General features: G+C 38.8%; 4 protein-coding genes and 1 long non-coding RNA gene across 7 annotated transcripts; 3 read left to right on the top strand and 2 right to left on the bottom strand.

Annotated features, from left to right (window-relative positions):
• The first annotated feature begins 3,201 nt into the window (after positions 1 to 3,201).
• Positions 3,202 to 4,689, top strand: LOC121954930 (D(1)-like dopamine receptor). Its single transcript, XM_042502677.1, has one exon. It carries the CDS (start codon positions 3,202 to 3,204, stop codon positions 4,687 to 4,689), a length of 1,488 nt encoding a protein of 495 aa, XP_042358611.1.
• A 13,328-nt stretch (positions 4,690 to 18,017) lies between these two features.
• On the top strand, positions 18,018 to 24,122 carry fgfbp3 (fibroblast growth factor binding protein 3). The gene is made up of 3 exons (XM_042502729.1): positions 18,018 to 18,092; positions 22,220 to 22,499; positions 23,622 to 24,122. The coding sequence occupies exons 2-3, from the start codon at positions 22,225 to 22,227 to the stop codon at positions 24,061 to 24,063; spliced, it is 717 nt and encodes a 238-aa protein (XP_042358663.1). The 5' UTR covers positions 18,018 to 18,092; positions 22,220 to 22,224; the 3' UTR covers positions 24,064 to 24,122.
• A 21,065-nt stretch (positions 24,123 to 45,187) lies between these two features.
• On the top strand, positions 45,188 to 47,776 carry LOC121954512 (protein phosphatase 1 regulatory subunit 3C-B-like). The gene is made up of 2 exons (XM_042502056.1): positions 45,188 to 45,356; positions 45,691 to 47,776. Exons 1-2 carry the CDS (start codon positions 45,343 to 45,345, stop codon positions 46,709 to 46,711), a joined length of 1,035 nt encoding a protein of 344 aa, XP_042357990.1. The 5' UTR covers positions 45,188 to 45,342; the 3' UTR covers positions 46,712 to 47,776.
• Positions 47,777 to 83,858: 36,082 nt separating this feature from the next.
• hectd2 (HECT domain containing 2) lies at positions 83,859 to 138,052 on the bottom strand. Of its 3 annotated transcripts, XR_006106576.1 has the most exons (23): positions 137,737 to 138,052; positions 131,070 to 131,211; positions 125,972 to 126,110; positions 125,740 to 125,842; positions 125,438 to 125,527; positions 124,471 to 124,535; positions 124,187 to 124,232; positions 121,488 to 121,597; positions 120,282 to 120,430; positions 119,992 to 120,115; positions 117,981 to 118,077; positions 117,487 to 117,594; positions 116,118 to 116,250; positions 112,251 to 112,339; positions 106,226 to 106,290; positions 105,717 to 105,810; positions 102,143 to 102,217; positions 96,606 to 96,693; positions 94,892 to 94,998; positions 88,621 to 88,736; positions 87,591 to 87,734; positions 85,657 to 85,968; positions 83,859 to 85,552 (listed from the first exon to the last, which is right to left on the bottom strand). XR_006106576.1 is itself a non-coding variant. In XM_042502176.1 (22 exons), the coding sequence occupies exons 1-22, from the start codon at positions 137,818 to 137,820 to the stop codon at positions 85,848 to 85,850; spliced, it is 2,289 nt and encodes a 762-aa protein (XP_042358110.1). In that variant the 5' UTR covers positions 137,821 to 138,052; the 3' UTR covers positions 83,859 to 85,847. The 3 variants fall into 3 exon arrangements, 2 of the variants coding, with proteins under 2 accessions (XP_042358110.1, XP_042358111.1); XM_042502176.1 differs by having other exon boundaries at positions 83,859 to 85,968; XM_042502177.1 differs by lacking the exons at positions 83,859 to 85,552; positions 85,657 to 85,968; positions 87,591 to 87,734; positions 88,621 to 88,736 and adding an exon at positions 90,752 to 91,038.
• An 11-nt stretch (positions 138,053 to 138,063) lies between these two features.
• On the bottom strand, positions 138,064 to 142,126 carry LOC121954581. The gene is made up of 3 exons (XR_006106577.1): positions 142,019 to 142,126; positions 140,227 to 140,374; positions 138,064 to 138,320 (listed from the first exon to the last, which is right to left on the bottom strand). It is a non-coding gene; the product is annotated as an uncharacterized LOC121954581 (long non-coding RNA).
• Between the last annotated feature and the right edge of the window lie 2,053 nt (positions 142,127 to 144,179).

Genomic DNA, 144,179 nt, shown 5'->3' with positions numbered 1-144,179 from the left:
AAACTTACCTCAAATATGTAATTCATCCCAATGTTGGTTAATGCATCGGCTATTTTTCACTTAACTTTCTTATGTTGTTGTGACTGAGGCCATTTTGAATTGTCTTCTTTGTGTTGCATTCAAGAACAGCTGGTAAATAACAACACTTTTCATCCAGTAAGATTAAAGTTCCAGTATCCTGAAGTCTACAACATGTGTTTAGAAAGTAATCATCAATAAAACCTTTGAAAGGGACAAAAATGAACTTATGATTAACTCAGTGTAACTAAATTTACTTCCTGTGTTGGAGTTTTAAGTCACACATGAAGAAAGGTGGCGCCATCATGTGGTTGCATGAGAGCTTTGCCTAACATGGCACATCAAACTGTCCAGCATGAAATAAAGTATATTGCAAGAAATCTGTTATGTTGGTTGTATTTCTTTGGGCTTAAACTGACTTCCAGATGTAAGTTCACCCTACTACTAATGATATAAACCAACTACTCAAATCTGCATTGGACCGCAATAAAATCCTTCAGCCGTTGGTTGGTTTTGTCCATTAAATCTGCTATTAATCATAGAGTAGGAGATGCACAAAAACCGTTTTCTGTTTTCTGCCATCAGTCATCAGCTTTATGATTCCTGAACAGCTGCAGTTAATTCAACACTGTAAGAGTGTCGATGACTCAGGACAGCTGTGCTGTTAAGGTAATTAGCAATCCTTCAATTTTTCTTTTGTGTATTTATAAAATAAGCTGTGAAAACTTAACGAAGCTGCAAACTCCCAAAGAAAACCCTAAGTTTTCAGAGTTCCCTTGTACAGAAATACAGCGGAGGTCAGTGTTTGATGTGCAAATGAATGCAAACAAATGCTTTGAATGCTTTGGCTTCCTTTCTTAAGTGCAGATTCTGTCCTTGACTGCAATAAATTGGTGATTTCATGAGTGAATTGTTTGCTTTTGCACTTCTGTAAAAACCTGTAAAGACTTCTGGCACTTTGAAAAGTAAGTAGATGTCTGGAATGCAAGGACTCTCTTAAAAACAACTTTAGCTGGATGGAAAATAAGTTTCTGGTAGATTTAAAAAAATAAAATGAAACAAAAAAAATCAATAAAAAATATAATAATGATAATAGCAATTATTATTAATACATGTATTTATTTATTTATTTTCTGAATCATCCCCCTGTGATCTCCTGAGGCCTACTCCCCACATACAGGGGTACTTTATACATGTACTTTACACATTAATGTGCAGTTTTACAGAGGCCTCAGCATGAACAACGATGCAACTCTGCAGCCTGAATTGAACCATTTACTGATAATTGTTTAAACAGCTAAATTTCCTTCCCTAAGTTTCCTTTAAAGCTGTGGAGAATATTTAATGTGACCTCTCAGAGACTACAGTTGATCAAAAAAACAGAGAACAAAAATAAATAAATATAGGAATATTCTGGTATTTTATTTCTAATATAAATACATGAAATAAAATAAACCGCATGCTGAAGCCCTTGAGATGGATGCAGAATGTGTTGTTTTTGTCTTCCCAAAGAGAATCTTATCAAAGAGAAAGTCCATCCCTCAGATATTTGCTCCGACCAGCAGATGGCCTCATAACAACCTGCAGGATCATCTACCATGTGCTAAAAAAAGGACTTTAAATTTTCAAGGTTACTGGTTGCAGACTGATATGAGCAGCACATGCATTCAGAGAGGGACAGAATCTGATTTAATTAGATCCTAATGGATTATACATTTATTTTATTACAAAGCAGACCTGCCTATTTATAGTAATTTATTTATTTTCTCTGTCATTTCAGTAATGTAGTCAAATAGACTTTGATCTTTTAGCTCTATAATCTCCTGGATGACTGCATTCATCTGTGCAGGACAATAACACTTGAAACCAGAATTGCTTTGGTGCTGACTTATTTGGAAAGTATTGAGAACATGAACACAACAGCACCAGGCTGTGGATGTTTTACTGAGCTGTCTGTGGTGCTGAAGTGTGCTGATGTGCGTTTTTTTGTATGTGTGTGGACTGTGCTGCAAAGACAGTCTTATGTCTTTGAACAATAAGAAAACTGGTTTGATGTCTTTGGGAAACATGGGAACATGGAAGAAATTCACAGATTTGGACAAATTATTTAAAAAATATATATAAACAACTAGGGGAAATGTGTAGATACTGAATAATCATGGTTATGTATTGATCATTATGTTACACAATTGTTATTTTAAAAGCACCTGTGTCAAGCAATTTCCTTTTTTGTTCTTCTTCTTTCTTTACTTTTTATTTTTTACTTTTCTTTCTCTCTTCTTTTCGATATTTTTTTAATTTTTTTTTTTTTTTGCTTGAGGTAATTTCTTCTTTTGGGGAGTTTTCCAATTCCCTCTTTTCATGTTTATGAAAGAAATCGAGCCAATTTGCTTCGGTTTCAAAGTGTTAAAGCTAATAGGCATGATGTCAAATTGCCCTAGTAAGAAGCTCATGGTAAATAATTGCATAACATTTTAGATTCAATCAAAAAAAAATAGAAGAAGATCCATATATAGTCATATTTAACTTATGTTTTAAATTAGAGGTTGATTATTTCTCACAGAAACGCAGGGGAGCATCTTAAATAACACGTGCATGCTCTCGGACAAAAATCAGGATTTTATAATTCAGGCATTAACTTTTCATTTCGTTTGTTTTTATGATATACAGCGATATGACAGTAATCTATTACCTGTGCTGAGGAGGTAACGAGCACCGCAGAGGCTTCTACCTGACAGAGAGTCTGAGCTTCACTGAGAGAGAGGTGAGTCCACTGTGAGTCACACCAGGACAAAAGACCGGGACAGAGACCTTTTTACGCCTATGTGGGGATACCCAACTTCGACAGGATTATCGCTCATTTTCAGCTGTATTGCAGCATTTTTTTTATCTTTATGAATATTTCTGAGGATAAATTGTGGCGGAACACTTTTCCAGTTATTGATTTGCCCTTCGACTGTCCTGTTTGAGGATCTGATCTTAAAAGAAAAGCACGCGTGCAAATGAATATTTAGCTGGATTTTTATGAAGGACAGTCATTTTTCCTCATATTTTTATTCTTCGCTGAAAGATCAGATGATGGTTTGTGCGTCCGGAGCTGCTGGAGAGAAGAGAATCGCTTTTACATGCGGATATTAATCACCTGTTACCACTTTTAATCTCTCTTTTTTTTGTGGGACAAAAATGGAAAATTACACAATGTGGAGTAATTTCTCCCAAGTTCTGTCGGAGCTGGACGGGACGAGCGGCGAGGAAGAGGAGGACGACGACGAGGACGGCGGGAGCGCAGGAGGCAGCGGCGGACTGCGCGTCCTCGTCGGCTGCGTCCTCTTCCTGCTCATCGTGTCCACGCTGCTCGGGAACACTCTGGTGTGCGCTGCCGTAGTCCGGTTCCGCCACCTGCGCTCCAAAGTCACCAACTTCTTCGTCATCTCTCTGGCCGTGTCCGACCTTTTCGTGGCCGTGCTCGTGATGCCGTGGGAGGCCATCACTGAGGTCACAGGCACGTGGTTGTTTGGACGGTTTTGCGGGGTCTGGATCGCCTTTGACATCATGTGTTCCACGGCCTCCATCTTAAACTTGTGTATAATCAGTGTGGACCGATACTGGGCCATTGCCAGCCCGTTCAAATATGAGCGGAAGATGACTCACCGGGTGGCGTTTGTCATGATCGGGGTGGCGTGGTCGCTCTCCATCCTGATCTCCTTCATACCGGTGCAGCTCAACTGGCACCAAGTCAGCGAGGAGGAAGAAGATGTGATGGAGGAAGTGATGGAAATCATGGACGCCACCAGTAGGAACTTCACAAACAGCAGCATCCTCAACGCCACCGCCGTCGCCAAGAGCTGCGTCGCCAACCTGAACAAAACCTACGCCATCTCCTCTTCCCTCATCAGCTTCTACATCCCGGTGGTGATCATGATCGCCACCTACACCCGCATCTACAGGATCGCTCAGACCCAAATTCGGCGGATAACATCTTTAGAGCGGGCGGCAGAACAGGCGCAGAACCAAGGTCATGGCGTGAGCCGGAACCAGCAGCAGCATCGGCCCAATGATGAAGCCTCGCTGAAGTCGTCATTCAAGAAGGAGACCAAAGTCCTGAAGACGCTCTCCATCATCATGGGGGTGTTTGTCTTTTGCTGGCTGCCATTTTTTGTCCTCAACTGCACCGTCCCGTTCTGTGACCCGCCATGCGTCAGTGACACCACCTTCACCGTCTTCGTCTGGTTCGGCTGGGCTAACTCCTCCCTTAACCCTGTCATCTACGCATTCAACGCAGACTTCCGCCGGGCCTTCGCCACCATTCTGGGCTGCAACCAGATGTGCTCCAACAACACGGTGGAGGCCGTGAACTTCAGCGATGAACTTGTTTCTTACCACCATGACACGACGCTCCACAAGGAGATGCTGGTCCCTGCGCAGCCGCAGCAACAGCCTCGCACCATCAATGTTGGGTCAGACCACCTGGAGGACATGAGCTCACAGTTTGATGAGGAGTCGATCATCTCCAACGGTTCCCAGAGCCACAACAGACTCCTGCTGCTTCCTGCCACCGTCCAGCTGGAGGACGACCCCGAAATCTCCTTGGAGACAATCACGCCATTCACCTCAGCGGGGGGACTTGAGAGTGATGCTCTTATACCAGGTCAAGTCCAACAGGATGGTTAGGACAGAAGCGGCATTGGGCTGACTGGCAACAAGAACTAAATGGGAAGTTAGGCTGTGTTGCCTTCAAAATAAAAACATGAACTTCACCTGTAATCTGTTTGCTGTTGATTTATGTGAAATAATGGAGGACTTTGAGGACGTTATAATCCAGCTGCTCTTTAAAATCTGGCAAAACCTAACATAAGAGACTCATCTGTATAGCCTCAGCTTCAAATAAAATGCCAATATCAGAAGTTATTGATTTTCTTCTATGTGACTGTTGGATTTTACAGATTTTTTGTGTGTGTTTGCGCTCATTTAAATGGAAGCAGATTTTGTCATTACTCCTACTAAGCACAGTAAGGTTGAAGATTAAATGATGAGTTTTAGGAAAACGGAATGCTTTGTCAGACATTAAACCTAATTTATTACTCTGAACCACTGAATGTTTTAATTCATTGTCCGCACTGTATGCACATGTACAATAAGGTATCTGCTCTTTTTTTTTTTTTTTTTAAGAGGATTGGTACGATGAATGGCAAAGTTTTAAAGGGACTCTTCTAGAGCTGCCACCTGAAAGTCGGGGATACGAATCATCAGGCAGAGATCCCTTAGTCGGCTGAAAAAGCTTCAAGTTGAGCAGTCTTTATTTTTTGCTAGTCATTTTGCTGTGCAATCTGGGAATGTTTTGGTCCCCAGACTTTGCTGTGGAGTGAGTGCTCTTGACTTTCACACTACTCTTTAGTAGAGGCTGCAGCGGTGCTCAACTAAAATAGAAAACTAGTTCCTACACAAAACTGCTTCTAAACTACACCTGCCAATGAATCACTGCCCAGAAGGATGCCTACATCTCCTGCTAGCTCAGCCAAGGAGGACACCAATATTACTTACAGCTCATGCTATCAAGAGCATGAGTTTCTTGTCCATGAGGACATGCATGTTTCCTTTTGCGTAATGATGCGGCTAATGAGTGATCTTGAAAGAGAGAAAGTAGTTTCTGCATGAAACTGCTTACAATGACGCCTTTAAATTATTTTGAGTAACTGGGTCATGATTTTGGGAAAGACACATTGCTGTTGAATTTTTTTAAATGTGGGTTTTTTGGGTTAGGGTTAGGGTTAGAGTGCAAACTAGTTGCATTATACTGGAAAGAACATCACTGAAGCCAATATCTCCAACACGGAAACTCACACCAAATCCAGACAGCACGAGAGGTAAAAGGAAAAAGATGTGTTTTAAGTTTAAGAGTGAGACATCAAGTTGTGTTGTTGTTGAAGGTCGAGTCTCTGGAGTCAAACTGTGATGAAGTGTTTAGTGTTGAGATGAGTGTCTACGAGGTCCAATATGGGACAGAGATGTCAGAATATACAAACCAGCATTCTTCCTGTGCGTTAAGGGAATTAAAAGGAGGAAACTGCAAAGTTTAGAATCACCTTTAAAGGTCAATGCCAGCATGTAGTGTCTTTTATCGCTATTACTTTAAATTGCCCATTCTACACAACTATTCATCAAATCATAATTTTTTAAAGTAGTTACCCATTTTCAGAAAGGAAGGTGTTTGCATTTGCAACAAAGCAGAAAATGTTTTATTTTGGTGATAATTGAAGGCAGAGTGACATTTCTGACACAACTATTACAACCACACGACTACTATTACTGATTTAATGCTCAGTGAGGAGGAGAAGTTTAAAAGTTAAATAGTGGTATATCACGTTATTTCAGGGGAAATAAATTGAGGTTCATCTGAGCCTAAAAGAAACTTGTCTGCAGTTAGTAGAAGCTCTCCTCAAGCTGCAGCAGCAGGAGGCCTTTTGTTCCTGCAGAGCGGCAGAGGGCCAGAGGGGAGTTCAGGACATCTTTTCAGGTACCTCTGAGTCATAGATGAGTAACCTGCAGATCAATTAAGCTGCATTTTTGCAGTTACTCTTTGAGGCAGGCCATTTTATGTCAGCTCCCCTCTAAAAATAAAGGGGCTTGAGTGCAATGAGATCTCTCCAAACCATGTAAGAGACAACATGTGCTTTTTTCTGTATTTAATTGTTTCTTTTTTTATGAGGTGGATACTATTGTGTTTGATGGTGGAGAGAAAAAATAATGTCAGCCAATATTCTGTAAGGAGTGTAGTACCATATTCTGTAACTGTGCACATAAGATTTTTAAGGACATTTTCTTGTTTATTCTTTTTTTGTGCTTATTTTCAAGTAACTTTCTTGTATTTTTTATTTGTTTAACTTTTTTGAAAATATTTTTGAAATAAGCCAGTTTGCAGATGTTTCAAAGGATGAAGGGATGGCATTGGCCTCAGAGAGCATCCTCTAATATCTTTTTTAAACAGATTTCAGTCATTCAGCTGATTTTAAAATGACATTAATTGCTTAGAGATAAATAATAATTTTTAAAAAATAAAACAAAACCAACATTTTCAGCCTTTTTAAGGGCCCCCTTCCATTGGAGAGCTAGGTAATCAGTTGTATGTTTTGTAATGAAGGTTATAAAGTTGTCCTTTTTTTTAAAAAAAAAAAGACAAAAGAGCAAAGGGAAATTCAGGGCTTTCCTCTTGTTGTGTTTTGCTCAACTACGTTCAGTATGTTTTTCAGTCTCAACATCTCCCTGTTTGCTCCTTTCATCTTCAGTCAGTAGTGGAGTTGAAACAGAGCGGAGGCACCCAGGGGCCACAGAGGGGACGACACCTTGAACCGCACAGGTGTCTTCTGCAGGTTCAGCTGTTCAGACTCAGAGTGCATCATCACTTTGTTTCTGTTTTCAAGGATGAGACTGAGTGTTCAGACTATAACTCAGAGGAAGTGGAGCTATACTCTATATTAAACCTGTGTCGGTTACTGTGTCGGTAAATCCTTGAAACATGAAGAATGTCGAGGATGGATGGGTTTTGTTTCAAGTTTTCACACCAACGTTTAATGATGCCCTTTTTATTCTAACCATACTCGTTTCTCAGAGTTTACTGAGCAAAGCTGCCAAATCCGACAACCAGACCTCAAAGGGAGAGTTCAGATTTTCTGACGTGGGGTTATATGAGGTACTTATCTATAGTCAAGATGTTACATACAGTAGATGTCCAACATGTTTTCATCCCCAGTCATAGCGTATTGCTGCTTTGCAGTGGACTTCTACGTCTACACATCGCGCTCCAGGTATCCTTCTGTGTGTGCTGTGACCCTCCGGGAGGCCGCTACAGTGATGTCAACAAAAGCACATGGTGGGATTACGCTGCAGGTGTTTATGTTTAGGCAACAAAAGCACATGCTGGCATGGATGGTTAGGTTTAGGCTTAAGAGGCATATGGTAAGGTGGGGAGTGAACAGCAGGCTCCTGGGTGAAAGTCCAGGGTTTCCATCCACTACCCTGGACACCCAACAGGTACCTTCGAAATTCTTATATTATGTCAATACTGGCAGCGGTTCAACCTGACGTTATCCAGTGGCGAATCATACAGCTGCGACAGGTATCATCTGCCTGCTTTATCAACTGATGCTGCTTGTCTGTGTATCATATTGCTTTTCCAGGTACTAAATGTTCTTTCCTGTCATGTTACTAACTAACACACCGGTGGTGTTTCATACGGCCGCCAGTGGTGGCTTTTGGAGTTGGTCTCTTTTTGATTACTTTGGGATGAGAACGGGCTGATCCGATCTTTGCTGTTGCATGTACGGATAGAAAAATTCAAAGACTCACTGTAGACACAGGCTGTAAGGTAGAGCAGCATTTATTGGGTAAATAATCAAAAGAATCTCAACAGTGAGAGATGAGAGCCGGCAGACAAGATCAGGGAGAAGGCTGGAAATCTGCAATTACAAGACACCGTCTATAATATGTCAAAGGTCAGGCAGGGATGTATATATACACCAAAAATAATGAGCAGGTGTGTGAGCAGGTGACAGGTCAGGTGAGAATGTGGCAGAAAGCTGACGGGGTGCAGATAATGACTCAGTCAGGAGAGGATGTGTGATATAAGGGAGAAAATGAGGGCAGGAATCCAGAAGCAGATGGTGAATCAGATAAGACAAGAAACTAAGACATTTTTTCTGAATTTTGCCCGCAGCGGAGAAAAGCATCACATCGACTCTGATTAAGATTCTGTTGAGATTCTCAATTTGTCTGACATCCTGCTGTCAGTACAGGTATTAATCCCCCAGGAAGTGATGGATTGAAATCTAAACACAGAGAACAACTCCGAAAAAGAGCGTGCACAAATGTAAACGTGTTTATGTCAATGCAATCAGACTGTAGTCATATTAAGGCAATTTAGTGAGTAATTTGTCTCTCTTAATTCATTAATTTTCTTGTGTTGCTTTCAGATACCTGCCACAAGTATTCAAAACTTTTAAACCCTGAACAAATTGGTGAAATTTCTTAAAAAAAACATGGTGAAAAAAAGGCAATGAGCAATCTGGTAAGCAATGATTCACAAATGGCAAGAAATTAGTACATTCTGAAATTATTTTAAAAGGAATACAAAAAACATCTAGGGAAAAAAAGAAAAGAGCTAGGGAAAATCTGTATTACAGAATAATCATAATTTATAAGCTCTTTTTCCAAGCCTTGTTTGTTTTATTTGTTTGTTTTTTTAATTATCTTTTTTATGTTGTTGTTGTCATGTTTTTCTCTAATTTTCAGGTGATTTTCTCATTCTTTTTACTTTCTTGCTAATTTTTCATTGCTCACTGCCTTCTTCACGTTTTTAAAAGAAATCAAGACAACTTTCTCAGGTTTCAAAGGCTTAATTAAAACTCATCTAGACATCATTTTATAAAGATTTAAAGGTGAACTTTGCAGTGTATAATTTTGGGGTAAACACCTTTGTTTTACAACTACATTTATGTACAGTCAGAAAAATGGCCTCAGAGCATAAAATCCACCACAGTAAACACAAACACAGTCGAGTGTTTTCATATCAGTGCTGCATCACAATATGCTCTGTTGCCTGAAGTCACTTCTCCCACAGGAAGAACCCAGAAAATCAAAAATGTATCATCACTTATAAAATTGATCCATCATATAAAAACATATAAAATATAACAATATTTCTACCGAAAATATTAAGATATAAACATGACAAAGATGATGTAATAAAACCATTATTCAGTGATTGGAAAATAGATATGTACGACAGTTCTCCCAGCATGAAACCCTTTTCACAATTCCCCCTGCTGAGTGAGACTTTCTATAGGACAAGAAGGTCACTGCGTCCTCAGATTGTCTCTCCGTCTGTGTGTGGACACGACAGAAAACTAAATGTCATGACTGCGTGCACCACATTTCAGCTCCGACACATGCAATTATTACAAAGAGGAAAGGACTACAAGGCTTCCGTCTGTGCTCAGTCTGATTTGTAATATCATACTGTTCTTTTCTCACCAAACACACAAACATGCACACACAGTATGCATTTTTCTTGTGTACTCTCTCCTGCAGCCCTCTCAGTGTTGGGTCATGCTCATCGAATGATCCCTGCTGATATAGTTTATGAGGCTATTCTAACACATTTTGAACATTTCACGCAAGATGTGATGCAACCTGCCGCAATGTTTATTTTGTACTTACTATATAGTGTTCACTGACCCTACACTTCACAAGGCAAAGCAAGATACACACTCAGAAAAAAAATCATAAAAAGAACGTAAAGTTAATAGTACAGTAGAAATTTAAAGCTCAGTGAGGTAAAGTAATGGCTCCCTTCTTTTTCTTTTCATCACTAAAACCTTCAAAAATATAAAAATAGAATATAAAGAAAATGAAAGAAAAAAGATGCTTTGAAAAAAAAAATATTATTGCAGCTTTTACTTCTCTAAAATAGGAGGCTAAAGGACGGATCTGTTTTTTCAGTTAAGTTAATAATTTAGATCACAAAAAAGCAAGATTTAGATGAGATAATGATATTAAAAAACAACAGTGAAAATAATATTGTGTTAAATTATCTGGCTGATGAATAGATAACTTGCAAAACTTGAAATGAAAACATTTCTCTGTAGATCTGCTTTGAAACTAACACTGCTTCATTACAAGTCCACTACTCAACACATTTGTCCGTCCTGAACACCGGCTTAAAAAATATTGCTAGTAAAGTGAACCAGCCCTTACTCTGCTTCTATTTTTGAGCTCCAACAGTGTTTGCAATGTTAATATTTCACAATTCTATATAATTATCTGTAAATCATATGAAACTGGAGGTTACATTCACATTCATCAAGAAGAAGTTCCTCCTGTTCTCTCGACACCCACACACACCGTTCCCCTCCTTTTCTTCTCTTTAAACAGCTGCTGTTAAAATGCAATCAGGTCTCTATCCAGATAATTAATGTTCAGGTCGCCACCCTGGTAAACCTGGTGTTTATCTGCACCGTCCATATACAGATGTGATTTCATTCTGTGTTTGGAGAAGCATCATTCAGAGCTGAAGTGTGAGCAGAGGGTGCAACAAGATAACTAGCAGGAGGAAATTACCTGTGCCAGAAAAATTGCAGAATTGTTGCAACATCTAAATGGCTCTCGAGGCAGTGACATACAGACAAACTAATTTTTCCTCCCAAAAATGTCTGGTGGTTTAAAAATTGCTCTAAAACAAAACATCTATAAAGCTGAAGACCCCTGTACATTTCCAACCAACAGCCAGTGTTTTCTTTTCTAAAAAGATTTTAAGTTTCCTCAAAACCGCACTTTGTTTTTGTGATGCTTTTTATAATTGATCCTGCAGTAATCTTGTGTAACACCACAGGGAAATGCTCAAGTTTAGACAGCTAACACTTCTCTGCTATTGATGCTATATAGCAGAGTTTCAGGAGCAGGACCACACCTCTACCGCACCTCCGCCGTGTACAAACGTGATGCCAAAAGCCACCTTCTGTGAGATTAAAAATTTTAGAATATCATATGAATGTATATTTCTTAAAGCTTGATTTAAGAAAAGTCACATTTTGATACGAGTGTGTGTAATATTTAAATGGGCCCAGGGTTAAAATAACCAAATGTTTTTGTCCTAAACTCACATTTACCACAGTGTTATTGAATCATAAAATTTTAATGTATCTGGTATTTTTACTTTTTACTCATTCACTCTCACACAGACACACCTTTAGCTTCGGCATTAAGAAAAAGTCATTGCCTCTCCAGTGTAATGGATCACTGCATCCGACAGTTATCGTTCAGCTAATTTGGCCCAAACCAGCTCAAACCTGTCAGACAGGCTTTGAGTAAACTCCAATGACGTTTCATTTTCAAACACTGTGGCTTCATTTGCAATGTTCTTTAGTTAAAAGAAGATTATATCACAATCTTTTGTGCTTCCACAGCATCCTGCTTAGCTACAAAAGATCCTTTTGATTCATTTATTTGCAGCACAGCTTCACCCAACTCCAACCTGAGCAAATGTCTAATTAGTTAGACATGAAAACACCTATGTTCATTATTTATTTATCTCTTCTCCCACACCGCACATTGTAAAACTGGAAATCCTGAACAAATGATGGAAAGTACTTTTGAGAGACTCCTCGGGAAACTGGCTGCTAAGCTGATCATTATCAGAACATCCTGTTCTCACCCCGACCACATCTTCACCTGGTTTCAATATTTCTGTGCTAATTGAGCATTTCCATTATGTGAGAAACACAGTGAACCAATTTAGCTGATATTGGTGAGGCAGTGATAGGGGTCAGTCAGACAGTTGTCATAGAAACTACTTCACCCAGTGCTTCAGTCATTAATAACCCATCTGAGTTTCTGCTGATGTGTTTTTGTGTCCATAAGTGCAATTGTATAATGTGTTTTACAATTTGCATACAAAAAATATATTTAAAGCTCACCTAATCACATTTAATACTTCACAGTGAATCAAACTACTACATAAATGTGCCTCTTGCAGCACTATGGAGCTGTTTTTTAATGTGGAGGAATTGTGGATTCAAAACTAACTGATCTGCTCAACTTTTGAAGAGTTATGTGATGCAGTAACACCTCTTGTAGTGCCTGCTGCATCTTGAGGGAGCCAGTTCCTACTGACAAGCTCATAGCCATAGCATCATGTGACCTGTAAAAGCAAAAAAAGTTTTTCCATTGTATTTTGCGAAATACAGCCTTTTTAAATCACCTGAAATACCACCTTAATTGTGTGTAACACCTTTTTTGAGCTAAATTTTTTTTCTTTTCAAAATCGTTGTGTGTCAATAGGACGTACTTTATATTTGCAATTTCAAATTGCGCAAGTTTGAAGGTTAACAGAAAACAGCCTACTTGCAGTCCATTCAGAATGGATCCACAACCCACTTTAGGACTGCAACCCACCATTTGGGAACCACTGAACTAAAACATAAACAAAAACTGTCAAAGACTCATTAGCTTTTGACAGTCCTACAAGAATCTCATGCCATTTTCTGTATTAACTGCATTGCACAGTGAAAATTAAATGTTAATTGCAAAGACAAAATAGGCGCAAAGGACCATCACATGTTTATGTGCGAAGCATAAAATGAATTCTAACATTTTCAACTGAACAGTTCTTCCAGCTCTGACATCATTAGTAGTTTCAACATGCCAACAAAGAGCAGCTCTCTCAGCTTTAAATGGCTCTTCAATGACAGACAGCTCTTTTTCAGTCCCATCCCATTCCCTTTCCCATTTCATCTTCTTTCTATTGCCCTTTTGTCTCTCTCAAACACACACACACACACACACACACACACACACACACACACACACACACACACTCACACACTCAAAGTAGTGGTGTGGTGTCATAATCACTGCAGTAATCACGGCAGAGAAGATGACGGCAGCGATGGAGCGCTGATTGCAGCCGCTTTTCAACGGCTGTTGAAAAGCAGAAAGTGGACGCTGCTGTTTGCTGTCAAGGACTCAGAGTTCATCATTAGCTCATCTCACACACACACACACACACACACACACACACACACACACACACACACACACACATACAGTTGGACAAGACGAGATAGTGACCTTGCAGACACTCTGTCAGGTTTTCAGTCTTGGGGGAGACATTTTACTCTCCAGTTAAGAGACAGAATTGTAACAAAAGAGAGAAAGAAATTGGCAGCAGGTGCTGAGAGAAGCAGGCATTGAAATCGAGCCTCAAGGAAACAGGAACAAACCCTGCAGCATGTGTGAATCTTGATAGTGTTTGCATAAAAATATTAGCATATTGTTGGTATCTGGAATACAGCTTCTTTTCCTCTGCTATGGCTGCCCACTGCTGCAAAATAATAAAGATTTGTCAGATGTTGAGGTTTAAATTTGATACAGGGAGTTATAAATGACTGGAATTTTGTATACTTTATTTTATATGAAACTTACATCTTTTAAAGCAAGAAAAAATGTGAAAAAGTTTGCAAAAATGAAATTTCCAAACAAAGGAATAGGGAATTAAAATGTCTTAAAACTACAGGTGTAAAGTTTTGGGACAGGTTTTACACATCAGACTGTTTCCTCTAAGATTACAAAATGAAACCTTAATTTTTCTAAACTGTACTGATTGTGTTTGTTTCTAGAAACCACCACTAGGAGGCAACAGAGTCCCAGCTGCGTATCTGTTCTCCAATGAGTTGTCATGCAACAAACATGAAACGACACAGTCACTCTTACTCATTCTTTCCCTCTCTAAATCACACACACACACACACACACACACACACACACACACACACACACACACACACACACACACAATCAGACCAGTGGTTTCTTTTCAAAAACATACTTACTGTTTTGTTTTGGTTATTTTTTGTGTTTTTAAATTTTGCTTCCACTCATCCTGGCTTGGGTTAATTGTACAGTTTATCAACTGTTCTCTACCATTTTTAACAAATTTAACATAACATGAAATATGCCTAAAATATGTCATCAGTTTAATCAATGATAGTTAAGTCCTTGAAGAAAAATGGCAGGGAAACACTGTACACAGTCCAGCCATTTATCAGGTTTTAATGTAGTCTATTCATTTATTTATTTATTTATTTATTTTGCTTCTACGTATTCTTGCTAGTATTGTCATATTTGTAAAACATATTTCTTCATAAAGAAATATATACTGTATATTGACACCATATTATATACAAAATAACAGTTGTAGCCAATATGATGTCATCTATTGGTCTGTGGACTCCTGTTTTGATGCCTCCAGTTCAGAATTGTTGCTGTTGTCATCTTAAATTTTTGGAGCCAGACATGACCATATATGGGTGAGGGCCTGGAGCTGTGGAGAAACAAGGCATGGATCTGACACATAGGCTGCAGTGACACCTGCAGACAGCCGGCAGCCGATCAAACCTGTTTTTTTTGTTTTGGTTGTATACATGTTTATTTCTGCTGTAAAACTGGGCATTTTAACATGGGGGCTTATGGAGATTGACTCACTCTTGGAGCCAGCCTCAAGTGGCCATTAGAAGAACTGCAGTTTTTGGCACCTCCATTTGGGCTCTATTTCTTGGCTCTGAAGGTTGACACATAACATTTGTTTATATTCAGCCTTTTTTTTTCAACTGTTGTGCACCCTTACAATACTAGAATCTGCCTTCACTGCCTTTCTTGCAAGCAGCTGGCTCTGTGCCTATTTGATTTTGGATTAGGAGTCTTGCAATAGGGATCAGGTCGAGTTAAGAACTGATCTTGAAATAATTCTGGGGTTGGTTCCAGTATTAAGAGCTGCGCATGTTGATTAGGTATGGGTTTGCAAAACTGTGAGAAAATGGAAAATCTTGCAGCTACAGGTCCAAACATTTGAAGTTGGTGGAGACAGAATCAGAGCGAAGGTTAGAGTAAATATTGGACTAAGATTCATCATGTGGACACAAACACATCTCCAGTGGATAGTAATGAAGCACTGTGTTTTCTGGACGTGGATATATTTCACTATGTTAACAGGGTGATAATATGTCAGAACATATGTAGACTTCTGCCCCCTGGTGGCCAAAAAGCAATGCATGCAGCTTAAAGTAAAAATATTCCTGCAAAATTTGATTTAAAATTGAATATTTTTTCAACAGTAGTATTGATTATTTGCCAAAATAAAGGATTTGTGTTCTCTTCATCCGCTATGGTGTGTAAAACATGTAAATGTGAAATTAAATAAGAAGCTGAAAACTTTCTCTGGTGAGGATGAAAAACATTTTCCACATTTTTTTTCTCACTTTATGAGTCACACAGGAACCCTGACACTACTGATCTGATTCTGACAAAATTAGAGTAAACAATGCTTTTCCTATTTTTGCCTTTTAGATTGAGGCTGCTCGGCTCAGCAGCACTTGGAGCTGAAAACAAGGTGACATATTTGTTCCTGATTGGTCCGGACTGGGTGGAACAGCACGTTTACTGTTGTTGGCTTGTTTTTCTGAACATCCCTCTCTCGCCAAGCAGATTTTTGGCAGCGGGCACGCGGAAAGAGCCGTCCTCGGATCTCCACCAACCCCTGAGCTGAATGAGAAGGAGCCGGGTGGCGATGACAGGGTGTCGGCAGGGGGTTAAGCTGTGACCCAGATTCCTCCTCCTTTGTCCATAAGGAGAGAGAAGATTCTCCTCATTCATCTCGATGAGGGACGAGTTACTTACTATTAATGCAGTGATGGAGGGAGAGAGAGAGACTTGGCCCAGTGGAAAAGGAGAAAAAGTGACTTTGAGTTTGAACGTTCTTTCATGTGACAGGTCATACATTATTGATTATTTTGGGGAAACATGCAAAAAAAGAAGCTCAGATTTTTGTTTATCTCTCATTCTGTAGATTTGTGCTGTAGAGGCCACTGGCTCTGCAGGAGCTCATGTCTCGTTCTGATTTAGGAGGAACAGTCAGTTTTACTTTCTCTTGGATTGTTTCGGCCTTCTACCTATCTACCATAATCATATCAACCATTTCAACATGTAGTTCAGAGCTTTAGGAGGCTACATATAACTTTATGTAAATTTCTAAAAACATTTCCGCTAAACTGAACCTATTTGAATCTGAACTTGTAAAAATCTTTAAAAAATATTGACTTCCAAACTAAAATCAATGTTCCCCAAGGCTTATAAAGTTATGACTGCATAAAGATGCTGAGACTGTAGAAAAGTCTCTATTAGAAAAAACAAATAACACCCACTCGCTGTTTTTACCCTAAAAAACTAAGGAATTACTGCCCATCATCATTCATTGGGTTCAACCACGAAACTGAACTTTTAGCATAATAAATCATAATTACTGTCACATGCATTTGCAAATATTGTAAATGCAGGGCTCAGTAAAACTGATACTGTTGGCAGCGGCCATCCACAGCAGTTCATCTCTTAACCTAATGTAACAATACGCTTTTCTGCTTTTCCAAACTGGGGGCGTCAGCCGACGTCTACTGTATGTAATACACTGACTATGAATACGAAACTCATACAACCCACGACAAAAAAATCTGAGCTATCAATTTCAATAAGTACATTTACATGCACAGTTAAGTTGAGCTATGGTCATAGCTCGATTAGGCTATTTAACTGGACTACTGTCCTTGTCCCGAGCGTCGGGGGTGAATTGATTTATTGACAGAAGTATGTCCAACTTCACCACAGTAGGTGGCGATATGCACATTTTTAACTGTAGGGGAGCTCTGAGCGATGAGTCCACCAGGCTCAGTTGCATCGTGACAGTGTCTAGTCTGGCCACAAGCAGCTCCGGCAAAAAGTGTCACTGCTTTTTGCTAATTGCTTCATTTGAAAAGGCCAGAGTTGACTGAAAAATGTGAACATCTGGTGCTCAATTCACAAAATGTTGTGATATTGTGTTGTCTTCTGTCTCAAATGTACATTTATTGGCATTACTGCTGTAGAATTCTCCTTCTGCCTTTTTAATGCTCGACTGTGTCGTGGAGCCACATTGATCTGCTAATGTGGCTTATGTGGTCTTAAATTTTTAATGACTATTTTGTCTTGCTGCTTATTTACAACTGAATACTTTCTGTAGGCAAACTCAATACTGCACTATTTTATACAGTGATGAATTTTGTTTGACCTCATGACACTGGAAATGCTCAAATGAGCCAGAGGGTGTTCATTATCTGCAGATAACTTTAAAACAAAAGTTTTGATTTAAAAAGTTGATAAAATAATCAGACCAAATCAAGATGCTGACACTGAAGCATCCAAACCTTCGAGGAGTCTTCGGTGTCACACAGAGTGAGAAACCTTGGCAAGTGCGTCTATTGTTCTCTAACACACACACACACACACACACACACACACACACACACACACACACACACAGGAGGGGTAAATGTGGGAGGTGTCCTTGGTGGGCAGTTCTCCGTATAGTCCTCCTTATTCCCTGAACCCCCTCCTTCCTCCTCCTCCACCTCCTTTATCCTTGTCTTCTCCCCTCTTTTATTCAAGTGTTCGTGGTCCCCACATTCCCACAGCTACTCAGAGCCGCGGAGCGTCACATGGTAAGAACACCGGGCCTCTGCTCACACTATCCAACAAACCCTGAACACTAAACTGCTCTGCATTTCTGCTTCTTCCTAAAACTGTCAAACCAAATATTAGAGCGTGAGAGACATCGAAGAAAGATTTGCTTTGTGTCATGACTTATTGATGAGGGGTGCATTTGGTGGAGTGTGTGTGTGTGTGTGTGTGTGTGTGAGGGTGGGTTGGGATGGGGGTGTTGCTTGGAAGGGGGATTATTTTTGTTTTGGTGCTGTGTGTCTTTGTTTTTCATCTCCCACATCCTCCTGCTGCAGTGGAAAGCTGACTTTTGCTGCCACCGTTTGTTTTCTTATTGGAATTTTAAGATCAACTTGAACTTGTGAAAGTAAGAATATAAGAGTGTATGTGAAGAAAAAATAACCACATAACATGCCAAATTTGTGAAGGAAATAGGGACACTATTTGGCTAAAAACAATGTGTGTATACAAAGAGGAACACAGATTGCACAGCTAGTTAAATCTGCAGTAGACTTTTTTTTCCTGTTTTAAAGATGCACTCTGCTGTCATTTTGATGTTGCAAGATAGATTAATGAGAGAATCACAAAGAGGGGAAGAAAGAAAGAAAGACTCAGTGTTTTTATATTGGTTGCATCAAATTAATGCTTTCATCTCTGACTTTCTCAAAAACAGAAGGTCTTTGTAAAAAAGTAATTTTGTGTCTGAGCCTGAAGTGATTTGAAGCACAATAAGAAACACAATAAAAAACAGATAAATATCTAATAAGGAAAATTAAAAAAAAAACAAACGCCACCATGGTTCGCAACCCCTCAGTGGCAAGCACAAAAACAATTTTGTTTTTTTGAGTGAAACGTCTTTTTTCAGTGTTTTAACTGGTATAAATCACCAAGTCCATTGTTCTGGAGAGGATGAGGCCTCTCCAAATAATTCAGCTCACAGTAAAAACTGCCTGAACGTCTGAAGCTTAAGATAGCAGAGAAATAGATGAGCACATAAGCAGATGCTGTGCTGGAAAACTGATTTTTACTTGTAGTTGTTTCGTGAATAATGAACACTGAAGGAATTAAAATCAGGAGAAGTTTCAGCTGGTTGTAGTCTGCAGTCGTCACCACTAGATGCCATTAAATTCCCCTAAATCTTACACACTGGACCTCATCATGTTGACATTATTGGGCCAAGAGGCAGAAAGTCAGGCACTATCTATATAGCATTAGGTGATGCAATGGATGTAGTGGGTTGTAATTAACATGGCATTCAGTAATAAAGGTGAATGGACACAAGCAGTTATTATTTTGAATGATTTGATTTCCTCTCTTGTGCCGAGCAAATAATGCTGCATTTGAAACACTGGATCTGAGGAAAAGTTGCAGTGCCGGCAGAGATCAAGCTCGTCTTGTACTATGAAAACGTAGCCAAGTAAGCTTTCATTTCCTGCAGATATTGTTGATGCAGTAGAAGCTTTCAAAGGGGTTGTTTACATGGCAACAGTTTTTGCATTAAATGTTAAACTTTTTTGCAGTTTGGCCTTTTGTTTACACAACAACAGTGTTTTGGGGGCCCTAAAAACACAAACTTTTGCCTGGCATGCATGCTATAGTGTTTTCAGTTGTTTTTTGTAGATCTGTGCACATCAGGACTGTCTCACCTTGTTATTATATAAACACTGAAGAAAATACTTTTCCATTTTTATCAGCGTTGCCCTCGTCCAAACACGGCCAAGTTTAACTGACTGGCTTTCTAACGTTTCTTCACAAATGCATCGCTTATAAAGAAACCTCGAAAGAGTGATGCATATTTCACCAACAGTTAGCTGAATAAAGACTGAGAGAAAAAAAAATCACTGTGCTGCTCAAAAGCTACCCGCAGCAACCAGCTGTTTTTAAGGTGGAATATTTTCTTGCATGTTACAGGAAGCATAAGTTGATTTCCTGAATCAATCAAAACACTTTAAATATCAATATGACAACTTTGACAATTCTGTTTGTTTTTATTGGCTTTATTGCATGTCATAAGCTTCAGTGATGACTGGATCTTCAAGCGCTAAAAAGGAATTTCAACTGGATTATGTCAAGTGTGAATATTCATTTTCCTCAGTTGAAAAAAAAAAAAAAAAAATAAACAATAAAATTGCAGTGCATCATTCTGGGGCACTCTAGCAGCACTACAGCCAATCAGAGAGTATTCCTGGTGGCGTTGGTATGATTCACAATATCTCTTTTCTTTTTGTTTTTTTGCAATGCAATGAGCACAGTGGGAGCCCAAATCTAACAGAAGTAGCTGCCTTGGTCAATCCACAGCAGGTTTAACAAAAGCCTAAAATGTCATAGTTTGGCAGTGAGGTTAGAAAAAAAGATTACATTGCGGTTGTTTGTTTGTTTTGGTTCACAATGTGAAGGAATATTAATGATACTAATGTGCCTGATTGTAAAGCCCAATCAGCAGTTCAGGGAGCACTTTGGCTTCAACTGAAACAAAAACATCACAGAGCTCTGGAGCATAATGTCCTATTGAGATAATTTCCCACCTCATTACAACACAAATGCACAAACATTATTAATGGGATTAATTAAGGCAACACACATCTTGTTTTGTTGTTCCCACTATCTCACATTAACCGTATGGAGATACAGGGAAGCAACCTGCTCAGTGTTTGCACACTGACCCAAGGGCACAGCCGTACACGAGTTATGAATGCTTTTACTCTCATTAATCCACAGTAAGTGTTTAGAGTGCTGATCGCAAACACAGTTAATTAAACACAAAACAACTAACCTGAGAAACAGACTGCAGGCAAAACAAGAGACAAAGGACAGTCTGAACATTTAGATCATGTCCTTTTGAATTTATTATATGTTTTGGGTTTTTTTTTTCCAATTTTAAGGTAATTTTCATGTACCTTTTTGCAAATTTCTATTTTTGGGTAATTTCTTCTTTTGTTGTTCATTGCCTTATCCCCACTTTAAAAAGAAATCAAACCAATCAAACCAAGTTTCAAAGGGTTAATGATTCATCTTCTCTCTTCTGTCATTGGCTGATATCAGCTATCACAGATTCTTGTCATCTGACTTTGACAGAGATGTAAAAAGAAATACTGCAGAGCATTTGAGAGCAGCAGTAAATCTTACCGTTATGTATATTTGACTTCCCAGTTCTTGATTAAAATTGTTTTGATCTACGTTTGTGGATTTGTGTTTTTGCTCGAAGAATGTATTCTACTGCATGCAGTATTTTCATATTATTTGTACTTGGAATACTATTTATTAACTATGGTTCAGTAGTAATCCTCCCCTCCTCCGTTCCTCACTCCCTGCTTGTTGTTTGATAGCTGCATGTCCGGTCTGGACTCTTCTTGGGGGAGTGTTTCTGACGCTTGGCTGATTTTCAATACGCTGCTGACAGGGACTAACACCCCCACTCTCTGTCCATTGTCCATTTTCTTAACATTTAACACTTGTGTCGTGTCACTCAGTGACATTTGGGTCCTCTGGGATTGTGATGGAGGGCTTCTGGTGTTGAAGCTGCTGGTTGCAAGAGGGGATATAATTTTATTGAGCTCTAATTTAAGCTCTTTTTTGGAGTATTAAATACGCTGCTGAATGAAAAGACCATGAAGTTGCATTTGGGGAAATGCAGATACTGTTCTCCTTCAAAAAATGACCACATAGATTATATCCACTAGCAGCTTATCACAACCCATGTGCTATTATTAGGTAGCACCCTCTAGTGGCCATTTAACACGAGAATGGAAGGAAGTCAGGAGACATTGAATAAAGAGGGACAAAGTATGCATGGCGGGAGGTCTGGGTGGATGGATGAGTCAAACAAACACAGGACTTTTACAATCCTCACTACAGGTTCTGGGTGGTACTGCTTGGTTTTATCCAAAAACTTTTTAGAAAATGTGCAGCATGGACAACATGAGGAATGCCCCATCCATGTTCATACACGTATCTACCGTTGAGCATAAATGAGCCTTAAAAGGAACTCTCAGAATTTATTTGGGTGCCTCAAAATGAAAATGAAGATCAAGATGAGGCTAAAATGTTGTCCTGTCATATTAAAAAAGTACTTCATAAAATACTATTATTTATGTTAATACTTATTTCTGTGTCCAAATTCTCCTCCCAGCCACCATGAGCATCCTGCCGTGGAGTTTCCTCTTCCTCCTCCTCCTCTGCCTCCCCACCCTAACTGAAGCCAAGCGGCAGTCTGGTGAGGGGAAACCAGACAAACCCCGCCAGCCACCAACGTCTCCCCCACTGGCCAAGAGAGCTAGAAATCGCTCAGTGCCCGGCTCTGGAGAACTGACCACCAAGGAGGGCCATCGCTGCATTTGGCAGACGTCTGGTGAAGGCATGGTGAGCCTGATAGTGAACTGCAGCACTGAAACTCTGGGAGACCAGCAGAGGTGAGGGAAGTTTTACCCGCAATATCTCGACTCACTGAAGGTCATAGAGTCAAACGTCTCTGGGTGGACATTACACTTGATAAGACATTAGCATTTTTCATTTGTAGTGCCCTTACATTTATGTAATCTATAAAACTGACCAAACCATCAATTTAATTTCAAATTGTTTCAATAATTCAGGAGTAGTGAGAAGGACACTTAAAAGTGGAGCTTATTATTTAAATCAATTCTGTGCTGAGTAGTTTAATTCTGGACAAATGCCCAATGGGAAAGACTTAGAAGTCTGTTCATGTCTGGAACTACCAGGAGGATAAAACCGTACAGCGTGGGATGTTTCAGGATTCTACTTTTTGGGGCAGTTTTTGTTGGAGAAGTTAAACAAGTCTAACAGACGGAGCACTTTGATACTGAAGACCGCGGCTCACATCCTAAGCATGGTTAGGGTTACATAAACACTTTGTCATGGCTGGGTTTGCGCAGGAATGGAGCTATGACCCAAACACAGGCTGAGAATTAAGCAGGAAGACTTGAGTGATTTAATCCCTGAAATCATTGCAGAGGGACAGAACACAAACGCACAGAGCAACACAGCAGCTCAGACAAACAAACAAAGGGCGAGTGAAAATGGGCTGTTTAAATACCTGCAGAACGTGGAAAGTGAGGACAGCTGAGCAGGTCGGGTGACTGCAGGGCTGATGAGAGAAGTGGAAGCAGGTGTGCAGACGGTGTGGCAGTCAGGTGAAGGGACGAGGAGGGAAAGTCTGAGAGCATCTAGTGGATGTTTGGAAAATGGCGTCCAAAGGGACTGAGAAATAGAAAATGTAACTGGAGCGAAGGGACATTTTCCACTTGTCTTCCACCTTGGCTTTCTCTTCTTTTCTTGTGCTAAACCTGTCTATTACTTCCACCATGGAGGTCATGTTTTGAGTTCAATTTGTTTGTCTTCAGATTTTTGAAAAGTCATATGCCCTGATTTTCATTAAACCTGGTGGAGAGGTGGAGCTCGGGCAATAGAAAAAAAAATGTTAACATTGTGAGATAGGGCATTTGGTCTTGGCAGGGGTCTGAGCTCTCTGAATGCCCTACTATTTCTCCTTGTTTTTCTCTCTGCTTCTTCTCCAGATATTGGTGTCGTTACGCTGGTAAACCAGACCTTTGTCAGGCCTACGGGGTGAAGTCCAGCCAGTACTGGAAGCAACTGGTGGGGAAGCTGAAGAAGAGGCAGAACGCCTGCGACGGAGAGAAAGTCCTGAAGGCCAAAACCTGCAAGAAGGCTCCCGCTGAGGCCCACATGAAGCTCGCCCAGCGCAGTGGAGAGGAGGAGAGGAAGGGAGGGAAGGAAGGAGGAAAGAAGAGAGGACCAGCAACCACTAAGAGCTCGGATGGAGGGAGGGCAGAGAGGAAAAAGAAGAAGGAGGAGGAGGAAGAGGAGAAGAAGAAGAGGGAGGAGAGGACTGGGTTTGAGGACGAAGGGGTGATGAATGACATGGCACCGGTGCAGAGTTACTGCAGCGAGGGATGGCACTCTGTCTGCTCGTTCTTTGTCAAGTTTTTTGAGGGCTGAAAAGAAATAATGAAGAAATTGAAAAAGCTCATTTTTGGTACATGATGGGGCGAGTTCACAATCTGAAAACAACTTACAGAAAGATGTTTTAAAGTGCAAAATGGAGTCAAGATTTCAGCCACTTTGACTTGGATTTGGTCAAAAGTAAATGAATTACTTTACAATGGGTCCACCTGGCATCTAATTTGCAATGTTATAGCGGAGCGACAATTAAAACTTAGCAATCTGAATTATATAAAAACATTAAATCAAGCCTATCAATACTAAATGAAAGCCACAGTTTGTTTTAAATGTCCCTCAAAGTTGCGCTGACCATCTGCTGATGTGAATCCACAGTGGAGGAAACAGATGAAAATGGAAATTGTGATATTTGATGTTTGAGTTGAGTTTATTTAGCTTTGGGTTGGTTTATGTTGCCTAAAGTTCGTTGTAGTTTTGCTCTCTAGAAATCTTTAATCAGAAGAAACTGTGTAATGCTGGAACTGTATATCTAGTGTTTTGGTGAACAATTAATAATCGAAAATCACAGTTTATAAAGGTGATTATAGTCGTTACTAGATGAGTAGTTTATTTTTGTGGTGTGTAACTAATATTTTCTGTAAACTCTGTGTTACTTTTGTAAAAACAATCTGGTTACTGATGATTTTTTTTATATTTTTCAAAAGCATTTTAACACTGTTTCTGGAACTCTACAATAAAAATAAAATGCTTAAATGTGAAAAATGCTTTTCCAGTGCTACTAAGTCATTTGAGACATTCACAGTCAACTCACAGATGCACATTGTTACCCACTGGTATAATGGGGTGATATTTTAGGACACAAATGAAATGTAGTGATATCATAGAATTTACTGAGATTTTAACCGTATGGTATTTTGGTTACATCAATGAGAATCATCCCGATGCAAATGCTGTTAAAATAATGTGCTTATATTAATCAAATGGTGTTCATTTTGATTCTTTTCACAAATGACAACATATGAAAAAAAAAATCAAAACAATGATAATTCCTTTCATTCAGTCTAATTCCAAAATCCCTCCAAAATGTATCGTAGCTACATTACATATTGTAAAATGTAATGTAGCTGTTTTTAGTTTGTGGTTATTTACAGCACAAAAATCCCTTGGTTATATATACTACACCACTTTAGAAACACTGATATGGTGTATATGAAATGTTCAAACATAATATATTTGTGGTTTGCAGAAATGTACAATGTCAACATTTTATATGTCTCAGGTCTCTATGGTGATCAATTTGAATGGGACAAACATGATCACTATAATAGGTTTCCGCTGTATTAAGGCCCAGTTTAAAATTATTTAGAAAGGGGGAAAGAATGAGGGTTATAACGGCACAGAACTGATCAATAAAAACATGGTAATAATCTTTTTAATCCCATTATAACCATGCAATAACTTCACAATCACACTGGACTTCCAGTAAACCTTTATTTTTCCTTTTATTTTTGCAAAGATCTTTCCATCAACCGAACCTGTGTACCTGTCAGGGGATTCATTCAGGTGAAACCTTTCAGGTGTAGCCACATCTCAGATATTTCATCGCTCTGTCTCATAAAGTTATGAATTATGAATAAGTGGCAGTTGCTCAGAGCGACCTGATGTGTCCTTGCTCCATGTTTTTCCCTTTCTTTGTCTCTCTGTCTCTCCCTCTGTCTCACTTTGATTCACCCCTCTTCAGCTTTCTGGTAATTTTCCAGTTTATTAATTAATTGCTGACGCAGTATTGCAGCATAAAGGTGAAGAATGGAGGACAGCGGAGACAGGGGAATGAAAGGAAATGAGAAGTGAGTATGAGATTTAGGGAGCACTGCTGTTCCATTATTTTGTGATTACTCCATTGCACATTTCTTCCTTTGGTTTTTGCACTGATCTGTAGATGTATTTTTGCTGTGAACTGTTGTGCTCTGTGAAATGGAAAGAAACAGCTTGAACTGTCAGAAAAAAAAAAAATCCTGAGGTTAATGAAGATCGATGGGTGATTCATGCTCTGCAAAACTGTTACCTTGAAAGAAGAGTTCAGTTCTATATGTGCTTCTCTGAACTTACTGCCACAACAGGGCTGTTTTTTTAATATTGTAAATATGCTGAAGAGAAGGTGTCCACAGGGAGAACCTGGATTTTCTTGTTCTCAGATGCCTTTCACAAGCTTTCAAACTTCTGAAACTTGAGCAAATGAAGTGAAATGTCCCACAAAATGCAAGAAAACTGTAAAAGGCAAAAATGAGAAATAAGATAAAAAAAACTAACAAAAAAAAAAAAACCAGGGGAAAATATTTAGTTATAAATGTCATTATACATTTTACAGAAAGAATATTTTTTTCTTGAAAAAAGATGAGGTCATTGGTCTTCACAGGTCATGAGTTATTTTTCAGGAAATTTTCTTGTACCTTTTTACCATTTTCTTGCTAATTTTTGGCTCATTTCTTGTTAAGTTGCTCATTGCCAATATTCACATGTTTCATAGGGTTAATTCACTGGCCTTTGTTCCTGCTCCACGCTCCTGAAGTTTGTCTTTTCTCCTCATGTTGCTTATTTCTGTTGAAGGATTTGTGGTGTGGTGATTTGTGGGTGGTTTTCCGGTCAAGTGTCTAATTGTGCTGGCTTGTTGGAATTTGAATGAATTCTTTAAATTCATAAGACACACTTAGTGTTGTCAACAACAGGGCAAAACAACTATGCAGCTTTGAAAAACAGAACATCTAACTCTGCAGTGAAATTAGTCCCAAGGACAGCAAAGGAGCGAAAAACTGGGAATTTGGAGAGCCTGGACACCTCTCAGTAGTTACCATGCCAACAACCCAAGGGTGTGTGTCAGAGCCCTTTAAGAGTTTATTCTAGTGCACTAGTGTGTGTGTGTGTGTGTGTGTGTGTGTGTGTGTGTGTGTGTGTGTGTGTGTATGTCATAGTGGGATCTATGGCAATTTGGCAGGATGTATAGTGCAGCCTACAATTTGTTAAAAGGGGTTGTATAACCCTGTGGGCAAAAGTGTGTGTGTACTTGCTGACACACACACACACACACGTGTGCACACACACATGCACACACACTAAAAGTCGAAAGAACTTAAGAGTGAACCTGGGGAGCTTTTTGACCTCTCAGTCTGCAGGTAAACAGACTGTCAGCATGCGGTGCAAAACATCTGAGTCAGCATTAAAATATTTACAAGATCACCCTATAGCAATGAGACATACAGATAGATCGATAATCACAAGAAACAAAAAGCAACTTAATGAGGTGTTGTTGCAGTCTCCAGGACAACGTTGGCGCTTCTTGGCACAGATCCTCCAATTCTGTGATGCCCTACTGGAAGACCAAAAGATCTTTCTTCCAAAAAATATTCCCTCATTAGATGTTCAACAGTGCTGAGAGCTGGGGACGGCAAAGGCCAGAACACACATCATCTGAATACTAATCAAACCGTTCAGTGAGCCATGTACGGAGAGATCTGCACTCTTTATGTTTCTCCACTCATTCAGGTTCTTCCTTTAGTTTGTCACCCATGTTGAGCATTGAGGAGCGAGAAGGTCAGGGCCGCAGAGCTCCGGACTTGGACCCATCTCCTCTGTTGGACAATTAGTTGTCCTGAATTTAGAAGTAATTTGTTTCCCTCAGATATGATCATCACGATACAATAGCGTGTGTTCTTCAGTCGTAACAACCCACAAGACCTGTTTCAGTGTAGTTGTAACTTATATTTAAGTTATCCACTAACTCAACTAATCTTAGTTTTCTTAGTTAAGTCACATTAGCCGGCTATGCTGTTGTTGTACAGAAACATTGACTTACGTTAGCAAACTCATGTTTGTATTTTACATTTCTGCAAATTAAAAATACATACAATTTCTAAATTCCATACGTATCATGTCAACATTGCTAAAATGATGTAGTATAATTACTTTATCATCGGGAGGTGGATGGCAACTCACCTGCTGCAGATCACTGTTTGAGACCAACAAACAACAAAACTGGTTGTTATTCAGGGATTTATGCTTTTATCAAGACGTTGTGTTTTCTCCTCTAAAACTGGGTGTTTAAAGGCAAAATGTGATCTATTCCTAACCATAATAAAGGTGCTTTTGCATCTTAACCTAACCACACGTTAGGCATTAACATGTAAATGTTACATACTCCTGGCTTGCAGTTATTTACCACCTAATTTTATAAGTTACAGCTTTATCAAAATATAAAAGCTGTATTGTTTAGTTCTGTGTTATGCGGCATATAAATGAACCCTTTACAGCATGTAGCCCGTAATACAGTGGGATCTAAACATAAAATACACTCATTTATCAACAAAAAGCATGACGCACAATACATATGTAGCCTAAAAAATTAACCCAAATGTGATCAGTCAGTTCATAATAATTATCATCATTTTGTGATGCATGTTAAAAACAGCAGCACAGACGTGATACAACATATTGAATGTATGTTCAGTAGGCTACTTTATTTATTAATGATTAGCATGACCGAACAATAAACTGTGTAATATAATACTGTGATGTTTAAACATGATTTACTGATAAGGAAGGACCATGTGTCTCAGCACCAGAGGCGGGCCCAGGCATGGAGCTCTGCAGTGGGACGTTATTGCACTGAATTTGTCTGTCTCATCTGTCTCATGGGCTCCCTTTTTCCACAAGAGTGTTTATGGTGTAGTTGAGATTCTCTGCTGGACCAGCCCAGAATAGACGCCACTGTTTTAGATGTAGAAAATCTAAAGGTCACAAGAGCGCAATTGGGGAAAAGCAATCAGATGGATTGTCTGTTATTGCAGGTGTTTCAAATCCAGTACTCCAATACTCACATCGTAATTACCTCTTCCACCTCACATCTCCACCGTGGTCTGATTGTCCCTGTACACACACACACACACACACACACACACACACACACACACACACACTCAGCAGGGAGCAGCATGGGTCAGATCCTCCATGGATTAGGACACTAAGACCCCCCATGTTGGACGCTGGCTGCCTGCCTGCAGGGACTCAGGCACAGTGAGGGTCTGGCAGCTCTCTGTTTGGGCTCAGCTCCGCTTTTATTCCTCAGCTTTTCTCCACCATCCTCATTTTTCCTCACCCTTTTGGTCATGCACACAAACTGCCAAACAAAATCCAGATTATCTACATTATTATGAAATCACAGAATCTTTCTGGGAAACATTTCTTGTCAGAATCTCAGCTTTCAAGAAACGTAGAGACACAAATTTGTAGTCTAGCAGTTAAAAATGGTGCTTCTGTTGTAACACAACAGTTTCTTGTCTCGTGGTTCAACTGTACATTTAGGCTGGATTTGAACCAACAACCTCTGTGTCACCATCTTCAGCAGCTGAAAAATCAGGACTCTTTGAGCTACATCAGCTTTCACACAGAGAAAAAAAAACAACCTATTGTTAAAATTAGTACATCAGCTGATTTAAAATCTTCATCATCAAAATAATCATAAAAATAAACATGTTACTCTTTACATTATCTACCTATTGTAGTCTGCATATGGCCATTTTCAAACAGTGCTTCAACTACAAAATGGAGTATTTTCCAACATGACGCCTCTTTTGGTAGGACATTGTTTTATTAGTGTCAACTTTCAAAACTGTTACATACATATATAACAGTCATAGACTACTTACTTATATTGTTTAATTTGTTTATCTGCCACCATTATGAATAAAATTTGGTCAAGTTAAAGGACAAACACTGGTTAGAAACACAGATCATAGTCATTGTCAAAAGAAACAAACACTGACTTAACCTCCTAACTGCTTTTATATCAATATGAGGTCATCCTTCTTTGTTTATAATTCTTTAATTTTGGTCTCTACTTTCACTTATTGTCATGTATTTTATTGTTTGTGTTATATAAAAGAAAGTTTATCCTTCATAGATTAATTTTCTGCAGTCGAAATTTTCTTTCAGGGGATCAGTGCTGAGGACTGTTTATTGAGGAAACTCACCACTGAGGTGGCCTTGAGTTTTTGTGCTGTGATGCATAAAAAGGAATAACAGCCTTCTTTAATATCAGAGATTGAATTCAGACCTGTAAGAACTTGCAAACAGTTTCTGCTGCATTATTGTAATAACGTGTGTAATCAGGTAATTTACAAAGATTAAGAGTTTACACAAGCACATGCAAAAGAGCAAACAATAACAAACATCTAAAAAAGACAAAAAAAAACAAAAGAAAAAAGAAAAAGGGTCCAAATCAAAAGATTAAATTAACTCAACTGGATGATATTTTAAAGTTTTAAAGCCCTCATCATGACGTCATTCAATTAGTAAACAAAAGTCTGTCTCTGTGTTCTGGCAACAGAATGTTTTCATTCATGAATTCAGCTCATTTACTGTTTTATCGAAAAGACTGAAAAGTTTGAAACCCTCCTCTCTCATGTTTAATCATGTTTATCCAACCAGACTTAAAAATTTCCAGCAGCTGCTTTACTTTGAATCCTGCGTGCGACGGATCTCTGCTGCTCTCTGCTGGAAAATATGCATCTTACAAAATGTCAGTCAAAAGTCCAGTGCAGTAAATTGTGAATAAAGCTTTGATATTTACCAGAAATGAATGATGCAGGTTCTTACTGTGATATAACTTGATATTAGCATTTAACACAGTTTTAAAAAGATTGAATCCAACACAGCTTTACATATAAAATTGAATGAAATCTAAAGTCTAGGGGGGTGGGGGCAAATAAATGAAAATATATAAATGTATGTAAATGAAGCTTTCCCAAACAAAGATAAAACCTGATCCATTATGTGTTCATTATGGATACTTTCGGATTGTTTTTATTGTCCTATAGAGTAGATTTCTTTCCACATTCTGTACAAATGTGGACAGGTAACACACAGGATATGAACAGACAAGAACATCAAAATGAATACAGCAAAAGTCTATTAAAATGTGCCCTGGCTATTTAAAGCAATAAAGCTCTTGTGTTTCCCAAAAGTGTGAATGATGACTGAAACCTGGAGTGACATAACTGATCTTGTGCTACATTGGGACGCCTTTCACAAGCACTTAAATCTTTGAACCCTGTGCAAGTTGGTTTGATATTTTCAAGGGAAGAAAGCAATGAGCAACTTGACAAGAATGTTCTGCAAACTGCAAGAAATTATCTTTGGCCTTTTTTAAAACCTTTTTCGTGTTTTTAAAAAAAAAGCATAGCATAGCATTTTTAGCATAGCAACAGACTATTGAGCAGCAAGATTTTACCAGCAGATGTCACCTTTGGATCACTGAAGTTGAAACACCACATCAAGTAGAGTGAGCACACAGAGCACAAACTAATGACCATACCGTCAGATGTGTGCAGTATAAAGACTTGAATAGAAAATTACTTATGTGGACAACAAATGAGGGACTGAAATAGAGGTCCACAGTGGACATCAGACAGTGAGAAAAAAAGTATCATGCTTTTTTGACATAATTTTAAATATGAAATTATGATAATTATAAATATAGTTTTCTTGATATTTTCCCCTGGTCTTTTTAAAATGTTCGTTGACTCTCTCGCTCTCTCTCTCTCTGTCTCTCAAACAGCTATTACTTTTTTTTTAAATTAAAAAATAAAACAATTTGCTTGTGTTTCAAAAATTTAGATGAAGGGCCTCTGAATGCAGCACAAGAAAACTGACGTTGATCCAGATTTCAAAGGTTTAAACTCTCACTGGTGATTGATTACATTACAATGTTGAAGAAAAGGTGACTTTATTTTGTTTTCCCGTCATTTGATCATCTGTCTTATCTCACCTTGACTGATGAGTTTGTCTTGTTGAACTCTGACTGTCCACCTGATTGCAGCGTGCACGTCCAAAACTGAAAAGTGAGCATTTTCACTCAGCTGCTGCCTCTTACATCATAATCTACTTTCTTCACCCAAAGGCTGACAGGCGGAGCAGGTAACTTATCCTGACCTCGTTCTCAGCACCACCTGTGAGATAAATGAGTTGAGCAGGTCTGGCTACTCATTTACTTCAAGACACACAAATCGCCCCCGGCATCCAGTCTGCCGTCACAGCTCTCAAGATGAGCTACCACACAGACAAACTTTTATCTCAGAGAAAACAATGAATCTGGCTTACATTACAAAACCTCCGAACTGAGCAAACAAATTTGACGATGGGAATCGTCAGAAATGTTTTTAGCCGTATAGATACAGAGCACAGAAATGATATTTTAAAGCAAACATTTGAACAAAGTTATGAAAACGGGCCTGAAAGAATCTGATGTTTACATAATTTTGTATTTTGGACAAACAAACAAACAAACAGTGCATGTGTACAGTCTTCCTGTAGGAATATGTTTGTTTATGGTGCAGAAATCAGACTGCACCCTGTATAAAAAAGTAATTCTGCTTTCCTGACAACCTGAAAATCACAACCTTTGTGATTAGAGCCTCGATGTGCACATTCATGCTGCAACCAGTTAAACTACTTTCCATTATGCTGACTAACTATGCATTATGTTTTATGAGCTGAAAAATAAGAGGTTACTTCAGTTTAGAGAAAAAGTGGACGCGGAAATTGCACGACTTTTCCCTTTGAAAAAGTAAAGAGAGTTAAGGTCCAGACATTCTGGGTTGTATCAGGAGAGGTCTCTGCCTCTACAAATTAAAACCGCTCTGGTGATTTAAATCCATAAAAATACTGAATAGAGCAGTTTCATGTTAAAAAAAAAAAAAAAAAAAAAAAAAATCTGTTTTATTTTTATGCTGATGCGAAATTATGAATGGACCTATCTAGAGTCAATGTTTGGTTGGTCTGTTCTGTTCTGGTCACGCAACACGGCAATCTCCTGAGACGAGGCGAAACATTGTCATCACAAGTCGTCACATATATAAACGCCTCATTCTAAGGTAACAAAAACAATTCATAATTTCAATTATATACTGAGGACAACATACTTACATATTATATTTGATCCCATTTTTGCCAATATTTCCCCTTAAATCCTTCACACTGGACCTTTAAGTAGATGTTATTTGTAAGTTTACACATTTTATCTGTGTAACTTTAGGTGCCTCATTGTGATAGGACAAAGATATTAACAAGACAGCATCAAAAACATAACTTACTCTGAATATGTACTCTACACGCACAAGATTAAGGTTTATATAAATTCAGCTTTGATGTAATCACAAGAAACCCCTTACACACCTACACATACAACAGTCATGATGGTCTTGGTGACCTTGTGTTGCCCCCCTGCATTGGACTGAAGCGACTGCCCGTCTGGATTGTTTCCTGCAGCATGAGAGTCGCTCATGCTGCTGTCAGGATATTTACACAGGCTGTAGCATCAGTCAGATAACGCACAGAACGCCTGGATATTTCAAGAGCAGCCGAGCCTGAGCTGACACACTGCCTGTGAGTGTTTGCTAATGTAGCTCACACAAGGACAAGAGTGTGTTTCAAAAGGCATATGGTCAGCCTGTATGTAATGGAAGTTAGATAATGCTGCATTCCTGTCACACTACAAATGCCGCGCGCATGTGTGTGTGTGTGGGCAGGGCTGACCTCATTTCCCCACAATGCTCGGGTGTGCCAGACTGCAGGGTTAAAGAGGGATACACAAATCAGCATGCCGAAACTGCATGACTGATATTTTTGACTTTTAACTCTATTGACTTCAGTAACACTGCAAGGCAAACAAGCGATTTTAAAAAATAAAGCCCTGAACTCATGGACACTGAAATAAAAAAAAAACATGTCTAGATGCACCAGACAGAGAACAGAGAGGCTCAGCTCAGCAGAGACACAAACCAGTTTGTCCTCAACTCTCCACTGCAGGTCACCTGACCTTTTTGGAGTTGTCTGCTCAAAGAAAAGCTTCTGTGTGAAAACTTAAACAACTTCAACTGATGCTGATTCAAGGACCTGAAGTTTCTGAAGCCACGAGCAGAGTCTCAGGGGGCATTTACACAGCAATGGTTCTTGAATGGAAAGTTCAACTTTTTTTGCAGTTTGTACGTCCATTCACATTCACTTCTTTCTCTCCCCCTTTCACACTTAAACTGTCCTGTGCATTAAAGACAACAAAAGCCCAAAAAACACAGAAGCTCTAACAGAAATCCCTTTTATATTTTTAAGACAGGTCACATCTCTTGAGGACTTTAATTAGTAACTCAGTCTGAAACAGTTAAAAGTTGCTGTCTCTGAACACTGTGGGGTCGTGCAATGCGTGCAGTGGTCCTGATTTTCTCCTCATGTCACTTTTATTTGTTGAACATGTGCAACTTAATCAAGACAGCAGTCAGGACTCTGAAGACCAGCACAGGTGTTTTCAGTTATTCTGGCTGATTAGACCTTTTCAGACTGACATGTGAATGACATTCCTCTGATGCTTCTCTGTTTGTTGGTTGATTGGGTGAGACAGATTACACCTTGATGATTCTTATGAGCAAACTAGGTTTGATGTCCGTGAAATTCTCCGAATAACATTGCAGGTGACTTCATAAACTGTGTGGATTGATGAGCCTGTGTTTGCTATTGAGCATTTTATTTGCATTGTATTGCATTTGTATTGGTAATAAATAAATAAATAAATACTACAGCCTCCTAGTATGTCTACATAAAAGAATAGCACAAGTGCAGAGCGGGATGCAGCTGAGAAAGAGTATTTATGCAAAGCATAATTGGACAAATACAGTCAAGAAAAATGAATGTATTAAAACCAAGAAACACTGTGGTATTCTAGATTTATTATAAGCTTTTTCATCTTCAATTTTTCTGAAAAAGCTTTATTAAAGTGACTAAAAGTGAAGGATACTGAATATCATATTCTCTTTAAATCAGTTTTAAAGTAAGCATTATCCATGTTTCCCAGTTCTGCTCTTCAATTATGTGATATTTTCATAAAACTTTTAAGTCTATGTTACAGATGAACAGCAGTAAAACAAAGTGTGAAATTCCTCCCTAGCAGTGTCAATAATACGTTTATCAAAAACACAGTCTTTCAGTCAAGCGGCACACTTGGCTATTATCTGAATCTGATGGGCCAAATAAACATTGATGAAGTTGATAAAATATCATAAAATAATTCCTGGCGATCATGCAGCCTGAGTGCAGCTTCATCATATCAGCACGTTTGCTGCAGACTCGACAACAGCACACAAGCCTCCTTTCTTCCAAAACGTTCACATTTCATTTACAGGAATGTCAATAAATGAACTTTGATCTTCATCAATCTGATACAAACTGTGCAAGACTTTGCAGCTCATCTGCAATTGGCATTATTTAATCACATATATTGCACATTAAGGATGTGCATTTCAACCAGGGTTTTTATTGCAGTTTGCAGTTTACAGTTTGCCTGTTTATGGTCAATTCTGTTCGTTGTCATGGATGCATTGTACACAAACCATCTGGCCAACAGTTTACAGGGCTGGAACAGAGATGCATGCCCAAAAGAAATGTTATATCTCATACGCTGATCTTTTCAAGAAGGTGGTTGAAGGAATGAAAGAGGGAGGCTGTGTTTGCACAGTCCAATAAGTCTGCCACTCTTTAGAAAAATCTTATTTTGATGCAAAGAAGCAAAAATAAAGGTAGTTTACAAGCCAGTTGATGACATAACAGTCTATAGATACTGTCAAGGACCTTCATTAGGCATCAATTTCCTGCAGAACATCTATATCTGTAGTCTATGTTTCTCAACTGAGGGTTCATATTGTTTGATAATCACTATTTACCATGTCCAGTGACCTAAAAAGTGGTCACATTCACTTAAGTTCACTTAGCATTAACTGTCCTCACAAATTAGACTCCGGATTTAGTTCAGTTGAGGCTGCTGGTGCTTCAGTTGGCTAATCACTGTACCAATGTCCTCAGGGCCATAAGAGTAGGTGTGTGTGTGTGTGTGTGTGTGTGTGTGTGTGTGTGTGTGTGTGTGTGTGTGTGTTGTGCAGTGTCATGGAGGTGTGTCCGGGGTAACACTGGGTCAGCATGCAACCCAGATTCTCTGCACAGTCGGCTGTCATCTGAATCTGAGGGGCCGAATAAACATTTATAGAGCTCATAAAATATCAGAAAATAATGCCTGGCCAACGTGCAGACTGCATGCACGTTCATCATATCAGCACATTTGCTGCAGAGTCACCCACAGCACGCAACACAAACATAAAGACAATAACACATGTTTAATCTGAATGTTAATATTTGCATCTGTGACCTAATTCAAGCAATAAGATTATCACATTGATAATGGGTCTAATTTCTGAAAGCACAAAGGTGAATAATACTCAACAAATTCAGTTTCATCTTAACTTTGCTTTTTGTTTTTGATCTTTTTGTGATGGAAGCCTTTTTTGTCTTTCTCATGGTGGACATAAAACTTGTTAAACTTGTAATTCAAAATGCATTACAAGTTTTACCAAGTCTTACCAGCTCACATTAGATCTTGTTTTTGGCATTTGAACACTCTTTGTGCATGCAGCCTGCTGCTGTTGTGTGCATGAGCACAGCAATTACATTGTTAGTTCAGACAAAAACATTTGTTAGTTTGCATTAAAAACTTGTTTGTTAACATGTAGTGTGTATCCAGGGTTACCTTGGGTCAGCTTGAAACCCACATTCCCTGCACAGTTAACTTTATTTGAATGTGAAGAGTAAAATAACCATTTATGATGAGTGGTGGAGTGATGACAAGGCTTGTATTGGCAGGTTGATGAGCTGAGTGGAGTCAGGTATGCCTCATCTGCTGCTGCAGGAGGAGCCGGCCACACACACACACAGAGGAGAGAACACATACAAAATCATACAACAAAACCAAAACCAAAGCAAAATCATTACAATTATTATCATAGAACAATATACTGAAATTGATATGGATCATTTTAACAATATATTCTGCTTAGATATTTCAAATAAGGCCTTTTTTTAAATTAAGCATTGTCTGACTGAGACATGTGGGATACACCACTGTTATGTGGGTTTTATTAGCATTATTTGAGCTAGTATACAGCACATTTGGAATAATTCAAGTGTTTTTTTTTTAACTGCAGCCCGTTTACAGTCAGCTCTGTGAGTTGTCATTGAAGCATTGTACATGAACCAATGAGCCAATAGGGCTTGTGTAGAGATGCATGCCAGAAATAAATGCCCGCATTTTAAACATTTTGAACAAACTTTGATATTAACTGGATGTGCTTAAATATTTCGTCTTCCATCTTTGCAGGAAGGTGGTTGAAGGAAAAAAAGAGTTTGATGCAAAAAAAGCGGTTCAACTTTCACATAGTTTGTTGTGATGTTGTTTGGGCAGATTAATCATAGTGTGCACGGCTGCATGTACACACTAGTATGAGTGGAATATTCACTTTCAGCAGCCATGCAAACGGCTTTGGAATAAGAGCAAAACAACTGAACATTTTGTGCATTTAACAGTGTCGTTTTGCAGCTCATGGCTGCTGCAGTGCTGCAGTAGTTTGACAGCTTTGAATGTCGATGTGTGACTAGACATGAAGTCTGTCTTTTGATCATTAGAGTCTACATTCATGTTTGAAAACACGTCTAAATTTGTCCTTTTTTGATCTACCCCTCCCTCAAACACAGTTATATAATCAGGTTAGGCCACTCCTGCTGCCACTGTGCAGAGTCATGTTTAACATTTATTTTGGCTGCAACACAATCAAATTAATGACTGACTGAGGTTTCTATTTTCCGTCCCTACCTCTGAAACCAATCTGCTTATGCAAGAGCTCGCACAGATGATGGCTGTTTGGTTAATTCGATGTCTCCCGCAGGTTCAGAGAATAGTGTTTGGCTTGTGTGGTAGCTCACTGGTTACGGTTAGCGTGTCATTGTGTGGTTATTGAAAATTACATTGACACCTACAATTACAATGTGAAATCCAATGTCTTCCCTTTCCCCGCAGTGCTTGTTACTTCCTCCTGCTTAATGTCTGTCATCTAAATCCGACAGTTAGCGCCTCGTATCACTCATGTTGAGCATGCAGCAGTCTGACCCGTTTGATCTGCCTGTGCTCTATTTCTGTAGTTGTTAAGCTTCTCTAGCCAACTGACCTCACAATAAGTAGAATAAATGTGTATTTTTAGTGTCTATTGTATTCCAGCCAGTGTGTCTCTCAGCTGCCTGGAAGCCGGTGTCTGTCCAAAATGAATTAAATTCAGTTGAATGTGTACATTAATACTCAGTATAGTTCAGAATGCTCCCAAATATCACTCAAAATGAAGTTGGTTTCTATAAAACAGAAATACAACCCCTCAAAACTAAATGGTTTTGCAGGATTTCAATCAGTCAATCAATCATTTATTTGTCACATGGAAGGTACAACTCCAGTGAAATGTGATCCCATCAGCTCCATTAACACCTGCTTTATAGCTGTCTGTGTGTGGAATGATTTAACTGTCCAAACATCCGAACCTCAACAAGTCGGCTGCACGGTTGCTCCTCAAACGCAAGCAGTGCAACAATATATAAGGGATTTCTGGGAGCTGATAGTCCATGATTTCACAGAGGAATTGTGGATTCAAAACTTCTGGACGATCTGCTCAATTCTTCAAGAGTTATGTGTTGCAAGAACACTTCTCTTGTTTGATCAGTTATAATTCACTGATGCAGCCTAAAGTTTGCAGCCCTCCGCTAACACTTATAAAACTGCAAAAAACTTTGAATTTCAGTTTTTTTGACCCAACACTGACTTGACTGATACGGTTTGACCTTCACTATAAACTGGATCTCCATAACTCTCATTGTAATGACCTGAATGTATTAAGATGGAGTTGAATAACACATGCAAGGGACTATTTTTGTTCTGGCTATCTTACAGGTATGCTTGACATTACACTCTGCTCTGCTGGACCTGAGTGCTTGTGGGAAACAGAGTCGAAGACAACGTCAGAGCTGCCAACACTAGGAGAAATGCAGGTCATGTGACAGCTGTCAGCCAATCACTCCCCCTTATGGCCTCTCCTGATCCCTTTTGTCTGTAGGCCATCAACTGGTTGCTACGTGAGTGGTAACCATGCCAACTGGCAGCCACAACATCCCGCAAGAGCCAACAGTGTTACAGGGTCTCTCTCTCTGTGTTTCACTGTCTCTCTCTCTCTCTCTCTCTGTTTACCAAACTGTCACAACCTTCCCGCCGTCTGACAGGTTTCTGTTGTAACACTGATGTTTCCAAACAGCGTGAGAAGAACGTTTTCTGTGATGTTTGCACAGACTGTCTTCCCTGTTGTGGATTCCTAGATTAGATCATTCCACAAAATCAATATTATCAATCTGGAACATGAAGCTGTTTAGACAGAGTGAAGTGTAGCAATACCATGGTATAACTAAACGCCATTACAAAATACAGTATAATCAGTGAATGTTAAGTATCAAAAAGACAATACTAATGCAAATTTTAGTCTGTGATTTGTCCAGGTGGTAATGAAATTATTACATTTTTGAGACAAAGTATACATCTGCAAAGTAAGTTGTACCAGAAATTTACAAAAATAACCCTTTAAAACTTGGATGGACATCAATTTTCTTGTACAGCATTCAGACATCTTTCACAAGAATGTAAACCTTTGAAATTAGATTTCTTTCAAAAACATGGAAAAAATGCAAGTAGCAACTTTGCAAAAAAAAAAAAAAGATTAAAAGGTGGCAAGAAATGACATTAAACTAATGTAAAAGAAAAAAAAGAAAATTCTCAAGTGACAAATGAAAAATATAAAGAAGAAAGGAATGTATAAAGAAATGTATAAACTAAATTAAATTTATATTTATTATTATTATGATTTTTAAAATTTGATTACAGAAAAAAATATCGTCATTCATTATATTTCTCATTTTATTATTTTATTGTAGTTTTTTTACGGTCATTTTTTTATTTCAGGAAGTTTACTTTTAATTTTTTATAAATATCTTGCTAATTTTGGCTTCATTTCTTGTTAAGGTGCTGATTGCCTTCTTTACATGTTTTTGAAAAAAAAGTATTCAAATTGCTAAGATTTCAAAGGGTTATATACTGAACAAAATTATTTAATATTATTGTTATGTTACAGAAAAAAATCTAAAATCTGAGGTGTAGTGTATAAAATCTAAAGGGATTTAGGGGGATTTATTGGCTGTGAGGACTACAGATGCAACCAACTTCTCCTGATTAGGTTCATTGTTGTAGAAACTGTATTTTCAGCAGAGGTCTCCTCCCCTCCAAAACAAACAGATTTGGTTTTCTAAACCATCAAAAACGCAGAATGAAGTAGATTTACCTTTAAAAAAAATGGTGTTTTTTCATTGATATCTGATGTGAAACACAAATGGAACAATCTAGAGTCAGTGTTTGATTTGTCCTTTCCGGGCTTCTGTAGAAGCATGTTTGAATCTACGGAAAAGGACCCGCTCCTTATGCAGATTTAAACAGCTCATTCTAGGATAAGAAAAAAAAGTAATAATAATTTGAATTTCAGATGATTATACACTAAAGAAAATATACTTTTTATACTATATTCCTTTTCTGCCAGTGTATCCCTCCATAAGATACACATCGGACCTTTAAGTACAAGTACCTTAAAACTAATACAGTTCATACATTACTCTGAATTTATTATTGACTTTGTGAATGTGTGCAGCACAACTGCTTGAAAGTTTCTCTCTTTTTTTCATGATAAAAACATTTTTTGTTTGATATGTTGCAATCTGAAGCGCAGTGATGCAACAGTGTAAATAATTACAAATATTGATCTTATTGCTAATCTCTGCTTTTTACGGTTTATCGTCCCCGCTTCACATTTGTATTTCTTTAGCAATATGTGCACAGGTGGCCAGGTGAGCCAGTAAAGGTCACTGAATTTAAATTGCAAGAGAGAAAGAGAGATTAAATGCAATGTGAAAAGCTCCGACAGGAAGCATAAAACTGAGCTAAACATTTTCTTTTATGATTACTGGCTTTTATACAACATATCCATTGTTCACTTGAGATTTGGTATTGTTATGTGTATTAATGATGTCTGTGAGGACATGGCTCTTTACCTGCCTTTTTCCCCTCAGTGCTTACTGGACTCGGGCCTCCTGTTCTAAAGTAAATGGGTTTAGAAGACAAAGAAGTGATAAACATTGATGGATAAAGTAGCCAGGAAATTAACTTTTTTAAATGTATTTTTATGAGGGTAAATATCATTTTTTATAATCTGGTTCTCAAATGCGAGTACTATAAATACAGTTTTATTATTATTATTATTTATCTATTTTTTGTTTTTGGTTTTTTACTGTTGGTGGAACAAAAGAAATAGAAGATGTTACCTTAGTTCATTTCACTATTTGTGACTTTTTATGGACCAAACACTTCATCATTTAAAGGTCCAGTGTGAAGAATTTAGGGGGATATATTGGCAGAAATGGACTTTAATCTGTTTGTACGTTTTCACATCGGCCATGAAAGTTTTAACCAATGAGCAGCATCGGCAAAACACAGTTTTTTTTTATGTTAAGCTGCTTTATTTTATGTGTTGAATCACTGGGTCTGTTTATTCAGGAGAAGGAGGAGACATTCAGCTCTGAGTAAAAATCAGATAAAAAAAGTGAGTACACATTATCAGGTGCCAGGAAAGTGGCCCATCTGGGATGAGCCGGACAGCATCGGAGAATTTTTTTAAATAAAATGTAAAATGGCTAAATGTATGTACGTTATGTATCTAGATGGAGAGATTAATTTGCTGTATTGTATAATATAATATGTTACGAATTGTGTCATGACAAAAGCTTTCATTTGTTTGTTTAAGATAAATCATATTCTTGTGTAAGACTGTTTCTGATAAACACCCACAACCAGAAAAATGCAACAAGCTGTGAGGTAACATCTTCTGAGTCAGATGGTAACTGCAGCACTCCGCCCAGATATTGTCATATCCTTCCTTTTATAACTGATCTGATCTTAACTTCAGGCCGTCCTGACTTGAATATCTGTTGCCCAAGTATGAATTTTAGTCTGTTTAACCTTTGTTTGAAATCCCAGACTTCTAACTTGGGAGTGACCACATGAGCACTGCATGACAGTTAGAGCTCAGTGAGCGTAAACAGCCAATGTTGGAAAACCCGTATTTGCATTATCACCAAAATGATCAGCTAATCCTTGGAGACAGGACATGTCCACCAAATGTCTCTCAAAAGAACATGATGTGAAATACAGTATGTCTAAATATCTAAAATTTATTTTATAACTTTAATACAACCAAGGTCTCTTTATAAGTCATATTTACTGTATTTGTCTTCTTTTAAGCCTGTTTTCTATGTATTGAAATGTTTTATTATTTACCCTGTTACCCTCTGTTTCAACTATTTTATTTTATTTTATTTGTGTATTTTGTTTTTAGTTTATTGGCTTATTTTTTATTTTATTTTGTTGGTTTTACTTGTATTGTCATTTTTTAGACTACATATCTATTTTTATTCTGTTTTTAGTTATTTTATTTATTTAGGAATTATTCTCTTTTAATACTCTTCTTTTATATTGTTATTTAATTGAATTTCAACATTTTTTTTTAATCAGGTCTGATTTTCATGACTTTGTATATTTTGTTCAATCCTTCATCTAAATTATTATTTTATGAGGTTTTATTGTTAGTTTTGGTTTGATTCACTTTTATGGTCAATCGTCGGCTTTGTTTTGAACCTGCAGCCTCAAACTCACTCTGTTGAGCACATTTTGCTTCTACCTTGAATGAAAAGTGCTATATAAATGAGGTTTTGTTTTGACTTAATTGTTTTTTACAGCATTATTCTATGTCTGTTGAGGTTACTTAGTTACTGCTAAATAAAGAAATATATTCTCTGATGCAACTCTGAGGCCTTGTTGACATTGATTTTGGCAACCACAGCTGTAAAAAACACAGCCTGTTGTCTTTATGAGCATGTGAAAGTGGCATGTTTAGCACTTGGAGTCTAAAGTCTCCCTGCAGGTGATCCAGAGGTACACAGAGGCAGAGCAGAGGGGGGAAACTCATCAGTGATGACCTCTGACCTGGAGATTTGCAGAGATCAGAAAGCAGTCTGCCTCTGACTCTATGTTGAGATAAACTCTGAAGACAATGAAATTATTTAGAGTTAGATTTAAAGAAAGAAAGACAGAAACAGGATCCCTGAGTCATGAAACTGTGCGGCCTCCAGGGGGCACAAACAGAGCTTTTAACTCTCAGCCTTGTTTCCAAAAAATGCAGCCCCCTGACACATAATGACCCTAAACTGAGGTTTCACAGTGTGACTGAGTCAATTGTTGTCTGGTACACAAATTAAAATTAGAAAGGATGATTTGGATCTAGCCTTTCCTGTCAGATGTGAAGAAACTTCCCTGATTGGCCGTCATTCTCCAAATAAAATCGGCTCCATTTGATGTTTGTGAGGATAATGTTTAACTCACAGCTGAGAATCAATAAAGCAAACAGGCTTTTAAAAATAGCACTTTTGTCAACATGTACAGAAGTCAAAACAACTCTGACCGAGAAAAGGAACCTGAAACCTTCAACTTTTACTTTTTAAGTAGATTTTTAAAAAAAATTATGGGCATGTTGGGCATGGGTATATTTCACTGAACATCCTCAAAATGTACATAATCTAAGTATTAAAGTCTTCGGTAACCACTCGTTTAAACAAAGTTTTTTTCTCATATCAAATGTGTTTGAGTCTGATTTGCATTGACATCCTGGTAAGACCAAGACTGAGACAAGTGTGTGGGTTCAAAGTGACATCAATAATTATTTTATTCATACTTGAGGTGTTAAAAAAGCCATCAGATGCATCACATCTGATCAACTCATCACCCTCATTATGTAACACTGCAAAACACATTTCAGAAGTCACGATTCGTGTCAATGTGACATTTCTTTTAGGTCAAAGTTTATTTTTGGTATTTATATAAGGAATTTCTCACTGCTGACTTTTCAGTTGTCTTTATTTTTTAAATAATGTTTTGTTTGGGATGTTAAGGAAAATAAAGAAATGTTTGAGTGCTTTTCTTTTTCTTGTAAATCCACAAATGTACTGACCCAGCAATAAATTGAATTCCAACCCGAAAGGTAAAACATCAAGCATTTTTTAAAGGTAATTGGCTATCACTATAGAATGGTTAACCTTTTGAAACCTGAGCAAATCGGCTTGATTTCTTTGAAAAACAACGGCAGACGGCAATTAACAAGTAATAATTTGTTGAAAATTACATGAAAATTAGCACAAAAAAGAAAGAATATTAAAAAAAAGGAAGAATATTACATGAAAAAAGTGCATAAAATTATAACAACTATGTAAAATCATTTTAAATATGTCATTATGATAATTGAAAATGTAGTTTTCTAAACAATCTTCCCTGGCTTTTTTTCAAATATTTTTCTAAATCTACTGATTTCGTGCAATTTCTGGAACATTTCTGACCAAGTTCCTCATTGCCTTCTTTTCCGTGTTTATGAAAGAAATTAAGCCAGTTTGCTCATTGCTCAAAAGTTTAAGTACCTGTAAAAGCAGCACAAGAAAGTGATGCAATTCCAGGTTTGAAAGGGTTAAAGAGAGCAAAAATGATGGATATCTCAAAAAGAGCACCATGAGTCCATGTTCTATAAAAGCATCACTTACAAATTGGGTTTTAAAAGTCAACTGCTTTATGTTTTCTGGGCATAATATTAAAGAGTAACTTTAAAACCGAAAAGTGCCATCATGTAAGACTATTCATAATTGTGATTTGTTTTAGGATTCCTCTACAGAACATCTTTTTAATGAGTTCAACTTTGTGCCAGGCAGTGACAAAGTCACTGTGGCAGAAATAATCCTGCTGTGATCCGATGTGGGAATCCCAGTCATGAGGAGCCAGAGGCCCTAAGCAGCAGTCTGCGGTGACTAAGTGAAGAGCATCTCTGACACCAGCAGGGGTCCATCATGTTTCTCAAATAGCAGCTGAGGCAACAGCCTGAGGCATCCCAACCATGAGGCCCATGCAGGCGACACTCCCCTATCAGCTGGCTGCCATCCAGACCAAATTTGTGCTGATTGGTTGGCGAGGAGTTCCACTAACTTTTCATTGGCTGTTTGAGGGACCATATGACAGCATATGCAAATTGTCTCTATGTGGCAGTTGAAATCCCAGAGTGCTGAGCAAACCCGAGCACTGAAAGGCAGGAAGAGCAAGAGAGAGGTGGAAGAAAAGGAGGCGTGACGGCAGCATGCGCTTATAGAACAAGCTGTTCTGCAGAGAGAAGTCAAAAGGACAGAAAGATTTTCTAAAAGATCTTTTCTCCTTGAAGCCGTTCATTTCTTTATTCCATGAGTGCTGCAAGGTAAGAATCAGAAAGAGTTTTACAAAAGTGATGTATGACATGCTGAAATGTAAAATTGAAGATCTGTATCGTTTTTAGGTCTTCATGTTTAAATTGAATCTGCATAGTTGAACTATGGTTTTTAGATAGGGACATTTTGTGTAGAAATTGTAAAGTTTTGGCATCTTGCTGATTGCAGAAGTAACATGTTACATCCCAGCAGAACTTTCTAAAAGTCAGAAAAAGTGAAGCTGCTGTTCTAATTTCTTTCCCCTGTCTTTCTTTTCCACCTCAAATTTCTTTCTCTCTCCCTCCCTCTCACCTCGCACTGTCTCTTCCCCTCTCCCTCCCTCAGCGTGCTCAGGTCTTTCAGTCCATCAGCAATGCCGGGCCCAGTAATGCCGATGGACGTGGCGATGAGATTCTACATCAGCCACTCTCCGCCTCCTCTGCGAGGTTTCCTCAGCTCCTATGAGGAGCTCCAGAGGACCAGGAACCGGGTCAACCAGACCACTAGCCACAACCAGCAGCTCTACAAGCCCCTGAGGCCCTGCCTCAGCAACCAGCAGAAAGCAGTGGACGATGGAGGCTGTGTGGGCTGGAACACCAACAAGGCCGGCAAGAAGAAGGTGGTGTTCGCAGACACGAAGGGAATGTCACTCACTGCCATCCACGTCTTCTCCAAGTTTGACGACGAGCCATATCAAAACAAGCGTCGCGGAATCAGCGAGGAGCTGCAGTTTGACATGACAGACCTGGAAACAGCCACAATGGATCTAAAGATAAGCGCGGTGCGCAGCCTGGTGCTGGACTTTAAACAGCCCTCAGCTGACTACCTGGATTTCCGGAACCGCCTGATTCAGAATTCGGTCTGCTTGGAGAACTGCTCGCTGCAGGAACGATCGCTAACCGGCACCGTCAAGGTCCGGAACATGGGGTTTGAGAAGTCGGTGCAGTTGCGCGCCACCTTCGACTCATGGGCCACCTTCATTGACGTTGACTGCACCTTCATGAACAACGTCTACGGCTGTCAGGATTCTGACACCTTTGCATTCGTGCTGGAGCTGCCCACATACATCCCACCTCCGAACCGTGTCGAGTTCTGCATCTGCTACAAAGCCCAGGGCCAGACCTTCTGGGACAATAACGACGGCAAGAACTACGTCCTCAAGCACGTCGGCTGGAACGGAGAGGACCTGAACAATACGGCGCCCCTAACTTCTGTTGAGCAGAAGAAGCCATCCGAGCACAAAAACGGGGGTGTGAAAGTGCTGGAGATGGAGTTCGATCAGTTCGGCAGCCCTCGCATGTCAAGCGGACTCTTTCCCGGCTGGCAGAGTTGGGGTCAGATCGATAACACTGTGCCTTATTGGTGAAACCATCCGAATGTTTGCTGAAATGGCATTGAAACGAGATAACAGACACTGACGGGGCATTCAGTGCAAATCCAGCTTCGGGTTTGAGCTTAGACTGGCTTTCAGCCAGACAGTAAACTGAAGCAAACAAGCTCTGCTTTTTTAGCAGAGGCGGTGTACAAACCAGACAGAAACCGAACTGTAAAGTGCTCAACTGACCTGCTTTTTGCTGTATCCTGGTCATTCGGCCTGAGAGACCTAATGACCTGTGGTTGGAGGATGAGGGATAAATAGAAAAAAATTTATCATGTTTCACATATTCCTCTTTTGTAAAATATTAATGTGCCTTCTCAGAGTGCCTGCCCACTAAAATACAGAGTATTTGTACAGCCCACAACAAATAGGGCCTGATATCTTGGTTAAATATGCACTGATTAAGACGTCCTACTCAATGTGATGTCTGTAAACGGAAGAAGTGGGAATGGAGCTGATTAAGTCCTTCATATTGAAGGGAAAGTGTGGGGAGTGCATGGCGACAAAATGCTTCTCTAGAGAAACTCAGCTGATTTATACCTAATGAAAAATGCACACTAAACTCTTGCACCCTATAATGAGCAAATAATTAAGCGTTATTCAAAATGGCCTTAATTTCAGATTTTGAGTCATGCAGCCCTTTCTTTCCCTCCATGTAAATTGCACATTTCCGATGACAAAATGTTTTGATGATGTAATGTTGAGGTGAGTTTGTTGCGAAGCCGAGCTGCTATAACAACAGAGGTGTCACAAGAGAGAGACTCTGCACGTGATTGGTTGTCTCGAACAGGGAAGATGTTGGGAAATTTCGGCGGTTATAGTATGTTGAGAATGATCGAAGATCGAATGTGTGTATCTGCTTGTTTTAACAAGTGCAATTCTGTAATGAGTGTACAGTATGTGTGGCTGGAATTAAGATTTTTCTTTTATGAAAGAATCTATTTTTTTTCCTCACTGTGAAGAAAGGTCTGTGCCCCAGCATTTTGTATAACTTGAAGGTGTGAGTCCTGTACTTCTCAATCAGAAATAAATTTCTATATTTGTGTTAAAATATTCATGACTTCCGACACTTTTGTTATGAAAGTTTTTGGTTGTTTTTGCACACTATGATGTTTGAATTCATTTTTAAAGAAAAACGAATCAGGAAAAACCTATTCCGTGTTATAGCGCATGTGCTTAGATATTTAAAAATATTTATTATACACATACAATGATAATCACACACACAAAACAAAATCCCAGAAAAATTGTCATTTTGATTTCCTTTTCAGTATTTTTTATCAGTTATTTATACATTTCTTGCTTCTTTTTTTAACTTAGAGTCTTTTACAAAGTACAAATAATTTTTTCATATGAAAACACAAAATATGATTTCAGTGAAATGCTGGTAAAAGCTCCAGCTCAATTTGTATATTAAAAACAGCACATAAATGTGGATATGAATAAAATGACAGATAGTTGTCGAAATTTAATCAGTTTACCAGTATAAAAGTTAAAAACACAACAGGTCCATTCGAACTGTGACTAAAACATAACAACAAACCAACAAGTTATTCACGATTATTGCTGCTCTTAGAGGTTTATTACATAAGTGATGTTTGTAAACATTAGAGCAAACTTGTGTTTACAAACATCAGAGTTACATCAATAATTTATGCATGTTAATAAATAATCAGTGGGAGGAGCCTTTACTTAGCTGAACAAAAAAAAAGGCTTTTATTTGAGAACAGCTGTTATACAAAGACTTTACAAGACTTTATTTATGCATTTCCTGTTTTTATGTGTTATTTTATATATAATACATAATTAACGCAACTACTAGTGGTTTTACTTTTGATTTTGATCCAGTAAGTTTTATTACAAAATAAACACCCCCTCCATCTTTTTCACAATAAAAGCATTACAGATGTTTAGGGTGGAAGCGTAATGCATTACCTTTCCCTGAGAGCTTTTATTTTGAAACATACAAAGAAAACAGTGATTTTCAGTAAGAGCCTGAAATTGAAAAATAAATAAATAAATCTACAAATTCAAAAAAATGGAATTTTAATGATTTTATATATAGAGTTTTTTAATCCCTCCTTTTTAAAAAGTAATTTTCAGGGCATGTTCTTGTCACCTTTTACTAATTTCTCGCAATTTTTGGCAGTTTCTGTTTGCCTTTCGCCCCCATTTTATTTAAAAGAAATCAAATCAATATGCTTGGGTTTCATAGGCTTAAATAGCTTCTGTAGTGCAAAAAAAAAAAAAACAGATGTCCATTCAGGTTTCACAGAGTTAAAAACACACAAAAAAAAAACTCACAACAGTGTGACCAGTCATCAGTAGGTCAGTTCAGAGTTAACCTGAACAATGCACTCAAGCATGCTAGAGCCACCAACACAACCATTAATAAGAAAAAAAAATCTTGCACATGCAAAAATCCTGATTCTCCATGCAAATGTATTGTGCACACACAATCTGACTCATGCATTTCGAAGTTATGACCTGCAAAGCTTCCCTTAATTTACAAAAACCCTTAAATTAATAATTAGTTGACTTCAACATACAGACTCCACAGTTGAAACACACTTTACTGGAAAGTTATCACAATAATGCAAAACCCTCTGTTTACTGTACATTTGGAGCGAGGACGAGAGCAGAAGCCTCAGTTGCCTGCAGCAGTTTTTTCTTTGCTTCCTCAGACTCATTTCAATTGTGCATGCTGCTGACCATGCTGGATTCATATTCAGCAGGAAGAATGCTCACTCCCTTTCTTTGGCATGCACAAAGGAAACCCTCCGGCTGAACTGGGATGACCCTCTGAAGCCTGAAAATTCCTGCTTTATATGATAAAGTTTAACTCTTTAAGCACAGGCTTAACAGGGCCTTTTTGGCTATTTATCTTACATATAGCAAATCTTTACCCAAAGCACCTAACACCACCCATGACATAACATTTTTACGGTTTATAGTGCTACTTTAGGAGTATTTTTTAATTTTATATTTTCTGTTATTTTTCACCAAGTTTTCAAGCCTTGGCCTCCGTTCTGTGGATGTTCTTTGAAAGTCATGACTCGTCATGGGAATGTATTGATAAAAAGAAACAAATAACATTTCTCTAAACATGGGACAACTTGCAGAACCCGGAGCATCCTATATGGTAGGTTAACCCTTTGAAACCTGAGCAAACATGGGAAGAAGAAAATTTCCGCCAAAAATAAAGAAAAATAAAGAAAAATATCAAGACATTAGTAAAAAGTACAGAGGAATTGCAGAAAATTAGTAAATAAATACATAGACATGAAAAATTGCTTAAAAAATCATTAAAATAAAATTATAGAATATTAGAATATGTTATTATGAACATTAGCTGTAAATACGTTTCACTAGCTTTTTTTCTTAATTTCCCAAGAAATTTTCCCCTAGGTTTTTAAAAAGTAATTTTCTTAATTTACTAGTTTCGTTCTAATATGTGTTTTCGTATATACATATCAGTTTTTCATTTGTTGGATCTGCTATACAGTGAACATATATTCCAGCTTGATCTTCAGCAGTGAGTCTGACCTGGTGGACCTCCACTTTTCACTGTGGGGTTTACTGTGGAAAATGGAAAAGCTGATCCCATATCAGCTTCAAAAGACAGGTTCGTCCTGAACTCAACCTGCCCCCCCAGGCTACAGCTCATCTCCACCTGTTGGCTGATGGAACCACATTCCTTTAATACCTGTAATTTCCTGATGGATCACCGCCTCTTTCTCTCCAACCCTCCATCTTTCTGTTTTTCATTCCCTTTGCTTACATACGTATGTCGCTGCTGTTTTTCTACATTACTCACTTTCTGGTTATTGCATGTCTTACTCTCATTTCCTTCTCCTGTTTACATTCCTTTCTCCTTTTTGTGAATTCAAAAGGTATGACAGCAAAGAATTAAGGAAATACCGAGTCTTTTATGCCAAAAGCTTATCCTTACTCATGTTGTAATGTGCGCAAATCTGAGGGCAACAGTAAGAGATTTTGGTATCGGAAGCATTGTGTTTGTTGTTCGATTAGTGTTGACAATCATCTGAATTGCAATCTGGGAACCCATTGCTCATCGTCTGCTAAACTAACTGTGAGCTATGAACAGCGTGCAGAAGAAGTCGTCTTGGCCCTGATAACCAGCCCGCACACATGTCATTCAGGAAGTGTCAAATACTGCCGCTTTGTCATATTTCAGCATTAAACACAATGCCAAAAGTCACCTCTTGTGGTGGGAAGATAGGCTGCCAGTTTGTAACGCAGTTGGACAAAACCTTTCACAGTGTTATTATATGCTGGCGGTCAGTCAGTTGGCATCTAGCAAGGCAGTATGATACGTGGACCGGATGCATCAGTTGATAACGCGGGCAGACGGAACCTGTCCCGGCCATATGATACGCCATTGGACGGCATCAGGATGAAATGCTGCTGATACAAACATAATAGGAGTTTGAAGGTCCCTTTCTGCCGATCAGGAGGGGTAGTAGACCTCTACAAACCCTGGACTTTCTCATGGGAGCCCGGAGCCAAAACACGATGATATTTTCATAAACCTGATCATGTGCTGTTGTTGACATCCTGGTGTTGGTTGCGTCATCCCATAATATCAACAGCAGACACAGGAGCATACCTGGAGCTTACGTTCATGAGAACGTAAGCTCTTGTCTGCTGACAAAGTGGCCCGGATATCCGCCGGCTACATCGGATCTCCCGAATTATTCGTTGTTTCCCCCAGATGCTTTATTGTCATCAGACTGATAACCAATGGGTTCCAAGACTGCTGACCAACAGATGGTGAAAACATGGTTTAAATCAGTCCAATTGTGTTTCATTTATTCTATTAAACTTTTGTGTTTCGTTCAGCATCGAGTAAAATATCAGTGTTATGAATCAGAAACCTCGCAAGCCCATTCTTCAACTCTTTTTACCTGAAGCATCAGTGTTGCGACACAAGTCAGAGCTTATAGCTATTTACCAGATCGTTTCATTGCCAGACAGAAATGTGCAGCTGGATTCACGTGGCACTCAGTCCAACGCTGGTCAAATATTAATGGAGTCCGGGCTGCCTCCGGAGAGTGACTGGACTGGAATGATGCAATGAGGATGCTAAGACAGAATCCTCCCATGCAGTCATAGTAAGGTCACAAAAACAAACCAAAATCAGTGTGATTTAAACAAGTTACAGAGTCATTTGAGGACAAATTGTTGTCTTTATATACACAAATGTGCTGTTCTGTTAGAGCTATGGATGGCATTTTCATATAAAATTGATTCAGAGTACAACAAGGATCATTAAGAAGGTGACATACATTTGGAAAACAATTATAGAATCAGCATAATAACTTTCCAAAATAAAAAATTATAAATGCAAAAGCAAAAAGATCAAAAAAGTTGCATTTAATAACAAGCTGTAGTGAAGGCTGTGGCTCAATCTTAATAACAGTTTTGACTGTGGTTATTGGACAAGACTCAGAGAGGATTTATAGAAAGAAAAACACATTTGTGACCCCTTGCGATGCGGGATCAGTGACCGTAAAGATGGAATGTGCCTGTAGAGGAGTATTTTGTGTGCGCCTTTATGAAAGAGAGACAGTCAATGCATTTACATGATGCTGGAAAAAGTTGAAATTTTGTGTCTGTTTTGGTCGTTTTGTGTTCCTCTGTATTTATTTTGGGTGTCTTTGTAGTTGCTTATGCATCTTTGTTTGGTTCTTTTGAATCTCTGAGATAATTTTGTGTCTTAATGAGGTAATTGTGTGTCTTTTTGGTTGTTTCTTATCTTATTTGATCATTTGCTGTCAAATGATTGTTTTGCCTGTTGCAGGTCCTTTCCATCTTTGGTGGTTGTTTTGTGTCTGAGATATTTTGTGTCTTTTTGTGGTCACTTGGATTTTTTTGGAAGTAATTTTGTGTTTTATTTGGTCGTTTTGTGTCACACTGTAATTGTTTTTTTTTGTTTGTTTGTTTGTTTTTTTCCACTTTTGCAGTTATTTTGTGTCCACATTTTTCAGGTGAGGGCAAGGGCTCCCAGCGTGGAGGAAAGGAAAATAGTGTACTCAGTGGGGGCATTTTAAGTGCTGTAGAGTTTTTGCAGTATGTTTTTCAGTAATCAGTAATATCTCAAAATGAATGTAGTAATTTAATGTGACATACTTACAGAGGACCTTGAGGAGAATAACAACTGTCCTACTTTCAGCTGAAGGCTGACACAGGTGAAACCTAAACATATAATTAGTGTTTTGTTCAGCAACATGGCGGGCCGACAAGCCTCAGCAGAGACACAACCTGCAGGACGGCATGCGAGCGAGCTTAATAGACGGATGTTCTCTTCCCAAAACAAATAAAAGCTTGCTGCACCTCCTCGTATGAAAGGAAAAGAGAAGTAGGTGACCAGGTGGATGCTGGTGCTTACCTGCCCGTGTTGTTTTGAACAAAGGTTAGCATAATAAGCTCCTCATTTGTACTTTATATTGAGATGCATACGTTTGTTTGTGCGCTTGTACCTGGACTTCACACAAGGCTGCACAAATGAACAAATTGTTTATGTTCTATCTGACTGTGTGTGTGTGTGTGTGTGTGTGTGTGCGCGTGTGTGTATAAAGTGCGTGTATGCATGTTGTCTAAGTTGTAAGGTCAAAGTTCACATTGCACAGATCTTTTTCTAGCACGTGACCAGACAGATAAGTAGCTATTTGGGACAGGTGGTATTATTACAGCGTGTGTGTGTGTGTGTGTGTGTGTGTCAGAGTGTTTGATTAGTTTTACTGATCACCCTCAGGGGGTCTTTTCCAGGTACTTTATCAGAAGCACTTTCTAACAATGGAGGTTCTGCAGTGATATAAAGTCCTCACAGTGAGGTCGAAGGATTATCCCTGAGTATTTGGGAAATTTCTCTGTAAAGCCAGTTGCGCCATGTAATTTCTGAAAATAGATTTTCCAAACTTTATGAAGCAGAAAATATTTTGGTTTACTTCCATTCTACTGGGATAAAATCAAAAATCCAGTTTAAAGCAGGATGAAAAACCTGCCAAAGTGGGGAATGAAAATGATCTTTTTATTCCATCCACTTTTTTTCCGCTGTGGTTTGCTGCATTTAATATTTCTCTCTTTTTCTTTGTGACACAGAGTGACCTTGAGCTTGTCTGAACAAGCTAAAGAAATATTTCTCTTTTTGTTTCTACATTTAAACATCTTTTGGATCAGTATGTTGTGTGTTGAATAAATGAAGGTGGAAATATTTTTACTGACTGAGCATTCACATGCATTCACAAAGCTTATATGTGCTGAGCTATTTTTGGAAAACACACTTAAAATTTTGTAGAACATTTATTTTAATCTGATTTTGATATTACCAAAGAGGTGGGCCCAAAACGAATTTCTGTAGGATCAAAAATCCAAAATGTCCCCCCAAAAATATATCTAAATACAATTTCTAACAACAAAAAAAAGTACATATGCAAATAGTACAGTCAGTTTTTTTCGTAGAATATGATGCCAACACTTCCAGTTTTAGGTTAATTAACCAACAAAAGATTTGAAAATATGTTTTACACAGTCGAAAGTGTTGGAAATAATTAGGCACAAAGAGCAATGGATTTGTCCAGGAGACAGTCCACCAGCTGCGATGTATTTAGAATTTTATAGCTGCTTTTTTTAAAGGCTCGCGGGTTTGTTGTGTGAGGATGTGACTGTATTAGCACAAACGCTCTGTTCTGCTATGAGGTGGAGGAGTGCTTGAAGGTGGTTAACCAGGATAGAAATAGTCCTTGTTGGTCTGCTGAGGCCTGAAGAGCTGCACGCTGCAACAGACGGTGTGTCTTTGAGCTGGAATATGGCCATGTCTGTACATGAATGAGACATGAAGACATATGAGGGGACATGTGAACCAGAAATACACCCACGTACGCAGAGTAAAACTATAATTAGCGCTCACACATGACTCATGTTATCACATGTGGTGTCATAAGAGAAAGTAAGGTGGAGTCAGGAATAGATAGCCCATGGTGAATTTTAATGGTGATTAAAGCTATGATAAAAGAAAAAGAAAAAAAAGATTGTCGACTAGTACATGTTCAGATGTGAACTGCAATGTTTGGACTACTTCTTTTAGCTTTTTAAGTGAAAGTATTAAATTAGTATTAAAAGTAAAAGTACCCAATGTAGAGAAGTTTAAAAAAAAAAACAACATTCAAAAATCTGATATTTTTGATGAGAAAAAAACCCGACAACCTCAAAATTATAAAAGTAAAAATATAAAAACATCAATTTTTTTTTTTTTAAATTTAAATAAAAATTAAACTTAAAAAACACCTCAAATACTTGAATATAGGCAATAACTTAAATGACTTTTTTAAAGTAGAATATTTGCGTAAACCTACTTAGTTACATTCCACCACTGATAACACATCACACTAGTTTTGCCTTTGCTACTGAGAGGTCAGCGACACTTTTCAGGAAAGTGTAAACAAGGTGATGAAGATCCAGCCTGGCCTCACTATCAAGTAGTAAAATTGCTGCATGAGCATTGCACCGAGTGTCTCCGTAATGACACCAGGGGCACTGTTTAGCATCTATGTGAGATGCACTGGGCTTTCTACCAGCTATGTAAACCAATCCACGATATAATTAGATGCTCAGAGCAACAAACGTAGTTTCAAGAACACACTTAGGTGGGTGAAAGGGGACGTGGATGGGTCCGAACATCGTACTCTGACACAGGATATTGGTGTTTGAGTCCAACAAACAACACTGTGGCATTTGTGCCTCACAAAGCTGGTTGATTTTTTTTTAACGACTGCTTTTCCAGCTGTGTCCAAGTGGCAAAAAATAATGAAAATGGATGGGATCAGGTTGGAGTATCCACACTAAATTTAATAGAAATCAGACCAGTAATTGTGTAAATTCAAGAACAAATTCTAACCTGATGCAACACAAAAGAGACAGAAACACAAACTGATCCAGACTTCTCGTTTTGGGAGCACGATACAAACATTGCAGATTTGTCTGTTGGCTGTTTGTGCTACAGTTCAGTATTACCAAGTTTGGCCTCAAAAGTGTGACTCAGAGACTAAACAAGTTGAGTTCAAGGCTCAGTTTTAATCTTGGTCAGAAACAGGCAAAAGTTGCCAGCAGACAGTGAAGCAAACTTTATCCAGGTAGAGATCAAACAAGGCAGAAATCAAAGAAACAGGCAGGAAGAGATGTTGGCAAAAGCACCTAGTAGCAACAACATAAGACAATGTGCTGGAAAATGAGTGAAGTGGGTGGGTATATATACTGCAGGGCTGATGGGGAAGTGGCAGCAGGTGTGCAGGTGGGCGGGGGAGGTCAGGTGACGAGGCATGGCAGGAACACAGGTGTTACTGCAGAGCGGGGTGGCTGAAATGACAGGAGAGATACAATGTAGCAGGAGAGGAAAGTACATTGAAGATGTGGAACTAAAATAGGCCTTTTTTGTAAAAGATTCAGATTTTTCACAGTAGGAAGTGTAAATAGTGAAATAATGGTTAAATAAAAGTTTAACTTTCCTTCTGGAGTATCAATACCTGCAACATTTGTAATATGTGGCCACATATGGACGAGGTGCAGCTGTGTGTATATGAATTATTGTTATACAAAACTAAATTGAAAAATTGATCACAAAGAATACAAAAAATAATTATGGTGGTTTCAGGCTCCAAGGATATAGGAAATGCTCATTTAGAAGTATTTGTTAAACAATAAAAGCTGAAGGAATACTACCTATAAAACACAAAAAAACAAACAGTCAACTTTATGAAGTCTTTAAATCTCCACTGTGACACAAACACTTCTGTAAACAGCCAACCGCATGCAAATACAGTAGTTTCTCTACTCTAGTAGGCCTTCAGGTGGGACTATAAAAAAGCAACAACAAAGACCTTCTTGTTCCCATGTTTCCAGCACTGGCTCGGTCACAGAACCTGCATGTGTGTTTCTTGGGTCGAGCTTCACGCACAAGGACCTGAACAACTGCTAGGAACTGATTTCTGATTTAGGAAAAAAAAATGTGTTAAGTAAAGCACTATTTGGAGACAACAGAAAGGCAGAGGAGATCATGAAACAGGTTTCTCCTTTGGATCTTATGGATGATTAGCAGGGCACCATGTGGTTTGTGGTCTGGACCACTACCCCAAATTTGGGCACAAAGTGCTGTTTCAGGTACAGGATTAGCTCTGCAGGACTAAATGTTCCTCAGCTGCTGCAGGAAAGAGCAGATTTTAGAGTGACAGTGAGAACACGGCCTGCATGTGTCCAAGGTTTAACTGTGCTGGGAACTTTCCTGGCTCAGGTACGGGAGTATAACACACAATAAAATAGTTCTGTACCAGTGGAAACCATCTCCTTTGTTTCATAGAAATATCTTTGTTTGCTTCTGCGAGTGTGAATGAACTGTAATGAGTTTATGGCACAAAGAGGTTACTGAAAGCTGTCTCACCCTTATCAGCCTTCACATCTGATACAAACCTTTCAGCTCGGTCTCTGTGTGCTCCAAAAGAAAGCAGAGTGGACGATTGTTGCTCCTCAAAGAGCTCCTTTTTTGAAAGTTCAGTTACATAATGCAGTAAAAAGAATGTGTAATGGCATCCTGTGTTTAATAAAGCTCGTTGCTGCAGGACCTGACGTCAGGCAGTAGCACTTTATTAAATGGAATAAACAGAGACAGGCTGCCTGGGAGACATGTACGGCTTTCTGTTCCGAAAAGGAAGAAACAAGAGAAATGGAATGAAAGACGAAATGTGTGCACCTTTTATTCATAAACATATTAAAAAAATACTGTTTATGCATAAGTCTGTGTTGCACATCTTAGTTAATATAAAGTCCACAAGCCATTAATGCTGTGTCATGCAGTGTCAACAGATTGCTATTAAACCTTGTTTGGGCATAAACCTGAATCATTGAATTGTCAGCAACAGTTGCTATAAACATCCCACTCAGTGCATGATTCACAGCATGATTATCTGAGTACAGTGAGAATAATAAATTAGGAATGGCACAGTATCATCAAAACTGCATTATTGCACATAGAGCGAGGACACATGGCCCATCTGTAACTGCCTGCAAACATGAGGTCAGGTGCTGGGTGCAACCCTTGTGCCAACTCTGTGTCAACTTCCAAGGGCCAAGACGCAGGTTGCATTTGTTGCTAAGCAAACAAAACCAACATCATATCACAGCCTACTTTCCGAGTGCAGAGCTGATCTTCTCCCAGACATTGTTGTCAAGTGTGTATCAGCGGGCCGTTCTCACTCCGAACTTGTCAAATAGCACTGCTTTGTCAGTGCTTTTGATGTAGGAACATGATGCCAAAAGCCACCTTCCACATCCAACTGGAACGAGGCTCGATGGAATTGGTGGCGTTGGGTTCATACACGGATGGACGGAACCCATTGTGTGTGCATGAAATGCTGAAGGACAGCGTCAGGTAATAACACTGCCGGTAAGCACATTTTTTCCCTACACCTTACCATGTGTCTCTTTTGCCTAATCTGAACAATTGTGACAGGCCGCGTTGGTTGCCAAACTTAAGGATCATGCTGCTTCATCCCACCATTCACTTTTACGTCACCATCCACTGCCATGCTTCTTGGCTTGTTATCGTAGTACGAGAAGCAGCATAACATCATGAGATATTGCTAACGCGGCCTGATGCCTAAGTACCTGCAAACTAATACACCCTGAGCATTTACTGTGTTTGAAGTGACATCTGTCAGCCAATCAGAAACACATTTTTTCAATTGAGACTTGTATATTGTTAATTGCCAAAGTAAAGCAAATGACTGCAAACTTTTTTATCTCTTTGCTCGAGCTCAGATCACATGTGAGCCTTCTGTACAGCATATGAGGAGGTAGCATGGTCTAACATGTGCTGTGGTGTGTCTCTGAGGGTCAGGGGTCAGGGTTAGGTTTACACAGTGTTTGCAGAGTGTTTGATAAGCTTTCTTTCAGGTGATAGCAAAGTGTAAATACTCATCTGTTGAACTCTAATTGGGAATATCAGTAGTCACGAAGACTCCTCTCCATCCCTCTCACATCAGCTCTGTCCAGTCATCGCTTACATGTGGCATTGTTTGATGATAAACACTGTTCTCTGTGAAGACTGCTCAGTTTAAAAGGTCAGGTTTTAATGTAGACAGAGTAATTGCTGTGTGTGTGTGTGTTTGCGCGTGCGTGTGCCTGTGTGTGTATGTTTTTGGCATGTGAGCAGTTCATGCATCAGTGTGTGTTTGTGTCTGAGCAATGAGCTTTAAAGGGCAAAAACAACACAGAAATATTTCCGGAGCTAAAAAGGCATGAGGTTCACATTCCTGTGTGGCAGAAAGAGTTTTGTGTGTGTGTGTGTGTGTGTGTGTGTGTGTGTGTGTGTGTGTCTGCACGTACCTAAATGCAAACTAACTGGGAATCCCCACTGGAAGTGAGACATAAGCAAGACATAAGCAGTGCACAAGTGTTCTAATAAGTCGGTCAACATACTGTTACCAAACATTACACCTCCTTCTGGACGTGAAGTGAACAAGCGAACATTCAGCCCATTATCACTCCAATCTTGTCAACTAGCACTGCTCTGTCATTACTTTTGACGAACAAGCACGATATCAAAAGCCACTTTCCACGCCTAACCTGAACAAGGCGGCGTTGTTATTTACGCTGACGCACAGCTGGACTTGAGGATGCAGCCAGACAGAACCGGTGGCGTGCACATGAAACACTGAAGGACAGCATCAGGTAATAACGCTGCTGTGATTGTGCTCATAGGGTGGACAGGCGTGGAGGTGGATGGGTCCGTGAACAACATTCTTTCGTGCAGGAGTCAAGAGATCACTTCACGGATGTTGTACAATGTGCCTCTTTTGCCTAAACCTTAACAACTGTGACTTCATTGCCTAACCCCAACCATCGGGACAGTCCGGTTGGTTGCCATTGACTGTTGTGTAAACATAACAACATGCTGTGTCATCCCACCATGTGAATTTGTTGACATCACAGTAACGCCGTCCCAGAGTGTAAACAGCTGACGCAAAAGGATACTTAAAACGTCATATGTAAGGTCACTAACAGAGCAGTACCCAGTGATGAGTTTGGACGAGAATGTGTTAGAACATCAGATTGTTTCTGATTTTTTTTTTTTTTCCCCAATGAAGACATCCTAACCTGCTCCATGCTTCATTTAACAGGCCAAGCTGCATGCCTCTTGTTTGAAAAGCTACTCTTATTGGCTATATATTTTGTTGAAGCTTTGCACAAGTGCTCCACTTCCAACCTTTTCAAGGAATAACAGCAAGCTGTTGCTTCAGCTCGATAGGCTCCCTGAATTTTGTTATCGCACCTACATGTTCTCACTTCAAACTTGCCACATATGACCACATGTTCAGTGGACTTTTGATGTCTATGAATGACATTCTTGGTATCCTGGCTGCATCTGTTGATGCATACAGTGTTTTTCAAAATAATAGAACAAGACTGGTAAAACACCTTTTATTTATGTTTATTTCCTTGTGCAACAGAAGCACGTGGTTAGGTCAAGAAAAGCTGTCATGGTTTGGTTTTATGTTCATGTGGAAAGCAAACACTGACTTCCTGGGTGTTAGTCCGTTGCTTTTGGACCAATCCACCACCACCTCCAACAACCATATACAGACTTTCCAGCTCCTTAAGTTACACTATTTTAATCCTTCGTAGTCTCACGAAAGCATTGCTTTTTTATGATGTCCGATATGGAATCCATCAATCAACCAGCTGTATTTGATAACTTCAGAATGAGACCAGGTTGGACCCACGTAATACACCTGGACATTTTTTTTTGGCGATCCAGTCACCAGAGTTCACTTGTTCACTTCATGTTAGGAAAAGATGTCTGTCTTGAGCTATTTTTGATCACAAATAAACATAGTTCATGCAATCTGTAATGTAATAGCCACAACTTGGCAAAAGTCAGCAGCTATAGATGATAAGATCTAAAGAGACCGTCGACAGGTCATTGATAAGCAAAGCGAGGCAGATAATGAAGCTCTGATAGTAACAATTAAAAAAATCTTTGTAGCTGTGAAATATTCTTTATCTCAACATCTCCACCCTTTTTCTAACTAGTGTTTGGAGTTCTAAGTATCTATAAAGTCGTATCTGTTGTAGGTCAACTTATTCATGATGATAAAGGAGCTGCTGTGTCAAACGGCCCATTTAGAAGGTCAGTGAGTAATCTCACTCCATGACCATCAGCTCTCTGCTGCACGAGCTACAGTTAGACAGTAAAACTGATAATCTTTGAGAGTCTGGTACTTCAGTATTTTAAGTTTGTGACACTTTGTAATTTCTCTACACCAAACCTCCAAAGACAGCTGGGGATAAAATTCTGAAAGTGCCATGATGCGTCGTAGCGTGATTCTTTTGATGATTCAGTAGATGTCATCTCACAGTCTACATACATCAAACTTGATTATGTACCCAAATTTATTAAGATCCATGTCGCAGAGTGTAGATGCACTAAACTTGTAAGACTGCAGATATCTCACTGTCTACAGGAGGGTTTAGAGTTTCACAAGCTGGGAGAATTTACTCAACTTGTATAAGATCCTCTTTTGTTCAGTCTTCAGCTTATCTGAGAGCATAAATTCCCCAAAAGAGATTCTCAGCTGACAGCAAAACTTAACCACTCTCCTTCATTATACACTTGAATAAAAATGGTGTATGCAGGGAAAAAGTGCAGAATCTGAACAAAATATAGATGCAATAATGCAGTATTTTCTTTGACATATAGTCTGAAAGCAGTCTGAAAGTCTAATCAGCTGTCAGGAGGACAATCTGCAATCTGTAATTCTTGTAAGTCACATGTTCCTGTTGCGTCCATTTATTAACCGCAAGTTGACACGTCTCAGAACTGACTGCTTCCTGTCAGAGTGTTGCACCCTAAAGTAATCTGCCATATATCCTGAATATGTTAGCCATGTGTCTAATTAAAGGTGACCCTGCATCTGAGAGCCTTTTACATCTTCACGTGTAAACAGCGTCGAACCATTTTCGGCATAAAGGACCGTCGTCTCTTCTGTATGTCAGCTGGGGTCACGTTTAACGAAGAGCAGCTATTCCTGTAGGGCGCAACAGCTGATGAAGGGTTTTGCTGTAGAAGTGTGCAGCTGTAATGCAATGCCCGGCTGGTTCCTGCCACGCCAGGTCCACGCTGTGAGAGCGTGATCAGCTGGAGAAGGGGGAAGGAGGGGGAGAGGAGGGTAATAGGAGAGTGGTGAAGGCTGAGGAGTGTAGAGGACGGGTGGAGGAGATTGGAGAGTCGAGGGGGAGAGAGAGAGAGAAAGAGAGAGATAGTGATGCAGAACTAAAGAGCCTTTCAGAGCCCTGACCTCAACTAGACCTCGTACAAATCCACACTGAGCCCTGAGTGTCAACAAACCCATCAGTTACCATGTAGAGAATCACGCACAGCAGACGTTCAAAGCTTTTAAAGGCCTGTACATGATAGACCCTGAAACAGATACACAGTAAGAATTAGGGACCCCAAAATTATCTGATTTTGTCCAAGATTATTATGGTTAATTGGCTGAAATTCTAAACTTGGATTCATTAAATATCAAAGAGGATTAACCCTTTGAAATGGAGAAACATGAGCACAGTGGCTTAAATTCTTTCGAAAACATTGGTAAAAGGCGAAGTGCAACTTGAGAAAAAATAACCTAATAATTAGCAAGGAATTGGTAAAAACAAAAATAAAAAATACAAGAAAATGACCAGAAAAGGAAAGAAAAGAAAATGCAAATAAAAGGAAAATAAATTGAAAAAAAGTGCTTAAGATTGGAATTTTTTTTAAACAATTTTCAATAATATTAATAGTTTAAATCTACCAATTTCTTGCAATGTGCAGGGCATTTCTTGTAGAGTTGCTCATTTTTTTTCCAATATTTTGGGAAAAAAACAAGCAAACCCATTTTCTCAGTGTTTAAAAGTTTCAATACTTGTGAAAAGCATCTGACCGCAGCAAAAGAGAAGCAATGTCGACCTAGGTTTAAAAAGTTAACACACATTTACAGCATGAAAAAGAGCCCAGGTCAAAAAGATCCTGGTCTGCAGACTGCTCTAGAAATAGATGCTGAAATGGATGGAAAGAAAAATTGCCTCAGACTACGTGCCATCAGAGAGAGCGAGAGAGAAAAAAGCATCCATTAGCAGCAGTAATGCACATGCGGGGAGGGCAGCACTGTTGTTTTTTTGTCTGAGAGAATGTTAATGGGGTCTTGTTGTGTCTGCTGTCAGAGAAATGTGACGAGGAGAGTCTGAAAAGAGCTGAATCCACGTGAGTGTTTCTGAATAGACAGAGAGGAGACAAAGGGAGCAGAAGCCTCATCAAACCACACGCACAAATACACACACACACACACACACACACACACACACATCCTCTCTGAACAAGCAGTAAAAATGTTACACATCCACACTCATAAACATACACATTAATAGCCTCTGTGTCCCATAAATGCAAACAAACAAACACACAGACGTACACGAGGGGTGAGCAGTTGTCACACTTCATCTTTACTTCCACTTAACAAACACACACACACACACACACACACAAAAAACACACATGCTCATGTGACTACATGCTTACTGTCTCTGAGGCCGCCGTCAATCATCTCAACATTTTTCTGTTGTTTATTTGAGCAGGAAAAACTCAGAGGTTAAAGGTCAGACGTTAAATGAGGCCCAGTGAAGGAGCGGGAGATTTACAGGTTGCTTTGACTTTGTTCTCTGTGACCTACAGAGGCTGCTGGGAGGTGTGTGCTGGTACAGTTAACCCTTTAATGATGCTCCTTTCACGTTGACTCACCTTAATGTCAAAAATATCAAGTGAATACTATATTAACCATTTTAGGAAATGTGCTGGTGTGCTCTTTCAGCAGGAGTTAGATAACTTGTATTTGTGTGACATATTTATAGGGCTATAGATAAATATTGATATTATATTGATATTGTGATATGAGACTTGGTATCTTCTTATGGTAACATTGTAAATGTTTTCTTTTCCTGATTTTAAAGACAGATGTACAGTAAAGTACTTTAATTTTAACTTTCCAGACTGTAGCTGTTATTTTATTTTATTTATTTATTTTTTATTTAGCCTTTATTTAACCATTTATGTGCCTTGTCAGTGTCTATCCATGTGACCATCATAAAGCTATGTGGCCTCCTGCCCACTTATCTACAACAGTCAGTGTTATTATTTTTCGTGTTCTTGTTTTGTTATGTATTAATTTTCTTTATTTTTGACTTATTTCTCTCTGTAAAGTGGCCTTGGGTACCCTGAAAGATGCTATATAAACCTGAGCTGATATCTTTATTATTATTGTTATTATTGTTGTTATTATTATTATTCTTATTATTATTATTATTATTATTATTATTATTATTATTATTATTATTATCATTGTTATTATCACTAGTAAAATTATCATTCATAACATCATCATTAGCATTAATATTAGCATTATTGTTTTTACTGATGATTATTTATTTTAAAAGTCGTTGCATAAATATTTTGTGAAAGCACTTATACTCAATGCTACAATGTTGTTACAATATGTCAAGGCATTTGGGCAAAATATTATGATATCTTATTTTCTTTATATCATTCAGCCCTAATGTTTAGCTTAGCTTTGCTCAGAAGCTAGATGGATAAGTGTTATGAACATGATGATGTGAGAAAAAGTGTACTTAGTCATTTTAATGAATACTAGATTAAACCCAATGAGCCTCAGTTTCTTACTTGAATATCTTTATTACAACAAATCTCTGAAGTCGGAGAAGATTTTGGTGCATTATGTATGCATGCACACAGTCTTACCAAAAACGTAATGTAACAGAGCAGTGACACAGGTTTGTATTCTGTATCACACACGTAATGCCGATCTGTTTAACACTGGAGTCTGAAGATCTTTAAAGTCTTCATCTCACAGTATCTTAATCTTCAGACACCCCGGAGCCTCCTCACATGCCTGCATGCAGATAATGAAGCACTCTTTCTTTCAAATGTCGAACCATAACAATGGATGAATTATACATTTATTATTATACATTATGACCTTCTTATGCTTAATGATTTTCAACACTGTCCCACTGTCACAGCTGTCAGCATTTCCAAATTCTTAAACTTATTGCACCTTGGCGGCATGAAGGATTGTTTAAAAATCACCTGCAGGACTAACTGTCAAACAGGTGAACATATAACACGGACAGAGGTCATTCACTTTGTTGTGGTCGCTTTTCACTGAGCACAGCAGGTGCAGAATGAGGTTGACTTGATTAAGAGGTGTTGAAAAATCACACTACACGGCGCTGACACGAAAGTCCAGGACAAAATGTAACAGGAAGCTAGGGCACACAGCAGCGACGCAAACTGGATGACCAACCTATTTCAATCAGTTGCAGGCAAAGAAAATCATTTCAAGATCTTAATTGTTCCTTTTTTGTTTCTTTTCACCACTGATACATTTGGCAGAGCTTATTTTTCAGGTCTCTGGCAAAAAGACATAATAATGGAGACACAAAAATGATTAGCCAGTGGGTTGATGGTTCTCCAAACTGATTGTAGAGAACACATCTGAGAAAACTACGTAAATTGGGGCAGACATAGCAAGCCTCCTAAAGCTTTCCAAATTAACTTGAATAACACAAATCATTTAAAAAATCATATGAAACAAAGAGTCTGCCCAACATAAACAGAAAAAAGAAATTAGCTCCTAAAATCAGCTTATGTAATGTCTTGACTGTTTTGTTTTCATTACCAAATTTGTAATTTTTCTATAGAATTTATCATGTGACACACACTTCCCTAGTAGACCTCTAATTTATCACTTCTTGACAGGAAATACATTCAGCACAACATGTTCAGATGGCTCAAATAGGTGGGCGTGATACATAGATGGAGGCTGTGAAAGAACATGCTGGAGGAAAGGCCGTGCAGGGTAACGGCTGTATACTGTACATAACACTGCAGGGAGGGGGAGGCAAATAACATGAGACAAGGGTGACAGGGTGAGTGAGAGGGGGGAGAGCTGGAGAAAAGACGAGAGTGTTACAGAGATGAAAGAAGATTGGAAAGGGAGCAGAAAGTGGAAAAATAATTCAGAGATAGGTGAGAGAGAAGATGAAACCGGGTGAAAAAAAAGGAAAAACAAAAAAAGTGATTTTGGAAAAAGAGTTGAGAGAAAAGACAATGTTTGGATAGAGAGGAGTACTGCACGAAAGAGCTGGCAAAGAAAAAATAAATCACAGACAGTTCAGGACGTCCAGAGTGCAGAACCGCAGCCAAGTCCTCAGCTGACTGAATGTGCTGCTCTGAATACAGGACAGACAGAGAGGGAGAGAGCGTGAGGTCAACTTCAGATCTTCTGCCAGCATCTTGATCAAGAGCACCATCAAGAGTAATAACCTAATGTATGTTCTTGATGATGGGAAAACTGGAGCACCTGGAGGAAACCCAAACAGACAACTCGACACAGAAACGACAGCTGGAACTTGAAACTCTGATCTTGCTAACTATAATAGTTATTTGAAAGCCTGGTACATTTCATAGAGGTGCTAAAGAGCGCCCTCAGTGTCACAAGCCAAAGTGCATGACAAAGAGTTTAGTATAATACCTGGAAATAAGTCCGGCCTGGGGTAACAGGACAGGTTAGTGAAATATCTCTGTATGCTGACGATGTTGTTACTTATACACATGACTCTGCAATCTCAATGAGCATAAGTATATTTTGAACATGGAAAAGTTAGTGAGCAGGAAGTCAAAGAATAAATGAAGCAAACATCTCAATAGAAGATAAACATTTGTGCAAGAGGAACTGAGTTTTTAAAAACTGCACAACACAAAATAATGAGAAAGCAAACAAGCACGCAGCTATTTAATATTTAGATCCTGGTCTAGTTACTCGCCCTACATGTTACAATATAAAGATGTAAGAGGACAAGATTCTAGGACACACCGTGCCCTTAACTTGAATGTGTTTACACTGAGGGGGGAAGCTGATTGGCTGAGACTAAGAGAGCTGCACTGTGAACACTATCTGGGCTCCAGTCCAGCAACATGGCTTTATGGGACCTGAACATCCAAATTTACTTGTTTGTTCCTGCTGAAAAAAAAGAGCAGAAAGTTCAAGCGAGGACAGTTTTATTAAGCTGCTAAATTATCAATGTATTTCCTTTTTTATGCTTATTCAAGGAAGTTAAATAAATGTACAGGAAGCATAAAGTGCTTTGTATGAACACAAAAGGGATGTTTATGATTTCTGTGGTTTCATTTTTTTTTTTTGTTGGCTATTTAAAATTCTGTTGATGTTTAAAAAGAAAAGGCAAATCAGATGAAAAAGCTGGGGAAGTGCATGTCATTTAAAATTTAGTGTGGTATTTTGGGAAACTCAAGTTTCTGCAGATTTTTGTGTATGAGTAAAGTGATAAAATGAATTAAAATGAACGTTTGTGTCATCTGTTTTGAGATTACACCATCTGTGCATGCTTTAAGCAACTGACTCAGGGTCGTCACAACCTGCTCAGGAGAAGAGAAAAAGGCGAAAACGCACATAAGAACTCACAAAAAAATAACAAACAGAGAGAATAAACTATCAAAGATAAAAAAAATGTGGTGCATTAAACTAAACATGTGGAAAGAGATATTTGTGCTCTTGTGATTTTTTTTTCTTGTGAAAATAACATTGTTTTCAGAAGTGACAAAGCTGTAACATTTTTAAGTCACTTTTTAAAACTAAGACACTTTGCTTTTATGGTGCAGCTTCCTCCACCCTCATTTGAGAAGATGCATCATCACAACATGCCATTGTTTTCTGTAAGCCGAGTTTCCGTGAAGAGCAGCTCTGAATCACTTTTCAGCGCTACGGTAGGCTGAAAATCCCAAAGTTAATCCTGTCAGTCATGATGTTGTAACCACACAGAAACCAGTGATTCATGAGTTCTAGTTACATGCTCACTACAACATTGTACATGTTACTGCCAGGACCAGGGGGAGTTTTAGGGTTAATTGAGATCAAGAGCTTAGCCTCAAGAGCTGTAAATTAGTCTTGGGTCATACTTGGATGGTTTTAGACAAATTATGACGCGGCTGCAATGCCTGCTAAAGTATAGTATTACATGGGGACCTGTGGTAATTTGCAATAATGCGGAGCACGTCTGTGAATTTAATCCCTTGTGAATCAGTCATGTCTGTAATTTGTAAAAATAATTATAATTTCAGGGCAAATTACCTACCATATTTACAAATACAGAGGTCATTAGGATAATATAGTCTTGTGGGAATTTTTTATTGGGTTTTTTTTGTAATTGTTGGTTGCTGTTGTTTGGTTTTCTGCACACCTTTTTTTTTCTTTTGCCTTGACATCATATCCAGGGACTAATGTCAGCAAATTCAGGTAAAATACAGACATTGTTTATTCTGTGCAAATGACAGTTAAGGTTCAATTTTATTACAGAAGTGATCTGAATGATGAAGCAAGGACATAGAGGCAGAGCAGGCAGGCTGACAGGAAGCTGGTAAAGGAAGCTAAAGAGGACTCTGGATGAAAAGTGGACCTGAGGCACAGGAAAGCAAGGATTATCCAGACCATCAAAAGTTTAACGAGAAAAACACTGAGGGAGAGCACAGGCTGGTTGAACGTGACCATAGAAGTGAACTGGCAAACTGCAGAGACTGAAGTGAGGAACTGGGCAGATATACTGCTGAGTGCTGATTGGTGGATGAGCTGCAGGTGTGCAGAGTAATTGGCAGCAGCGGGCAGGTGGAGCGTCAGCCAGACACTCAAACAAAAAATATACATATATCCTTTATTTAACCAGGTCACTGAGATTTAAAATGTATTTTTTAAGAGCGACCTGGTCAAGAGGGCAGCATAAAACATTCTTACAACAATAAATACAAGAAGATTAATACAACTATCAAACATTACAAAGAGGAAGCACAACCTCCAGTTAACATACAAAAAAACTGTCAAGTACATTGATATGTGCAATTTTTCAGTGAGATTGAGAGTAGCAACCACAAAATGACTTTAATTCAGCCATAGTAATCAGCTCAGACAGTTTCACGTCCTTCTGTAAGTTATTCCAAGAGGAGGAATATTTAAAAGCTTCTTTTTTTGCCAGGTTCTGTGTGAACCCTGAAGACTAACATTAAGAGAATATTGTGAGTGCACACAATATAGATTTTGTTTTTTGTTTTTACACATATTATGTATACAAATAGGAGGGAACCAGCCCAAGTAGACTCTTACATATAAAAACCAACCAATGCAAGAATCTGTGGACGACCAGAGAAGGCCATTTAGCTGGAACATACAGTGAACACAGTGCACACAATGGCTGCATTATGAACTGCATACAATAATCTATTGAAGTTGCAGCTTCCCTTACTTGCAATTTGCACTCAATCGAGACATACTTCTTCCTAACACTGCACCCTGCACCTAGGGCTGGGCAATAAAGCGCTAACAATATCAATTGCGATACAACTTTTTCTCGACTGAAATACAAGATGTAGGATAATCCATAGAATGTCGAAAGAATGCCTTCAAGCCATGTCCGCTCCGCTCTCATTGTCCAACAGGCGATATCTATCTAATCTCAATCTCTTCGAGGGCACTAAAATGTCTCGATCTGGCCCGGATGCTGTCATTTATTACCATGCTGGCTGCTTGCAGTAACAGCTACAGTTTTAACTTATAAGCTATAACTGCATACGTTATGGATTCTAACATTTATTTTTTTCTTTTTGGTCATCATTATGATTTTTTGTTTTCTTAAATCATTTATATTCCTATGATCACTAATGGACTGGTCATCAGTGACTCGACTGGACTGTCATCTATCACTGAGTCACCCGATCAGCTGTCAGAGCCGGAGTCATCTCTCATCAAGACTGTGGATCAGAACAGTAGCCAGAAAATCATGCTGACTTGCATATCCCGCCAGATGTAATATGACATTCTGGTATTTTTGGCATTCTGCATCTGACACCATGTGTTGGACCATACTGTAAAGTAATGCACAAATACGCAAAAACAGGAAAGCAACCAGGAACCAGAAGGAGGGGCAAACACTGAGAAACAAAACAAAGAGGAATGGATTTCTTACAATGTTCACATGATTTAGAAAACTTGTAGATTTGGAGTAAAATACAATAAATACCTTCTATTCTCCTCCACATTTAGAGGGCCTCTGTGTTGAAAATTGTTCATTAGGCTGTATGTGTATGTGTCAGTATGCTTCTGTCTGCCACTAATCTCGAAAACTTCTGGACCAACCCGTCTAATAATCTGCGTGCACATTTATGAGTGTTTGCTCAGGGATTCCTCGTGGTTGCGGTGGCTCACACTTACATACAAACCTGTTTTATTGACATTTTATGTCGTCATTAACTGCTGACACTTCTCTCCTCTTAACTGGCTGCTGTGGGGCCACAAGTTCTCTAGAAATTATTTTTAGTTAAAAACAACAAGCCTTCCTATCAGATGCAGGCCAATTTTTGGTTGTGGCCCAAAAACTGACGTCCACAGAAGAGTTTGGTCTCATTTTGAATTACAGCATTTGCAGATTTATTCCATACCTGATACAGTATGAACCGCTAAAAATAGGCACGATATAACGTCAACACATACCCAGTTTTGTGATTTTGAATGTAAGGAAGCCAGGAGGGACAATTCCTACAGCTGCCATGGCTGCAACCTGATTTTGTTTTCTCTGCCAGACTACACCCTTATAAATTAGGAGTATTTCAGAAGCAGAGCGTTGTGATGCATATTTTATTGATTTGGTCCTTTTTTCTTAAAAATTGTACCTCTATCAAGAAAGTTAAAAGGCTGTGTAGCTAAAAATCTTTCTTTTTGTCTCTTTTGATTGTTTTTATTGCTGTTATTTCCTTTGTTGTTGCGCTGTAGCCTGCAGACAAAGCTAATACCATCACAAGTCCAGTTATGAACGACATGGATCAAAGATTTGTTGGTGTTTCATTTTTTATAAATACATTCTTCTTCACATGTACATCATATCACTATTTCACACGCAGTGTCTGTCAGCAGGAGGACTTGACCTACTCTGTCTAATGCGTCACAACTACGTCAAAAATAGAAAAGGTGAGATTATTAGGTCTCAGGGACACTGCTGAATCTGTCAGTTCAGTAGGGCAAGAATAAACTTGTTATGTGAGAAATTCAGTCCAACCGTAGTTACACAACACACATTCCCAGGGTGTGATTTCTGTTTACTCACCACACAGTCACCAGCTGTCTGCATAGAGGAAGATGCACCCGCATTCAATAATAGCAATGGATTACTTAAGACTTCACCTCAGAGATATCATTTGTGTGTGGTGTTCTCTGACCTTAAAACCATGTGCACAAAAGATAAAAACATCACACTAAAGACAAGAATCCAGTGTGAAGCTCTGATAGATCTGCTCCCGATGATTATTTCAAACAAGCATCAGCGGCAGCACTTACACTCGTGTTTTACAGTGTGGAGATGGAAGAATTAGTACATACATCCATAGTCTTGCCGCACTAACCTAATTTTGTTGCCCCTCAATACAGAAAAAAAAATCTAATCAAAAGAAACAGAAGATGTTAGTGTTTGTTATGGAGGTGTTGTGCATTTAATGTCTCCTTTAACTTTGAAACCTGGATCTACATCATCTCACTTGTACTTGGCTCAGACGCCTTTCATAAGTATTTGAACTTTTGTGTTCTTTTTTCCTTCTTTTTTACTTGACCTTTTCCTTTTTTTCTTTTATTTTTTTTCAGATTTTCAGGTCTTTTTTTTTTTTTTTTTTTTTTTTTTTTTTTAACTTTTTTATGTTTTTTTATGTGACTTTTTGGGTCATTTGGTTTGAAGTTGCTCACTGCCTTCTAGCAATGTTTTTGAAAGAAATAAAAGCAAAGATATGTTTGCCCCAAGCAAACAGTTTTAAGTGCAACCTGTATTCAAAAGACACAGTGACACCAAGGACAGGGGATAGCTAAAAATCCCAAAGGTTTACTTGATGTTGGGAGTAATAATTTTCAAATCAGTCACATCCAAACAGCACTTGATTCTCCAGCAAAGAGGCAGCTCAGTAAATGCATTTGAACTAATGGTGAAGACACTGGACCAGGCACCTCAAACTGCAAAAATATTTGTTTTTTCTCACAATATTCAAAGTCAGATTTTGTCCAGGAAAACTACATAAACCTCAGAGCAAAATCACCTTCAATAATGAGCGAACAACCTTTTAATTCAGTAATTCAGTCAGTATTCTAGTCTAATTACTACGGCTCAAGGGTTCAAAGAAACCTGCAAAAAAATACTCACATTAACTTGTGGACCTTACATGTGAATTTAGAACATTTTAATACCCAAAACAATAAGTGCAGCGAATGAATTTTGGCAGACAGAAGAACCATTAGCTGTGTAAAGACACGTTTTTCAGTGTCTGTCAGACTCTGAACACCTGATATGTCTTTGTCTCGTCTTGCTTATCTGCTGCACAGTAATCGAGCAGAAATTGCACAAGTTTATGTGTGTAATGAAACATTAAACTGGCAGTTTATGGTCCGTGAGAACAGTTTTGCACAGTATCAAGAGAAAGGAGAGAAAGAGCACGTACGCACTAAGCACTCTGCTTGAATTGATTTTCTAATTGCAAAGCAAACACACACAGTGATTACAGTGATGGACCTCCTTTTAGATGTAAACAAAGAAACAAAGCAGCATGACCATCTGTTTAGTTACATAAAGGCCTTGACTTGTGACTGTGGCAAAAGTGCAAAAAAAAATCAAGAATAAAATCAAACATGATGGAGACTTGAGCAGCCTTGAGGTTGGATTTGACTTTGAACTGTTGCATTGACTTTTACTTTTTGCTCAGTAAATCATAAATGGCCTTAAAAGTCACACCTAACACTGAAGATGGCATACTGATATATTAAAAGACTGGACTTCTTTAATTGGTTTATCATGTTTTTTTTTTTACCAAACATGCCCATTTTTCTCAATCCACTGTTAAAGCTCAGAAGTGACGTAACGGTCCATTCCAGTCTTGAGGGATCATGTGATGCCAGCAGGTTTCTGTGGTACAGAAGGTTTTTTTTAGCTGCCAGCATGTCTCTAAAATGTCTGTAAAATATCGAGGTTAACAGGTCATGAGACTCAGAATGATAGATGTCGACTGTCGGAGAGAGACGTAACTACAGGGAATGCTGTTGGGATTTCTTGTCCTAGAGGAAATGTAGGACACAGATGGACACTCTGAATGTGAACCTGCCGTCTTGTTTGGGTAGTAAGTAAGTGAAGGACAAAGTGGTCTAAACTGGGTAAAGACATTTTAGTTTTGCTTTAATTGTTCCTTGTGCAATTTTCTTGTTTAGGTCTGAGGTAAAATAAACATATTTTCAATGTATTATTTATTTATTTACAGTTTTATTTGGTCCAGTAGCATGTAGATTGTAAAAAAAGACATGATTAAACTTTTAGCTAAGCTGTATTTTACTACTAATCAAAATCTGTTAACAAAGAGATTAAATAACAAAAATAATAAATATCAATGAAACAAATCCAGTTTACAGGAAACCCCTCAGATTGTCCCTAAATGAGCTCATAGGTTTCAGTATAACAAAATGACAAAACTCTGAGGAAAAATGGAGAAGGATATGCAATGTTTATTTTCTTTGAAGTGACGACGTGATGTCCGGTGAAGGAAAGTGATGCAAGTTTAAAAAGCAAAAAAAAAAAAGGAACTGAACTAAGAGACCGTCAAAAAACTAAAACAGCCTCAGAAACAAACTGAGTAAACAGGCATACTCCTCATATTTTCCTTTTAATGCCCAGTTTTTAAATTTGTTTGTGTTGTTTACCATTTTATGTATCCAGGTTCTGAGTAATACTGGTCATTTTAAAAATTAAATTAAAAAAATAACAAATATTTTGGACCACAGAGTAATATTTAAATACAACACTTAAAATGTTAAACCTGTAATATTGTTAGGTTCAATATATTTATGAACTGAAAACTTAACAGTATCAAGACAGGGTCCGCCTGATTTCATATGAACAAAATTTTGCATTCAAAATAATAAAAGCTCTTAAAACTTACCAAGTCCACTATAGAGCTGTTTGAGCTAATTGGCTAAAAGCTAAGCAGCTTTGAGCATCGAAATATAGCCTAACATCAAATGTGTAAACATTTGTGGATATGGACATACTACACATTGTTAGCTTGGTTATATTCTCCACAACTCAGTCGCTCAGTTCAATTTACAGAAACCATGAACACCAAAGTATAATTCATTCAGATTTACCAACATAGTGAACAAGAGAGATGACGAAAAAAAAATGTGTTGACTCCCCAACATTTGAAGCAGTCAGTGAAAGTCAGTGAAGCAGAGTGTGAATATGTGTCCAGACTAAATATTTCTTTATTTCAGAAATCAACACATGAAATCAAAATAGTTTTCATAAAATGACTGCATTTCAGGCTGTAAATATTGTTATGTTAGTTCATTGCTAACTATGCTTACTTTGTTTGTCAAACGGACTGCAGTTCTTCCAACATAAACAATATTTTCTCTTCTTCCTGCACCATGTCGTTGGGTTTGCTTATTTTCATTACCTTGTTGGTTACAAAATAAAAGTGTTATCAAGCTTTTCTGTGTATTTTTTACCAAAGTACAGCCCCTGGAGTACAGCACACGCTCCAGTTTAGAAGGCCTGTGTACCTTTGCAGCAAAATTACTGCAAACTTTAAAGGCCTTTTTTCTTTCACAGTCATTTCTCATTGACTGTTTTTATGTAAAGTATTTTGTTTAATAGTTGGAGTGCATGTGTTTCAGGGTCAATGTGACAAAAACTGATAAAGCAAGTCCCATTTTATGTCAATGAAGGTCGTCACACGAAGTACGAAACTGAACATAAGCCAAAAATATCCAGATCTCCTCGTCTGAATTTAAAAAGGAACACTTGTTCCCTCCTATCAGCTGATAGAGGAAAAAATAAACACATTAGCTGCATATCAATGAAGAACATGCAGTCCGCAGGGAGGAACACCAAGTCTCTGTTTGATATCGGAGTGACTGACCCTGTAAACGTACTCTAGTCGCACTGACAGAGCGTGAGCTGCCTGTCAGCAGTGTCATTTAATCTGATTGATTTTAGATTGCACAGTCTGATGTGCGTGAAAATACAGACAGTTTATCCTGACTCATGGATCACTTCAGAACGTTGATAATCATTGCTGTATAGATTCAGGTCAAGTCCAAGACTAATTACTTAATATGTTTGCTTAAAGCAATAACATTTGAATATAAAGCAAACATACCTACCAACATTTAGGTGATATAGATCCACCTGCTGCTTTTATTCATGCAGGTGCAGTGGAGCAGAGTGCATCAGGGCTGGCTGAAGTAGAATATAGACCAGAAGGTATGGTGATTAATGATTATTCTCCCAGCGAATCACATCACTGCACTCATCACACTCATAGATATAGTAATGTAGATACGGCATTGCTGGTTTGATATGTGTCTGCGTCATATTGGGGAGGTCCAGATCCACTGGTAAACAAATACGTGTATTGAGAGATACAGATTTCACTACAAAATCGACTGTAACTCCCTTAATTTTGAGACAATTTTCAGAAAATTTGAGGCGATCTAATCAACTCTATGACAAAATTTCTTATGAAAAGCCAGAGCACTGGAGCATGCAGCTGCGACTTAGGAATAAGAAAGATCCAGTAATGGTGTGTAACAAAGTACATTTATTCAAGTACAATATGTTTGTACACATCATAGGTACTGACACTTAACCTGAGTTTTTGCATTTTCTGTTAATGTCATACAACTTCATTTAATTCAGCTTCATATTTCCACCAAATTTGCATGTATCCTGCATGTCTCAGTGGCTATTCAGAAGATAACTGATGTTTTGTCACCCAATCCATCCACACCAGCCTCCTCCTTTTATCACTCTTTTTTTTCTGTTTTTTTTGACACAACAACACAAACTTTTTCACAAAATTTTTTTTGGGACATCTGGTAAAATGATCAATTTAGTGTCTTTCTTCAAAGGACAGTCTCAGAGTCTGCAGCCCAAATTTACTCCTAACTCTTACACTGCGTGTAAAGCAGGTGCTTTTAACTTCACACCCTGCCACCGGAGGGCCTGTACACCCCACTGCAGGACGGGTGTTTAGTGCCGGACATTTGGCATCTACTAAATGTTGTTCACATGCAGAGAAGGTCAGTTTACTTTTTACTGACATCAGATGGACATAATGAAGATATTGGATGTCCACTTTTGGATCAGCTTCTGTCTTTTAGTTCAACTTCTTCTTTAGATGTTTACCATCAGTAGCACAGATCTGTGCAGAGACCTTTTTTATTATGGTGTTGAAAAAGAGGATGAAGGTTAGCAGGGCTTCAGAATGAGAGCAAGAGTAAACGGCTGAGCACTGTAGCCAATTTTAGGCTGAATTATGAGCTAGCTGAGGCTTTGATGCTCCCTGACAGGCTCCCTCTGCTTTTTATGTGACTGTTTAAAGCTCCTACATGCATCACATCAGTGAATCATTACTCGACGCAGTGGTACGTTTAAATGCAATGAGATCACAGAGAGTGACAGCTTTTAACCTTAATTTTACATTCTGCTTCTATGTCAGATTTAGAGTGAGGTCTGTCTAATCGCCTCTTAGTTAAAAACCTGAAGAAGGTGCTGATCTTTCAAAGCAAACACATAAATATATCAGCATTACTAATGATGCAAGACGGTAAAAAGAATCCAAACAATTTGGCTTAGTCTCGCACTGTTTAATTTTGGACTCACTGACAGATGTCATATTCTGGAAAAGAGCCCTCAGAAAATCCCTTAACATCAGTATCAGTAACCTCTTGTCTTAAATATGCACATTTAAGGGTTTGGATTTCAATAATGTTTGCTAAAGCAGAGCCTAATGTGGACTGCAGTACAAATACTTCTTTAGGTAGGAGATTCCCCTTCATTGATTAACATTCGGCTGACTCACTCAGCTAAATAAGTAAAATCTATGTGAGGAATATCTGATGGATGATGAGGAGATGGAAAAGCAGAAGACATTAGCACTACTCTCCCTTCAGCGTGATGAGGAAGCAGTGACGAGGCTAAAAGAGCCGCTTGTGTAACCGTTCTCACTCTCTGCCAACTCCTTTTTTTCTCTCTCCCGAATCAGAGTGTTAGAGTCTGTAAATCTGCCGAGTCAAGCTCTGAAACTCCTCCAGACCGCGAACGGGCTGAGAGTCTGCTGCACACAAAGGCCGCTTCTTCACATCTGGAGCAGAAACAGCAAGAGTTTGTAGGGCTGAGAGTGTGTGTGTGTGTTTGTGTGTGTCTGTGTGTGTGTGTTTGTGTGTGTCTGTGTGTGTGCGTGCGTGCGTGCGTGCGTGCGTTTCAAAGGCAGATTTCAACATGAGGGAGTGAAAAGGATGGTGGGAACAAATACAACAGTGTTTTGTTGGTTTTTTTTTTGGCATTTACATTTCCAAAACAAATAAAATCAACCATCAAACTATCCAGCAAAACAAGCTTGAATGGAAAATATATCATTAAGCACTTCATAATCTCCTTGAAGAAATGACAATATACTTTGTATGTTGATATAAATCATCTTTTGTTTTCTCATTAATCGTTCCCAATAACAATAGACAAACTGTGGTTTTATGCACATACACTCATGATGCAAGTGCACAGTTTGCGTGTTTTTTTTTTCTCTCTGCAGGTGATTGACCATCAAGTTGAATTATTTTCACCAACACCTGCCAAGACTGAAGAGAGCAGCCTCAGAGGTCAAGTGAGGACGCGGTCTGTGGGAGGATTTAACCACAGGAGGAAAAACTTGGTGCGATGCTACAGACAGCAGGACCCGTGGAGAGGGCGCAGTTTAATATGACCCCCTGGAGGAAGAGTGCTTCATTTTTAGGGTCGAAATCATTTGCCCATTGCACAGCTGATAGTTGTCTGCAGACCGACAAATTGCGTTAGTGACTCTGAGTTTGCATCATCTGTCATCAGCTCCGTGTTACGCCCATTATCACTGCGGGGAAATGGATTATATAAGCACAGCCCATAACTGGACCACACCTTCACCTTCATGTCTTTTATGAGGTTGTCTGAAAATTTAGTGAAGTTAACAGCCACAGTGCTAAACATTACAAGATATAAAATGTATGATAATCATTTATTTTTTAATCTTTTTTCTTGTATTTTTTTAACATATTAATATTAGCACTTAAATATTGTTAATATGTCATAAAAACAATTTGTTTGATGGTGATTTTTAGTCATGTTGTGACTGTAACTAACAATGTCACAATTAAGACACATGTGCACTTCAACACATGGAGGTCTTTGAAACCAAATAATATTACAAAAATATCTCACGGTAAAATAGTGAAAAGTGTTACAATTATATTGACTCTTCAGTAATTCTGCTCTCAATTGAAATTGAAGTTTGATTAAAATCAAAATTTAACTGTGGTGATAAAAGAAGAAGAAAATTGACATGAAGACAATATTTAAATTTCTCTTTATGGAATATTAACATTAGAAAAAAAGTGCATTTGCAGATTCTTTTGTAAGGAAAGTTTATATAAATGGAGTTTAGAAGTAGTAATGCTGTGTTTTCTCTCTGCTTCTTTAATTTGGTGATCAGGTGACATTAACATCTGAAACAACAAGGACTGACAACATGTGTGACCACATGCTTGTGTAACAAAAGCCTGTTAATGACAGAAACGCCTTTAGTCAGTGGTTAAACTGGAGCGGAGAAGCTACACGTACCTTTCACAGGAATTATTGAATTGTGCGTCGCAGATACTGTATAAATATTTAGTTTAAACTGGATCATCAAGAAGAATGAAAAGAAAGAAGGAATTTCATACGTTACAGTTTCCGTCACCAACTGTCTCCCTACCTGCCCTGCCCGGCATCATCATCTGAGTCAACATCTTTACTGAGAAATACTGTTGTAATATGTTGAAATCTGTTTTTACAGATTGTTGTTCCTGACTGATTCTCAGGTATGAGGTGTGTTACTGTACAAAGGACAATACCAGGAGTGCCCAAGAGGTGCAACACTATAATTTAATAGAGGTCAGAGTTATAACTGTAATAATTAGGTGAGACTTTTTAATTTGATGTCATTTATGCCTTTGCCCTGTCTCAAAGTGTTGGCCATGACAAAAGGAAGGAAATGGTTGTTCTGTGCGGTGGCGCCGAGAGCTCAACACACTGCAAATTGAGAACACGCATGTAAATAGACACAACACAGGCTATTAAAATAAAACATATTCACAAACTTGACAACACAGGCAGCATTTACAAAACACCTTCACTGACTGTGTTGTGTCTCTGAGCCACAGCCGAACTACCAAGAACAAACAATCACATTTATTTACAGATATGTTAGATCCCAGCGAGTCACTGCCATACACTGTATTGATAATGGATGTAGCTGCTGTGGACTGCTGTTTTTAAACCTTGAGTTTGCCGTTTTGGCTGTCACCATCTTTTTTTTTTGTTAAGATATATTTTGAGGCATTTTCAATGCCTTTTTTTGATAGGACAGATATAGTGTGAAAGGGGGAGAGAGAGAGGATGACATGCAGCAAAGGGCCGAAGCCGGACTCGAACCCACGGCTGCTGTGGCGAGGACATGGCATGCCTCATTGGCATTAGCGGACAGCCTCACTCAAGTTGCCCCACTCTCAAACATGATTAACTTTGAGCCTTAAGAAAATGTAAAAGGTGAGTTTAAAAATAGAAAAGAAAAAAATCACCATCCATACAGTCGTCATGAATGTTGAAATTAGCTTTAGAGACCAAAACCTTTTGTACCAGGCTGAAAACGTGTTTTTTCAGCTGTAAAGTCGAGCATTTTAACATGAGGGTCGGTGGAGATTTACTCAGTTTTGGAGCCAGCTTCAAGCGGCCATTAGAGCAATTGTAGTTTTTCACATTTCTGCATCTGATCTGATGAAAACTGAGGAACAGTAAGTTAAAACCACGGTATAGTCCCAGTCACTCGCCACTTCAGAATTAACCGTTTCTGTCTGAGTGGTTTTGAGATACTGAGCTTCAAAGTTTTCCATTTCAAATAGCAATAATGATATGAACCAATTTGCCTTCGAAATAAAAATTCCAAAAATGCCAATAATTAAAAAATACCCCAAAAAATGTTCAAAAAGGTCATGTAATAAGAACATGTTAATAACTTATTCAACAAATAATAAATAACACTGAACAAATAACAAATTTGTTTAATAAAGATCATTGTCGGCATGTGGGAGGAAGAAGCTCATGACACATTAGGCTGGTTTCCATTAACCCTCAAACTGCACAAATTTAAATTGCAAATATTAAATAAATGTTATAGATGTTTTTTTTGCTTTTACTTGTTCACATGATGCTATGTCTATGTGCTTGTCAGTAAAAACTGGCTCTCATGATGCAGCAGGAGCTACAAGAGCTGTTATTGCATCAAATAACTCTGAGAAAGTTGAGCAGATCATCCTAAAGTTTTGAATCCACAATTCCTCTCTGAAATCGTGGACTGTCAGCACCCAGAAATATCTCATACGTGGCCGTTCCCATGTATAAGGGCCTTGTCTTTCCATTATTGATCGCATAACACGCCTACGTCGCCTTTGATTGGAAATAATTACGGCTAGTGGGGTGGCTGCAATAGTGATAAACCTGATAATCCATCGCCGTGCTTCTTGGAATGTTATCGCGAGAGGAGAAGTCGTATAACATCACTCAGTGGAAACGCATTCATTTTGCAATTGTGGTTTTTGAAATTTGCTTAAGCTTTTTGCAAATCTGTAATGGAAACCTGCCTACTGTATCATGGAGGCACAGCCTTTCTTTCTGCAGCCTCCTGAGGAGAATATAGGTCAAATTGTCGCTGCACACACCCCTTCAACGACCCCAAAACAAATACAAATACAGAGACTTTGACTCAAGTGTCTAAAAATGACTTTGTGGGTATGTATTAGTGTCAATAACAAGCCACCAATGACTCCAGCACAACCTCCACTCCTCCCCTGTGTGTCTGTAACGTGCACTTATGACATAACACATCAGGATGAGCTGCATGTGATCGAATGAAGGCATTTTAAGTGTTAAACCACACTGAATCAACAGCAAATATGAAAAGGGGACCAACTTAAGGTCATTGTCCAAACAGTTGGCACAACAGTGTGATTATTTTTGAAATTAATAGGGTGAAATTTGCCCTGTCAGCTCGTCTGCTCTCCTATTAAAAAACATAATAGTGGACTGTTAGCTGGTTACTGAGTGACAAAGAGGCGCTGGCCATGGCCTACATACTTCTGTTTGCTTAATAAACGATAACTTCCCTCAGTCCCGGGTTTAAAGTAGGGCACCTCACCAACACAGACAGACAGACGGAGGGGAAAAAAAGACAGTGGGCCTGAGAAAAAGCATCATCGAGCATTAATTGGTGTTTACAGTAAAGAAGAGAGAAACGCAGAATATGAGAGTGTGTGTGTGAATGTGGGGTGTAAAGGTGACAGTTCATGACCTAAACTCAATCCAACCATGAAGCCAATAACACTTTTTTAAAAATTCTTTCTGTAACATTGCATTGTGGATTGTACCGATGTACTGTTTTTAAAATTTAGAGCCTACATCTTATTTTGTAGCTAACAGGCGCCTCAGGGATGCAGTTTTTCTGAAGACCAACACAGTATTTCTCCTCACCCTGGTTCTCTCCTCAAAAAGTCTATGGTGTTTTTTGGTTGGATTTTGGATTGCTGAAGAAGAAGATTCCAAACTTCTTCCACTTACGAATTATGGAGACCACTGTACTACTGGGAACCTTTAACCAAGCAAAATTTTTTAAAAGATTGCTGAAATCTGTGCCTGGACACAGTCTTGTCTCTGAGCTCTGCAGGCAGTTCCTTCCACCTCACAGCTTGGTTTGTGCTCTGCCTTGTAAGCTGTGAGCCCTGATTCAGACAGGTGTGTGCCTCTGCAAATCAAGTCCAATCAGCTGAATTAAGCACAGGTGGACTCAAATCGGGGCGAAGAAACATCTCAGAGATGATCAAGAGAAACGGGAGACACCTGAGCTCAGTTTCAAGTGTCACTGCCAAGAATTCAAGTACTTCTGTCAATTAAATTTTTCTTAAAAAACAAAAAAAGCAAAAATAAGTTAATTTAACAAAAATAAAATCTTATTTCTGCTGTGTTATTCTGAGGTGAGTGTATAGAGATAAGGGAAAAAATACATTTAACTTGAAATGTGAAACAAGTGCAGGGGTCTGAATATTTTATCAAACACTTAACCAGACACTAAACCAGAAGACTGTGATTGTCGTGTGCAGCCCTCAGTGGGAATGTCAGGATAAATTAATTTTAAGTGAGGTGTAAAAAAAAAAAGGCACAGAAGGCAAATCTTTACTCGAGAGCAATGACCTACTGCCCAGGTTTACTGTCGATGCAGGACATACAGTACATTAGAAAAGACTTGCGCAACACAGAAGTACAGTATATATGTTCATTCATCGTGTCTTTACAAACTGTCGCAACTCACGTTAAAACCAAACAGAACAAAGTGTACACAACATTTAACAGATATGGATGAACCTGAAGGTTTATATTTGTTAAATAATAATAAAAAAACATCAGAAATACGCCACCGTTCTAAAATAATTACATCTCAACAAACTCTTGCAATCAGTTTGAACTATTTTCAAATTGATTTTTGACCAGGTCTTCACGCAGCCTTCCCACTGTATAACCTGACACAGTTTGGTCCCATTTACAATCAACAGACCAGAATAACATCTAAAAAAAAACTACTTTTCTGACGTCCTGTTATTGCATTTGTCCAAGTACGAGTTCCTGCTACATCCTCTCCCATTTCAAAGCCATAAAATTTGACCGTTTTGGAATTAGCAGAAGGATGACGACCTTTTTTCCGGTCAGCAGCTTGTTTGATAAGTCCGACGTGATGTGAATGTGGCATGATGTCCTCGAACAGATGCTTGGACAAGAAATACTTCTGGCTCCTGGTGTTGCTCTGGACTTGTCGTTAAATGACAAAAAAGGATCCATTGTTGTTTGAGCAGCTATAGACGCTCAGTGGGACTGAGTCAATGAGTGACCCAGATCAGACTGATGTGAGCTGCTTCACTGTTGCTTGGTTACTTCTGGGTCTTTGCCAGTTCATTTTTAGGACTTTGAACATCTTGCCATGGCAACTCTACACAGGACAATGCTGAGTGTTTAAAGCCGGCACTGCTCAGCTCCAGACAGGACACAGCAGCAGCTTGAGACCCAAAAACGTTACATAAAGCTGCACCAAAGGCAGACAGTTTCCACTTCATTGGATCTTCAATGTATTTTTGGCTACCACAAACGATCACGTAAAAAAGCCAAACCTCACTGATCTACTTGGCAACTATCAAAGCATTAGAGAAGTCGGATGCTGTGTAAGCAGCTCCACTTCGTACCAGGTTACAGTCGGCATTCTCTAGTAAGGTCTCATTCACACTTCAAGACTTTCAAAGTCCTCCAGTAGCTGTTCGGTCGCTTGCTGTTAATGCACTGTTTGTACGTGAAAGTTATGCAACACAATGTGTACATATTCCATGTGATCATAAGCCAGTTATTTGTGTTTAACCTTCATAATTGGAGCAGCTGAGATCACATAAGAGTAGGAAAGAACAAAATAATCGACATCATCGTACTGAGTAAAAGCTTTCCACAATCAAAGCACGAGAATGAGAGGGACGCATCTGCTAATGAAGTTTCATGTTAATTGAATCTTGAAAGTCAGGACCTACTCAAAAGAAGATGAAATTTAAATTTCAAAAGAAAAAAAAACATGACAAAGAGCCAGTGCCTTTATACTGAAAACACTCTATGTAAAAAACAAAGATGTCGTCCTCAGTCCAGTCTACAATTACTGGAGTTATTTTTTTTAGAGTTGTGCATTGTGCAGTTTGTCAATAGTTTTTCTTTTTGTGTGTTCAGCCCAGTCACAAGAAGAAAATGTCATAATTGTACATTTCTGCAAAGTAGGAGTTTGTTCCATTTGCATGTTTTATATGTATCATACCCACATTTCCAAGGGGATGACATGCAGCAAAAGGCTGTGGGTTTTAATTGAACCTGCAGACAGGATATAGCTTTGCACATACAGGGCCTGACTACCAGGTGAGCCGCTGAGAACCACAAAAAACAGGTATTTTAAGCCCAAACATTATCTTCTCCTAACTATAAACAAGTGTTTTTTGTGCATAAAGCTAACCAGGTTAACCACTGCGTAAAAACGCCAATGTTCAACAGAGCTGCTACATAATAAAGTGCAAATGTAGCACATTCGTGGTTTGCAGAAACATGTGAAGTTACACTGGTTTCCATGAAGTAACAAGGCAGGCAGACCATGTAAAACATGTAATGAATATTGCTGCAATCACATTTCTGACCACCTTGGCAGCAGAGAGCACAGGGCTTGAAAGAAGAACTTCAGTCTCTAAATGAGGAAGAAACACAGTGGGTTTGTATTTTCAGATTGATCTGACAAGGACGTTTATAAGCACTGAATGCCAGAAATAGGAACTTAACTGAAGTTTCTTTCGTAATGTTTGTATGTAATAATCAGCAAGCACTTTGCCAAAATCACCAAAATATCTCAATACTCAGATAACTATACTGACTGTTCACCTACATAAACACACAGAAACAGGACATCCAGAGAACGGCTGCTTCCAATCCTGCTTCATCTTCAGTACGACACTCGACTACCAGGCAACATCTACCCGCTGCTCATCCCTCAGCCTGATGGCAGCAATGATTCAACAAAACAACATAAACACTGAACTGTCAACTGAACAGCTCTGGTTCAACTGTACAATAATATCACAACATTTCAGACGAAATTTAAAAATTTCTGCTGCAGCTTTTTGCAGCAATGTCAAAAAACAACAACAATCACAAAACTTCACAAGACAATCTATATCTCATGATACACAATAGCATTCTTCTCCCAGCAAAGCTTTATGTCCTGACCGTGTGCTGCAAACAAAGCTAACAATATATAAACACATTTCCTATGCCTTCATAAAAATATACATTTAAAAAGTCACCAAAGCGGTGAAGTCAGAACTAACACAAAACAGGAAATATTAACACACAGACATCTCAAACATCCAGAAATATGTTTTTACTGACACTCTTCTCTGTCGTTTTCCCCTGTTATCATTAAAATTCTTCCCTGTGTATTTTTTTTATTTTTTATGTCACACTCAAGGATGTAATATTGCTCAGTGAATCCATGTCATTTTGCGATTTGTAATGTGACTTTTGATTTTCTGTTCAGATGCAGACACACTTTCAGTTTAGTTTGGTCCATAAAATGTTCGGCAAATATCTGGAAATCTGTTTAAAAATAGAACTATTGATAATAATAATCACCTGAGTAAACCAGCAACCTATTATAATTTAAGAGTCGTTTGCTGTTTTGTTGCTACAAAGTTTTTACAGAACACATACTGATATGCTTTCAATGGTATTGGACCAGAAATGTTAATGAAACTGTAACTATGATTTGATCAGAGAGTTTGGAAGGCCTCTTCTTTAAAGTAACATCTAGAAATCAAAAATATAACTGTCTCTGGAGTTGTCTCATAATAGAGCGAACGCAGTCTGTGTGCAAATCAAAGGGTATGTTGTGTTTCTCTGAAGCTGTTGCAGGAAAAGTTCCCATCGTGTCTCCTGCAAAAAAAAGTTCAACATAAAAAAAAAAAGAGATAAATCCAACTCCCAAAACACACACTGCATCACAGTCCATAATAGTACTGTCTGACAAGAGAACTCACTTGTTAAGAGATTTGTTTCCTCTACAGTCTGATCCAGGACCACAGAGATACATAATGTGCGTTGCGGCAGTTGTGACAGATAGCTAGCGTGGATTATAAGTCTTTGTTTGTGTGTGTGTGTGTGTGTGTGTGTGTGTGTGTGTGTGTGTGTGTGTGTGTGTGTGTGTGTGTGTGTGTGTGTGCAGGCAGCGTCACTCTAAGCCGAAGCCCTCAGCGTTGGAGATGGCGATGGTGAGTTTGTGTTTAAGCTCCTTCCTGGTTCGATATGGAGGCAGACAGATCTGATTAAAGCAGGTGTGAGAGATCGGCAACCTGCAGACACAGAAAGAGAGAGAGAGAGAAAGAAGAGGAAATAGCAAAGATAGTTATTCAATCATAATTTGGATATGATTTGAGACATTTAGCTGTCAAAGTTTGTTTTAACCAAAGTTGTATGTCTCCAAGAACCGCTCAGTTTCAGGTTACATCCATGTCTGTGCAAACTCATATGTAGCCGTAACAGTTGACAATGCTGCAAATATGGATGTTGCTGCAAATAATCTGCAGATTCTAAAATCTGGATGCTTCAGCTCAATAGCACAGAGGATTTATAGCAATCAGCACAAAGAAGAGCAGAGAGGCAACTTGTCAATTCTCTGCAGTTAAAGTTTAAAGGTATCTCCTTCAGACTGTGAGTGCATTTGATTCATTACGACCCACAAAGAGGAGAAAACAGTTACTGAGTACAAACAATATCATGCAACTTTTTATTGCAAATAAAAGCTTTAATGAGAATGCCCCCTCTTTTATTCCTACTGTGCGGCCCAAACGCCTGTTATTACATCATGTAACCTCAGCGGCCAGGTCGGATATCCCGGGAGAAGAATGTAACATTTAACTGAGTCACTGCATTTTTGCATTGTTCTCTCAATGCTTCATCTGTAAAGTCATACTCTGATGTTTTCTTTTGACACTAAGTATTTTAAAAGATTATGACGTAGGCTGTCACCTTATCTGTGTCATCCCTGTATTACAGTTTTAACAGAGGCCAAAAACTGCACTCAAACACTCAAAGTCAGGTGTAATTTGAATTTACAACAGGGGTGTAACAATCTGAACTGCAGGGACATCAAATTCAAAAACACCGTTTTTGAACACGGTTGTTTTAATACTTATCTACTGTATTTGTGATGCCACTCAAACACTAAACAGATAATCAAATCAGAAAGTGAAGAGACAGACAGTTGAGTCAGTGAAGGCTGTTGTGGTGTTGTCGTGATTCTTTTGTCTGTAGATTGTGTGTGTGAGTAAGATATTAAAGTTTTGTGTAAGACTGAGCTTCCCTCTGTTATTGTGTTCACTGTGGCTTTTTGGAAGCAATTAAAAAAACCCATAAAAGTCTGTATTTGGTTCTGTTTCATTTTTGGTTCCCTAAATTTGAACCCCTAATAGCATTTCAACCAAAAATAAATTCAGAACTCAAAATGTTGGTTCTCAGCTGCAACCAAAAAAAAAGAATATTTTTCCATGAAAACATCAGTGGGCGTGTCTTATTCTACAATTTGGAAAGAGAGGATGGAGAAGTCAAGTGAGAAATCTTCAGACAAAAACGAGCATGCAGTGGTCTCTTTGATAGTTGGTCCATGCTTGTTTTTTTGGGTAAAAACAAATATCTGTTCTAACAGAACAAAAGTTTGCAGGATATTTTCAATGTAATTCACATTAATACAACTGTTAGCTCTGTTACACCACGCCCTCCACTGATGACACATCGATTCTGCTCAAAACTGGTGGAAATGGGAGCTGGTTGCTGGAGCACCAACGTTTCAAGAGTCCTGAACGGAAGTGCTTTAAGATCCAGAGCGTATTTGCTGGAAAAGGGGTATCAGTGTACACTCCCAGCATCTCGTCAACGAGTTTTTTTTTAATGCTATGTTATGGTCTCTTGAACCTACCAGTCAGTTGAAACGTCGATCTTGGAGATTTTGAAGTTGAGGTCGGCCATTCCTCCGACTGGAACGCGGTCACTTCCAGTGGCGAAGTGGAGGAGCTTCTTCTGTAGCTCCAGAGGGAAGGCCAACACCACATCCCAGAAACACCTGGTGCAGCACAACAAAATATGCATTGTATTTGCTGCGAAGGGGGCTAGTGTGAACAGAATAAGAACTGCAGGGAGAACTGAAGTACATGTGGCTTTCTGACCTTGAGTGTGATTACGAGCTGGAGTTTCTCATTTTCAAAGAAATGTGCTTTTTGAAAAAGTTAACTTGTATGATTATAGTGTGAACAAGAAAAACGAAGAAACAAGATGTTTGCACGCAGCTAGTTTCTAAAATTATAGACTAAGAAACAAACAGCTAGACAGACAGACAGACAGACAGACGGTGCTGAAGTTACGTGTCGGGCATGCAGCTGCTTGTTGCCAGCTGTCGGCACCAAGCTGGGTTACTTAATCTGTGGCTGACGAGCGCTGGCTCGTTTTCCTGCCCTACCGCTGCAAACAAAGGAACTGAAGGACATCTGTGTCTTTGTGTGTATGTTTATGTGTGTTTGTGAGAGAGAGAGTTACTTCCTGTTACAAAATGGATGCTTGGCATGCAAGCATTTGCAGTTTAAACACACTGCAAACCATTAGTTAATCATCACTGACTTTCACTTGAATTGAAAAAACAAACGGACCAAAATTGCTGCAATTAGATTTTGAAGCCCATAAGCCACAAATGACATTTTTTTTTTAGTCCTACGCAGAAATGTCACATTTTGAGAGTGCAGACTGTCCTCATCACCAAATATTAGTTGGGCACTGACTTTCTACCACACAGTGGGATCGGTCCATTGAGTGGAAAAAGTTTTCTAAATTTGTTTATTACAAAGAAATGGGAGGAGGTCTGACTCACTGTTAAAAGAATGAGTGTGCAGTATGTGTTGAAAACACATGAAACAGAAAACATCAGTATCAGGAAACAGGAAGTGCAGAAGTCTTACCGTACGGTGGTCTCGGTCTTGCTGTATCCTTCATACTGAGCCGCTTTTTGCAGAGCGCTCATGTCGAGCTCTGGACTCCCGCACACCAACATCTCCACCTCCTCCGGCCGCAGCAACTGCACAAACAAGAGAAAAATAAATATACACTCGTGACATACTGACATACAAGCCATTTGGGGCAAAATTTAACCCACATTGACTCATTGACATTGGAATTTTATTGTGTTTTTTCAGAATGAATAGCAAACATCTCACAAGCCTTTTCACGTGTTTGAAGAAAAAAGTAAACACACTACAGGACAAATCAAAAACAAGGTCAGCCTGTTTTTGAAAAACCCAAGTATTCACACATTTATGTAAAGAAAAAAAGTTACATAATATAAAGTAACAACGCAGCATGATAAAATGTGTAGTTGTGAAAAGCTACATAAAATCAAAGTATCTGTTGTGAGTTCGAGTGGGATTTGAACTTCTAACCTCGAAAGTGACAGTGCTAAGCTCAACACGTTAAGATACACCAACCACGAGAAAGCATTTTATGAAACCAGCCAGATGGACGTAACGTCAGCCTTTCAGCAGAATTTCCACTGAAACACAACAGCGGCCGAACGTAATTGCTGTTTCCGCTGCAGGCATGGTGCAAGAACATCCTGCAAGAGCCTCACAACCAGTAATGTTGGAGGCGAAACAGGAAATTCTACGTCATCAGAGCAGCTGATAACAGAAAATGTGTCAAAAAGTTTACCTCAGGCCAGTTTACAGCAGCAAAAGTCTTTGCTTCTTATTAACAACAATGCAAAAGTGAACCAATTTATAAGTTAATGTCTTGCAAGTGTGCACACAGGAGGAATCTCACTCTGCAGGTCACAAATACTAAAACATTTCATATGAAAAGTAGATTAGACAAGTTTTGAAAAAAGTAGGTCCCAACAAGAACATCCTGCTGGGATGCTGCTTAGATGTACTTTTGCTGGTTACAGTTAAATTTGACTATTAATAAGTCAAATTGAACTGCAGTCTGTACTTTTTTATAACCCACATTAGTGATCCAGAACCCAGTCTTCAAGTTCTAAATCTGAGCTGACCATGTTTTGTTGTATTTTTTAGTCTTTATACTAATAATTAATGTTAAATACACTAATGATTATACTGACATTGTGATACATACAGTATGCTCACTAACTCAGTCGTGGCTCCAGCAGGAAGATACCGATGACAATAGTTTAAATACTTCATACAAATACTTGTAACATTATGGCGCCAGCAGCGACAGCCCCTCACACAGAGTACGACCTTGATTTTGTAATCTGACACACTAATTATCTGAGAAACTCCCCAACACTGTGTCACAGCCTAAAAGACAACCACATCAAAATCACCCCACAGGCTGCCTCATCACATCCTGAGACAGGCAGTGCGGACGTGACTGAGGAAGAGATTGAATACAAAGACAAAAGAGACAGAGACAAGCAGAATAAGAAACTGAAAGATCTGAGCTGAAGAGCTGACATTTCCCTCACAGGGAACTTTAACCAAATTAAACAAAAAAACAATGCAAATATTAAAACGTGATTTCTTAAAGTTAGAGCGTGATATATACACAGTATTCCTGATCGGCCAAAATATTAAAACCACCTGCAGATTAAGTGAATTACATTGATTATCTTGTTATAAAGTATAAGTATATTCACAGGATTTTTTTTATTTGCCACGAAAACTAGATACAGGGTTCCCACACATTTCATGGACAAAATTTCAAAACTTTTTCCATGACATTTGGTGTTTTTGCAACATATAAAATTCAAACTCCATTCAAACATGATGTCAGGTAGTTGGCATACAAGAAGAGACGGAATGGAAAAACAAACGAAAATGGAGAAATGTACGTTATGGTAAACAAATATTCACAAATGAACACATATTAAAGCGACGTTATGTCAACAGCTACAAAGAATAAAATTATTCTACAAGTAGCAGTTATATTACATTACCTGAATCATGAAAGATTACTGTAACAATTTCATTTCACACAGCAAAATTTCCATGACTTTTCCAAAACTTTAAGTGATTTTTACTAATAACTACCTTTTTCAGGCCTGGAAATGTGACTTCGAAATTCCATGACTTTTCCAGGTTTTCCCTGACCGTGGCAACCCTGTTGATAACTTCTGAAAAATTGTATTGTATTTGGAGGTGCTGTTTAGTATTATTACAGAGCTACAGTGAGGAACCTTAAAGTAAGACACAATATAGCAGAGTCGAGGAGGCGAGCAAAAGCAGAGTAGTAGTTACGTATTATCTACACAGCTGAAACTTGTCCTTTTCATCTCAGTCTTCACAGTTTTGGCCGGCCTGTCCCCCCGCTGACCCAGATTCAGTCGATAAGCTGCAGTCAAACTGTCCTCCTGTCTGTCTTATCTGCAGTCAGAAACACACTGAATTATTTCACTGTGTTCTCTCTGCTGCAGATCAGATCCTGAATGGATCACTGTGAACTTGTCTGACATGACCTCAGACCATAAACAGCAAAATATGTAGGCCAGAACCCAAGAGGTCAGAGGTCAACGTAAACTACAGCACCTCAATGAGCTTCTGTGGAAACGTCAGAGGGACCTGTAAGACATTTCTCTCTGCTCTGTTTTTAGCAGCGAGAACATAGCAACAGCTACAAAGAGTTTGTTTATTTTTGTGTTAGGTGTGTTAAATTAGGCCGAGACTATCAAAAATATAACGATACATTTATAATAATAATATACCATTGACCTTACCCAATACAGTTGTGGAATCATCTACACACACAATAAAAGAAATGACATAAAGAAAAATATACCCCCCCCCCCCCCAAAAAAACTCCCTCCTTATCAAAACATAAAATCTGGAGACAATACGACGCTAAAAAAAAGTCTGCAGTGAAGTCACATACAAACCGTTATTTTACCGTTATTAGGAGGGACATTATAGCTGCAGGTTGGGTGCATGTTTTGGATTTCTCTGCTGTGAATATCTGGGTCCCTCGGGGGCCTCTGGCCTCTCTTCAGGGTCCCCAGAGTTCAACAAACAACAACATGATCAGATGTGAGTCAGCAGCTGTTTATCAGGGAGAGCTAACATTTAACCACAGAGGAAGGCAAACACAATTTACTGCCAAAGCTCCATTTCTGATCGAGGAGGTGGTGGAAAAATTCAAAGTTCAATTCACAAATGTGGGTTCTGATCTCATCAATAACTTCCTACTGAAACACGACAACAGCTGCGGTTACATAAGCAATATTTCTTCAACCTGATTATATTCGTCCTGATTAGAGATTCCAACTGAACGGTTTACATGATAACTAAACAAAGTGATCTGATAAGATGTGCATCTAACATGTGGGGGTGAGGACTGTTCATGTTTAATGATATTGACACCATTATTGAGACTCCTTAATGATCCAAGTCTTTACCGATACCACTGTCAAATTTTCTATTATTCAGTGGAAAAACGAGGCAACAATAAGTTTTTAACAGAACTGGTTTTGCTTTTATTGCTTAAGTGGCTGTTTTTTTATTTTTATTTCTGGTAAAACAAATTTCTCACCCAAACAACTCTATTATTCAAGTTTCTCGCCGAAAATGATCATCAACTTCTTGTTGATGTTGTATTTACCTTTGCCTGATAGTCATTTTACTTAGCGGACCTTGAACACAACACAATGAAATCTTATTTATTTAGTTAACTAGCTCTTATCCTGCCGATTTCAACTCAGATTTCAACATTTGATTACTATTTCTAACCTACGGGACTTGTTACAAAGTTCAGTTGTGCTTACCACTGCAGCTGTGAGTGGATGATGATGAAGACTGGATGTGCTGCAGCAGCAGCTGTTTTTTTTTTACCTAAAGACAGTCGAAGGTACTGCATACAGGTTTAATTTGATGAATAATTGATGTATATTGACCAGTGATCGGATTTAAATGATGTGACTCGACTTGAGATGTAATGTTATGTAATAGGACCCACAGGACTTCACGGCAATATTGATAAGCTCAAACATTACTGATTTTCAGGTTTTAAAAAAAAGCGGAACCGGGTCATCAATAGAACTGGGTTTTGATCCCCATCCTGATTTAAACGATTTAATCAGAATATAACTTTCTGACCTGTGCAAAGCGGTTGCAGCAGCTGTGAAGCAAGTAGTTATTAGTAAGTAACATAAGTGTAACCCAGGTTATTTTCACTAGCCACATATTACACATACTGCAAATGACACATAATCACCTCAAATGCAGACTCGGTAGATGCTACAATTTACCAGCGTTACGTAAGTTCCATCCATCCATCCATCCATCCATTCTCATCTGTTCATTTTTGCGGGGGCAGCAGGCTGAGAAAAGTACTCTGAATGTCCCTCCACCCAGCAATACTTTCAGTTCCTCCTGAGGGACCCCGAGGTGTTCACAGGCCAGATGAGATACATAATCTCTCCAGTGTGTTCTGGGTCTGCCCCGGGGCCTCTGACTGCATGAACGTGCTTAAACACACCACTAAAGGGAGGTGTCCAGGAGTACGCTGATCAGATGCCCAAACCACCTCAATTGGCCCTTTTTGACCCAAAAAAGCAGCAGCTCTACTCCGATCTCCCTTTAGAATTCGGAGCTCCTCACCCTATATCTGAGGCTGAGCCGGCCACCCCACGGAGGACGCTCAACGCCCACATCACTGTTAATGCTGCACCAAAGCGCCATGCAACTCACGCTTCACTCTTCCCTCAATCGAGAGCACGACCCCAAGGTACCGAGAACCACGGCTAGTTTTCAAAATCAGAGGAAATATTTACTAGTCAGAGTGCTCACATGACAAAATGGCATTATCATAGTGCTAAATAATTTTGAATTTCCGAACATTTTCTGTCAAAATCAGCAGAGGAAATCTTGTAAAAAAAAACCAAACAAAACAGCTGTTTCGGCATGTTGTGTGTGACGCACACACACCCATAAATCACTTAATGTTATCCCCACCTGGTGCAATCAAAGAATACATTTATTCCAACCAGACAGTGTGATCGGATTAAGCATTTAGTTTTTAGCTGCCAGTATTTTCTTGCTAAATGGATATTTACATCTCAACCTGATTGCAATTTTTTTCCAATCAGGCCAGTCTCTTGCCTAAGGCATTTTTAAAAATTCTGATTGGGCAATAATTCTGATTATTAGTGCAACATCAGGGTTTATTTAAATGCACCTAGTACCTCAACATACTAAAGTTTTCACTGTTGCTGCACAGGAAGGGATACGCAACATTAACAGCTTGTTTCAAATGTTGTTCCAGGAAATTTCTAGCCGCAGTTTATCTTGAAACGAGCCTGAATAAGGTCACTGAAAAAGTGAGCAGGGGAGTTTTAGTTTTGTATTAACAGAGTTGGTTGATGTGATCGCCACTCTGCAGGTGTGCAAATTAAATGCAATGATGTCTGTTCATCCTTAAATTGATAAAACCCTCAGACCTAAGAATCACTACACCAGAAATTCAATGTTTTAACTGATGCAACAAGGCTGTTTAAGAGAGGCTTGGTAATACTGGATGTACTGTAAATGAGTGAGAAGAGAATATAAAATCCTCTCAAATACTCAGCCTCGCAGTCTCAAACATCACTGTGCATTTTGACGACAACTCAAACTCAGTTCATAACTGAGTCCAGTGGACGTTTGTGACAAACGACAAGACAAGACAAAACCTAGCTAGTGTCTCACATATTTAATGAGCAAGAACATATAAAGTTGAGAAAATACAATGTGCTTTGACATTGTTTCTAACTTACCTTGCATGACACTTGTAACAATGTGTTACTTGTACCAGATGTACATTTACAGCTACTGATCATCAATTATTGATATAAAATCAATATCTTTGTGGCATTTTTTGAAAGTAAATCTAACTATCAAGCCACAGTTCCAGTCTCATGCTGCTCTCTTCCAGAAATTCGGGATACCAGTTTTTCCACGTTAAGGTGTGTTGTTTTTGATGGATGGAGCTTACAGGTAAAAGGATGGCATTTAATCTGCTCATGTATTGTCAGGGAGTGTCAGCGAGTGCACACCACTGACCTACTGTAAAATCAGTGCAACCTTGAGCATAATTTGTCTGCAAACATAGTTTTCCTTCAATACTCAGATACTGGAGGGACTGACTAATGGCAATATTTGTGTAACAAACAATAAAGTCTCCCCTGTTTCATTAACCTTTATCACACATACACACACACACACACACACACATACACATTGGACTCACCATGAGTGCATCAGAGGCACACACACTGTGGAAGCCGTGGTAGAAGGCAGCAAACTGTTTATAAATGGATTTATTCAGCAGGAAGTCGACATAGAGCTGGACGTACTCTGTGGACACAGAAAGAGCACAAGCATATTTAAATATTCCATTACAAACTTTCGCCAATTCAGCCTGCAGTCTCGGCTCTTCCATCTCACACACAGAGGGACACTGGCAGAGCGCTGGACTTGGACGTCAACAAGAGCCGCCAAATGGAAAATGAGGTGTAATAAAAGAAATAAAGCTGACGTTCTCAGCTCCACTTCATCCTCTTAAAAAGAACAAAGAAGCTTTTCAGCTGCGCCAGATTTCTATGTTGCTGCTCACGTGAAGTCAAAGGGCACATAAAGAGGATTTAAACAGCTACTGAGGATTATAACCTTTACGCAGTGCAGTACCTTTCTTTACAGAGCAGTGCGTCACTCATGGAAATACTTAAGGAGCATCTTGCTCGTATTTTTGCTGTCTGCACTCACTGCAGAACCACCAAAGTCATTTGTACTAAACAAGTTAAGAAACTATTTGCTTTAAAGGGACAGTTCACTCCAAAACCCAAATGTTCTTCCTCTTAACTGTAATGAACATTACTAGTCTTCATTGTTTTGGTGTGAGTTTACGAGTGTTGGAGATATCGGCAATAGAGATGTTTGCCTACTCTCCAGTATGATGGAACTAAATGGGAATTGACTTGTGATACTCAGAACATAAAACAAGTACATTTGAGATACTCAGAAGCAATGTCTCTTTGCAGAAATCATGACCCGGTTGCTCAAGATAAATGCATGAGGTTTTGTGAGCAGTTTAGGAACTATTTGCTTTCGACCAACCTACTTAAGCCAGCTGAGTCACCACGCAAAAGTAAGTGTGCATCTGCTCATGGATGAGAGACTCGTGCTCTTGACAGTTAATGATGTCCTCCTCAGCCGAGCTGTAACGTTATCTCACTCAGTGATGCTAGGTGAGCTAGCAGTAGATACACACTTTGTGTTGAACTGTGATTCGGTTGGTGGGTGTAGATCGAAAGAAAAGCAAATAGCTCCTACATAAAACTGCTTACGACAAGGTCTGTGTAATGTCTTTTTTAGAAAGAGACACTGCTGTTGAGTTCAGAAGTATTTGTTGGCAAGTACAGCACAACAAATCAGGTGTCATCTGGCAGACATCTCTGTGATCAATATCTATTTTTAAATTTCTATTTTTTTTCCCTCACATTTATTGTTACGGGTTGATTTTCTGCAGAGGAATATGCCAAAGGTGAGAGACTGTAATGAAGCATACTGGACAGGCCCCAGCTCATGTTCTTCACTTTGAGTTTGAACGTCTAGAAGATATTAAGTTTCCTAACGTAAAATTAACCACCAGTCATCTGAACAGAGATGTGCTGGTATTTTAAACTTCCAGGGGATAAAAGTGCAGCTGTTTTCAGATTTGAGCTGTCGCCATGTACAGCTGTGTGTAGTACTTAGTGTCAGTGTAGATGATCTGGTGTTTATTGCATTGTAGAGGATTTCATCCTGGATTTAATGTGTATTCAGGTCTGGCCAACCAGCAGGACGCAGGTTCATGCAGGTATGACGGGGGTCTGTGTGCCAGGGAGCACGTTTCATAAATGTGATTCAGTCACTGCTTAAGTCAAGAAACGCGCTCGCTGCTTTGACTCTCAGTGTGGACTCACCCTTCCTGTTCTGCTTGGTGACGGGTATTTTGTCTCCTCCGGGCTTCAGGTTGTAGGATTTCACCACACCCATTTCCTCCTGGAACACCTGCAACACACAAAGAGTGCGTCACGCTGGTCAGCTGCCCCCCACCTTTTACCTTAAAGGACCCCTTTCACATCATTGAGGACAGTGACTACCCCACACTCAGTGACTGTGGATATTATATTTAATTCATAACAATACCAGTACAGAGCACCTAAAAAACTGTATGAATAACCCAAAACAAGCAGAAGCAAAAGAAATCCTGTGAATATTACATCAAAAATAAGTTACTCTGATAATCATTAGGAACTTTTTATCCCATTCTTTGTTTGCATTATGTGATTTTCTTTAATATTCTTTAACAATCACATTAAAAAGACTTATTTTGTGACAAATGCAGCCTTTTTTCCATGAGCACCGTCGGACTAATGGACCCCAGTAGCGCTCGTGCTACGTATACCTTCCTTAAAAATAATAAATCCTGTTAGTTTTCTTTACAGAAATTAATGTAATGCTAAATGTATTCTTTTAAGTTTTCTTACACCCTGTAAAGAAGGTATTGCAACCCCTTGTGTAACTTTTGCAAGCCCTAAATGTTGATGTTCTAGTGAATATATTAGAGGTGATCATCTCACGCTGAGGACAAGACTCCAGCAGGTCACTGCACCTTGCCAAAAAATATTTCTAGCACAGAGCAGCTTGTTCGTTTTTACACTTTGGTTATTATAGGATTAGAAATGTAGGATTAAACAAACAAGATACAACATGTATTGCACGGTTTGGATGTGTACTAGCTATATATTTAACACACAGACAGCAGTGGTATCAAAATGTGTGTCAACAGCTCTCCATATACAGTGTTTAAATAGTTTGGGTTTATGGTTAGAATTCGGTTGAGGTTAGTCGCCATAAGGAATGAATTGTGTCAGTGGGGCTCTTGCGAGAACAGCAGTACAAACATATGTGTTCAAAAAATAGAGGGTTATAAATACAGGAAGAGAGACACACATAGATGTACAAACACACAGAATAAGCCGGGGAAACACAGTAAAAAAAGAAATGACACAGTGAGATAGAGACCCAGTGTACTGCAGGTCACTGGGTTTCTCTGTGTCACAGTGGTGCGACTGTGACCAGCCTATAGCTCCCAGTCAGCTCACACTGAGGGTTAAAATAACATCTCCACTGCGGCTGTTACATAATGTTTCTTCTCACATATGTTCCGCCTTTATATGTAACCTCAGCTGCACCATAAAGTCTTCCATTGTATCTGGTTACTACGCTGAGCGGCAGAGAGCGGCCTGACAAGCCTGCTTCATAACATGCAGATGTCATGTAACGTAAAACCTAGTGTGAGGAGCTTCACCATGTAAAAAAAAAGATGACTGTGGGCCACTATGGCTGAATTTCAAAGAGGCATTTGATGACTTGTAATTGCAATTTGCATCTTTTTGTATTGTTTGCAGTGAATGTTAAAGAGTAAGTTCAGTATTTTTCATCCTGGAAACTATTTCCTCGGATTTGTGTCTAAGTAATTGACATGGACAATGATATTCGACACTGGTGCAGTATTGAGAGAGAGAGGGCTGCAGCCGAGCAACAACCATAATGTCATCAGATGGGGCAACTGACCCTTTGCTAAGCCCCGCCCCGCTGTGTGGTGTCCATTGAGCTGTTGGAAGTAGCATGGAGCCCACATTATAACTTACTGTACTACCTCAAGAAATATTATAATTTTTTAGGAAACTGAGAGGTGATTTAAGAGAGAAGCAGATGCAAGGGTCTACAATATGTGTATGTAGGATATATCCAAAGAAAACAGGTTAAAAGTTAAAGGCTAGAGCCTCCAGATCACAGTGTAAGAGTGACATCACTGATGACTGAAAATAAATGGAAACATTGCAGATTTTCTACCAGCTGTGTGTCATCGCAGTGTGTTTGGCTTCCCCTGGGCCACCAGCGCCTTTTCAGGGATTAATTTTAGTTTTGGACCGTTATTTCTGTTTTTTTATATATCTCCTTACAGCCTTTTCAGGTAAGGAGTTTTATTTTTACATGTGCCCCAGAGAATGCCATTTAACTTGAAGTCTATAAAACCAGCCTGAAAATAAATAAAATCTGAAATGATTGCATGTCAGAATCTAGGGATACTTGGTGGACCCTTTTTGAAACTGCCTGATGCTAATTCTGCATTCGAAGGGTGGGACTTTATTATGTGAGGGGTTTTATTTATATGTGAAGCTGCAACAGAGTGGTGACATCATAATGTTTAACAGCCAATCACAGTGCTCGATGCACAAAGAAGACAAAGAATTGATTGATTTTACAGATTTTTTAAAAAGAAAATATGTTAAAAAAAAGAGCAGATTTGAAAGACTTTTTGTTGCCACATACAGGCTCAGGTTGTTACTGTATGTGTCCTAAGTGTCTCTTCACCCTTTGCTTTTATTATTGTGACGAGTTTATGCCAAGAGTAACACAACCTTTTGTTTGCACAGTTCAAGAATGCACAAACATAAACCGTTGCTTTTTTCCCTTGTTTCTATTATCTTTAGATCACATGAAACCATGTTTTCTGTTCTTCTACACAACAAACTATTCTTGGCATCACCTTTTCACTCTAACTTGTGTTTCAAATGTTTTTGCAACAAGTTACGTCTTGTGAGATTTCACAAACCAGACTCCTCCTTTAGTGAGACACAATAACAAACAGACTGGCTCAATCAGACGGTAAAGAAACACTTTAAACACTTTAACAATCTTTGCCTTTCTGTGGCAAACAGAACCACTTTTGATGGATGTGAAGGGACAGTGCACAATATCAGCACTTTCTCTCAATGCAGGACAAACTTCAACTAACCATGGGAAAATTTTAGTTGAAAAATGCTGAAATTACCCCTTAAAAAAGTGAAAAATAATTTTGTATCTGTCCCAACATTTTATGGGTTCTTCTTTGGCCAATGATATAACCCTCCACCAAGTTTCATGAACAACTGACCAGTAATTTTCCTGTAATCCTGCTGACAAACAAACGAACCAAACAAAACATGACCTCCTTTACGGAGGTAACAAACTGGTTCTTAAGTCTGCTTCAGTAATAATAGCACGCACAGATTATAATAGTACGTATTTAGTTCCCGGTAGGTTTGGTGAACAGTTGGTAAACATTCCTGTCGTGATAATCAGCACAGATATCTAACTAGGAAATTCACCATGTTTGGGGCACTTTTTGTTGTGAATTTAGTCAGCAGAGTTTCAATGCAGGAAATGCAGTGTGTCATCCTCTCATCAAAATAAACTAAAATTTTAGTCTAAGTTTGAGTTTTGTTTTGGTGAAAGAATAAAGATCTAAATCAGCATATCAAACAGAAGCGTCAGTTGTTTTCAAGCACCAAGCATCTATAATGAGCAGGCCAAAGAAATCATTATGTGAAGGTCATCATTATGACTGTCAAAATAAAACACAAATAAACATGAGTTTCCAGTTACTTAAAACTCATTAGTCATCTTTTATCCATACAGGAAAATAAAAAGGGTTTGGTATTGTTTCAACATTTTCAGTTGTGGTAAGGATGCATGTCTTTAAATTTAACAAAAGAGGCTAATACTCAAATGTTAATTGTTTTCTAAACATAAGTCCTGAAAGAAAACATTTGAATAAAATAGCCTAAAACTAGCAAAATATGATTAAAATCAGGAACTATCTGATCCACACAGTTTCAGAGTCAGGTGAAGAAAAAAACAAACACACTGAGAAAGATTTTTTGTGATGATGCATTTATAGAGTAAAGTAAAAACACAAGAATAAAATTAAAATTTCATTATTAGGGCCATACATAACAAAAAAAAACTAAAAATCAGAGGATTTTTTTTCTTTTCTTTTTGGCATTTTGAAAATAAGCTGGACATTTCATGAGTAAAGTAGAAGATTTGAAAATTAATTAAACTACGTTAGCGGAATGGCTGCCTTTAAAAAATGCCTTTTGTAGAGAAAAAGGTGAAATAATTCAGTTTTAATAATAAGTGACTATTTCTCTTTTAGGGGATAAACACAGCATGGTAATAAGTATTAGTACTCTGAAGACACTGTGCTAAAAATAACATCTGAAAAGGGGAAAAAATTGCACAAACCTGGAAGAGGTGGCTGCATTTGTGCAGTTTAAAATAGCTGGTAATAGACAGATGCAAAGATAACTGTGGTTACACTTGCGTGAAATACGGAGAGGATATGTTGTATCACAAGACACAATTTGATGCACAAGAGGAGTTAACTTGTAAATACTTGAAAAATAATAAAAATGTTCCGCCTCTGATTTATTTTTTCTTATACCTGGTTTTTATACTGTAGGTTTGACTTTATTCTCATACTGGAAAATAAAATTTAGAAAAAAAAATTCTCTCATGTATTATTGCATTAGATTAACGGATAAATCAACAAGATTAATAATCTGACTGAACATAAATGCCAGCTTTATAGACTTTACAGTTTTTTCAATACTTTGGATTACATCCTACATTCTCTACATTCTGATGTTTAAATACATTTAGTGTATGACGTCAGAATGACTATACAGATCGCCCTGTGGTTTAAAATTAATGTTATTAAAATCACACTGCAGTGACAGCAGTCACAGCTGTCTGTCGGCACCGTCAGACCTGCCAGGACATGTCGTCATGACAGCTGTGATGTGTGTGCGTCTCTACCGTGACTTTTAACAGAGTCCCTTAAAGAGTTTAATATGTTCTCAAATTTTTCTCACATCATTAACAATGGTAATAAAATAAAAATAAAAAACCTGGCAACGACGTAATGATTTGCACTTAAGTTAAACACACTTAACGGCATTTTGGTGATTCTAAACTGAAACCTTAACGTGACGCCAACAAAGAAAAACAGTTCTCTTCATCCATGTGGCACTGTTTTTACTATTTTTGTACTTTTATGAATTAAAAATGAGTAAAATGCACTTGACAAAGCAACTTTGTTTTGCTACTGTTAAACTTAAATAAGTGTGCATCATGGACCTACTACCCAAGCTTTAAAGGCGCAGTGCGTTGGATTTAGTGGAGTCTAGCTCTGAGGACTGCAGATTGTAACCAGCTGAAACTTCTTCCTGTTAGAATCCCTTCAGTGTTCATGATTCAGCAAGTTTATCTTTTTATCTGCAGAGGTCTCCTCCTTTCCAAAACCAACGGATCAGGTGACTTAAACCATTAAAAACACTGAATAAAGCTGTTTCACATTTTTTTAAAATGCTGCTTGTCACAGGGGGGCCGAAACCTGAATGGTCCTATCTAGAGCCAGTGTTTGGTTTGTCTGTTTCGGGCTACTGTAGAAACATGGGGATGAAACATGGCGATCCCTGGGACAGAGACCTGCTCCCTGTTTTGCAATAAGCTAATGAAAACACTACAATTCTTATTTTGAGGTGAGGTCATATTAAACTATATCCATTTCTGCTTATACATCCCGTAAATCCTAAACATTGAACCTTTAAGTGTATCTTTATACCTGAAAGGTGAGGTAGAAGTCCTCCTCTACGTTTCCCTCGTAGCTCAGCAGCTCTCCCAAACCATGAGCCAGCTCCTGCAGACAGACACAAGAGTTCAGGAAACATCTTGTGGAACAACAAACACACAAACACACAATGATGGGACAAAGATGTCACTGATTCAGTCCTGAATCAACTGAGAAAATTTGAATCAGACAAGTACTTTGCTCTGAAAAAGAGAGAGGCACATCATGTTTCCAGCCGACAGTCTTTGTCATCTTACAAGAAAGACATCCCATGAGGAAAACAGCTTTCAGATCAACAGAAAACCCAAGTAATGAATCCTAAAACCTGGAAATGAGTTAGCATTTCAGCACCACCGGTTCCCTCATCTCCAAGTGAGTGTATTTTTTTGAAAGGATTTTACATTTGAAGCCTACAATAAGGTCTGAGGTTAACACAAGCTTAAGTGACTTTCACATTTTGTTCTATGACATAAGATACATTAATAAATACCCCATTCGCGAACTTTGAAGCTTTTATGTGCCTTGAAAAAAGCAATTGCTAACAAGCGGCTTACGGAGACATCAGAACGTCATCTTGCTGAGCTGCGTCAAACACGACTTTACAGCCTGGTTGTGGTGGCGACACGTCCGTATTGTCACAGCCTAATGTTAGCTTTTACTTCTGGTGACTGAATTAAGGCTTCAAAAATCCTAAAATTGGTGTTCATATGTGAAGATTATCTTGCTGAACAGAACATGTAAGTATCATGAACGTTTGTTTACCACAGAGCTTATTTTCTGTCAAAATCCAAAATCCAATCGAAAAATCTCATAAGCTTTTTGACCAGGGAACCAGGGCAGAGCTAACTTGCACATCAGCCTATGGAAAAAAATGGCCTCACTGGAGCACTCTCTAGCTGAAAAGATTTTGGTAGCAAATTTAAATTTTCACTTCATGTTTGACATGAAACAGCTTTTCAACCACATTTCCCTTTGAAAGACTGTCAAACTTAGAAGATAAGTGATTAAATCTAAGCTCTAATAGGAGATAACACACACTTATGTCACTATTTTAAATGAGTGAACAAATGAATGAATGAATCAGAATGAATCAAACACACTTAAGCAAGAACATAAGCTGAACTTGCTTGTACAGATTTATTTATTTGCTGAATAACGTTTGCATGTTTTTCTTGTCTGGGGTCACCAGAGTCACGATACGGACACCAACTGCAGGCCTCATATCTTATATCCTGCTGTTATGCAACCACAGATCCCGTTTTAGCTTCCCAGTCTGTGTAACTGTGTGTGTGCTTGTTTCCTGGTGACATCCAGAGATTTCGACCTTCACAGTGAGTAAGGTCTTGGATGTGACACACCTTAACGATCGGGTAACATCGAGTGAATGTCAAGAGAGTTCAGGAACCATCCCTCAGTTTTGCTGCACAGTAGAGGTGAATCATTGTCATCATCTGTCTCACAATGTGTCTCTGTTGCAAATTGAGCACAATATTTTCACTCAGCTGTAGAGTAAAACTGTCAGCTCCCTGCAGCAGGTGTGTGGAGTACAATGCTTTACTCTAGTGCACCTCAGGCTTTGTCAGCAAATGCATGTAGAACATCATTGTCTGTCAGGATAAGTAGGTTTGTAAATCTTTGCATATTGCAGCCCTGTTATGTCGTTCATTTAAATTAGACTAAAACTGCACTTTAGCTATTTTGGCTTGCAAACATATATTTTACCTTGCTGTAGTTTGAAATTTAAAATATTACAAAACAACTGCTTAAAATGAGTTTTTTTCTCTGCAAAGGTCTTCTTTCAATTTAATATCTCCAAACTGCATCCAAACAAACAACACTAAGAGGACGTTATCCTGTTTTTACAATCCGAAACATGCTCTTGTTCAGACGCACGTTTTGCTTTACTGCCAAATCCTTTAATGTAAAGCCTTCTGCTCCGGCTGAGACTTACATCATGTGAGTACAGTGTGTACAGATGTGATGTATACATTGGCACGCCTGACTGTGATTGTGAATGTCTACTGTGTGTGCCATATAGACATTTCTAGGTGTGTGTGTGAGAGACACAGAGAGGGAAACAGAGGGAAGTGGGCCACAGTGGTTTAACAAGCTTCACATCTGGGAACACTCAAAAGCTGAAACTAAACTTTGTAACTCGATGTTATATCGTCAACGTGTTATTTGTGAACTTTACGAAAAAAGAAAAAATCCTAATTAGAACTTCAACACTCAGTGTTTGACTCAACCCAACTTGTTTGTTCACAGTAAAATAATGCAGAATTATAAAACTATGTGCTAAATATGTTCAAAACATGGTGAAAGTTGGAGCAGAAGACAGAGTGCATGCCAGAGTTTTGACTCAAGGTTCACACAGCTGAACATTATCTGGTGGGAGACTTATCTTCACTCTGACGGCAACACATGAAGTTAAATTTAGACTCTGAAAAGATGCTACTAGCAGGATTCGGGGAGTGAGAGTGAGATTGAAAAGTATAACTCTGACACCATCTAGTGGCAGTGGAGATAATTGCAAGTGTGAGCACACCACGTAAGGATCGAGCTTTTTAGTTTGACATCTTTTCCAACTGAAAATTTATTTTCTCAAGCTAAACATACACAGTGTGTGTATATGTGCAGGTAAATATGCTGTGGATGATTTTTGGTTGAGTTGTCCTTTTCAACTTTTGGTGTTTCTCCTGCCCCAATAAAATATGCATCAACAAGCAAAACATTAACCAGTGCTGATTTATTACAAATTTATAAGTGGCAATACATCCTTTAACTTATTAACTTTTTGCTTAAATGTATTACTATGAAGTAAATGTTGTTTGCACCATGTAATTACTATATAACAATGACAACATCAGTGTGTAGACTGGTTCTGTATGAACTACATTTTAGTATGCAATTCTGTCTGCATCTGAGTACGTGAGTCTACCATTGTCAAACTAAAACAGTAAGAGGACAGCACCTTTGTGTTCCTAGTTGCTCCTGTATCAGTAGTTATCACCAGAATATCAGAGCTTGGACCTCTCGCCTCAGAGACAGATTTTACTCCCAGGTGGTCAGATTTCTACACAATAGCACTAAATGACTGTAGGATTATTAATGTTTTATTATAAGCTGCTATTGCTTTAATTGTATTCTGCGATTGCTTTAGCTTTAGCTATATGCTGCTATTTTTATTCTCAGGTTAAGTATTTTTATTGACTGTACTATTTATAGATTTTAAGGGTTGAGAGAGAGCCTGCGCAAATGGGCCTTCCTTGGTCGCTGTAGCAGCTTCAGTTGATTCAGTAGATTATTCATGCTGCAACAAACGTGTTGCACAACTTCGCCCGTCTGTAATTATCTTGCCTATACTTAATAAAGTAATATATACATGATGCTATTCATGTGCTGTTTCTAGGAAAATGAAAAGGGACATGGTTGTCTTTGTGACCGTGGAGCCATCAATAATTTATCAATAATACCACTGAAGAACCTGAGCTCTCATCTCATCGCACTGTCACAATAGATTCTTACGCACAGTCTTTGACTTGAACCACTAACAAGCAGATAAACATACCGGCATGATCTGCTGCAGGTCGTCCAGGGTGGCGGTCGCCATGCCGATGAGGGCATTTTGGTCACATGGCACAGTAGGTGGAGTGAGGAGCTTCCTGTTACGGTGGACACAAAATCAGCGTGAAAATAAATAAACAATAAGTAAAAAACAGGAACTAATCTTAAATATAAGTTACTCCAAATTCCTTTAAAATATAGCTCTTGGGGTTGGAACAGAAAAGACAGATTTCTATGACGGTTACGTTTTGCTGCTACCTCGACAGATGTATTATGGAGACTCTTATTGTCTTAATGTAATCATTAAAGATGACACAGCTTTTACAGCCACAGAGAAGTACTGAGATGCAGGATGCATGATTAATAACATTTGTGATTTAAGTAGATGCCTGAAAATCTGAGCTGATGCTTGTCCATGTGATCCTTGCAGCAGTCATTACAGAAAACACTGTCAAGATATGACACAGACACAGAAACACACACACACACGTGCGCGCACACACACACACATACCTGTAACAGTAGAGGGGGAAATGGATGTCCAGAGCAATACTGTTGTAAACTGCTAAGCCCATCAGCTGATAACACAGCAGGTTAAGGAAGAAGAAACTATTGACAGAGCAAACACACACACACACCAACACACACACCAACACACACACACACACACACACACACACACACACACACACACACACACACACACACACACTGTAAATGTAACATATTTCCACAATAAACTTACTAGGGCAATGATACACTGTGTTCTTAACTCTGTTTGCATTTACTGTATCCTTTAGTGTCTATGTCAACTCATTACCTTAAATACACAGTGAGACAAGACAAAATCATTAATTCATGCCTTTTTAGAATCACTGGGAGTGTATAGCAGCCTCCAGCAGTCCCATAAACTAACCTTCACGATTCAGATGTTCAAAAACCTGATAGAAGAAGTTGTCTGAGGCTGAGGCTGGCTGAACAGAAGCTAACACAGGTTCTTTATAAAAACATGAAGCTGAAAATCCAACACAGATGAACAAATGAATTTCAGAACATCGATAACAGACGGACAGAAAACAGCTGGAGTGAGGACACGTCTCCTCTACTGGTGTTCAGTCTGAAACTCGCTGTGTAGAATCTGACCTCATGGTTCATTTAACAGACTGTGTGTGTGTGTGTGTGTGTTAACTGGAAAAAAGACCAGCCAGTCTTTTTTTGTAGCATAAAGAGTTTAATGTAGGGTAAATGACTTCATTGTGCTACTTTAATGTGTGTGTGTGCATGTGTGTGTGTGTGTTTGAGTTCATGTACTAAATGTCCCATCCACCTGCAGTCATTTTTTCAAGTCTAAGGGGTGGTGGCCTACACACACACACACACACGCACGCACGCACGCACACACACGCACACACACAAAAAGTATTCACAGCTGCCACATGTGGTGACCATCTGTGGAGTAATTGTGTGTGTAGGTCGAGTGTGTGTGTCTGTGAACTGAAAACTACTGATTACAGGTAGGTGACACACATACACACCCAAATAAACAAATATTCAGCGCACACACACACAGACGCCAGCATGAAAATAAACAGAAACTGTACTATTACCGCAACCACACACACACACACACACACACACACACACACACACACACACACACACACACACACACACACACACACACACACAATATCAAAGCGAGTGTAACAGAAAAGCATTTAGAGGCCCTCGTTCATATATCTTCACTTTATGGGACAGACATGAATAAAGCTCTCTCTCTCTCTTTATCTCTCCATTCATGCCCGCTCTGTTTCACATTATCTCTCCGTCTGTTTTTCAACCCACTTCCTTCTATTTGCCAGACTGTTTTTTAAACTTGGTGTTACTTAACTGGTGCAACAGCAAATCAAGCCACAACACAAAAACAGTGAAAAACAGATTCTACAACAATATTCTGCAAAAACAAACTGCAAAAAACCCTCAGGAAACAGAGAAATGTCCACTTTAAGACTTCTATCAAGCGGATTTTAATTACATTAGCAAAAGCCAGCTGACAGAGTAACCTAGAGTTTCCAGTGCGTTGAAGTTGTGCACTTTCCCCACTATGCCCAGCCAGTAACATAAACTTAGAGAAAAAAAAGGACTGTGCACACATATTGGCCTCCTTACACGGTGCTGTGCAGAGCCTCACCTGATTCACAGTTAGCAAGACGTCATGATTGATAAGGCTGCACGATATAAAATTTAAAAAAAATTTGACAGACATTGCGTTATAAGTTGTGATTTCAGTCAGAATTTTTTTATTGGAAAAAAGATTTGATATATTTTTTTCTGGGTCTGTAGCTAAAAAGCCTTTTGTCTGAAGTATATTTGTATGCCACGGCATCTCTGTCACACATTAATGCTTTATTTAAATGGTATGCTGCAATGTTTTTTATCTTCATCAGCAATATTGCAGCTTGGGCATATTGGATATCATTTCTATTAATTGTGCGGTCCTAACGACTGCAACTTTGGTGCGGCTTTTTGGCCCCCAAACGTTGGTGTTTTGGTGACCCATGACTTTTTTCCAAAAGCTTCTTTGTTCCCAATTGAGTGTGTATTTTTTGTGTCCTGATGCTGATTTTCCAGCGGCGATAGTGCCATGAATAACGATTGTTTTCTCTGGTCATTGCTGTGTTTCCTGGTGGGATAGTGCAACAAATTGTGGTTGTTTTTTTAACGAGACACTGCTGCTTTTCCAATGGGGACGATGCCTCCTAAACTGGTTATATGAAGCCAAAACTTGATCTTTTCCTAATCATAAGCAAGTGTTTTTTATGCCTAAACTTCACTGCATGTCCACCACAGGTTTGCTGAAACATAAAGTTTCAGTGTATCTGCTACATAATAGCACGCAAATTCAATGTTTGCCAAATCTTACACTGCAACAATTTTTCAGGCAACTGGGCTGAAATAATACCCAAGCGCAGGAATACTGTTTACATTACACAAAGAGCGGGGAAACACGGCAGTTGCACCGCCTCAATCTCGTCTCTTTACTGTCTTTCTCTCTTTATGTCCCACTTTGTTTCTGTTCCTCACTGCTTTCTCATCAGTGTTTGTTCCATTTTGTTTACATCTGTTTATACTCTATCTTTCCATCTCACCCCCACTGCACCTCTTTCTTTCTGCTTTTCATTTATCCCAATCTCTCTATGTTGGTTTCACTCTCTCTCTCTTTCTCTCTGTTACACATTTTCTCTCCGGCCTCCTCCTCTCTCTACTGTTCCCGCTCAATCTCCATAGTGACACAACGCTACCATGACGACTAAACAGGAACGAGGGAGATTGATAAATTAGCTCTTAGCGTGAGCACATGTGGAACATGCATGGAACACCCATAGAACTCAATGTTCCTGCCTTCAACCACACACATACGCGTGCGCGCACACACACACACACACACACACACACACACACACACACACAATAACCTGGCGAGGAGCATGGAGCTATTAGGTTATATAACCTTTTGACAGTTCCCAGCTGGCTAGTAACTAAGTCTGAAGTGCTGGATCATTCTCTTTACACACACATACTGTATATAAACACACTCTCACAGACACGCACACGCACATCTTCCAAAAATTACATTTTACAGATAGCGTGAACATCAGCGGAGCTACCCTGCAGTATTTAAAACTACAAGAAAAAAGTCATAGGGTCATGTACGAACATTTCACAGAAATATAACAGATAAAGCTACTGCAGAACACTCTGTCCACCTCATTCCTGCTCTGTATCATAATACTGACAAATCAATAGCATGAACATTATCAATAACAGCTGCTGACCAGTGGCTCAGGGCCACCAGAAAGTCACGTCAGAACGGGAAACTTAAGAGCTCACTGTTTTGACCAAACCTTAAATAAGATTGTGAGTGTGTTTAGACTGGATGCAAAGAGAATTTGAGGGGTGGTGTTAAAGCAGAAAGTCAGAGGAAAGATGCACAAGAAAACAGGTTTGCTGTAGGTGGGGCTCAGCGTGAAGACTTGTTCATGTGAGTTAAAAATGATTCAAATAAAAAAGAAAAAAAATACCCTAATCACCACCATGAGTACTAAGTTTGGAGTACCAGCATGTTTGATTTCTTGCCAGCTGACAACCATTTCTTACTGCTCTGTATTGCCACTTCTTAATGAGTGTAGGTACACACTGTGTAGTTATTCTAAGTGTTGGCCAAAATAGGCTCATTTCCTGCGCGAACTACCTACAAGTGGAGGAAAAAATGTACATCTTTCTGAGGTCTAATATGTGCTCTTTGGTCCGAAAGCTGCTGGACACAATTCTGTCTCTAAGAAATTACATATGCATATTATCTATACTGAACAGCAAAAATGTTTTGAAAGAAACATAATGATATCAGACTATTATTAACACAGTGTGGAAACATTGTTAACAAATCTGGTATGTCATTACGTTTTGTTGAATGCATCAGAAAAATGTTTTCCATATAATATCTGCTTGTAGCAACAAAGCATTAATACAACTGATACTGAAAAAGTCAAATGAGTTGACACCAAGCCGCAATTAACAAGACTGAAAAATGAAGCCAACGTAAAGTGCCAAAATGCAGTTCCTCTAATGGCCACTTGAGGCTGGCTGTGAGTTAATTCTGTTTTTGTTTTTTACTTTTATATTTTTGTGATTGTTTTCAGGTAATTTTTCTTACAACTTCTTACTTAGCCCAGCTTCAGGGCAGAAATAAACATGTTTAATGCCTGGTCTCTATAGCTAATGTCAACACACGACAACTGCGCAGGGGGTGAATTTTTGAATAACTCACCAGTTTACATTTTGTTAAGGTGTAATAAAATGGTGCAATGTGTAAACAGTGTAATGTTTCAGTCAGATCCAACTTTCAGCTTCCAGTCAGATCCACCCCTAACTCTTCAACAATTCTTGCTCAAATATGGACACATCTGGCTCCAAAAAACAAGGTGGCAACTGTTAAAATGCTAGACTCAAGGCCTCAAAATGGCAATACACAAACCAATGGGTGATGTGACAGTAAATCCATCATTCATACAGTTTATGCTTGAAACATGACATATAATACTTCATCGACATTTAAACAAAATCACAACCTTCCGCAACCTTAACCAAATTGTTTCTGTCGCCTAAACCTGACAACATGCAGGATTCAGGACATGAATCCACCTCTGGTGTCTACGTCCCTTGCCTTGTATGCCCACCAACCTCTCAAGCCAACTCCCTGTGACTTCTGTGAAGTACGAAAACTAAATACTTACCTAACTTGCCTTTGAACATAACCCAGGTAGTAATTACACAAAATGCAATTGAGAACAAATTAGTAGCATAAAAACATAATTACAAGGACACAAACTTTCTGGATTACAGCTTAGATTTCTGCTCTGAAATCGCCCCTCCATCTTGAGAGAGTTAGTGCACATTAATTACTGTCAGTATTTTGTGTTACAGATGAGCAGTTTATATCATTAATGCAACAGAAATTGCATGTCATTCACCACCTCCAAGTCACAGTACTGCAATTGTTTATATTTTTTAAAAAAATATGTCAACTATAGTTACAAGTATAAAGCAAAGAGAAACTAGAGAAACATGAAAAATTAGCCACAGTCCTGGTAAGATTTGTCTGTCTCGCAGCTGAAAAACTCTAAGTTGGCTGGTGTTGTTGTCCAAACATCTGTGCAGTCGGTGCATTGGCAGTTCAAAACATGACTACAAAAACACTCCAGAAAAATCTCCCTGCACATTTGATCTGCATGCACCTAAAAGACTAGAGCACTGCTCGCTGCATCTGAGGCCTACAGTGTTTATTAGCTTTAAAAAAACGTTACCGGTAATCTTTTATAATACTCAGCTGAGTGCTCAAATTTTATTGAAGCATTTGTTATGTAAGAGCATGTGGGTGTGAAATCATTGCGGCTGTCTTGTTCTGGAGAAATGTTTCAGTGTGAAATCCTGTCGGTTTTATTTTATATTCTGTGCCGGAAAAAAAAGACTTATTTATTTGAGATATATGTGAATAGTGAGCAGATTTACAGCCTAAAAACACACATTATAGTATCTCTTTTCCCTCTGTGGTTTAAAATAGGCGAGTGTTTAAGTATGTAAGGGGGAGGAGTAAAAGAGAATAGTGAGAATGTATGTGTTTGCAAGTGTGTGTAGTTGTGCCCGTCTGCACATTAGCCACAGACAAACAGCTACAACCAGAAGCTGTGAAAACCCTGGAGACCAATGATAATATTAAATATAATGGAGGAACATTAAAATGCTAATGTGGTCTGTTTGTGCAAACACTAAACATGCTACTCCTGCTGGAAAAAAGTCTAAAAATGTAAAATCTAACTGAATTTAAAACCTTAAATTTAAAATTGGATAAAAACACATTCTCCCTTTACTTAACCAAGAATATATCACTCACCTTCCCCTACAAACATGCATTACATGCCACACACTATAACCAGTGAGCCCATAACCTGATGTCTTTTATTTCTTTGATAAAGGATACAGTCCCAACCAACTGGAACTCAGAATAGTTGTCGCACTTCCAACTGCTGAACCAATGGCAGCGCGAGTCCTTCATGTAGGTGAACATTCCTGAAAAGAATAATTATTCAAAAATTAGCTTTTCTGGTGGCTAATAAATCAATAAAGTCGAAATGAACAATAACTTGATGGATTGACAAGGGACAGAGGGGTGGGGAAGAAGGATGGAGACAAAGAGGAAAAATGAAAATAAAGAAATAAAGACTCATGAGACAACAGGACATTAACAAGGTGTCTACAGGTATTAGACACTTAAATTAAATGTTTTTAAGGACTTTTTTTAAAGGTTAATTTTTGCACAAATTTAAGATAGATTTCAGGACAAATCGTCTTTTTCATATTCCAGCTTTCCAGGTACAAAGGTACGTTTATTTGTGGTCCCGTAAAAAGGTAGGTTTTATGTAGGAACATTTTGCCAACTGATAAGTGGGGTTTAAGATTTGTAGTATCAGACGGATAAATTCAATAAGATCACTTTTGTGGAAATTATGAGCTCAAACTGAAATGTAAGACTTGATTTACTATTGACTATTGAGGCCCAATATTTACATATTTTAATTGAAGACCTTGTAAGACCTTTTAAGAACCTGCTGACTCCCTGATTAAGGAAAGAAGGAGTGAAATCTGTCTCTTTAAGCTGCTAAATGCTCCACTAAGTTCACCAGCTAGTCTTTCACTGTGTTTGTCTGCTGAACAGGCAGAGTAGCGTGGCTTTTCTCAGCTATTTCTCTGAAAACGACACAGTGAGAGCAGTGAGACTGAACCAGAACAGTAGAGTTGTGGGCGTGACAGATAAACAATGAGCTGAAACTCATTATAAAGCTCCGTAGGGCCGGACGGAGCTGCAGATTCAGCTGATCATTATCTGGAGGTTCATTAGTAGGAGTGACCCCTTTTCACAATTGATACTTTATTATGAAAATATCAGTTATAGCTGCTTTTAAGAGAGAAGTTTTCACAAGAAGAATTACTAAAAAAAAATCAAGCAGTTCGACTAAAACCGATTGAAGAAACACACATTATCACATTGCATTCTGATTGGTAAATAAAGCTATTACAAATTGTGACAGTGCTGAATAACAGGCCTCTCTTTCTACTTTAATAACACAGAAATCTGCATGCTGTATATTTCCTCTCTGCTGAGCAGTACATCACTTGTCAAAGGTCGTTTCAGAGCGATAAAAAGGACAATGAGCAGGTAGTTTAGTAGAATAAATTCGACAAAATTGTGAAGCGCTGAAGCTTTTCCAGCTCTGACTGAGAGAAACAGCAGCAGTCTGTTCTGAGTGGAGACACACATCTGGACCACTCACATCTCTGAACACCAGAAACTGACACCGCTTCACGCATAAAAGAGCCTGTGTGTGTGTGTGTGTGTGTGTGTGTGTGTGTGTGTACACCTGCCTGTGTGCAGCTGAGTACGTGCTTCCGTGTGTGTGTCTGTGTGTGTGAGGCAGAGTCGGGGCTTTCCCTGTGCTGCTAATGAGGGGAACACAGCTTTCATTGAGTGTGTTGCTTTGGGCCGACGTCCCCTGGCACCAAAAACACAGACGACCGCGGAAAGATGGAAAGACGATGGAAAGAACAACTCGACCAGAGGAGAGAGAGAGAGAGAGAGACAGAGAGAGAGAGAGAGAGAGAGAGAGAGAGACAGAGAGAGAGAGAGAGAGAGACACACACACACACACACACAAATATAGAAAGTGAGCAAAAGAGAGAGAGAGGAGACGAGGCAGATGCAGACCTATTTTTTTTATGCAAACTCCGATGTAGTGAACAGAATGTACTAAATCAAAACAGCAAATCTTGGAGAAAATTCTAGATCAATATTGTAAAAAGCTGATTTTTTTCTTCACATAACATGAGACTATTTCTTGTGGTCAAAAGAAATACTGGAGCAACAGTGACGGAAACACTTGTTGAATGAAAAAAGGGAGAAATGATTTACTCGAATTTCACATCAGTTCAATTTGGATTTGGAATAAAATAACATCTGTAAACCACCAACTCCCAGTCACGTATGCATTATGACTCGACTGATGGACATTAGTTGGTGCCTCAGATTGTGTCTAAAGTGAAGAACGACAGCAGCAGTTGTTAAAAATAAATAAATGATTTCTTTCAAAAAAATGGGAGGAAGGCAACACATTTTTGGTTTCTGCCTTCTCATGGGATATTGATGTCAGAAGAAAAGAAAAGAAAAAAAAACAGAATACCAGTTTTATCCTTTAACAAAGGTCATGTTTAGGTGTAAACATGTCTGGACAACCAGGATATAATGAACTTCAGAAGTGATCCAGTGAAGCAAAAATGTATCAAAACTTCCAGAGTTTAACCGACTCCTGCAACATGATCGGTTTTTCCGCTATTGAGATGTACGTTTTAATAAAATCCAAACAATCAAACTCTACTTCAGGCAGATCTTTGGACCTATGAGGAGGTGACATTGCAACACAAAGTAATATATTATATTATTTTTGGAAAGTGGCCTGTTTGGAACATGCTGAACATATGGATCAATAAGAGAAAAAGTGGATTGTGCTGCAGGAGCCATTTGAGAATTTTCTGTGGAAATTTTGCTGCTTTTTGTAATGCTTTTATGTCTCTGTAAACCAGTCAAGTTGTATTTACGGTTTACATTATGATGTGACTGGAAAGTTGGCCTTTGATCTTTTGCATATTAAATGTAATCACTTGATCAATGTATCCTATTACACATTTGTGTGAAATGTTGTCATAATAAGCATATTAGTTCTTGAGTTATGGCCAAATACATATTTTATAAGGTCACAATGACTTTGACCTATGACCATAGGTGTAGATTTTAGGGGGGATGCAAGACACATGTTACCATCAATATGTAGTGCATGTGCATTAGCAGAAGCAGGAGACTTTTATTGTCACAAAATTAAAGATATTTAAACCACAAAATGTGCAGAAAAGACACAAATTGGTGCATAAAAAGTCCCCAGATTGCAGGAAATTAAGTATTTGATGCTCATACACTGCTCTATACATTCTTTAGATATCACATTCACTAGGATGAAATGTACAGACGTATCGACAACCCAGAAACATTACTTTGCCACAGCTGTTGTTGTTGCAAGGATACTTTCTGACACTACTGGGGGAAAATTCGATCATGTAAAAGACCAATTTTTGGGGGACTGTTCCTTTATATTGGCTTGATTGGAGAGGATCAAAGACAAAAGATTTTATTAAAGGATGAGAGAAGATGTGAAGAAGCAAAAGAGACGAGGGCGCACAAACAAAGTGACACAGAGACATGGAGATAATTAGAGTCAGGCAGTCATAAAGACAGGAGAGTAAACTCAAAAGAGAAACAGACAGAGAGACGAGGACAGTCATAACACAAGCTGCTTCAGTTTGTTGCAGAGTTTCCAAAACCAACACTGACCGCTTTTCTCAGCCATCTGACACTTATTCCTGCTGCAGTTCCACCGACCTGAAATCTCACAGCGCTGGTCCACTGCGACCTCCATCTAATAAAACTTTACTTCCCATTTTGATCCAATAAAATTTTCTTTCCACTTGATTTCAATAAAGTAGGGCTTCACTTTCCATTGACTTTGCATCAGACTGGATTTCCCTCCAGACTCTCAGCGTTATCTGTTGTTCTCTGAGAGATCTCATCTTTTCTATTTTCCTTATTCACATTTGAAAGAGACATAAACTATTTAAATTATGGTTATAGTTTATATGATCAATGTCAGCTGAAGCCCGTCTGTGCGACACTGCAGACACACTGATGGCCCACACTCACTGACAACCCAGATTTTGATTTCTGTGAACTGGAAGTGTGTCTCACCGTAGTCTGTGTGGAAGATCTGTCGGACCAGCAGCAGGAACCACTCCTTCGTCAGGCCGCCCATGTCGAGCCCCGCCTCCCCGACAAACGTCACCCGCAGCTTCTTCTTCAGATCACACCTCTTCCTCGTCAACTGTAGAGGGAAGAAGATAAACAGATAAGATTCAACAAAAACAAAAAAAAGTTAACTTTTCATTTAATTGCTGTTTTTTATGCACTGCTGTTAGTTTTTCACTCTCTCATATGACAGAGGTTTGGAGCCATGCTAAAGAAAAAAAAATAAATAAAAAAGAAAAACTATTTTTTCTCAAAATTGCAAGTTTATTCTCATAATATTTTGACTTCATTCTTAAAATCTACCATTTTTTTTTTAGCTTAAACGGGCCCCTAATCCTTTATTTTACTCTATGTACGTCAATGCTATGATCGTATATTCCTAAACTTCTTCAGACCAAATAACTTAAATAGTGCAGAACCGTCTTCAAAACTGAAGACATCCGGGCTGAATCTCTCTTCCTGATGAAACTAACATTTAACATCACTTAGATTTGCGGGTTTACAGGAGATTTACAGTTTGGTTTAGGTCAGATTGAGCGTCTGAGGTCAACACATGAATGCAGAACTTTAAAGGCTCATCTCCATGAATATTTTCACCGCCCTGTCTGTGTTCCCACACCACAAATTGGCCCGTTTTTTCTCTCAATATAAAACACACAGGAAAAAATATATTTTTGTTTTTGTCATCAAAACCTCTACAGGGCCCTAAAATGTCCAGTTTTCAGTGAGATAAGTGCCTTCCTTCATTATCTTTGCACAATGCTTCAGTGGAGGATGCACGCAAACACAGGAAAATAAATGCAGATATTCTGTAATTAAACAGCAAATGATGTATATTTGGTTTGGTCATAAATTAGTTTGGCACTGGACCGAATGATACATGCAAACCTTTCTGTGATTATAGAGGCCCATAAAATGGAGCCTTTCAAGTGTTAACAGCATTTCATGTGACTCTAAGAATCAAACAAGCTAATTTGTTTCTCCTGTTGGGAGGGGAGTTTGAAATAGAGAAGAAAAACATACGTTCATGTTTGTACAAGTATAAAACAACCATGCAAACATCTCACTGGAACAAAGAAATAACACCTGTGCACATTCACTTACGTTCACCTCGAGAGACAGGATTAACTCCCAGGTGTTGTTGTACATGAAATAATGAATCCTCTGCGGAGGAAAAATGACTCTTCTTCTCAAGCTAGTTAATTACTTTCTTACGTTGTGATACCTTGTTATGTATTCCTGCTTTTATGAGTATTTTGGATTAAAAACATCCTCAGCAGATGTGAGAGAGTGTATGTGTGTGTGTACTAACCTCATCCAGTGAGTCGCTGAGGAGTTGTGCTCGTCGTACTTTAATGTTGAGAAACAGAAGGTTCATGTCCACTCTCTGCCTGCGAGAAACCTTGCTGACCAGGCTTTGCTGTAAAACACACAAACACACACGATTAAAGTGTGCTGCATTTGTTGTTTGTGTACATCTTAACATCCTACCTGCTTTCTAGTTTTCACGTCTGTGTTAAGCTGAGCAAACACTGCACGACTTGACCAGTTTTTTGAGTCAAAGGACACATGAGAGGTGTGACATTTAACACACAAGTGTCTGCTTCTAGCATGAGAACTGTACTTTGAGAGGACCTCAGAATTAGCAAGTAAAGTTATTCCCCAAAACACTGTTTAAGAGTTAAGGCTGGGATTTACTTTAGGGTGAGGATAAACTTGCATGTATTATTTATATGACAAGCAAAGTACAAAGATGTTTATGTGTGTGTGTGTGTGTGTGTGTGTGTGTGTGTGTGTGTGTCTCACCCTGGCCTGGCTGATCATCTGTTGCTCAGAGTCTTTCTGGATGATTGCTTTCTTCACCACAGTCGAAAGGATGAAGGGAAACTGACAGAAGGAAAACCTGACATATGACGACATGATATACGAAAGTTAATAACCCTGAAAAGATATTTTAAGGTTTTGCTATTACCAGTTAAAACTATATGTATATATATATTTTTTAAAAGCAAAGACACTTCATTCTTGACCAACTCTTGAGTGTTTTTAAAATCATAGATAGGCTCTGAGAGGTACACAGCATAATCCCCCCGAAGCAGCCGGCGACTTTTAGATCCGATCGTTTGAACTGTAAACTCTGGATCCATTTCTTTTATCAGACGTTAACGAGCTGTGACGCAGCGTGAAACAGACTTCACGGCTTCTGAAAGCGTTTCCACAATTGTGGACAAACTGCAGCTGTGGGAATGTTATTTTGCCGTTGCTCAGGGGGAGATACTCCATCTGACTTCCAGGAATCTTCGGAAGGAGCTCACATCGATCTTGGTCATGGGTAGTGAGTCAAGTTAATGTGTTGTCACATCTGTTAGCATTTCTGCTCTTTATTAGCAGGCGAGAGCAGAGACACTTTCCCTGGGAAAAGTCTCCACTCCCCGTCTATTCCATTCCCCGGACACTTAAAATCCATTTCTTATTAACTAGTAGTGAGTCAGTGTTTCTCTGTTTCCTTGAACATTTCATAAAAGCAACAAATCTATTATACAGCCTGCAGACACATTTTTCTAACAAAAAATAAACTCTATTTCCATCAATGACACGATTTGGTTTTAGTTTACCAGATGTGAGCGTTATTTTGGATACATAAGAGCATTTTAACCCTTTAACACCTGAATCAACATCAGTTTTCTTGTGCTGCGTTCAGACGTCTTTCACAAACTTTGAACTTCTGAAACTTGAGACGATTGGTCTGATTTATTTTGAAAACATCATGGAAGACAAAGCAATGAGTAACTTGAAAAGACATGCCCCACACATTGAAAAAAAAATTTAAAAAGTAAACAAAATGAACAAAATTAGCTGGGAGAAATGTAAGAATATAAAATATTATTGAAAAACTACAAGAATTACAATTTACAAGAATTACTTATTATTATTCATAAGTATTTATAACTGCATTCATAACTATTTATAACATTTTACTAATTTCATGCTGATTTTTAGGCTGTTTGAAAGGCATGAGAACAATGGCTCACTCAGTGTTTCCCACACATCAGTTTAATGAGGGGAGCCATCACAATATCAATATTTTGTGCCACATGCTGATTTTATATTTTTGGAGCTGGACCGTTTATTAGGAGCACCGTTGGAATATAAATAACATTCGGTTATTCACTGCACCACAGTCTAGTATTGCAGAGTGCACTCTGGGCACAGACGGAGCAGCAGAACACCAGGTGCAGTAAAAGAGAAACTTGACCATTCATTGTGCTGGGTCTGAAAGTTTGATTTAATCTGTGCAGCATGCATGGGGATTATTTAGAATACATTTCTGACCTTTTTGTGTGTTCTTACTCTAAAGGTTTTTGCAATGTTTTACAGACGGAGCTTTTCATTGTTTTGTTTTTTTTCCTCTGCAGCAGTTTGTAACTCGTGGGTTGGATAATTAACCTCCTGATTCTTTCACAGCTGATTAGATCACATCAGTGGATGAGAGGAGCTGTTTGCAGATGTTTTTAAGTGAAAGCAAAGTTTTAGACCCAGCAGAATTAACAATTAAGTTACATTTACAATGTGCCTGATTTTCTGCTGTGATGTCTCTGCCCCAAATGCGCTAAAATAACAGAACGGTATATATATTTCAATAGCGCCCCTAACTAACAGTCCAGCCCCAAAAATCTATTTGTGGCAGCAGATGATATATTTGTGGTGGCTGACTGCAAATAATTGAATGTGTGGGCGACCCCAAAGTCATGAAGACAGTCTGAGAAGTTGTTGAATCTAGCGAAGAGGTCACCAAGCTGGCAACAGTGTATCTGACCTATTTGAGTTGCCGTAGTTCTGCCAGGTCCTGTACTCCTCCATGAAGTCTATGTGCTCCAGCGTGATGTTGTAGAAGTCGGTGAATGGCATGATGGGAGTAGAGGAGACACTGTTGGCTGCATCTGAGGGAAGAGAAACAAAGTCAGCTGTGACGTGTGTGTCATTGTTCTACATACATCAAGTTAAGGTGATCTGAATGTGTGTGCATGTGTGTGTGTGTGTGTGTGTGTGTGTGTGGTGTGTGTGTGTGTGTGTGTGTGTGTGTGTGTGTGTGTGTGTGAGACTCACTGAACAGGCCTAGCACTTTGGTAGCAGAAGGAATCCACCAGGAGCACTTGGCCAGAGGAGGAAGTTCGTCTGGTTCTGCAGGAAACAGACGGGTGGAGATGAACTGCAGGAGGCGCTCTACCAGCTGCCTGAAACGCCTGGCTGACAGCCTGACACACACACACACACACACACACACACACACACACACACACACACACACACACACACACACACTGAGAGTTAATATTGGTGAACATCAGCAGCTTGGCAGAGTCAAAACTGCACAAACTGCACACCGATATTTTTGTCAACACTACCCTAAAATACACACAAAATAGATACTTACACTTCAAGAGGGAAAAATAGCCACAGTTGGATGGAAAAATTGGGTTTTTGGATCTGAGCAGAGCTAAACAGAACTTGTAATTTAAAGCAGCTCTTTGTAAATCATCACCACATACAGGATGCATTCTTCAGTGCTGCTCCAGGCTGAGACGCACAGAAGCTGGCTTACATGTGTAATTTTAGGCTGTGGGTCAAATTATAAAGCTACGAGGTTTGATAAAACTGGCAAGTGTATTATGTTTTCCAAAATAAAGAATTAGCATCTGTATGTTACTTTATAATGTTATTCCTACATTATGGAACATTTTCAACACTCAGTAAAACAGATTTAAATTGTTACTCATTAGATTTATTGTCACACCCAGCAAACATAATTCATTTATTATTGTCAGGTTTATTTGAAATTGCAAAATGAGCCGTAAACTACATAAGTACAATAACATACAAAAGCCACTGACAGTTCTTATTCCATACTGGGTAGCGATGCTATACACAAGCCATACATCTGTCATGGCTAGAATGTAATATGGTAATAGTGTATGTGCAGCATTTTTAAATGTCAAAAAAATGAATTAAAGGGGGAAACAAAAAATGATGAGTAAAAAAGAAGTTTGTTGCTAAAAAGAATGCAACTGCTTCAGTTTTTCAAAATTTGGGGTTTGTACCAAATGACAAGAGAGATTCATCAAAGCTCGAAGCAGTGAGTGATATTTGCACAGCAAAGTGAAGAGAGTGACAGGTCGAGAAAGAGATGACAAATAGACAGAAATAGCTTCAGACAGACAAAGAACACCATGGCAACCTGGCTGCAAACAAACATCAGAGGTTGACAGAAACACACAAACACACATACACATTACCACTTTCACACTTACTCACTTTTTGAGCCAATGAACCAGAAAGTGGTGGTCGGCCTCGGACAGAGCAGCGATCTGCCTCAGCAGGTGAGCGTAGATCACATAGGTGCTGGTGTTTGAATACTGGGGATTCTACACATGCAAACACACACAGACATAATTAAAAATGGTAGTTTTGTCCACCATATCAGCAGTATTAACAACATTTTGTTCACTAAAAACGACAGAAAACACAAGTTCTCAAAGGACGAGAAAGTGAAAGCAAACAGCTTCAATAACACTTTAAAACCTGGGAAAAGATTTCTTGTTCAGGGTTCAGACTCATTTCACATGAATATTCTTTTTGTATTAAAAAAAACTGCTAAAAAGGCAATGAGTAACTTGGCAAGAGATGTCCTACAAATTGCAAGACATTAGGAAAATTACCTCAATTAGTTTTCAACAATAAAAGCTCTATTTAGCATAATAGATAATTATAAAAAAAAGGTAAAAAATGTCCAGAAAATGACATTTATAACAATAATAATAATTTTATCACCCATCGCATCATTATTATTATTATTATTATATTTTCGTTAGTTTAGTTTCTTCTTCATCTTAACTTAAAAAAATCCTCCTATGTTTTTGCAAGAAATAAAGCCAATTTTCTCAGGTTTCATAGGAATAAAATAGTATTTTGTGTGGGAAAAATTGGACTCAGTAAAGGTCATTAACTTATCAAATAATGTTGTCACCACCTGATTCATGACTTTGATGTCATGGGAAAAGAATTTGTCACTTGTCCTTCAAACAGAAAGCGAGAGCGATTCAGCCGTGTTTGGGATCCTCAGGTCAGACTCAAGCTGGATCTAAATGGCTGTTGCGTGTTTTTTCTCGAAAACATGACTCACTTTGACTTTGAGAACATGAAGTTCTGTCTGTTAGATCGTTGTTTGGATGCAATCGGAGTAATAACACATGACATAATAAGCGAGCGGTCCATCCAGTCTCTACAGAGTTTTAAGACACAGATGAGAAGGAGAGAGAAGAGCTGAATGTGGAGCTTTCAGAGCCTATAAAGGAGGGAGAGTCGTCATCAGACAGGAAACCAGCAGTCCTCAACTCCAACATGACCTCACCCAGTCCCAATCTGTGTGTGTGTGTGTGTGTGTGTGTGCGTGTGCGCGCGGTTGTGTTCTCATGAGAGTTGGAAGACGAGGCGAGTCCTCAAAGTAAAATGGGACAAAATCAGACATTCTGCCTGTGTGTGTGTGTGTGTGTGTGTGTGTGTGTGTGTGTGTGTGTGTGTGTGTGTTGATGGAGCGTGGAACCACAGTGGAACTACTGCAGATTCCTGTCTTTATCTGATTCTAATCCTCAAAACCATATATGGAAATCAGACTGAGAGGGAGAGAGGGAGAGAGCAGGAGAGAGATGGAGAAAATCAAACAGGGTGAAAAAGGATAAAAGACGGACTCTACAAACAGAAAAAAAGACAGAAATGGAGGGCATTATAAAAAAAAAAGAGACAGAGAGAGGTACGAGGGGGAGACGTCTGTTCACCAGAGCTGGTGAGAAAAAAAAGATGGAAGAGGAGAAAAAAAGGGTGCTGGAGAAAAAAGAAGGAAAAGAAAGATAAAAAAAAACTGTTGTTCGGTTTAAGTTTCAGTGTTAAATAAGGATACCAGCAAATAAACTGTATGTTCCCATCAAGTATGGAGATCCTGAGCTGACCTGCTGAAGCAGGATCAGGAGGGACCACATTTATGGATCAGTCTACTGAATAAACCTAATCCACTTGTGATCCTGTTTATTGTAACTCTACTCTAACATTGTTGTTATCCAGTATTTTCTAGCATCACATGGAATAAGTAGCATTCCTTGCCTCCCCACCTTTTATTGAGTTCTTTCTTTCTACATATCAAGAAACCTTTGACTCCTTTAATAGTGTTCAATAACGTGTATTGGGTGATCGGATTGCAGTCAAAAAGTGCTTTACCACATGAAAGTGCAGGTGTACATGCACCGAAAATGTATTCCAATCAACCAAACCAGGGATACACTGTGACCACTCTGAACACCAGTCAGGTGTTCATCAGTGCATTTTCATTTCCTTGTGGATCAGCAAACTGCTAGCGTTTTTTTTTAACTTTACTCGCTCATTAGACATCTCAGCCGCCAACTAGCTGCATACGCCATTAGATCAGTACGATACATACAGGTAGTTTGCAAAATGTTAAGACCACGTCAGTTTTTTAGAGGACAGAAAATCAAATCAAAGGATTTTGAAGATTTCATAGTTGTCAATGTATTTTGATGTGTGTTTACATTATAATCTTCTATGTATTTATTTGTTGTTAAACAAACGCTTGTTAATTCCAAACCATTTCCAGGCCTGGAAAACTTTTTTTTTTTTTCTTTTTCAAAACTTTCTAGGATTTTCACAACTATAGGGATCCTAACAAGTCTAAATGCATTTGTTTTCAGTCAATATACAACAGCTTCATGGGCAGGGATATATAATCGCTCGTGACAGTTAGTGAGCTAAGCTACTACCAGAAAAACTTCATATTACAACCACACCACGATGGACAGCCAGAGGAGTGAAATTTGTTTGACACTGGAAACACATTAATACCAGGTGTAAATGTAATCAGGTTAAATCATATCTTGATACAATCTGGGTACAAGACACATTTTTATACAAGGTGTGAAGGTGTTTTTTTTTACTGAGTGTCTCACCTGAACGAGGATGAAATAAGCTCGCAGGTCATCTTTTGTCCGAGGCCTGAAAACAGAATACACACAAACCAAAACCTGTCACACAAAAGAACGACTGAGTGGTCGAATACGTAGCACCTTTTCTGTTCTATCGCATCTACCAGCTTGGAAATCACGTCCATTACTCTATAATTTTCATTTGTATTGTTTGAAAAATATATTGAAGCTGACAGAGATCGTGTAGAATATAAAATTAAGGAAATGGGTCAAGAAAATGCAGAACGTGTCACAGAAGGCATTCTCACCCTTTCCACTCCCTCAGCAGGCTGTTGATGATCCCTTTCAACACTGACTTCTGGATGTCCTGAGGCTAAACACACACACCAAAACATATTCAACGTCCAAAACACAAAAGAATCAGAAGGTTGAGTCAACATCCCTGAATGTCAGGGATCCACAAAGAGAAATGGACACACTGGCCGCCATATTTATGTAACCTTTACTTAACCAGCGAGGTCACTTAAGAACACTGAAGTGTTTACAGGGCAGCTTGAAAAGATCCTCCGCTGCTTTTATATTCACTGTCTGAACTGAGCTGATGAATCCAGGCAAAATATTTTCTTCAAAATATTCCTTGTAACTGTTCTTAGAAGTCATTAATGAGCATCGCCTGCCAGTTTTATAGAATGTGTGTGAACTTATATAGACGCTATAAACTCGGTTACAGACTTGATGTCTGGAGCGTCGAGAATCTGAAACCTGAAATGCACCATGAAGCCTTTAAAACCTGGATCAACATCACTTTTCTTGCGCTGAATTCAGACACCTTCAGAAGTATAAACCTTTGAAACCTGAGCAAACGGGTACATTTTTTTTTTTTTAATTTTACAAGAAATTTGTAGATTTAGAAAATGATTAAATAATATCCTATATATACCTCTAATTTATTTATTTTACATTATTTAACAGAATTCTTACTATTTTTAAATATTTTTTTCTGGTAATTTCCTTGTTTGTTTTGTTTGCTGTTTTTTTTAAACTTTTATTCTTTGTTTGATATTTAGGCAATTTTCCTGTGCTTTTTAATCATTTCTAGCTAATTTTGGGGTAATTTCTTCTTAAGCTGCTTGGCCTTTTTTCCATGTTTTTGATAGAAATCAAGCCAGGTTGCTTAGGTTTCAAAGTGGTTAAGGCATTAAACAAAGGGGACAGATCGTAGAAGCAGTTTGACGGTGTGCGTTTGTATGTGGGGTCTTTGTGTCACGTTCTTACTGTGCTGAGCAGTGCGTCGTAAACAGCGTTGACAAACTTGGCGTTGACTCCCGAGTCGTCTATGGTGTTAAACAATCCATTCGCCTCTCGCTAGGGAAGGAAAAGAGGACAAAAAATTTGAGGCAAGAAAGGGAAGGAGAGAGCATGAGAAAGAAGGTGGAAAAACAACAGAGAAAAAAATGCTTTCCCATGGTAAAACAGTTATGGCGTCTGGTTAAGTTTTAACAGCTTCTGAAACAGTTTTCTCACAACAGGGATCTGCTGAGAGCCAGACTCTGTGCGTGCGTGTTTATGTGTTGTACCTTGAAGGCAGCGTTGATTTCTACGAAGGAGTCGAAGGTGGTCAGGTAAAATTCTCGGACCTCCTTCCAGTCACCTGATTGGACGGCACGCTCCATGTCCTCCCTGCAAACACAAACACAAAGCTTGAAAAAGGCAAACCAGCTCCAGATAACTCTTGTTTTAATGTGTCTCAAGCATCAAAAGTGAGGTTTGTTTTGTTTTAGGCGGGGATCAGTCTTCAGGGAAACTCACTGAAACTCTTTGGTGGTCTTAGTCCGCAGGGGGATGATGGGGTCGGAGGGGAATGGAGCTTTGACCTCTGGGGGCAGGGTGTCAATGGAAAGCCGCTGCTTTTGGCGAACATCGCTGCAGATCGGAGGCAGCTCCCTCCCTGGGTGAGAAAAACACACACAGACAATAAAATGCTAATTAACTGAGCTTCCAGTGGAGCAGAGCTGTCATGTTCATTTCAGCTCTAGAGGAGAAATCTAATGCTCAAAACTCAACATTTACAGTTATGACTGTCTGGGTGCAGACTTTGAATCCACCCACTCAACTGAACTGACTAATTCCTCTGACATCATGACTTACATCAGTCGTTTTTTGATTGACAATCCATCGATCCAGTAAGCACTACAGGGGGGATGTTGATTAGTCAATCAGCTCCACTATTGTCAAGCTGTTGTCCAGCAGTGCTCAAGAACTGATGAGGAAAAATAACAACAAGGGCAACTGCTACAGACAAGACAGACGCTGCTATTGAGGCTGTTCCATATCTACACATCTGGAACCCATCCAAAATGTAACGGGTTCTTCCTTGGCTACACCCATACACCAAGTTTCATGAAATTTGGGGCAGTAGTTTTTCTATAATCCTGCTTAAAATCGAGCACACAAACTGCACCAGAAACATGGCCTCCTTGATAAAGGTAATAAGTTCATCGGAAAGTTCATCACAATCATGAAACTAGTTAAAGGATCTAACTCTCCACTTTTTAACATTATTTCAATGTGCTGGCTACCATTTTTAGCCGTACAATCAGTGATTTTGCCAGAGAGACCATGTTTGAAACAACAAAACAAACAAAAACCATAACATTTTCAACTGTTCCTATGTGGAAAAATCTAAAGCTGTGGATAGTACACAGCAAGACAAAGAGACAGAAGGACAGACTGATGATGTTCACACTTATGCATATACATACACACAAACATAACAGCACCAACGACAGCTATTAGCCGCAATCAGTGTGTAATAACAGAGGTCCAGCTGCTTGACGTGACCCCAACGTACAAACACACACACGGTAATTTACCAACACAACATGTCCTCCATCCTCCCACACTTCTGACCATCTATTTATTCTGTTTATAATTAGCATCCCATTGTCTCCGTCTCCACAGTAACAATAGCCACCAGCAGGCCTGTTCAGGTGCATTGTGGGTGCTCATTCTGCAGGCAGGACAGATTGCACAAGCAGAAGATAAAAGGGACACAAATGCAGAGGATAGCAGACAGACACAGGACAAAGTGAGCAGGTGTTACATCACAGGAACCCAAATGTTTCTTTTTGTGTTAAAAGTGGAGGAGCATTAAACTGAGGGTGGCACAAGAGAAAGGGTCACTGGGTCATGTTATTTAAAAGAGATCATCGTCTGATGAGCAGGAATGTGTTCAGGAAATTTCATGTAAATCTATCCAGTTAATTTTCATTTTTGTGCACAAGTGAAAATATGTTGGAATACTATGTCATATGTTAATGTGTCAGATATATGTAAAATGTTATAAAAGGTTAAAGAGCTTCAGTTCAATATTTTTTTTAATTATTTAATGGTATCTTTTATTGTTATGTATCTATATTTTTGTCAACTTTGTGATTGTTTTACGCATTGTTATTGTTGTTTATTGTAACATTTTTATGTATGAATATTTATTTACCGTACTTGTTTAAGCACACTGTAAAATCAACGGACTTGAATCATTGAGAATTATTGCTCAATGTCACAAATTATGTGTCAATGAGCTTTACAGGGCAACCACAGAAACACTCACTAACCCATTAAAAACTCTTTGAGAAGACAAAGGAAAAATTCCCATAAAAACCTAAAAAGAAGAAAAAAACTTACAAAAAATATGGGAGGCAATCAAAAAGAAAAAAGCCAACAACATCACGTTGTGTTGCTGTGTGCATTGCACTACACACTGACTAGCTAAGACAATAAAAAAATAATCTGTGCCACTGCCTGCATGTCCCCATTTCCCCATACCAAAGAGTACCATGAAATTCAAGAGAACTCACTCTACAGCAAAATTTTGGCACCAAAAGTAGTACATTGCACTGCACACTGACTAGCTAAGACAATAAAAAAATTAATTAAAAGAAACTACGGCTTAACTCTCTGGCTGATCATTCAAATCTCTGACTTTACAGTTTAGTTGATAGAAGCAGTTGACCCAATTAGGCCATCTCTTCCACAGGACACAAAGGAAGACATGTACAGCTGATGAAAGCAAAGAAAAGGCCCGGACCCTGTTCCCCCCATCTCTGCACCCCCCCCCCCCCCTTCACTGCTTCCTAATTACCCCTTCTTTGTCAGCTTGTGCATCACCCAATTTAGTCCTGACTGCAACGAGCCTTGGTCGTCACAACACCCTTTATTTTCACCTTCAAGGACACGCTCCTAAAGGAGGACAATCTTTCTTAAGTGTCATTAAGTGCTGTCCATTAATTCATGTTTTTGTTCATGCTGGGGTTTAATGAATGAGGCAGTCCACAAACATGGGACTGAATATGAGCTGTTGATAACGGGCAGCCATCTAATCTCTATAAAGAAGATATCTGCATATGTATGCAGAATCTGTAGGTAACCAGGTTTTAGTATTGGAAGCATTCTGGTTTGTTTGTAGGCCGAGTAGTATCCATCAATCACGCTGAGCAGCAGGTAAACAGTCCCTGTGGACAGGTGGAATGCATTGGCCAAAATGCAATCTCAGAACCCATCAGCTAATTTATATTGCTTGTTTTGATTTTGTATTTTTTGTATTTTGTGTGGTAAAATAAATAACCAAACGGTATATTTCACACCAGCAGCACTCCAACTGAACAGTCCAGCTGTAAAATTTAAAAAATCAATACGTGACAGCAGATGTTATAATGGCGGGCCGCCACTAATAAACAAATGTGTAGGAAACCCTGACTTTTGCACAGTTTATATGTTGTATTACACTGCATATTGCGAAAGACACATTTTATTCTACAAACCTCAAATGTATAATTATTTTCTTTGAGCACTGAGGCCGTTTAATGTCTAAATATGAACCGAAACTGGTGTGCATGACTGTCAAATGTGACTTTTTAAGAAAAAGAGAGAAACCAGACATTTATGCAACCAATTCTGTTATTTCCTGCTCTGTTTGCAGTCACTGTATCCAGTGCCCCAGTTTCCCTGCTGAGATCAATAAAGTTCTTAATCTCTTTCCATAACAAGCTGGACTTTGATGCCAGTGTTTCTAGAGAAGGTGTCATTGTGTTTTGATCTTGAAATGAAACTCAGACGGATCTCTGCTCAGCACACAAAACCATATTTGACAATATTAAAAGGAAATACAAACCTCCTGTAATACTTCACAGATGAAAAAGCAAATTGAGGTGATTATCCAGAAGGCCGGGTAACTGTAACGGGCCTGAGGAATGCTACGCTATCTTATGTGTGTGTGTGTTGAGTGTTTTCAATTTCATATGGTTTTCATTTGGGGCGGAGGTTTGCATAATTATTCTGGCATCAGTAGCCGTGGTGACAAAGCGGGCTGGTGAGCACTTCGCTGGGTCTGCGTTCTCACGGCAGTCAGAAATAACCTCGTCTTTAACAGGAAGCAACATTTTATCCCTTTTATGTCAAAATGCTGACGACGAATAAACAGTATTGCCGTTGTTAAGAGCCTCATGAATCATTGTCATCTTGATTTCTCTTTTCTCTGTCTCAGTTTCACAAATTATATTTTTTATTTCACTACATTTCCTTCCAATTTTCTGAGAACTTCGCTGAATCAAACGCAAGTTAACTTTCATTTTTCATGAAACACTGAGCAGGGAGAATATTCCAACACTTTTCAACAGAGAATCTGAAATTTCTCCATGACCCATAAAGTCAAAATGGCAGAAAATCAAGAACAGAAGCTTAACTACAGCCACATAAAATGCCTGTAACTATCTAATTAGAAGTGTGATCCTATGATTTTCTGCATACTGTGAGATTCTTTAAATGCACGGACACCAACTGGAAAACATGAACAGCTTTTCCTCATCCTCTCTTTTCTGAAAACCTTTCATTTCGGAGACGTGAGTTGCTGCTCCAATGTCGTCGCTAGCTACTCAATATAAACAGAGTCCGCGCACATACATCAAGCGTGCTGTAAACAGAGGAAGTAACACATCATTACATCCTAGACGAGACAGAGACCACGACCAGAACAAAGACAGACAGTGAACACACCAACTGACATTCACACTGGAGTTCAGTGGCGCTGAGCTGCTGTATTGGTAACATTTGCTTTAAAAAAATCTCAATAGCACAAGTTAAATGTTGTATTATAAGCATTTTCCACCTGCAGAAATACACAGTTCACCAATTATGTTATACATCCAAATAATAGCTGACTTACTGCGAAAATGGGGAAACGTCTTATCACAATCACTATGGAATATGAAACATGGTGAAGCGGATATTTCAATCATAGACTTTAATAATACCTTGTCACTGGACCAAAGATTGTGCCTATTCATTCCAATGGAGCTCCTCACCTGGCGCATATGCCGGGTTTACTTCCATGGTTTGCAGCCCACTGAATATGCACAAAAATGTTTCTCAGGCTGGCTCTACGTGCAAGTTCCCACTGACCTTAAAGTCTTTAAATTGTGATGAAGTCACTCATTTTTAAGTTACTTTTCTTGGCTTAAGGACATTTTTACAAATATAAAACCGCCATGGCTCAAAAACAGAAAGATTCATAATTGACCTTGTTTGCAATCTAAGAGGCTGCTTAACAGTTTTACAGGTGTGTATTTTACAACTGGGGCAAAAAAAAGTGTGGTATTAAGTTTTTTCTTAATTCTCAATAGCAAGCAACAGTTTGAAAATCCAAATGTGAGAACAAGACATTTTAGAGGTTGAGGTTTTTTTTTTGTTTGTTTGTTTTAATTAACAATGTCTTCTTGTGATGGGCAGGAGGACAAATGGAAAAGAAGATTAAAATGAGCAGATTTATTTTGAAAACCAATGTGCCCCATAAACAGATCAGAATCGACTGTTTGTTTGATGAAAGATAACAGAACACTGGACGTCAACTCACCGTGTCTCATCCACTGGGTGTTGGTCAGGGTGCCCGTCATGCCGCCAGCAAAGCCGCGTCCCCCTGCGTCCCTCCTCTGGCTCAATGTAGAGATGAACGTGCCCAGAGACGGAAACGGCTGCTTGGCTCCTCGCCCAAAACCCTGGAGTAGGTAGATGACACCACCATCAGAATTTCTGCTTGTATTAGGTATGTTGAAGACATACTGATTGACACTATAATGTTATTAAAATATATCAAATAATCAACATCAGAAAATGCTGCTGTTTCAAAGAGGTTTACGTTCATATTTTGTACAAATGCGCTAATTTGAGGTGTTTTTTACGGGTGTATTTTAGGCACAGAATATTTTAATGTTTAAAAGTATACTCTGCAGGATTGTTGGTTACTGTTTGTAAACAGTATTGTTGGCAAAGTAAAAGCCAAGCCAAGATGTATTCACATTGGCATTTCACCTTGCAACATTTGCATTTTTTCTGCACTATACTGACGATTTTCCGTAACTTCCCTCTTAGATGCCCCATGCTTTGAGTCTTGCACCTGGTCACTATCCTCTATACAATTCCCAATCTGACCTGCACACTGGATCCAAGAACATCCTGAATACAGCAAAATGAGAAGAAAATACAGGCAGAGTCTTTGTAAAAAATAAATAAATAAATAAAATAGTGGGTTAAAAGTAGGAGTGGAAATACGGGAGGTCCCGATACATCGTGATACTCAAATCACAATACAATGTTACTGCAATTTTAAACGTGATCCCCTATGAAAAGTATTTTGATAACATACATTGTGAAATACTGTGATTTATTAACCCTTTTCACCTGCAAGTTATGCTCACAAAGGATCGTTTTATCAAATATAGTGTTCAGTCTTTTCATCTCACTTCAGTCATTATTTATTGCAGCAAACTCTATCTAGTGGACTGGAAAAAGCATTTGTTTTTATTATTCTACTAGGCTACCAAAAGTTTAATTTGAAATTGTAGTATTCATTATTTATATAATAAAATCAATACTTTGCATCTATCTATTGATGTAATAACGCACAAAAAATATTGCAATACCATGCTGTATCGATTTTTTTCACCCACCATCAGTCATCAGTTATGTTTGAGAGGCATTACTTATCTATGAATGTATCCATCATTTTTCTGCTTACTATACCTTTTAACTGCACTGCAATTTATTTTACTAATACTCCAAATATCCACTTATATATCTGTGAAAAGCCAACAATATCAATAATTATAATATGTATAAAACCTGAAAATAATGTGAACGAAAGCTACTTTTACAGTGGTTGAAGCTACATGTAAAGCTCAAATACAATGTAAGTAACTGGAGCTCATAATATGAAACATTTTGCAATTTGTTACTGACAAAAAAAGCAACACTGATGCTAAATAAAAAATGTATTTTTTGCATGTTTCTGAAAAATATCTTAAATAAATACCAAGCATCTACCAAGTTTACTGTTAAATTAACTAAAGCAACTCTCTGCATCCTTGATTTTCTCACCAGAACTTCTTGGGAACTTCTTAAATCACTCCAGACTTTCAGCTGCATGAACAGACAATGACTATATAACCCAAACTGAACTGATCTTACATAACATTTCCTAAATGTTCCCTGTGATTAATCACCTTCTGTTCTTCTGCTATGTCAGACAGGTTTTAGGTCTCTGCACGCCGCAGAAGGGCCACAAGTGCAGGCAGAGGAGGACATGAAGAGGAGGGGAGGGAGGGATTTAGGAGAAGAAAAAAGAAATTATCAGACAAAAAGGAAGGAGAGTGGGAATGAGGTAAGCAGAGGTATGGAAAAGGAGATATGGTGGTGAAAGAAATAAAGACAAATTGTCAAGAAAGTGGAAATGAGAGGACGAAAAGAGGGGAGGAAAGCAGGAAAAATGAGATAAAAGAAAGAAAAATGATGTAAAGAAGAAGACATCAAGAGGGGGAAGAAAAAAGAAACTGGACAGATGAGCAGTGAGCACACAGTATGATGAGATGATGAGAAGAGGAGCAGGCATAAGAGGCGGAAGAAGAGGAGGTGGAGAGATCAACAGATGCACAGCAGCCGCTCCTGACAGCAGCAAACACACACACTCACACACACGCACTCTCTCTCTCTTTCTCTCTCTTATACACATACACACACACACACGCAGACACACGCACACAGTCCAGCAGCAACGTGTTCAGGGGCTCCAGAACAGAAGAAGCAGGAAGCCAGTTAATCCGACGTTCAGAATCAATCAGTTTCCAAAGAAATGAGACACTCAGGAAAAATCTGAACAAAATCACAGGCTTGGCATCGACACACGCACACTCACGCGCGCACACACACACACACACACACACACACAACAAGCACACAATTTCTACTGTTTCCATGTCATTATATCATTTTCTCTCACATAGAGAGAGAAAACAAAGGACGGTTTGTCTCCGAAGAAAACAACCTCAGATGGTGAGTAACAGGTTGTGTTTTCAGAGTTACGACACAAACACACACGCACTTAAAGAACACAAACACATGTACATGTTCATCTCGTGTCTTTACACAGATGCTCTGTCTCTGGGAGAGCACTAATGAGATACAACAGGCTCTTCATTCAGATCAAACACCGAGATAACGGACTGATCTGCACACAAACACAACGTGACTGTCAAACACACAAACAGGTTTATGAAACAGATCCACAGAAATCATTGAAAACATTTGTGAAATCAGAACAAATCTGGGTTACACGGTGCACCGGTCCATTTATTATGACCTACATTCAGACAAGATGCTTCTTATTATTTTCACTGAAATTTGAATCTGAGTGTGTCGGTGTAAGTGGCATGACTCTAAGGAAAGTAATAAAGGTTAGTGAATCTACCACTTTGGTCCAGACTGAAATATTGCAACAACCATTTAATGAATTGCTATTTATTTTTTGGGCAAATATTCACGATCTCCAAAGGATCGATCCCATTAACTTTGAGCTTGAATGTGCGTAAGTGCAAGTAACCCTGTGTGCAGATTACTGTCATCTGTTGTATGTTTCTGTGTCATTTTGAAACCCAATTATGGGCATTTTCTAAACATCCTGGCATTGGTTGTGGCATCCCAGAACATCAAAAAAAGTCAAAAGCAAAAGTCAACTGACAAAGCGATGAGAACTCATAGGCACAACTAGTGTGCATCCTGAAATTATCCAAACACAAATAAATACAATCCAAATACAAATCAAATGTCACTGTGAGTATGTTTCATGCTGATGTTGAGCACTTAGCACCACAGTGCCAAAACAAAGCCTCATGGAGCTGCTATGGCAGCGGCGTGCACCACTTTGTTTCAGTTTAATTGTAGCTCATTTAATAATTTTGTATTTTAGTAGTTTACAGTAGTTTAGAGGAGATTTTAAAATGCTGAGATTTATATTGTGTTTTGAGATACAGCCTAAAAATAGCATGATGTATTTTAAAGCAATATTGCCCAGCCCGAATTATAACATTAGCAGCACCACAGTGGAGCTTTTTGCCCACTTGAGTCACATGCATACCTTTTTTTCTTCTCTACTCTGTGTTCAGACTCAAAGATAATTAAAGAGTTGCGTTGACACTGAAAATTGATATCAGCCTACAACATTCCCCACACAGAATTGATCAGGGATCAAGATGAGAATCGATAGATAATCAGACCGATGAGCAGAGTAGACAATTGCATCAGTATGCAAATATTGATATCAGTACCCAACCGTGTGAAAACTGTGAAACTGGCTTTGAGGTTTTGTTGTCTCTCATTTAGTGGGTTTGTCGGAGGCGTTACCCAATCAGCAGTGATGTGTATACAAACCCCACCATTTTGGAGAAGGCAGTGCACTTGCGTATTCATGCACCATTTAAATTTTACAATGTTTCATAAGGGCCGAACGCCCCCTGGTTTGATACATCCTCGCACCTACAATGATGTGTGTATAATTACATTCTCCTCTCAGAGAAGCCAAAAAGCAGCTACATCACTCTCTTCTCTCTCATTATCAACATCACAGCCCCACCCACACCAGCTGACTGACAGGTGATCTCGGGGAAAGCAGAGACGCCACAGTGACGCTAACCTAGCAACAAACACTGACATTAGCTCCACATCGGTCACAGTTTGATTTCCATTGAGGAAAAAAAGGTCGTCAGCAATTAATTATCTTATTGTCCTCGATGAAATGAACACCGACTACATCCTGGTTCACATCCGAGAACAGTTTTAGCAGCGGTTTTTATATCAGTGGGTCTTGTGATGTCAGTTATGTCCAACTCTGCTCAGTCACTCAGTCTGAGAGGAAATGCTGTCATCCAGAGAGAAACCACACCAAGAGGAGCTCCACATCAGATTCTCTCTTTCTCACACACACACACTTCCCTCTGCTTTCCCTCCTCTCTTCCTCAGCGGCTAATCTCTAATCAGATCCTGCAGACTGTGTGTGTCAATATCAGGCACGGCTCATGAGAGAAATATTGCGTTTTCTAAGAATAAGCAAACTTTACGCTTGTCTTTTCATGTCAACTAGTGATTTCACTCTGTTATGTCCAAAGGTTTCTTCATTTTTATTGCTTTATACTGAACTTCTTCTCCTGAGTGATGAATCACCAGACAGACTGATCTGCAGCTGAGAAGCAGATCTGCATAAACACGACGACTAAGTTTTTACTTAGACTGTACTTGGTTAAAAATGGGGCAAAAATGCATTAAACCGTCGGCACATTTGGTTGAGTTCTGGCACCAGAAATGGGCCGACTCTGCCTCGTATGCGGCTGCCAGGTTTAACCAGGTTTGGCTCTGCAGATTTGGGTCAATTTAAGCGGATAAATCAGCTCTTGTTAACAGCACTCGGGCCAGCTTTGGGCCAGAGATGACTAACAGAATCGATCAAAGCGGGCTTGTGCTGATTCTGCTCCATTCATCACAAGTCTGGGATTTAGTGCAGCAACCAGTGGTGACAGATTTAGGCCACCGCTGGTCCCTTTGGCTCTCTGGGTGTAAAAGTGTAACGTGAGAAGGAAAGCTCAGATAAACATAAAGAATGACAGAAGCAGACGGAAACAAAATAATGACACCAAAGTCCAGACAGAATTAAAGATTCACTCGACTTAAATCTTGGAGGTCTGGAGAAAATCTTGTTAAGAAAGTTGGATAAATGACACTTTCTGGAACCCTGGGGCTACCTCCAGAAACAGCAGCTCTGGTTTAATTTCTTCTCAGGTGAAAACAAACTTTCTTCTTCACTGAATACCAGCTGCCTTCAATTCTACTGTTTTTATTAGTCTGCCATACAATGACAGCCCACAGTGTGTAGGACCTTTTTTTATCCATCTCTGAGCCTGAATTTCCTCAGAACTGAGCTTGAGGGGCCAGTAGACTTCTGAGGAGGAATCTGAGAATCGGTCTGACTGAAGTACCAGAGAAACGAGCTGCGGAGAGCGAACGCATGCAGCCACTTTATGGCATTTCCAGGCACAACCAGAGTCAGTCTGAGCAATGACAGACTGTTTATTGGTCAAAAGCATCTGATTTGCACATTCCTGCTCCCTGACACAATGGAGATGACATCAACCAACCAGCTTTCAAACCCACAAGTCTGCGCCGAAGTGACACCGAGAACAAAACTCAAAACACACCAATAAACAGTCCAACACTCAGCTCAGTGCTATGCATTTAAAACACAATATTACATCATCAGACACTGCTGGAGAGCTGAGGTCAGAAGTCATTATGTAAGACAAGGGCATCACTTTTTCCACAAGGAAAAACTGCAGCTTTAAAGTCCGCTGTCACTTCATATTCACTACATGTTAAAGATGAAAGTTCAAAAGATTATCATCAGAATCTGTTGGATATCTGATGTACTGATAGAGTGGTTCAGGATCAAGTGAGGAAGGGACATTTGACCTCAAAGTTGCTTCAAAATGAGATGCAAATGAAGATTATTATCTACTGTTCTGTAGTTCTGAAACACTCTCTAATTAGGTGTTGTGTTGGCTGTATTATGTTTTAATAAAACCAATAAAATATCAATTTTAACAAAACAAGATAGATTATTGCATCATTTAAACTTACGCTGTCTGGCCACTGCATTCTGTGTTTTAAATGCATAGCACTGAGATATATATATATATATATATATATATATACACATATATGATTCAAGTGATATTCACTTGAATTATTATTATCAATTATAAATAATTTGTTTATGTATTTGTTGTTGTTGCTTTGTTTATTGTAAGTATTTTGTTTATTGTGTTTATTGTAAGTGCTTTCTAAAAAGCTGCGGATTATATATATATATATATATGTTTTTTATATATATTAATTTCTTTAATCTCTTCTTTGATGTTTTTCTCTTGTTAATCGTTGCTTGTCAATACAAAGTTTCTGGTAGTGCCCTACCTTTCTGCAATTTTAGCACCATTTTGACTGATATTATTACTGTAATTTCCAATTTGAAATAAAGAAAAAAAAAAAAGAAGTTACTTATTGAATGCTGGGTTACTGTTTTTCTCACTGGCAAATACTACGTTATCTTCACATGAGAAAAAAAAAAAAAACATTTTCTGCACAAAAAAATACAGCGAAAATCACTTTTTGGGAGAACAATTATGTAGAAAAGTGAGTTTTCTTACAGCAGGAGCGGAGCTGTTGTAAATTGGTGGAAGCCTCTCTCTTTCCCTTTCAACTCCTGAAAGCGCAAAATGTTCTCCATCCATCCTCTTGGTGTGAAAGAGCGGAAAAAGTTGTTTTTTTTCCCTTGAAAACACTCAGTCCTCTACAGCCTCGGTGTTTCTGCTCCTCAGAGGGCTGCACATGTTTTTACCAGAGCCAGCTCTGACCCCGAGGTACCCGTCTGTCTGCTCGGTCTGTTCCGTTATTTCACCTAAATCAGGGAGATTCACATCCTAGAAGAAACGGGAGTGAAATCTACCTTCGTCGGACAGGTGGGCTCTCGTTACGCGCACAGCCTGACGCGTATACGTCTCCAAAAAAAATGTGCGTAAAGTTTCCGAGGGAAATCTTAGAGAGCGTGAAGTTGTGTTCGTTTTAAAGAGTTTTTAAAACACGTTCAGGGTGAGTTTCTACCCGCTGCTTCTTCTCCTCCTTCTGTCCCTCTCTACGTCGTCTGTCGGGGAAGCAGCAACGCTGCGGGCCGGCGCCATGTTTGGAGGAGGAGGAGGAGGCGCCTGGAGAGCAAAGCCTGGAGACAGCAGAGCTGCGCGCGCGCGCACACACACACACACACACACACACACACACACACACACACACACACACACACAAGAGAGAGAGAGAGAGAACGGGAAACGTCAGCTTCATCACAATAAAAGACAGAGATAAAATTACCGATCGCAACATTAAAAAAAACTTAAATTAAAAAAATACAATAAAAAATAAAGAAAGTATAAAACAAGCCTACAATTTCTGCAGAGAGAACAATACAGAATAGATGCATTATTGAAAAATGACAATAAGATAAATGAACTAGCAGGAGGTACTTAAAAAATTATGACTTTAAAATAGTATTATTTCAAAATGATGACAAATCATAAAATCAAGATGTTAATGTAGTATCATGTACTTTTGACCTAAAGTGTTATTTTACAATACTGACTTAATAAACTTAATAATTAATAACAATGACTTCCAAAGTAAAAAAAAAAAAAAAAAAAAAAACTGTGACATGCAAGCTATTTCGTAACTTTGACTATGATATCTATGATATTGAAATTGAATTTCATGGTGTGGAAATTATCTTCTTTTTTTTGTCTTTTCCTGTCACATATAGGTATCAATACATACTTTTGTCTGTATTTAAAAAAAAATAGTATAAAAGCTGAAAAAATATTCTACTATCCCAGGGAACAAAAAAAAAAATAAATAGTATCTTCAGATAATAAATTCTCTGAAGAGATACACTTAATATAATTTAATTCAATTAAATAGGTTTAATTGATATAACATAAACCAAACATTGAGTGTTGTTTTTTCAGTGATCAGTGATTTGAAAATAACGAGGCTACATATTGCTGTGTTTCGTTAATCCCCTTTGAGTTTCTGATGATAACTTTGATTTATTGACTTGTTGCCATATGAATCTTTTGAAACATTTCCCAATACTGTTTCTTTTCATTTTACTCAGTTATACCGTACTACCCAGTAAGGCCTTTATTTTGACAGTTGAGAGAGGAAGTAGTGTGCTGTGGTTCCCTCCGTCTTGACTGTGGTTCTGCAGACTCTGCGTCACCACTACAATTTAACTTCTGTCCATAATTAGTGAGAAACAGGATCCGGGCTGCAGGCCAACTCTCACTGAACATAAAGAAACTAAAGGGCTCCTGATGGCGCAGATCTGTGTGTGTGTGTGTGTGTGTGTGTGTGTGGTTTCTCGGTAAAGTTGAGATCATCTGAGCTCTCCGTCTGGTTTCCTAAAAACAGCTTCAGTGTTTTCTGCAGGTCCTGGAAAAGCCTTGAAGACACTTTTAGATCTGATTTTCTTTTAATGACAACTCTGCTTTTTTTTTTTTGTTGTTGTTGTTGTTCGGTTTCATTTCCAAGCCAACAGAAAATTAAACAACTCTGCCTTTTTAAGAGGACAACATATTAGAAACACCTCATCAACTTACCAAAATGACCCTGAATGGCTTGTAAAGATTTTTTTTTTTTTCACAACAAGCTGCATGAACAGTGTCTTTGTCAAAAGTTTTCATTGTTATGTAACACTGGACCCTTTCCTTTTCTGACAAGTGGACTGCTGTTTTTGTAAGAAAAAAATGAATTTCATTTATTCTTTTATGAAAAATTTTCAGCATCAGCTTTTCTAAAATTGGTTGAGTCTCGCCATCAGTTTGAGCTCTGTTTGTTTTCAGAGCTCAATCCGTTCTGCAGTCGTGCGTAAGGTGTGTTACTGTAACAGCAGATGTGTTTTGCTTCAGTTTTTATGGCATCTGGGCCTCAAATTCTGAGTCCAGCCTCTCTGCAGCCAGTTGCACCTGATGTAGAGACACAAAGCCTGCTGGGAGTTTGGGTATAATATACGGCGCCAGAACTCTGAACAGAGTTTATAGCACACACAGATTGTTTTGATAGTTTACAGTCCTACTCTGAGAGCTGATTCAAACCTGTTCATTGAGGCAGCAGGCAGTGTTGCATTATGGGAGTCTTATGTAAGAGCAGATGGGCTGTGGCTGACTCATGGATTTATGGGCTGTGGGCTTCTTCTGCGGGACGTGTTCGGAAAAGAAGCTCAGCCAGGACACGACACAAGAGCTGGGGAACGGACACATGAGTCAGGAGGTGAATAAATAAACAGGTGAATGAATGAATGAGTGAAATAATGAACAAGAGGCCAACTGAACGACGGCTTATTTGTTTTTCGGCGCTGACACATGAATGTATTTGGTGTATTTTAACAGAGACTGGAATGTGGAAGGTTAACCTATCTTCCTCAGATGCCCTTCAGCAAGACGTTAGTCCCAAGAAACTCAACTCGCTTTGATTGAGGGCCACTTTTGCACAATGACAGGGGGCCAGGGGCCGGTCGCAGCAGCCCCATACATGTTTCTAGGACGTTTTGACCTTTCTAGAATTTTAGGATGCTTCTAGGATTTTAGGACATTTCTCAGATTTTAGGAAGTTGCTCTGATTTTAGGACATTTCTAGGATTCTAGGAAGTTCTCTGAATTTTAAGACATTTATTTGTCGTTTCTTGGATTTTAAGACATATCTAGGATTTTAAGGCATTTCTAGGATTTGGGGATATTTAAGATTTTTTTTTATAAGCAGTCCTATTTTCATGCTGATTTATGCACTCTGGCACCTTACATACTAAAAGTACATAAACAATTCCAAGTGTGAATAATTTCATTTTTATTGAATTAGAATATGGTTGGAGGGCCACCCAGGATGCTATTAGAGACCAGATTTGGCCTGTGGGCCATAAATGTAGTATCACTGTATTAGCCCTTCACAGACCCTCCACAGACACAACATTGTGGCTGACATCTGATTTCTCTGAAGGTACTCATATTTGTAGCTCTGTCCAAATTAAGGGACAAAACTGTTTCATTTAGAAGATGAAAGAGAGATGAGATCTCTTTTGCAGAGAAAAAATATCTAGAAAAGATTCACTTTTGTTCCTTTAGTCTTACACAGACTCATACTAGTGGTGTATTCATTTGCTCCTCATAAAGTTAAAATTGATGCTTGGTTATGAACATATACCTTCTTAAAGGACAGAAACGTGTCACAAGCACAGAGTACTAAGAACTATTCACTCACAATATTATATTAAGCAATATTATATCGATTCTTTGGATAATGATACAATATTTGCCAATATAATAAAGTCTGCCACAATACAATTTCACTTCAGTTTAATTCGACACACCTTTTTCACAGCCGACATTAGACATGTCATGGTAGTCACGCTCACTGGGACATTTAATGTAACTGAGCCATCATTAATGTTATTGAATACCACTGTGCTTTCCCTATGATGATAAGCCAAAATGTGTGCTTTGAATAAAGGTCCAGTCAGGGAGCTGATATCAGTATGAGACAATATCATGTCCATTTAACACTATCTGTTGCAGAAGAAGCTGCCACCCTTTTCTTTGTTTGTCTTTTACCATAAAAGATACAAATATCACCTAAATAATGTTAATAAGTGTAACGGTCAAGTGAAGTGCAGTCGACTTAAAACGTCTCCCAACAGCCATAAATATGCTTTAAAAACATCATTTAACAGAAATATCAAAGTAGGCTCAATAATAACTGCTAAAGTGCACAAACACAACAGATGTTTGTTTGCTAGTTAGCTTAAGCACTTTTACATAGCATAAATTACCCTACCGGCTAGCGGAGTTTATCTCAACAATTTACACGTTATTATTTATACTTTTTCTTACTCACCGTTAGTTTAAGTCACTGCATCACCTGACACAGCAGCCAAGATTAATTTAAGCCCGTATGCTCGTTTTTTTAGTCTAAAATCGTTGAAACACAGCAGCTAACAGAGAGAGGAGACTCCCGGCCATCCACGCAAGTACCCATGACGTCAATATTTACGTATGACGTGCTCTGTCTGTTGACCCTTTATTTTCCTTTCAAAATAAAGGCGTATCCTAAAGATAATGACATGGATTGATGTTTTCACTTTGCACTACACAATTTGCATCATTTATCATTTAATTGATAAACCACATTGATGGATCGTTACGCCCCTCAGTTTAACATTCATACACAAGGAGAAGAGGATAAGATATATTAGAAATGAGCAGGCAAAATTATTTGATGCAAACCTTTTGTTCAATATTTGGAGAAAACAATGATGTAATGTTAGGCCTATATGATGATTTTAGCTATCAACTTAATATAGGATCCTTTGATTTAGTGTTAGGTGTCTAGGTTGGGTGGGTTGTGTGTTTTGGTTTTGTTTTGTTGTTGGTTTTGTTGTTTCCCTTTTTTCTACTGTCTTATTTTTATTTTTATTTTCATTGTTTTATTTTAAAAATCCTGGGTAAAAATGGTGTCTGTATTAGTTATGTAAATGCACTCATTATATTCATGTGGCATTTGTGCATGTATTAATGATGTCTATGTTTGTGTATATTTGCTAACAATTTGTGCAAACTGACCCCTCTCAATAAAATGTTTTAAACAAAACACAATAATACATTATCAGCATAGTACATCTGGATCAATGTGGGATGCACTATCAGTACTTTGACATGTTGGCAGGAGGAGCCGAGGAGCAAGCTACAAAACTTCCACGTAGTCGACAACCTGCTCTACCCCCTGAGCCACAACTACCCAAATGAGGTGTGTCAGGTTTGTTGTCTTAGTTACTTTATGCAAAATGCTTTGATCAGATAGTTTGTGATAATAATTAATGTAAAGTTGTTTTTTTTTTTGTGTGTGTGTGTGTGTGTGTGTGTGTGTGTGTGTGTGTTTGTGTGAAGTTCCACAATAGCTACTTGAGGTGAAGCTTGTCCTGGTAAACAAATTGACAAATTATGATATTGTATTAAAAAAAAAAAAAAAATTAAACTGGGGCTATATAATAAAACAAGTAAAGACCTCAGGTGAACTTGCTTTGTCGCTACACTGAAGACATTCTGCTCTTTAAAAGAACACAGACTGACTGAAAAGAACAAGACTGACATCCACTGACTGACTGACAGACTAATTTGAAACCATTGGTGTGTTTGTTGGCTCTTTGTGACTCTAACCGAGTGTTCTCACACTAAACTGAGCAGCAGTTGGGAAGACGGGGACCAGTTGGCAGAGAGGAAACTCTGCAGTATTTATAACCCACATAAGCATCAAAGCTGCTGACCTACACAACTTTTTAAAGTCTGGGCACTCCTGGAGAAAACTGCCAAAAAGAAAAGAAAAACAGAACCCTGCCTCCAGGTTTTCCACCCTCATCCTAAAGAAGGTCCAGTGCAAGAAAAGTTAAAGATTTGACAGATGAACCTCTGTATCTCCACTCACTGTCAACATAAAACTAATTCATTTGACATCGAATGCATCGAATCTTATTTGTTGGAACTGATGAACTTGAATCATGCTGCGATTAAGGTCAGGGAGAAAATGAACTGACCTGCTTCGTCCTGCTGACAAAAAGTGCCACAGTCTCTTTATATAAGCCTTAATTTCCATCATAAGAAACGTATGATTTTTTTAAAGAAATGGGGAGGTCATCTTTACTGAGAGAATGACAATGCAGAAAACACAAACATATGAATGAAACACATACAACGCATTCATAAAAAAATGTGCAAGTGAATGAAACACAAACAAATTGAGAAACACATTCACTTTGATGGCGTGTGCGTGTGTGTGTGTAAGGATCATCTGTTCATTCACTGCGATCACTGTCAGTTTGCACTGATGTGAGAACACAGAGGAGCTGAGAGGGAGGAGACGCATCTGTTGTCAGGAGGAATATTTGGTTTGATTCATAGCAACGCCTTAAACTGTGGGGGAGAGAGAGAGAAAGAGAGAGAGAGAGAGAGAGCAGAACGAACATCTGGGATAGAGAGAAGCAGAATCCTCTTTTCAGACCTTT

This window comes from Plectropomus leopardus, chromosome 15 (genome assembly GCF_008729295.1).
Source record: "Plectropomus leopardus isolate mb chromosome 15, YSFRI_Pleo_2.0, whole genome shotgun sequence".
Taxonomy (NCBI): Eukaryota; Metazoa; Chordata; class Actinopteri; order Perciformes; family Serranidae; genus Plectropomus; species Plectropomus leopardus.
The sequence above is the reverse complement of the archived record's forward strand: the minus strand, read 5'-3'. Positions and strand labels throughout refer to the sequence as shown.

Excerpts from the sequence above, each read along its gene's own strand:
- hectd2 (XM_042502176.1), bottom strand. The coding sequence starts at position 137,820 with ATGGATGGAGAACATTTTGCGCTTTCAGGAGTTGAAAGGGAAAGAGAG. Across the intron at positions 102,218-105,716 it reads ACCTGCAGCAGATCATGCCG|GAGCTGGCTCATGGTTTGGG; the intron begins GTATGTTTATCT and ends GTCTGTCTGCAG. Across the intron at positions 87,735-88,620 it reads AAGACCGAGACCACCGTACG|GTGTTTCTGGGATGTGGTGT; the intron begins GTAAGACTTCTG and ends GTGCTGCACCAG.
- LOC121954930 (XM_042502677.1), top strand. The coding sequence starts at position 3,202 with ATGGAAAATTACACAATGTGGAGTAATTTCTCCCAAGTTCTGTCGGAG.
- fgfbp3 (XM_042502729.1), top strand. The coding sequence starts at position 22,225 with ATGAGCATCCTGCCGTGGAGTTTCCTCTTCCTCCTCCTCCTCTGCCTC. Across the intron at positions 22,500-23,621 it reads ACTCTGGGAGACCAGCAGAG|ATATTGGTGTCGTTACGCTG; the intron begins GTGAGGGAAGTT and ends CTTCTTCTCCAG.